The sequence below is a fragment of the Vulpes vulpes genome, chromosome 11 (genome assembly GCF_048418805.1).
Source record: "Vulpes vulpes isolate BD-2025 chromosome 11, VulVul3, whole genome shotgun sequence".
NCBI lineage: Eukaryota > Metazoa > Chordata > Mammalia > Carnivora > Canidae > Vulpes > Vulpes vulpes.
Window position 1 is genome coordinate 100,152,030 of NC_132790.1, and position 143,448 is coordinate 100,295,477.

General features: G+C 40.7%; 2 protein-coding genes, 2 non-coding genes and 1 pseudogene across 5 annotated transcripts; 3 read left to right on the top strand and 2 right to left on the bottom strand.

Annotated features, from left to right (window-relative positions):
• Positions 1-2,827: 2,827 nt before the first annotated feature.
• On the top strand, positions 2,828-97,159 carry GMPS (guanine monophosphate synthase). Of its 2 annotated transcripts, XM_072727224.1 has the most exons (17): positions 3,015-3,214; positions 17,342-17,421; positions 26,624-26,802; positions 30,501-30,615; positions 38,359-38,456; positions 41,740-41,843; positions 52,250-52,443; positions 52,684-52,849; positions 58,207-58,358; positions 58,841-59,014; positions 60,440-60,545; positions 63,490-63,605; positions 66,036-66,161; positions 71,838-71,953; positions 75,376-75,506; positions 77,018-77,190; positions 78,524-97,159. In XM_072727224.1, the coding sequence occupies exons 2-17, from the start codon at positions 17,401-17,403 to the stop codon at positions 78,623-78,625; spliced, it is 2,073 nt and encodes a 690-aa protein (XP_072583325.1). In that variant the 5' UTR covers positions 3,015-3,214; positions 17,342-17,400; the 3' UTR covers positions 78,626-97,159. The 2 variants fall into 2 exon arrangements, with proteins under 2 accessions (XP_072583323.1, XP_072583325.1); XM_072727222.1 differs by lacking the exon at positions 17,342-17,421 and having other exon boundaries at positions 2,828-3,214.
• Positions 5,862-5,968, bottom strand: LOC112925426 (U6 spliceosomal RNA). Its single transcript, XR_003236119.1, has one exon. It is a non-coding gene; the product is annotated as a U6 spliceosomal RNA (small nuclear RNA).
• LOC112925424 (U6 spliceosomal RNA) lies at positions 20,282-20,387 on the top strand. Its single transcript, XR_003236118.1, has one exon. It is a non-coding gene; the product is annotated as a U6 spliceosomal RNA (small nuclear RNA).
• On the bottom strand, positions 60,844-63,323 carry LOC140594470 (large ribosomal subunit protein eL37). Its single transcript, XM_072727229.1, has one exon. The coding sequence runs from the start codon at positions 61,229-61,231 to the stop codon at positions 60,887-60,889; it is 345 nt and encodes a 114-aa protein (XP_072583330.1). The 5' UTR covers positions 61,232-63,323; the 3' UTR covers positions 60,844-60,886.
• Positions 97,160-142,005: 44,846 nt separating the features above from the next.
• Positions 142,006-143,448, top strand: part of LOC112925348 (vomeronasal type-2 receptor 1-like) — a 14,943-nt pseudogene continuing 13,500 nt past the window's right edge.

Genomic DNA, 143,448 nt, shown 5'->3' on the forward strand with positions numbered 1-143,448 from the left:
GATTACTTTAAGCTTATCTGGAGAATGTAGGGCTGGTTTGACATTTGAAAATCAACCAATCGGGGAGTCCCTGGTGACTCAGGGGAGGTCCCTAGGTGGCTCAGCGGTTTAGCGCCTGCCTTAGGCCCAGGGCTGATCCTGGAGTCCCTAGATCGAGTCCCGGGTCTGGCTCCCTGCATGGAGCCTGCTTCTCCCTCTGCCTGTGTCTCTGCCCCTCTCTCTCTCCCTCTCTCTGTGTCTCTCATGAATAAATAAATAAAATCTTAAAAAAAATAAAAATCAATCAATGTAACTTGCAACATTAACAAACTGGAAAAAGCAAAGTCATATAATAATCAAAAGACAGAAAAAGCACTTGGCAACATTCATTCCTCATCAAAACAGGAAGGAATAGAGGGGAACTGTCTCAACTTGATAAAGGGAATCTATGAAAAACCCACATGATATGTATGTATTATGTTTTCCCTCTAATACCATGGTTCTAGTGATATTGGACTCAGAAATTTGGGAAGTTTTGTTTTGGACTTCTTGAGTTTGGGACCCAACATGCCATCTAACATCTAACTGGGGATTTGCAGAGCAGTATGGATCTGGAGCTCAAAAGAGAGAGCTGTCATAGAGTCTATTGAAGGATATTTTAAAACTATTTAAAAAAATAAAACTAGTTTTTATTTTTTAAGCAAGTCCCGCAAGGAAACATAGGTGAAGAGTAAGATGAGAAGAGGATAGGGAATGGAAATATTGAAGAAAAGCAATACTTAAGCCTCCACCTGGAGGATATAGAAAGAGGAACAAGAAAAGGTGACTTAGTGTCAACTATCATAAAAAAAAAGACCAAGAACAATCTTATAGTGAAAGGACACCTCTTTGATATACTGTAAGAGAAATCCAGTTTCAAGGAAGAAGGAAGGGTCAACAGAGTCCAAAGTTGCAGAAGGGCTTTAGATATAAGGACGTTCTGGTTGTTGGGGATATGCTTAGCCATAAATACAGGTGACCACTAGAATATATTTAAAATAGGCATTATCTGGTATAGATGGGCTTTGGCCAATCTTTAACGTGGGCCCATCTCATTCCATTCCATTGCACTCTGGGTGGATAGTGATGCAAGCTGAGGCTCTCCTATTGGTTACTGCATTGTTCTCCCGATTGCTCATAGAGACCTACCAAGAGAGCACAGTATCCATGGCCTTAGAAACCTCAAGTGTCCATTTCTCCGCTCAAAAAAGGGTAAGTGAAATACTTTCGTTGACCGGGAGGCCCGCTAGGATTCGGGGCCTTTGTTCCTGACAGTAAGAACTGTCTATCCTTTCCCCCATCAGGTACCTGCCACCTCCTCTTCCGAGAGGCCAAATGAGCCTCGATTACTTTATTAGCGAAAAGGTGAATAAGAACACAAGTCCTGCCTCACTACCTCCGCGAAATAGCTTAGAATAAAATGAAAAAAAAAAAAAATTTTTTTTTAAAGTCTGAGTCGTCTTACTCCGGCTCCTTGATACCTGGGGCCTGACACACAGCGTGGGCTCCGCAAGGGGCCGCATCATAGTAATTGAATATTTGTTAAAAGGCTTCTTTAATCTGGAAGCCGTGCCAAGTGTCATTCATTCCCCCAACCCTCATTTAGGTTCCCAGGCCGCCAAATTTATTTTATTTATTTTATTTTATTTTATTTTATTTTATTTTATTTTAATTTAATTTAATTTTATTTTTTATTATTAATTTTTTTTCCAGGCGGCCAAATTTAATCTCTCATCTTGGCGGTCGCCAAAGAGTAGCTGGGGGGACTGCAGCCCATCTAAATAACGCTGGGTGCTGTGCAAGCAGAGCCTCGGGCCAGTGCCCCGGCCCAGCGCCCCACCAGACCGCGGCGCCCAGCCCCCTTCTCGTGCACATCCCGCCCCCGCCGTAGAACTTTTGCAGAGACGCGATCACATCTCACTCCGACGTCCCTCGCGGTGTCACGATGACACTGTCCGTAGCAGCCTTGGCCGACCCCACGCCCCTCCACCTGGGAGGAGGCCCCGCTCCCCGGAGGCTTCCCTCTCCGCTCGCCCAGCCTCTCCCCGGGGTCCAGGGCGGCGACCAGCCCCGCCCCCGCATGCTCCCAGAGGCTCGGGTCGTTCTCAGAGGGGGAGCCCTCGCGGCGGAGGAGGGGCAGCCGCCCGGTGCGGGGGCGGGACGGGAGCGGGGCTGTAAGTCGCGGGCTCCTCCCCTCGGGGCGGGCCGGAGGCGGTGGAGGCGGGGCCTGGCCTTCGGGGGCGGGGCCAGGGCCGTGCGGGGGGGCGGGCTCGGCCGGCGAAGGCGGGGCCGTGCCGTACGGGGGCGGAGCCTGCCGCGCGGGGCGTGGCCTATCATGCGGGGGGCGGGGCCGGGCGCCGCAGGCCCTTCCTCCCGCGGGCGGGCAGGCCGGAGCGACCGCAGCTTGTCTTCCAGGAGGCGGATCTCGGCGGCGGGAGGGGACCCGGAGGCGTGGCCTGCCGTGCGGGGGCGTGGCCTATCGTGCGGGGGGCGGGGCCGGGCGCCGCAGGCCCTTCTTCCCGCGGGCGGGCGGCCCGAGCGACCACAGCTTGTCTTCCCGGAGGCGGAGTCGGCGGCGGGAAGGGACCTGGGGGCGTGGCCTGCCGTGCGGGGGCGGGGCCTATCGTGCGGTGGGTGGAGCCGGGCGGGCAGGCCCGAGCGGCCCTGGGCTTCTCTTCCTGGAAGCGGACCTCGGCGGCGGGAAGGGACCCGGGGGCGTGGCCTGCCGTGCGGGGCGGGGCCTATCGTGCGGGGGGCGGGGCCGGGCGCCGCAGGCCCTTCCTCCCGCGGGCGGGCAGGCCCGAGCGACCACAGCTCGTCTTCCCGGAGGCGGAGTCGGCGGCGGGAGGGGACGGGGCGGGGCCGGGCGTGGAGGGCCCCTCCCCGGAGGCGGGCTCGCTTGGCGGCGGCGGCCCCGCGGTGTCCGCGGTCTGGCTGCGGAGCCCGACGCGCTGTGGCTCCGCCCCGTGGCCGGCCGGGGCGGAAGCGGGAGGCGGGGGCGGGGGCGGCGTGCGCGCTGTGGCCTCCTCTCCCGCGGCGCTGGGGCCCGCGCTCCGCGGCGGCTGCTGGATCCGGCTCCTCGCGGCGCCCGCCGCTCCCGCACAGGCCTCGCCCCCGAGCCCCGGCCCGCGGCGCCCGCCCCCGGCCCCCCGCCCCCCGCCCGGCCCCGATGGCTCTGTGCAACGGAGACTCCAAGGTCAGTGTCTGGCGCCGAAGCCCCGCGCCCTCCCCCGGCCCGTCCGCGCGGCCCCGCGAGCCCGGGTCGGGGCCTGGGGCAGGTGCTTTGTTGATCGCCGGCCGCTCGGGGTGGCTGCGGCCGCCGGCCCCGGCGTCGGGAGGGCGTCAGCTCCCCGCGGCCGCCTCGCCGGCCCTCGCCGGCCCTCGCCTCCCCCGCTGGGCGGCGGGCGCGGAGCCCGGGAGCGCGGCCGGAGGGCGGCGGGCGGAGGGCGGCGGGCGGCGGGCGGCGGGCGGCGGGCGGCGTGTGCGCCTGGGGCCCCCTCGGGAGCCTGGCGGCCTTTGTGGACGGCCCGTGCCCGCGGGGAGCGCCCGCCTCGGGTCTGCCCGCCTCCCGCTTTCCCGCCTGCCCTCGGCGAGGCCCTCCGCGTCCCCGGCCGCCGGCCTCGGGGTGCTCGGCGGCGAGGCCGCGTGACTGCACCCCCGCCCCGGGGGCCGCGCGGGTCAGTTCCCGGGGGCCCGGCTCGCCCGCGCCGCCGCCCTCCCCCTCGGCCTCCCAGGCCGTGCATCCCCCCCAGCCCCCGTGCATTCCTCTGCTCCCCCCGTGCATCCCCTCGTGGATCCCCCTCCCGGCCCCCGTGCATCCCCCCCGTGCATCCCCCTCCTCCCCACGTGCATCCCCCCCGCGCCCCCGTGCATCCCCCTCCTCCCCACGTGCATCCCCCTCCCTCCCGTGCATCCCCCCTCCCCCTCGTGCATCCTCCTCCTCCCCACGTGCATCCCCCCCGCCCCCCGTGCATCCCCCTCCTCCCCCCGTGCATCCCCCTCCTCCCCGCGTGCATCCCCCCGCTCCCGCGCCGCCGCCGAGGCCCGGGGAAGTGGGGGGCCCCGGGCTGCTGGGAAAGTCGCTCATTGCCGCGGGCGCTCCGGAGCGCGGTGGGGTCGCCGGAGCGCCCCGCACCCCCCCCCCCCGCCCCGACCCTCTCCTTGCGTCTCTGCTGCACCTTCGCTTTCACTTGCGTTTTTCAAATTTCCTTTGGGTCGGAGTTTCCAGACCGTCCCAGCGGGGGGGTGCGCGGGGTCGCCTGGACCCACGGGCGGGGGCGGGTCTCCGGGGGGGCCGCCCTGAGTCGCCTCCAGGTGTGCGGCGTTGGACGGGCCAGGTGGGAACCGGCGCCCTAAGGTCGTGGTGCCCGGTTGCGGCGCGGCCCTTTCCAGCTGGGCCGTGGGCGCCCCTCCCGCCCCCGCTCGCTGGTGCCCCCAAACCTTCCCGAGCCGTGGGCCGGACAGCTGAGAAGGCGGGAGGAGCGATCCGGCTCCTTTTAAACCGAGAAAACTAGAGTTTGGGCTCCGTGACGCTCTCCTCGGGGCTGTAAGGGGCTGAGGACCCCCGAGCGTGCAGCTTCTGACCCCAGGGGCAGTGTTCGCCTCCTCGTGCGGCTCTTTCCTGTACGCGAGCTCCCTTGCAAAAGCACTTTTCTCCCTTTTGAGACCTACGAACTCCTCTCCGTGCTGGTAGAGGAAATGACTGTGCTCCTGGGAGGTCTCAGACCTAATTTGCAGGCTTTGAAAAATATGAAGTGAGTGATTCGAGAAAGGGTATTTTCACCGAATTAACCGGCAGCAGAAAGTTCAAGGCTCAGTTTCCAAATTTATTTGTCTCAGGAGTATGGAGCATAAAGTTTTTTTTTTTTCCCTAGTTGATATTTTTGTCTGTTTTGTTTAACCTGCGTTGAGCCTTGATCAGTTTGATATATTTGAGCCTCAACAGAATTGCTGATTAATTTTTTTTTTCTGGTATATGAAAATTTATTGTCCTGTTTTTACCACCAAAACTTATGATCTTGGTCTTTCCTTCTTGCCTTTGTACAAGGCCAGGAGAGAGACATTGGCTACTTTGACAACTTTAAAGCGAACTCCAGGAATGTCACCTACAGCATGACCTTTGCGACCAAATCCAGCCACCAGAACCTCATCATTTTCCTCAATAAAGTTCAAACAACCATCATTGGGTACAAAGGCTGTGATCTTTGCTGTTCAAGGTCCTTGATGTTTTATAGCCTACTCAAGCATGTGTACTTTTTTTTTTTTTTGAATAACAATTAGATGTGAACTGAATTGGAAGCACCTTCAGGAGTCATCAGGGAAATAACCTATTTCATCAAATCTATTATTATTTAATGTCCTTAATATTAAACCATGATATGTCATTGATCCTAAGAAACATTTCCGGTAAAGAGGTGGGTAAACCTGGGATAACGTGCATAATAAAGTAGGTGAAATGAGATACTTCTGAGAAGTCCATCTGGAAATCTGAGTAGGCATCTCTTTTCCATAGTTTACCACCGAACCACCCTTCCCTCTGGAGTGAAGTACACGCACTGTTCCCAAGCTCACTATGTGCATCAGTTGTGGCTCTGACAGTTGTGTGTAAATCCTGGTTCATAAATTAAAGCGGAAGGAAAGAGCTGATTTTGATCCCTATTCTGGTACATTCAGTTTGTATCAGGATTTTCTAAAATGACATTTCTGCATGATACAAATTAGGAAGAGACCTAATCTATAAAAGCATTTGGGCTAATTGATTAACCAAAGCAGAGGTTATTGTTTGCTTAGTTAAGTTGATATAATGTTATTAAGAAGTTAAGATCTTATTTATTTTATTTTTTTAAAATATGGAACGCTTCATGAATTTGCGTATCATCCTTGCGCAGGGGCCATGCTAATCTTCTCTTTACCGTTCCAATTTTAGTATATGTGCTGCCGAAGTGAACACAGTTAAGATCTTATTTAATGGTTTATTTAAAAACTTTTTTACAGCTACTCAATGTTATTATAAATACCATATAGGTCAAATATTAGACGTAGTAACTACTTTCTGTTTTATTAGAGCAGGATTATCAGAATAGTGTTCTTTGGGCTACTGGTCAACTCCCACTTTTTGGCCTTATCCAAGCCTCAGACTCTTGGTTGGAGAAGTAGGACTTGCTCCATCACTTTTACTGAGATGTTGACTACAGTAAATCATACTTGGATTAGAGATGTTTTATAAGTTGATTACATGTGATATAGAATCTTTAATGACTTGTGTTAAACTTTTTTTTTTCTTGTGTTAAACTTTTAAAGTTGGCATTTTTTACACTTAAGTTTTTGAATCCAGTTGAAAGATTACGAGATTTTTTTTTTAGCCTGGGATGCATAGAGTATTAAACAACTGTACTTTTATGGTAACCCTATAGAACATATTTTTAAAGATCAAAGATGATTTTTTTTTTGCTTCATATTAATATATTCATCTAGGGGTTCACTCAGTGAAGCACCTGACTCTTGATTTCTGCTCAAGTCATTCAGAATTTCAGGGGTGTGAGCCCTGCATCAGGTTCTACCCTGGGCCTGGAACCTCCTTCAGATTCTCTCTCTCTGCATATTGCTACTGATTAAGTGGCTCTGGTATCTCAGAAAGATAGTGCCTTAAGATGTGATATTAATATAAATCAGAGTTCATGAATACAAGAAAAAAATCTCTTCTTTTTCCCTTCCCTTCTTTAAAAAAAAAATCTTGGGATCCCTGGGTGGTGCAGCGGTTTGGTGCCTGCCTTTGGCCCAGGGCACGATCCTGGAGACCCGGGATCGAATCCCACATTGGGCTCCCGGTGCATGGAGCCTGCTTCTCCCTCTGCCTGCCTGTGTCTCTGCCTCTCTCTCTCTCTCTCTATCATAAATATATAAAATAAAAAAAAAATAAAAAAAAAATCTTCATCTAGAATGTAAAAGCTGTTACAGACAAAAGGAATAGTTTTTATGGTTTCCTGTTCTTAAAAGATTTTGAAATTCCTCCAGGAACCTCAGATAGCCTTGTCTTTAGCTGGGCCAACTTGTTACTTAAGGAAGATAATTGTTTTTTAAGTATTTTTTTTTAAATGTAGGCTTGTTCTGTGCCTATTCAAATGTATTTTTTTTTTTTAAGATTTTATTTATTCATGAGACACACACACAGAGAGAGAGAGAGAGAGAAAGAGGCAGAGACACAGGCAGAGGGAGAAGCAGGCTCCATGCAGGGAGCCTGACCTGGGACTCGATCCCAGGTCTCCAGGATCAGGCCCTGGGCTGAAGGCGGCGCTAAACTGCTGAGCCACCTGGGCTGCCCTCAAATGTATTTGATACTTTTTAAAAGATTAATCATATTCCAAATTATGCTGTTTAAAGTGATGAATAATTATTTGCTAACCAGAATTACCTCTGTTATGGTGCTTACAGTGTCTTCACATTTCCTTCTAACCTAAACTGTTTAGATGCTCAAAATGAATGAAGTTCTTAGGGATAAAACATAATTCTGAAGCACTTTGTGAATCAGCAGAAGAGTAATCCATTCTTAGAATTTCGAATCTTTGTATAGCATATGTAATTCTGGGTTGTGCTGAATATTTTTTCCTGCTCATTGTGAAGTAGAGCTGTTTCTATATTTGCTTAAGAATCACAGTGGTTTGGGACGCCTGGGTGGCTCAGTGGTTGAGTATAGGCCTTGGGCCCAGGGCATGACCCTGGGGTCCTGGGATCAAGTTCCGCATCAGTCCCTCCTTACTCCTGTTTCCCACTGATCCAGCCGATGGTAGCCTAGAGGTTTGGGGCATCTTGCAAGCTGAGCAATGGTTGCGGCACTCAGGACTGGATAGAATTAGCTACCCCTGGATGCCTGTGTCCAAGATCAGGAAAGCATCTGGAAAAAGAAATGGGATATCAGTGGTTGCCTTTCAGATTGAACCTGAAGTTGGAAGTGAGAACTCTGTTCATTGCACCTGTACTATCCACAGAACTAGACACGACCATGGCAGAAGTAGAAGGATAAAGCGGAAGTGTAACAAACCCATCCTATGGTACTTTACTGCACTGACTCATAAGAATATGTTAAAAAATGAAGAATATGACATAAATGGGTAAGTGTGGGAATAATAGGTGTAAATTAGGACAGTTCTGGGCAAACTGGGCCATGTGGTCACTCTAGATACAGAGCACATATTGCCCTGAGTTTGGATCTTGATTTCAGCAGTGACATCTATTTAAAATTTGGCTGAAATTCAATTCTAATATATATATTAGAATAATTATTTCTGAGCTAATAACTTGTGTTTATAAAATTCTTAAAAATTGTCAGATTACTTTTTTTTTTTTTTTAAAGTGAGAGCAGTGTTGAAATCAAAAGGTAAAATAATTTGCTCTAACCTACCAAAACCTTTGCAGGGGATATTTCCCAAACTTCTTTTTTTTTTTTTTTTTTTTTAAAGATTTTATTTATTTATTCATGAGAGACACAGAGAGAGAGAGGCAGAGACGCAGGCAGAGGGAGAAGCAGGCTCCATGCAGGGAGCCCAACATGGGACTCGATCCCAGGTCTCCAGGATCAGGCCCTGGGCTGAAGGCGGCGCTAAACTGCTGAGCCACCCAGGGATCCCTGGACATTGGATTTTGTTTACTCTTTGTATATTATGGATAATGCTGCTGTGAATCATCTTGTGCTAGTTTTTGTGTAGACCTAAGTTTTCATTTTTTTTTGGAGATATACCTAGAGGTGGAATAGTAATTTAACCTCTTGGTGAACTGTCAGACTTTCCAAAGTGGCCGTGGTACTTTACATTTTTGTCAGCAGTGTATTAGGTTCTAATTTCTCCACATTTTTGCCAACACTTGTCCTTTTTTAAAAAGGATTCTATCCATTCATTTGAGGGAGAGACGGAGAGGGGGAGAGAGCCAGTGCACACACGTGTACAAGCAGGGAGAGGGAGAGGAACAGGCAGACTCCCCAGTGAGCGGAGCAGGAAGCTGGTTGTGGGGCTTGATCCCAGGGTCCGGGGTTCATGACCTGGACCTTAGGCAGCTAACTGAGCCACCCAGGCACCCCAACACTTGTCTTTTGGGTTACAGCCATCCTAGTGGGTGTAAAGTGGTATCCCATCGTGATTTTGATTTCTCATTTCCCTAATGACTGATGATGTTGAATATCTCTTCATGTGCTTATTGTCCATTTGTATATTTTCTTGGGGGAAATGTCTATTCAGATCATTTGCTCATCTTTGTTGTTGTTGTTTTTTTTTAAGATTTATTTGTTTATTCATGATAGAGAGAGAGAGAGGCAGAGACACAGGCAGAGGGAGAGGGAGAAGCAGGCTCCATGCAGGGAGCCTGATGCGGGACTTGAGCCCGGGACTCCAGGATCACACCCTGGGCCAAAGGCAGGCGCTAAACCGCTGAGCCACCCAGGGATCCCCATTTGCTCATCTTTGAAAGCGGGTTACTTGTCTTTTTATTGAGTTGTAAGAGTTCTTTATTCTACCGACAAGTTTTTTTTTTTTTTTTACCGACAAGTTTCTTATCAGAAAGTACACTTTGCAGATATTTTCTGCTATTCTGTGGGTTTTTACTTTCTTAATGGTGTCCTCTGATGTATAAAAGCTTATAATTTAAAAAAAAGGCTTATAATTCTGATGAAGTTCAACTATTTTCCTTTGTTACTTATCTTTATCTCATCCAAGGAGCATTTTATTGGGGAGGGGGGAATTTCAGGTTTTTATTTAAATTCTAGTTGTTAGCATGGAGTGTGGTATTAGTTTCAGGAGTAGAATTTAGTGATTTGTCACTTATATGTAATACTCAGAGCTCATCACAGCAAGTGCCCTCTAATACCCATCACCCATTTAGCCCATCCTGCTCACCTCCCCTCTAGCAACCCTCAGTTTGTGCTCTATAGTTAAGAGTCTCTTTTACGGTTTGCCTCCTAAGGAGCATTTCCTAATGATCTTGAATCTTCTGTAATTGCCTTTACTTTCTTCTAAAAGCTTTATGGCTTTAGCTCTTATATTTAGGTCTTTGATCCATTTTGTTGAGAGACCCTAAGTTACACTTTGGTGGAACATTTTCATACTGTTGCATTATTGTCATGAACTGTGAGAGATGCCCCCCCCCCCCCAACTCTGACATATGATGGGGTAAAATGAAGTACCAGACTTCCAGCTTTAGGCTGCAGAGATAACTTTTTAAAAGGTAATTAAAGGTGATTAGGAATAAAAGTGTAAACTTTTAATGGGTGGTTAATTGGATGCTTAACCCACTTAAGCGGATTTAACCTGATGGAGGCTGGTTCTGTAATGGAGCGACTCTTAGGTCGGAGAGGACGTGGGCCTGGTTTTGACACTGGCAGCGCTTGGCCGTCTGAGGCCCTGAAGGCCGAGGGCAAACAGTTGCTTATTGCCGCTTTGTTTCAGCTTGTGGAGACGGTTTGAAAAAGGTCACTAATGGGTATTTTGTTTGCTTGTTTTTACTCAGTTTAGCAGAATGTCCATAGCCGAAGTGTCCCAGGTCTTCAAGTGTACGGTGGGGCTTTTGGCAAACGTGTACACCTGTGTTCCTGCGTGTCCCTTGGCTCCGCCAGCAGCAACCACTCTTCCCTTTTCGGTAGCCAGACATTAGTTTTCCTGCTTTTGAACTTTATATAAATGGAACCGTACAGTGATTTTTTTGGCTTCTTTCACTCAGCATAATGTTTTTGAGATTTATCTAAGTTGTTGTATCAGCAGTTCGTTTGTATGGTTGCATCGTATTCCACTGTAGGATACACCAGAATTTGTTTATCCATTCGCATGTTGATGGCCGTGTGGCCTGTTACCCAGTTTTGTGGACATAGGTATTTAATATTCTTGGATAAGTACCAAAGTGTGGAATTGTTGGGTCAGAGGACAGCTCTTTATAGGTTTTGATATTTTCTGTTTTGTACAGTTGAGAATATTTAGGTCATAATAATCTACTCGATGCCTGGAAGAGATAAACATTGGTCAAGTAAAATAAACTTTTAAAACATTGCATCATGACACTTTATCCTTAGGAGTATTTTTAAAAGTACCTTGTTCAGCTGTATTTTAATGGAAATAGGATGTGGTTTGTGGGCAAACAGGCTACTTTTAGATTGGCTTTATAAACATGTGCCAGTAGAAATGAACAACTTCTTCATTTGATGATAGCAATCTGAATTTTATTTTTTAAATATTTATTTATTTTAGAAGATTTTATTTATTTATTCATGAGAGACAGAGGGAGAAGCAGGCTCCCTGTAGGGAGCCTGATATAAGACTCGATCCCAGGACCGTGGGATCATGCCCTGAACCAAAAGGCAGATGTTCAACCGTTGAGCCACCCAGGTGCCCCAGCAATCTGAATTTTATTTTTATTTTATTTATTTATTTTTAAATATTTTATTCACTTATTCATGAGAGACACAGGCAAAGGGAGAAGCAGGCTCCATGCAGGGAGCCTGATAGAGGACTGGATCCCAGGACCCCGGGATCATGCCCTGAACCAAAGGCGGACACTTGACAACTGAGCCACCCAGGTGCCCCTATATTTTCAGGTATTTAATAACATTCTTGTCAGCTTGTCTGTGAGGCATGTTACCCTGGTATGGTCAATTAGGGGTTTACCAGGCCTAGCTCTCCAGAGGTTAATAGTGCCCCTAAGTGGTTCCTCTTTCCTGATGTTTTTCCTTTATTAATTACACCTTGGGAAAAAGATAAGTATGCATTTGTGTTTGGAATTTCCAAAGCTAGAAAATCAGTGTAATGTGTATCTTAAGGACAGTGTCACAGAGAACTATATAGCCATTTTGTGTAATTTTGCCCTCCGTTCTTCTGTACTTCTCTACATGTGGCCGGGGAATGCAAAATCCCAGTAGGTTACGGATTTAGAACCTGCCCTGGGACGCCTGGGTGGCTCAGTGGTTGAGCTTCTGCCTTTGGCTCAGGTCGTGATCCTGGGGTCCTGGGATCGAGTCCCACATCGGGCTCCCCATAGGGAGCCTGCTTCTCCCTCTGCCTCTGTCTCTGCCTCTCTCTGTGTGTCTCTCATGAATAAATAAATTTAAAAATAATAATAATAAAAAAAAGAACCTGCCCTGGATGCTTGGGTGTTAAACAGTTTTTGTAAAATTTCACTTTAGCTGGTATGAAACATCTTCAGAAGGATGTGCGATACCGATTTGTTGCTGACCAGTGTGTGAGTCCGCTCAGCCTTGCTGAGCTCCTCTACTTTCACCCTTCTGGGGCCTGGGAGGCTCGTGGTTGCGCGACGGCGGAGGCGCAGGATGCAGGTGGCGGAGGCGCAGGATGCAGGTGGGGTCGATCCAGTGGCCTGGCGCTCTTCTCCTTTCTGCCCTCCCTTACGTCGGTCAAACAGAGTCTCCTGGTTGAGCCCAGTGTCAGTGAGGAAATATATTCTGCCTAACGCAGGATGAGCTGCAAAGTCACATAGAAACGGCAGAGAGGTGGGGAACAGTGAAGAGTTAGGGCCACTGGTAGAGTCTGTGACACACGGAGCATTAAGAACAGGCGTCAGGAGAGCGCAGAGCGCAAGGCCCTGACCATCACCAGCGCACCGGGTACAAGCGCGCGGTCAGACTCCCTTCATCTGCTGGCGTGTGCTCGCAGGGACAGTGACTTCCATAGTCTCTATTAAGATCAAGTACATTAAGATCAAGTGTTGTACATTAAGATCAAGTGTTGCCCACTTATCCGTTTATTATCAAGTTTCTCATTAGTCTTTCCCCTAATGATCTTAACAGCCGATGCCTAGTTCAGTGCTTTCCACCGATCTGCTGGAAAGAACCATTTTTAAAAATTTCAGTTCACCAGTGCTGCTAATGCAGTAAATTTTTAGACAAATGATTGGGATCCCTGGGTGGCTCAGCGGTTTGGTGCCTGCCTTTGGCCCAGGGCGCTATCCTGGAGACCCGGGATCGAATCCCACATCGGGCTCCCGGTGCATGGAGCCTGCTTCTCCCTCTGCCTGTGTCTCTGCGCCTCTCTCTCTCTCTCTCTCTCTCTCTCTCTGTGACTATCATAAATAAATAAAAATTAAAAAAAAAATAAAAATTTTTAGACAAATGAGGGATCCCTGGGTGGCTCAGCGGTTTGGCGCCTGCCTTGGGCCCAGGGTGTGATCCTGGAGTCCCAGGATTGAGTCCCATGTTGGGCTCCCTGCATGGAGCCTGCTTCTCCCTCTGCCTGGGTCTCTGCCCCTCTCTCTCTCTCTCTCTCTCTCTGTGTCTCTCATGAATGAATGAATAAATTAATAAATAAATAAATATTGAAAAAAATTTTAGGCAAATGAAATTTAAAAATCTGTATGTGCTGCCGAAGTGAGCACTGAAATTTAAAAATCTAAAACATAGTACATAAAAGCCCCAATTCTTTTTTTCTTTTCTTTTTTAAAAAGATTTATTTATTTATTTAATACAGATACAGAGAGAAAGAGAGAGGGAGGCAGAGACACAGGCAGAGGGAGGAGCAGGCTCCATGCAGGAAGCCCGATGTGGGACTCGATCCTGGTTCTCCAGGATCACGCCCTGAGCCGAAGGTGGCGCTAAACCAGTGAGCCACCCGGGCTGCCCCAAAGCCCCAATTCTTATTGTAGATTGGGCAGAAATAAAGGTATTTTATCAACTTGTTATATAACTATGTGAATGCTTACAGAGAATTTATGTACCTTTTTTTTTTTTTTTTTAAAGATTTTATTTATTCATGAGAGACACACGGAGAGAGGCAGAGACACAGGCAGAGGGAGAAGCAGGCTCCGTGCAGGGAGCCCGATGTGGGACTCGATCCCGGGTCTCAAGGATCACACCCTGGACTGAAGGCAGCACTAAACCACTGAGCCACCCGGGCTGCCCTTATGTACCTTTTATTATGAACTAGTCACAATCTGCATATCAGTATGGGTCCTTTCGTGAGCCATACACAGTAGCTTAGGTGTATTATTTTATTAAGGGTTGCAAAATGGTGATACTCTAATTCTGTTTTTCCTGGAATTATTTTATTTATTTATTTATTTATTTATTTATTTATTTATTTATTTATTAAAATTTTATTTATTTATTCATGAGAGACACAGAGAGAGAAAGAGGCAGAGACACAGGCAGAGGGAGAAACAGGCTCCATGCAGGGGAGCCTGACATGGGACTCGATCCCAGGTCTCCAGGATCATGCCCCAGGCCAAAGGCGGTGCTAAACCGCTGAGCCACGGGGGCTGCCCCTCCTGGAATTATAAAGAACTTTCATCAACTATACAGTTACTTGTGGTAGAGTTCATACTGGAAACACCGGATGCATGCTTGATTCCTTCCCATTACTTTCACCAGTTTTTAAATTTAAAAAAATCTTTGAAAGGATTTTATTTATTCATTTGAAAGAGAGACAGTATGAGCATCTGGGAGAAGCAGAGGCAGGGGGAGAAGCAGACTCTCCACTGAGCCGGGAGCCCTGCTCTGATGGGCTCTGTCCTAGGACCTGGAGATCATGACCTGAGCCAAAGGCAGATCTTAACCATCTGAACCATCCAGGTGCCCCACTTCACCAGTTTTGTGAGTAGTTTTTTCAAGTTTTATTATTTGCAACACAATGTAGTTCAGGCACATATTACAGTAGAAAGGGCCACATATAGAGGGGAGATTGGGTTCATGAAGTAGAATAGTAGCATCTTGAAAAATGAGCCATGTGCTGAATACCTGGGTAATTGTGACATTTGCTTAAACTTAATGTTTTTTCCTTAAAAAATGTATAGATTTTTCCTAAGCTAAAATTCCTTTAAGGTATTTTAGGAGTAATAATTATGTGAGATGCAAAATTGGATCTCTTCACAAACTCAGTATATTTAGCTCTTTGATTATCTTTCATTTGCACATGAAAAGTGTTGTCTTGAGGTCCTCCAAAGAGGGGCGCTGAAATTTGGGAATAAATCTGTGTTATTTCTATTTCTCTGTTTACATTTTTGCAAAGAACCTTTGGGGCTTGTTCATGTGACTAGGTCCACACATGTGCACACATTTAATCACCTTCAAAAGAAGTATTTTTTGTTGTAATGATTGATTGAGTCACAATAGGAATGCAGTCAGAGAAAACAAAGGGTCAGTATAAAGAAAAAACTTGGGAGGAGTGTAAACTGAGATCCACACAATTCAGAACTTTTCCCTCCAGGCTTCCTGGGTGGGTCAGTTGGTTGAGCATCCGACCCTTTGTTTTGGCTCAGGTCCTGATCTCAGGGTTGTGAGATGGAGCCCTGCATGGAGTCGGTTTGGGATTCTCTCCTTCTCCTTGTGGCCCTCCTGCTCATTCTCTTTCTCAAATCTTGAAAGGAAAAGTTCTTTTTTAAAAAATATTTTACTAGTATGACAACAGTTGTCGCTGAACGTTGTCTGTGTGTATGTGTGTACACAGCCAACTTTTAGAAAAACACAGATTGATTTGGGCTAATTAATAGTGGTTTAGATTTAGTTAGAGATAACCTTGTTCATTTCTCAGTTACCTAGTGTTCACCAATGAATGGAGAAACTACTGTAGTAAAACTTTAAAGGATTTAAAAATCATGAGGTAAGGAATAATATACTTTGATTTTCACCAACGGTGCCAATTTTCTTAGTTGTTTAATTTAGAATTGGCTACCTTTGTCAGATAACATTACCATAACTTTCTGAAAAGACTTCTTTTAGGATAAGTGAAATCCAAGGGGAAAATAATTAATGATTTCAAAATGTTTAAACATTGGTATTATAAATTATAATGTTGGACTAAGTTTTTATTTCCCTGCAAGTTAGATAAGAAAGAGAATATAATATAGCCTTGTGGTTCTATTTTCTTTTTTTTCTTTTTTTTTTTTTTGTGGTTCTATTTTCTTATGCGATGTTCATGTGTATAAATTAAATCCATTAGAACTATATTTAGTTTATCTGAGAAAATGGGCTTCCTCAGTCATTCCTGTGGTTAGGGTTTGTGTAAGGGGGTCTGTCTTTAAGTGAATGCTAGAAGTAGTATTGGAGTCCAAGCTAAACTGCTTTTTAATTCATTGATTTAGAGAGTTCATTCAAACTGTGTTTATTCTGTTTAGCCCTGGTGCCCCCTTGACCTTGAGCTGTTGGCACTTTAAATTTGTAGAAGATGATTTGCAATGACTTTAAAGAACCAAGAGACAGTTCTTCAAAAGCAGATGAAGAAAAAAAAACAAAAAAAACCCAAAAGCAGATGAAGTTCTAATCAGAAGTACAAATTGATTCAGTATGAATGAAAATGGTGGTGGCTTGGTTCCATAGAACATGTAGAAACAAAGTAGGAGTGATGAAGTGCGTGGAGTCGCATTAGGGAAAAGAATTTTCTCAATGTATGAAGTCAGTAGCCGATCAAGGGCACTAAGATGCCAAGACAGTAGTTTATGTCACTAGGGACTTGTATTTCCCAGACCTATTGAACACCGAAAACTTGATTGATTGATTGATTGATTGAGAGAGGCAGGAGAGGCAGAGAGGATCCCAAGTAGGCTCCATGCCCAGTGTATGAGCCTGACACAGGGCTCAATTTCACAACCCCGGGATCATGACCTGAGCCCAAATCAAGAGATGGGTATTTGACTGAGCTCCCCCGGGGGCTCTGAGAACACTGAAAATTTAAAAACATTCTTTTTTTTTTTTTAATTTTCTTTTTTCTTTTTTTTATTTATGATAGTCACAGAGAGAGAGAGGCAGAGACACAGGCAGAGGGAGAGGATCGCGCCCTGGGCCAAAGGCAGGCGTCAAACCGCTGCGCCACCCAGGAATTAAAAACATTCTAATTCATCGAGGGAATTCCAACAGAAGCTCATAGGTTACATACTCAGATTGAAGGAGATAGAGAATAATGAACTCATGAATTGAGTGATCATAATTTTTGTTCACAGTGTTTAATGTCTACAAACGTGAAATTCTAGATAAATAGAGCAGAAGTCCGTGATCATAATTTAGGCAAAATGAAACAGTTGAAGATTGGTAAGCATTGCATATACAACTAAATGTGTACGTATAGTATTATATATTATTGTACCAGGGGATACACATATATATTATACAGCATAGGAGACTTTGGCTCTTTTGAGAATCATCTACCACTTACAGACCCCAAAAATATATGAAATGAATTAGTTTTGGTATGTTTAAGCTTTCTTTTGTGTTTAGTCTGGCTCTTCTAAATTATTTTTTTGACTCGAGTTGTCTAAGAACTGTTTTTCCACACATTTTCTATGCCACCAAGCGCTTTGATGATTCAGCATTTCTTGAGAATGCTCAGTTACTTCTGGAATTTTTTTCCAGGCCATTGACAACTCATTCTGCAAGTTTTGATGCTAGTACTTCCTTGATCTTACCAGAAGATGTCAATGGAAGTTTTTCAGGTAATAACCCGAACTCAGTTCTTCTTCAAATGGTTTTTTTTTTTCCCCCCAAATGGTTTTTGAATGTTTTGCTGACTGAAATGTTAAGGGGTTGCACTTGTCCAGTGATACTACCAGGAGTAACAACTCACTGCACCCTCCAGGGGTCTTACTCAAGTGTTTATAGAATGCATAGAGAAACGACAGACTTGGTGAGTTATATAAAGCTCCAGAATGTCTATCCTAGATGAATTTCAGCCAAGCTCAGCTATATTTCTTTTTGCTGAAATCCTTGGGGCATCTTTCTGCTCTAAGGGAAATTTTCTGAGACACTCTAGGGAATCTCTTTCCCTTGGGGGATTTTATGTCAAATTGTACATAACTCTGGCCATGGCATTGACAGCTGTGTCATTGAGCTAATGGAAAATTTAAGATATAGTGTGATTTTAGAGACATCTGGCTTCTTTTATTTGGCATGTCTGAGATTGATTTATCCATGCTTGGATTTTTTTCACCCAGAGAGGACATTAGCTTCTGTGGGATCATGGAGAGTTTAAAGAGCCATTTAGGGTAAAGAGTAGGTCAAGGTCTTAAAAGGCTTGGAAGGTATTTTGGACTTAATTGAACTTTATTCTAAGGGGAAATCATTTTAGGATTTTAAGCAGGGAGAGGACTTGAAATCAGAATGTATTTATTTATTTATTTTTTTACTTTTAAGCACATAGGCTTGTTAACCAACTGATCAAAGTCAGGATCACCAATAATGAAAATGACATCAGGTCCTTGGCCTTTTGTTACATCAGGAATAGGCATAATTAATTATATCAACAGTGCAAGATTGTTCCCAAAAAAATGTTTATCTGGAATCTAATCATAAGACTACAAATAGATCCTGGTTGAGGTATATTCTGCAGAAAGCTGGTCTGAACTTTTTTTTTTTAATTTTTATTTATTCATGAGATACACACAGAGGCAGAGACCCAGGCAGAGGGAGAAGCAGGCCCCTTGCCAGGAGCCCGATGAGGAACTCTATCCTAGGATCCCAGCATCCAGCCCTGAGCCAAAGGCAGATGCTCAACCACTGAGCCACACAGCGCCCTGTCTGAACTTTTAAAAAAAAAAATGCCGTGCCCTAAAAGACTGTAAAAAGGTAAATAGATAGTTCTTGTTGAAGGAGACAATGACAATGTGAGTATAGTATCTGTGGTTTTTGATAGGGTCTGGAATTAAAAAAGAAAAAAGAAAGAAACAGAAAAAATACCTCACAACAACTGAGGGGCACCTGGGTGGCTCAGTTGGTTGAGTGGTGAACTCTTGATTTTGGCTCAGGTCAGGATCTCCCGGTCTAGGATATGCTCCCTGCTCAGGGGTGTGTGTGTTGCTTCCAGAGTTTCTTTCTGCCTCTCCCCACTGCTTGCAAGCCTTCTCATGCTCATGTCTCAGATAAGTCTTAAAAAACCTGTAAAGGACATTATTGGTGACATTTGAGGAAATTTATACTTTTAGTATTAAATTTCTTGGATGTAATTGTGTATTGTAGTTATATAGGGGAATGTCCCTGTTGATAGGAAGTACATGCAGAAAAGTGTTTTGGGGAGAGAAAGATCTATCATTTATTTTCCAAGACTTAAGAGGAAAGGAGTACATATAGATAGAAATAATGCAAATGCGACAAAACATTACTAATGTTGAATTTAGGTGGAGAGTGAGGTTTATTGTGCCATAGTTTATTTCAATTTTTTTTTTTTTTTAAATAATCTGTACAACTACTGTGGGGTTTGGCCTCATGACCCTGAGATCAAGAGTTGCATGCTCCTCTGGCTGAGCCAGCCAGGCACCCTGTACCGTATTTTCAACCTTTCTGTAAGTTTAAAAGTTTTCAAGAAAAGGAGGGTAGAACAAGCATATAATAAGGTTAGGAGCTAGAGAGTCTAACTCTTTGATTTAACCCTTGTAGGCTCAAATTTCGTTCAGTGTTGTGAGATGATTTTTTTTTTAAAGAAAATCTTCAGTGAAGTTTGTACATTTCTAAAGTACGTAAGATGTGAGATAATTTTCTTTGAAGGAAATGTACAGTTTGTCCCAAGTTAAAGGTGTTGGTGAGCTTAAATAAGTAAATATGCTACTTCCACTAGCCTTTTTGGTAATGAAAGGATTATTGTGGGTAGTTGAGTATCCCAGATGGTGTGTGTGTGTGTGTGTGTGTGTGTGTGTTGAGGGTGGTTCTTAAAATCTCTTTTAACCCTAAAACTTTCATTTTGGCAACTGAAATCTCTTAAAGTGTCTTTTTGGAGAGCAACTACCTGAGTAGATTTAGTACTGAGAAAATTCACTTTCCAAAATCATTTGTATGGTATATAATACTACTTTTCTCAGACATCAAAATATTCAGTCACATAAGCAAACTTTCTGAAGTAATAAAACTGCTTTTAAATACAAAAATACCAAAATTTAAATAACTTTGAAAGTAGTCTTCCAAAAAAAAAAAAAAAAAGAAAGAAAGTAGTCTTGCAAAAATATAATGCATATTTATTTACCCACTTTCCTCTTTCTGTCTTTTCCAAGTGCTAATTGTTTTGGGCTTTGAAAAGAGCTACATCTACCTCCTGCTTCTGCCATTGTGTCCCCAGGCAGGTGACATAGTATCTGAGTCTCATCGTCTTCATCTGTAAAATAGAAATACATGTCATTATGAATAAGAAAATGTGTAAAGCACATGAAATAACTAGGTGCAAAGGGAATGTTCCCTTTTTATATGAAAAATCTTTGTATTGTAAAAGAAAACATGGATACAGAAAACTATGCACAGCAAATGTATAGTTGAATGAATTATAAGTCATGCGTGCTTTTTATCCAAAGTATTGAAAGGTTTTTTTTCTCTAAAGTTCAGTAATTTTGTTTAGCATATGTGTTGGTACAGCGAAGGTTAGCATGGCCCCTGTGCAAGGATGACAGGCAGGCAGATTTGTGAAGTGGTCCCTATTTTTCCATGCAGTGACCTGGATGGAGCTACAGAGCATATTGCTAAGCAAGAGAAGTCAGAGAAAGACAAATATGATTTCACTCATATGTGGAATTTAAGAAACAAAACAAATGAGCAAAGAGTGGGAAAGAGAGAGTAAGGCAAACCAAGAAAACAGACTCTTAACTGTAGAGACTGAACAGATGGTCATGGGAGGGGGGGGTGAGGGGTGGGTTAAACAGGTGATGGGGATTAAGGAGTCCAGTTGTGATGAGCACTGGGTGTTGTGTGGAAATGCTGAATCACTAAAGTCTACAAATATTACATTGTTAACTGGAATCTAAATAAAAATGTAAAACAAGAATATTGAAATCGGTCATTCTAGGTTTGTAGTTTAATTTTGATTCCTGTTCTTTTATGCCTTGTATAATTTTCTTAGTATTTTTTTAGTTCATCTAGAAGTCATACTTTCTAGTTTTGATGTTTCTTTTCTTCTTTTTTTTTTGATGTTTCTTTTTGGCTTGCTCTTGTAGGGATGTTTATTCCTTATTCTTTTTTTTTTTTTTTTTTTTACTTTGAGTCACATTGGGATTTGATTTCTGTAATTTTACTTTTATGTGAATATAATTTTTCTGAGTTTTAGAAGGAATCTTGGTTCTTCTTATAGAGCCCCCCTCTTCTGTTGAATTATGGCAGCTTGTTTTCTGATGATTCCTTGCTCTGATTCCTAACCCTTATTTTAGTATGGCCCTTCTATTTTCCTTCTTTGCCCTTGTCCTGCTTAATTGTGTTGGTTTCTAGTGTTGTTCCTCATTTCTGAGTCTTGGCCTAGTAAGGAGGCTGGCCTGTTAGTGGGAAGGTTCATGGTGATTAAACTTCCACCCCTTTAAGCCTTACCTTGGGTCCCCCCCTCCATGCACTATTGGAGTAGACCCCCCCCCCCCCCCCCCCCCCCCCCCCCGCAGCCGCTGTAGTTGAGTTGGACCTTGTGCTTTCTTTTCTTTTCCTTTTTTCCCTCCCCTCCCCTCCCCTCTCTTTCCTGTGAGAGGGATCCCTGGGGGATCCCTGGGCCGTTCAGCAGTTCAGCAGTTTAGCAGTTTAGCGCCTGCCTTCGGCCCAGGGTGTGATCCTGGAGTCCTGGGATCGAGTCCCACGTCGGGCTCTCTGCATGGAGCCTGCTTTTCCCTCTGCCTGTGTCTCTGCCTCTTGCTGTGTGTCTCATGAATAAATAAGTAAAATTAAAAAGGGGGGGATGGGGAGGCAGAGGGAGAGAATCTTCAAGCAGATTCCTCTGCTTACTGGGGAGCTGGACCTGGGACTTGATCTCACCACCCTGAGCTCGTGACCTGAGCTGAAACCAAGAGTCAGGTGGTCAGTGACTGAGCCACCCAGGTGCCCCTGGGCCCTGTGCTTTCTAGATAGTACTTGTTGACTATTTTGGAATTCTAATCTCAAGATACTCAGGGAAGCTAGGCTGTTTCCCGCAAAAATGCTGTAACACTAGAGTTTGTGACTGTGGTGGTTTATTCCCACCAGCTTGTATTTTGGAGGATAATTTGTCAATTAGTTTTTGGTTTTGCTGTGTAGTTGTTCAGTGATGCCTGGAAATTCAGGAAGATCCAGAAATGATACCATCTCCATCTTACGAGAATCTGCCAGGTTCGTCTGCTTATTGTTGCATTAGGGCACTGGTATGGTTTGTGTCCTTATTATTGTCTTATTGATGTCTTAAAAGGTATCTTTATGACCATTTACTTTATTATGATGACCTCAAGTCAGTTGAGAGGCATGCTAACCTTTTAGGCTTTTGTGTTTATTTTTTTTTAAAAAAAGATTTTATTTATTTATTCGTGAGAGACAGAGAGAGAGAGAGAGAGAGGCAGAGACCCAGGCAGAGCCTGGGCTCACACCGCTGAGCCACCAGGGCTGCCCTATTTTTATTTTATTTTTTTTAAGAATTTTGGTTTTTTAGGTAATCTCTACAGCCTGAGACCCAAGTCACACACCCTACAGGCTGAGCAAAGCAGGGACCCCTGTGTGTTTACTTTTTAATAGATCTATAAATAGATTTAATAGATTTTTCTGTCATGTAGTGTTGAATTTTGTCTCTACTATTTGTCTTTACACCTTCTTTTCTCATTAGGGTCCTTTTTCTAATCGGTTAAGGTTTGGAAGTCTCATCAAGCTTTATAACTCTATATGAAGTAGGAGTGTGTAGAGTCTAGGTTTTGAGGGAAAGGAAATTTTGCTTTCATGACTGGTGACCTTTCTGCTTTCCCTGGAGTTGTTGAAGCTTTGTGTGAGGTTGAAAGGAGGAGGCAAGGATTCAGTATTTCCTCAAGGACCTCTGATGTCATATGATTGAACTTTTTCAAAAATTGGTAAGAAACCAGTATACATTATTCACTTTAAAATGCATTTATGTGGGCAGCCCGGGTGGCTCAGTGATTTAGTGCCATCTTCAGCCCGGGGCCTGATCCTGGATACCTGGGATCAAGTCCCGCATCGGGCTCCCTGCGTGGAGCCTGCTTCTCCCTCTGCCTGTGTCTTTCTCCCTCTCTCTGTGTTTCTCGTGAATAAATAAATAAAATCTTTAAAAAAAATGCATTTAAGTAAAAATTAGTTGATTTAAAGAAATAGACAGTCCTCACCATATAGTAGTCAAATGACCATGAAAAGATTGTGCAAGCTGAAATCATGCGAAGCAGTGTTGTTGTTGTTTATTTTTGAAGAGTACGAGAGTGCATGCACGAGTGTTGCAGGAGGGGCAGAGGGAGAGAATCTTTAAGGAGACTTGCTGAGTGTGGAGCCTGGTACAGACTTGATCTCAGGACCTATGAGATCATGACCGGAGATGAGGCAAGGAGTCTGATGCTTAACTGACTGAGCTACCCAGGCATCCAGAGAATCTTAAGCAGGCTTCAGGCCCAATGCAGAGCTCATTGCCGGGCCTGATCCCACCATCCTGAGATCATGACCTGAGCTGAAATCAAGAATTAGATGCTTAACCGATGGAGCCACCTAGGTGCTCCTCATGCAAAGGAATTTTAATTAATCAGTGGGTTATAGGTTTTAGGTCCTTTAAAATGTTTTTTTTTTTTTTTAAAATTTTTTTAAAATTTATTTATGATAGGCACACAGTGAGAGAGAGAGAAGCAGAGACATAGGCAGAGGGAGAAGCGGGCTCCATGCACCGGGAGCCCGACGTGGGATTCGATCCCGGGTCTCCAGGATCGTGCCCCGGGCCAAAGGCAGGCGCCAAACCGCTGCGCCACCCAGGGATCCCGGTTTTAAAATGTTTTGTTGAAACATGGGCAGCCCTGGTGGCCTGGTGGTTTGGTGCTGCCTCCGGTCCAGGGCATGATCCTGGAGACCTGGGATCGAGTCCCGCATCAGGCTCCCTGCATGGGGCCTGCTTCTCCCTCTGCCTGTGTCTCTGCCTCTCTCTCTCTGTCTTTCTCTCTCTCTCTGTGTCTCTCATGAGTAAATAAATAAAATCTTTAAAAAATATATTTTCTTAAAACATTAAATCTTACTGTTAATTATACAAGTGTAGAGAAATAAAATACTGCAACTGTTTAGTAGAAGTTAAAACTTTAGCACAGTGAGAATTCTGTTTTCTTTGTGAAATTCTGATCGAGACTAGTTTAAACGGTGCTTCGCTTTATATCTTTTCTATGCTTTGAAAAGAGCATATGAGAGAAAAGAGAAATGTTGGTTTTCAACATTTTATCCTTTACAATTGAAAGGTCATGAAATATCTCCGAGAATTTCTATAATGTGAATTATTTCCCTAGAGTCACTTTCTCTGGGACATTGGCATCCTTTTCATCACAGTTGCTTTCCTCAGTGATGTTGAGAAGTTCGCCTTCACCAGGCTCCTCCGGCTGTGCATTTAGAGCCATTCAGACTGCAGCAGTGTCCACACTGCCGTGGCCACCTATTTCTCCTATAACCTCATTTACATCGGATTCTTATTTCACTTCCGGTGTGTTACTTTTCATTTCTTTGTTACAGTTCCATCTGGGTTGATCCCTTCCCCCTTTGGATTATCCATGGGTTCAAAATGTCCTGTGGATTTATCACTGGGCAACAAGCAGGTAACACAACTTTAGCTGTTGCTTTTGTGTGTCCAATTGCCAGTAAACTTTGAAAGAAGGGACACACTGGTCACTGGTCATAATATTTATTTGTGATGATTTGTGGATTGAAGAGCTGGCAGTGAAGTTTATACTTAGTGTAGAGAACTGGTAACTGAAATCTGAGCCGTGTTGTTGCAGACTCGTGTTAACGAAACCGTGATAGAAATCATAACTCAAATTTAGGCACGTTGGTATCTTGCAAAGTGAGAACTCTGCCTACGATGTAAAAACTGGTTGTACTTGGATTTGGTAAACAGTATGATAGAGATAAAGGGACTGAAATCTGAGAAATGTGCACAGTAACAAAGTAGTCATTCAAAAACACTTCTTTTTAAAGTCTTTTATTTTTAAGTAATCTCTATACCCAACGTGGGGCTCAGACTCACAACCCTGAGGTCAGGAGCAGACCAAGTCCGCCAGGCGCCCCAGCACGTTCCGACCCTCTCTCCCCTCCTCCCCCTCCATTCCCTCTCTCCTCTCCTCTCTTTCTTTTTTAAGTAGGTTCCACGCTGGATGCGGAGCTTCCTGCCTGAGTTCAGTGCAGGGCTTGAACTCATGACCCTGAGATCAAGAGCCAGGTGCTTAACCGACTGAGCCACCCAGGCGCTCCCACATTTTCTATTCTTTACAAAAAAGTAAGATTAAGGGATTTTAGATAAATTCTTTAAAGAGTAGTGTTTGTGTGTAGACTAAGGGCAAAGGTCTGAAAGGAAACTGTTTTAGCATTTCTTGCACTCTATAAATTTCTTTCTGTGATCTGCTTTTTCAGCACATTCATTGTTCAGTATTTATATGATTAAAATCTTCATTTTTGTGATCTCACTAATTCTTTCTGGCCTGTGGTTCGGTCCATCTCACAAATCCTTTGTGGATGGCTGTTATTGTTGCTTGTTTCACTACTGTAGCAGAAGTGTTAGGGATTTTGTGAGGTCTGCATTTATTTTTTTTCGTATAAATAGAAAGGAAGGAAGGGAATGGAAAGGATTACATAGGTGTGTGAAGGGCTGGCTTACGCTTTTTTATGTGCAGATTTTACAGCTGGAGGGGGAAAATCCCCAGGAATGTTTGTTGTAAACATTTAAAACCTACTGAAGGGTATGAAGAAAAAAAAATTTTAAATCACCTGTAGCTTATCAGTCTCATACAACCTCCGTTAATATTTTTCTGTTTATTTGTCCGTTGGTATCTTCTTTATACGTCCATATACATTCTTTTACTTGATGAAATATTTTAAAATGGGATTATTATATTCTTCCTACAAGTGTTTTTCCGGAGTACATACATGTTTTTAAAGTTTTTTCTTATGTAAAATATACAAAAACAGAATGGAGACTAGACTGAAATGAACACTGTGTACCTTTCATCCGACTTCAGTCATTTCGGTACATAAGTAATCTGGTTTCATCCATACCCACCTACTCTTGCATCAGTTTGAAGTCGGTTCCAGGTAGCTGTTTTAGCATACATAGTTAACAATTTTACATTTTGCCAAATTGCTTTCCAGAAAAGCATTATCAATGTATAGTTGACAGAGATGAGATTTAAAAAGCCTTTTAAAATTCTGATGTTATGGGTTAGATGCATGTATATATAGCATTTTCTTCCAGTAATACAAAAAAAACCCAATCAGGTGAATTTGAGCATGCTTATACTCTGGCAGCAAACTTTCAGTTCCTCATCAGTGTATCCCTCATAGGAATGCTGTGACTGTTAGATAGGATGACCTTATAATTTATTAGTAAAGCTAGGATGCTTTTGAGATTCAAAGGAGGCACTATTAGTAATAATACCAGTACACCAGGCATAAACTAGGACTATATTTTGGCACAGCTGGGTTGTATACCCACTTTATCAGATAAGCATTTATGTATAAAGGTGACTGTATTATTCAGTAGATGCTGGCTTTTATTAAAGTGTTTATGTATGCCCATCTATGAATATGTATAAAAATCTTCCCTTTAAAAGGTATGCTTTGAATTGGCAACTCAAAGTCCTAGGTTAACAGTTTTTGTTTGTTTGTTTGTTTTTTCTGTGTGGTTTTGGAACTGATAGTGACCACTGTTTTTTAAAGGAGCTCTAAATTTTGTAATTAAGAGGACATTTGCCTTAATATTTGCAGCTGGAGAATGCTGGAGGAGACCTCAAGGATGGCCACCACTATGAAGGAGCTGTTGTCATTCTGGATGCTGGTGCCCAGTACGGGAAAGTCATAGATCGAAGAGTGAGAGAACTGTTTGTGAAGTCGGAAATCTTTCCCTTGGAAACACCAGCATTTGCCATAAAAGAGCAAGGATTCCGGTAGACTTTTCACTTATATTTTCTATGAGATTGAGCTTAGATTGTGGAATTTTTTTTATTAATTTGCTTGGGCACTGAATTTTTTCTTTTTTAAAGGTTTATTTGAGAGAGCAAGAGCGTGTAGGGACAGAGAAAGGGGGAGAGAGAATCTTAAGTAGTCTCCATGCTGAATATGGAGCCTGAGTGGGCCTCTATGAAACCAAGAGTCAGACACTTAGCTGACTGTGCCACCCAGGCGCCCTAGGCACTGAATTTTTTAAATGAATACAAAACCTGCAGTGGATTTTTTTTTAAAATTTTTTATTTATTTATAATAGTCACAGAGAGAGAGAGAGAGAGGCAGAGACATAGGCAGAGGGAGAAGCAGGCTCCATGCACCGGGAGCCCGACGTGGGATTCGATCCCGGGTCTCCAGGATCGTGCCCTGGGCCAAAGGCAGGCGCTAAACCGCTGTACCACCCAGGGACCCCCCCCCCCCCCTTTTTTAAGTTTTTTTATTTATTCTGCAGTGGATTTACAAGAAATTTTCTTCCATCGTTCAGATTTTTTTTTTTTTTTAAGATTTTATTTATTTATTCATGAGAGAGACAGAGAGAGAGGCAGAGACACAGGCAGAGGGAGAAGCAGGCTCCATGCAGGGAACCCTATGTGGGACTTGATCCCAGGACCCCGGGGTCATGCCCTGGGCCGAAGGCAGGCAGGTGCTAATCTGCTGAGCCACCCAGGGATCCTCCCTTTTTTTAGTTAAAAAGATTACCCTAATTTTAATTGCACAGTTACAAGAAATTTTCATTTGAATATTAAGTCATTCATTCATCCCAGAGCATTTGATCAAAGGAATATATACAGTGGCTAAAAGAATTTTGTGTCCAATGAGTCTTTTTTTGCCTCCTATCCCCAAGATACTGAGTTTCTAAAATACGAAGATTTCTCAAGTCTAATATAGGGTCTAATTCAACAGCTTATATGCTCAGAACTAGTCAAAATAGTAGCCAACATATATATATATATTCTTCCTTTAACAATTTCTGGTTAATGCTATACCTTTTCTCATGGAATTGATACTCTTTTTTTAAGAGTGTTACCAGAAGCAAGCAACTGCAGTTTATTACTTTAATTGGGTCTTAGACAATAATGCTGTATTTCTTCCAGGATAACAATGTTAATTTATCTTAAAAATGTAATTTTTTTCCATTAGAGAAATGATTAACTTTTAAAGGCTTCATGGACATGTTTATCCTGTGATTCTTGTTTCTGAAATAGAATGGATTGGAAATCAGAAAAGACAGATTGAAATTTAACTGTGTCCTAGTCTTAGGGTACAGTTAAAAACAGTCATCTCTTTTAAACTGTAAAATCTTTAGAGTAAGAAGGGACCCTTGAGTTACTCTAATTCGACTGTCTCAGTTTGCCAGTGAGGAACAGCTTTAGGGAATCAAAACACATGAGAATTCTGAATGGCTCTATGTCACATCTAAACTCCTTTATTTCCTTCACCCGAAATAGAATATCTCCAGCAAACTAACGTTGGCTAAAATGTTAGAGAATAAGAAGCCAGATACTTGGCAATAGAACGCTAATTATTTTTCCTTGCCACCTGGTCATAAACAAATCTTAGGTCCTGCTTGTGTCTAGAGGTTCTTTCTGTGTAGGAGTATAGAACTGTTTTGCTTACTATAATCCTTTCTGCTGAGATACCTATTTGACCATCTTTTTCCTAGAGTATTAGATATTATGAGAAGAGAGACATCTTAACCTACATGTGTCTGGAAGCTTGACCTGCTTCAGATTGGTATTTGGAATGCCTTGTGGCTTATTGGCTTTATAATTGCAAGTTAGTTTCAAAATAATTGCAGGGTAGGACTAGGAGATTCAGAATGAATGATTAGCTCTTCTTAAGAGTTATTGAGATAAGAATTTTCCATAATTGGCTTAAGTACTGCTTGAGTTACAGCCTTGACTAAGTCCATTGCCTTTTCTTTTTAATAGTATTAAGAATCTTATAGTCCTGAGTTGTTTAGCAGATTAATGAGGGATGTTGGGCAGCCCTGGGGTGGTTATCTTTTATAAAACTAAGTATAACGTACTGAAATTCTACAGGTCTTGATAATTAAGTATGTTTTAAAGAATTTTAGCCTATGCATTTTTAAAGATTTTATTTATTTATTAGTGAGAGACACACACACAGAGAGGCAGAGACACAGGCAGAGGGAGAAGCAGGCTCCATGCAGGGAACCCGATGTGGGACTCGATCCCATGACTCAGGATCATGCTCTGGGCCAAAGGCAGATGCCCAACCACTGAGCCACCCAGGCGTCCCTAGCCTATGCATTTTTAAAGAGCTAAGTTGCGTATCTATAGGGCCAACACTACACCCCTTTTGGATTGTTACATTAACGATGTAAGATTCATCATGTGGAGGTTGTCTTTAGTTTCTTTTGTAGGAGGTGGGCTAACGAACATGATAAATAGCATAATTCATGTTAACAATACAAAGTTCAAAAAGTGGGGTCTTTGAGGTCAGTTGAATTGTTATGCTTTTTAAAAACATCCTATCTTGTAATTTTTATGAATTTTTTATTATATCATTCTTAATGAATTATAAACCTGCATTTTAGTTTGTGTGTTTTTATATGACAGGCAGCTGCTAATATAAAGTGATTTGCTTAAATTTGGAAGAAGATTTTGGTTAGATCTTATAATGCATTTTCCTTTAGAAATGTAAGATAAATCAGGATTCCTGCAAAACTCAGACCTAAAATGAGCTAGAGGATACCTTAAATTAAGTGACAAGCATAGATACTCCTGTATTGTAGAAGAGGGCATGTATGGCAAACCGGGGAACATGAGTAGTCTGAAGGTTCAGGTCTCTGTGATTCCAGTTATTCTTAGCCATGTGAGAGTGAAGGTCAAGTGCTGTCAGACTTTTTCTCCCTTCTTTCTAAAGAAAATCCAGAAATCTGGATTTTTATGTAAAATTCGTAATATGTTAGAATGTTCTCAATCTTTGGAGTGTATGCTGAGGGCCAAATTAGATGTATCAGTGGCCGGGTGAGGAGCATAGGCCTCAGTTTCAGCCTTTCCTATAATAACGGTTCGGTTCCCAAGTTAACCCACAGAATGCTCTGTAAATTATAGTGAAGTTACCGTATTGCTTGGGTTCTGAGAGAATGCCATATGGGCAAATTCATATGTTAGCTGCCTTTCCAGAGCCCTAGGGAAAACTGTTGAGAATGTTGGACAGATTTTCAACAGGCAGAGTTAGGTTATTGTTCATATCCTGTCTTCCTTTGTTGTATTTTGCTTTGAGTCATCCAGGGTCTTTTGTGACCTGCTGTACTCCTTGCTTTTCAGAATCTCCGTCTTCCTTTAGAATTTTCATCTATGTCCTTCATTAATGAGGAAGACAAAACAAATTCATGCTAAACCTTCGCAGTTAGAAACATTAGAATTTATGTATTGGAAGCTTGTACTTATTAACAAGTGAATGTTGGTTGAATTGATGGACTTTCACATGTTGTAATAGAATAGAGATGATTAAGCTGTGTGAAGGCTGCTACAATATACTGAAAACTTAACAAAATCTCTGAATCTGTGCTGAGTCTCCCTCCATGCTTGAAGGGGGAGAGGGCATAAACTTTGTGATAAAAACTAGCCATTAGAGGATTTTTCACTGACTCTCTTCCTTAAATCCACAGTGCTATTATCATCTCTGGAGGACCTAATTCTGTGTATGCAGAGGATGCTCCCTGGTTTGATCCAGCAATATTCACTATTGGCAAGCCCGTTCTTGGAATTTGCTATGGCATGCAGGTACATCTGTGAATTTGCCTGAAGAGTGGACTTAATTTATTCTGTTTGTGACTCTCACTGTATTAATATTTTCTGTCTTTAGAGTATCTAGCATGTTTAGTTTTATGAGGTAATTTGTGCGTGTTACAGCTGTTTACAGATTGTTTCAGTGTGGCAAAACTGACCTGAGTGGAAATCTGTTTTAGAGCTGTAACTATATCACTGCATACAACATAACACTGTCAAAAAAAAAAAAAAAAAAAAAAAAAAAGACATTCAAATTTACATGTTACAGAAATAGTATATGGAACTCCTCTATATTTTTTCTCAATTCTTTTATTGTTGATATATTCTTAAAAGATTTATTTGAGAGAGAGCACGAGAGCGCATACATGTGCATGAGCCAGGGGCAGGGCAGAGGGAGAGAATGATGGGGGGGAGGGCGCAATCCCATGACCTCAGTATGGTGACCTGAGGCAAAATCAAGAGTGATGCGTAACCCACTGAGCCACCCAGGCGCCCACCCCTTACTCTTTAACCATTTGAGAGTAAGTTGCACACATGATATCCTGTTACTTGTATTTCCAAAGGACTAGGGCTCTGTCCTGTGTAACTACAGTATAGATAGCAAAATGGGGAAGTTAACATTGATTCAGTTTTGTATTTAATGCACAAATTGCATTCACATTTCATTGTTTTTCTCATTGATGTCCCTTGTAAGTACTGCATTCAATCCAGGACCATGTGTTCTACTTAGTCGTCACTTCTGCTCCTTTGTTTTGGAACCATTCCTCAGTCTTCTCTTTCATAACCATGACAGTTAAAAAAAAAAAAAAAGGTCATTTCAGTGACTTTGTAGATTATCCCTCCATTTTGGTTTATTTGATGTTTCCTCATGGTTAGGTTCAGGTTATGTTTTTTTTTTGGTTGGAATACCACAGAAGTGATGCTGTGCCCTTAGAGCCATCTCGTTTGGAGGCATGTGATGTCAGTGTGTGCCATGGCAGGTGATGTTAATTTTGATTATATCAAAATTATTGATACAGTATGTGACACAATATTGTATCAAAAACAATAAATAGGGACTGAGATCTAGAGATAAAACTATTCTTGTATGAGTTAAGTGTTAAGAACTCTATTTTGGCTACTTTGACACTTTTTTAAGTTACTTTAAATAGTACAGGTTTATTAGACAAGTAGAATATGATTACTGAATAAGATGATAGATAATACTGAGCCAGAAACGCGCTGGATTCTCACTTAGAATGATTTATTCAATAAGATCTATATACTAAGGAGGTGGGAATAGAAATAAATACATTTAAGAAAAGTTATCTCTAGTGCTTGTAAGCAAAATGATTTTTTAGTTGAGATAGTTTAACAGTGCGTCTTACTTAACCATATCATTTGAAAATTGAGTTAGCTGGGAAGGTACTCCCTGAGTAATTATTAATTGACATGTTATAGTAATTTGCCTTTTTCTACTGTCAGAAGCGAGATACTTTTTTTTTTAATATCAAAGAAGTTTAATACACTGCAATAAAATAAGCGCCTAGAAAAAGCTTGTGGAATAGATGTCAGTGTTAGAGAAATCCCTCTCCACACATCCTCTATTTTTTTTTTTTTTTTTAATTTTTATTTATTTTTGATAGTCACAGAGAGAGAGAGAGAGAGAGGCAGAGACACAGGCAGAGGGAGAAGCAGGCTCCATGCACCGGGAGCCCCACGTGGGATTCGATCCTGGGTCTCCAGGATCGCGCCCTGGGCCAAAGGCAGGCGCCAAACCGCTGCGCCACCCAGGGATCCCTCCACACATCCTCTAGCTCCATACCCCAATCCCTCAAAACCAAATAAGAAAATCAGAAACAACAAAGGAAATCCTTCCAAGCTTGAATTTCAGTGAGGGCCCCTTTACCAATAAGAACACAGTTTCCTACATGATCTAATAGGAAAGCAAAACACAGAAGCACATAAAGTCCACAGGTTTCAGTATTTAAGGAACTCGGTATATATTCAAAGGTAAAATAACCCCAACTTTTATAGCTGTACATATTGTTTTAAAGTAAATTAACATATTTTAAAATTTCATATATACACTCTCAAAGGTTCTTCGGGTGAGGTATGTAAACATTGTCTAATGAAAATTTTTCAGTGTCTCAAACCAATAAATTCACGGCATACATTTAATTTTTCATCCATTAAAGCCACAGTATTTATCTACCCTCATTAACATAATGGAAAGCCAGGCCCAAGAGAAACACACCAATCATCCGGATTACCATTTGCAGAATTTCTCAATTCACTGCTTTTGGAAAGCCCACCCTTGCACAGGTTGGGAGCACACACTTGGTACCGGGAAGGGGCGAGGCCCTCTGGAGACCCACTCCTTGGGAATCTGGATCACTGGCTTAAGACTCACAAGACAGCAAAAAGGAGCTCACCTGAACAACTACAAAATTGACCTCGGCAATGACGACACTGAGAGGAACCAGAAAGACCTTAAAGGGATGGTAGAGATTCATTTTAGAGCTCCCTGGATCCACACTGGATCAGCAGCCCTTGCTCTAATCTCATTCTGAAGGGTCGTGACCTGAAAAAAGAATAAAAACCCCACACAGTACCTGAGCTTCAGTTAAATTGCATGGGCTTCCTGTGCTCCCCTGACTTTTTTTTTTTTTTTTAAGATTTTATTTATTTATTCATGAGAGAGAGGCAGAGACACAGGCAGAGGGAGAAGCAGGCTCCCTGTGGGGAACCCAGTGTGGGATTCCATCCCATGATCCCAGGGTCACGAACTGAGCGAAAGGCAGACGCTCAGCCTCTGAGCCACCTGGGTGTCCCCGTTTCTTAATTTTTTTTTTAAACTCAGAATTTTCTACTATAAGAATTAGGTGATGTTAATTTTGACTGGATTCACTTGTTTGTGAATCATTTTGATCTCTTTTCTCTTGTGCCTACCGTTAGGCTTTAGCATGTACTAAAGTGGAAGGGAGGACAGGGTCAGAATACAAGTGGAATTAATCTAATTACGAGATTCTACTGACTAAATGGAATCAGTGTTAATTGAAATATCAGCTTTTTAATTTCCTCATGATACTCTGGTCCTCCCTAATTGATTATTGAGAATTATCTATTAATTTTTGATTTCTTGTATATATGGCTTAATAATTAAGATAATGTGTTCTTTCTCCCAATGACTGAATTGTTTTAAGTCTTTGGGTTGAAGATAATTTGAAATTTTAGTATGTGGAGCCTTTTTTTTTTTTTTTTTTAATTGGTTGAAACTGTTGTGCTTTACTATGAATATTGCACAGAAGGAGGCTGTTTAAAAGGTAGAGAATGAGCAGACCAGTATATTTTCTTTTAGCTGGCTCTGGAGCATCCAGTGAAGGAAAAAAATATAAATCAATGTTCACATAAGAATGAATATTTTTATTATACTTGAAATAAGAATAGAATATTAGGAATCACTGGTCTGTAAAAGAGCTTTACCAGATTTCATTTCTTGCTAATTGTTATAGTTTTCCACTTTGATTTAGAGGAAATACTGGTCCCTAAAAATATGTGATGTTCAAAGTACAAAGGCTACAACAATGGATATTTTTCTTCTCCAGCAACAAGCATTTTCTAGTCAAAGGCTCTGTTCTCTGAAGACCCAAGCGGTGATAATGAATTTGACTTTGTTAATAACTTATTTTTGGATTTTCTTGTATAATGATCTAATGAATGTATTTTCTTAGAGCCTACATCTTGATGAAGTTGAACATGGGAAAGAGGTTGACTTTTTTATTCATGTGCCTTTGCCCTAGGATATATTTACATAACTTATTGATCTCCCATGCTAGAGTAGTCATACAACACAACTTAAATATTTTTAGTATATTGAGAGGTATTATTCTGTAAGGAAGAGTCTCGCAGATATATTTTTTCAGGACCCACTTAAAGTGAAATGTCTCTGGAAAATGCTGCCTTAATTTAAGTGCTAGTGATTGACTTTTTCCCTTATGCCAGTCCTCCATATAATTGTAACACTTAATTTTTCTATCATACAGTGGGGATCTTACGGTAGCCAGAGCTAGATGTGCTCACGTTAAATGTGTAGAACAATTTGCTTTTATGTGTTTCTGAACTTACGTAGTAGGACAATGGATTAGGCTGAATTTGGTCCTTTAGATAAAAATTGTCTTTCTATAAAATATTGGTATAGATGATACCATCTAGCTAATATGCTGTTTGTAAAGGACCAATATTTTCTCGTCACTGTTAGTTGGATAAGTTTACACTAAAGGTCTCACCTAGTTTGTACTTTTTGCCCCCAATAGCATCCTGAAATTTTAGTACATTTCAGTGTCTTAAGTACCATTTTTTTCTCATTCACTGAATTCCTATCATCAGAGCCTTTCTAGTTGCTTCCTGGTAATTCTTTGCTTTAGAAGAAAAAAGTCTCCTCATTGCTTCTTTTATCTCTATATACCCTTGCTAAGCACAAGAAATGAAATAGAACTTTTGAAACTCTTTCAACTGAGAGGCAGCACTTTTGAGTTGTTATTCATTCCTTTTTTTTTTTTTAAGATTTTATTTATTTATTCATGAGAGAAACAGAGGCAGAGACATAGGCAGAGAGAGAAGCAGGCTCTATGCAGGGAACTCATTGTGGGACTCCATCCCAGGACCCTGGGGGTCACGCCCTGGGCCGAAGGCAGATGCTCAACCGCTGAGCCACTCAGGCGTCCCCATTCCCTTTGTTTTCTTTCTTTTCTTTTCTATTTTGTTTATTTATTCATGAGAACACTGAGAGAGACACAGGCAGAGAGGGAGAAGCAGGCTCCATGCAGGGAGCCTGATGTGGGACTCGATCCCGGGTCTCCAGGATCACACCCTGGGCCGAAGGCGGTGCTAAACCGCTGAGCCACTTGGGCTGCCCTCCTTTGTTTTCTTTGTAGCTTTATACCTAAGTTCATATCCCTAAGTAATACGTTATTTAGTTTTTGCCCGTTGACCCTTATGTAAATGAAATCCTGTGTGTATTATTGTCAGCTTTGGTTTTAAGATTCATTGATGTTAATACATTTAATTGTTAGTTACTCATTTTCACTATTGAATTTATTGTTTAGCACAGATTAATCATATATTCACTGTTAGTATTGATGGCTTTTTTCCAATTTTTTTGCTATTTTTTAAAAAAGATTTTATTTATATATCTATCTATTTATTTATTTATTTATTCATGAGAGACAGAGAGAGATAGAGAGGCAGAGACACAGGCAGAGGGAGAAGCAGGCTCCATGCAGGGAGCTGGACGTGGGGCTCGATCCCTGGTCTCCAGGATTAGGCCCTGGGTGGAAGTCAGGCGCTAAATTACTGGGCCTCCCGGGATGCCCTCAAAATAGAATATTAAAACAAACTGTAACAAGAAAGCAAATTGTTTCATTATACATAAAAGTTCTCTCTTCCTCCACAAACACAAGCTTAGCTAGGTGTTCAACTCTTTGCATTTCAACCTTAAGTAGCATAATTAAGAACCAGAAATATACCTGGAAGCCTCCTGAACAGGTGAGATAGCTTTAAATTTTACTGCAGCCCTTGGCTTTGTAAAAACATTTAATTTGGATTTTGTGGACTTTTATTTTTTATTAATTTATTTTTTAATGATTTTATTCATGAGAGATGGGGGGGTGGGGGTGGGTGCAGAGACACAGGCAGAGGGAGAAGCAGGCTCCGTGCAGGGAGCCCGATGCGGGACTGGATCCCGGAACTCCAGGATCACGCCCTGGGCTGAAGGTGGTGCTAAACCACTGAGCCACCCAGGGATCCTCTAAGGACAGCAAGTTAGGGGAGGTAGAGGTGCATAAAGTTCAATAAGTGCTTTTAGAAGAAAGCACTTATTTTCCAGCAACTTTTAATGAGTGCTTTGCGCTACATACTTTGTTACCCCCTGGGACTGGGAAGAGACCTGAAGACCTGGGGGAGAGAACACGGTGTATTTTGGTCTATTTGGGCAATTACGTAGCTTGCACGGCTGGAGTAGAGAATGGAGTAGAGAATGATGGGGAAGAAGAGCGGCAGGGGGGACTGTCGCAGTGTTCCTAAACTGGGTGGTAGTTCATGTCCTGCAGAACGTGTTGGATACCGGGTTTTCTGTTTGGGAAATACTGGGCCAAATGAATGAACAAGTTTATTTCCTACTGAACTTAACCCAAGCTTTTATCTCAGGAAGCTTTATTGTGAATGACTTGAGCAGAATGTAGAGGGCAGCATTTATTTGCTGATGGTTTTGAAGAATATTCTGTTGGGCATTATAAGGATGAGCATTTGTTTAGCCCTCTGCCTGCTTTTTTTGTCAGGAGCAGGGTCAGCCTGTATCCCGTATGGTTAAGGCAGGTATCTTAGGACACCTCTGTGGAACAGACGTACTCTGAGATGTGTCACGGTGAATACATCAAGGCAGAAATAACTGTAGAATTTTTGTGTGTGTTTATTTGGTGTTGGGGAGGGGGTCAGGCAAATGTGAGTAATAAATAAGAAGATTAGGATTCGATAAGAACGCGCATCCTACTAATTAGACAGGAAGTTCACATAAATTCACAGCACAGTTTTATCAGCAATTTCTGGAGCAGTGCGTGGCTGTGACAGCCTGCCACGGGACAACACGAGGACTCAGGGAGTGTGAACTGATCGTTGCCATGGTCCACACCTTCTATACATGCTTTCGCTGCCACGTCTCAACTTCTCTTCCAAAGAAGAGAGGCTCTGCCTTGGGGTCGGGCTGTGGAGACAAGTCATGGCAACGCGTGGCAGCTGAGTGATGACAATGAAGAAGGGTGGGAGGGTGCCCAGGAGGAGGCCGGGTCTCTCCCCAGAGCAAGGCAATTGAAGATCAATCGGTTCACACACACACACACACACACACACACACACACACACACACAAAATAAATAAATAAATAAATAAGAAGATTGATCCAGGGAGGGGCAGAATGAAGAGACCATTTGGAATAAGAGTCTGTAGGCATATGGGATTTGTGAATGAATTTAATTGAAAGACCAGATCTTCTTGGGGCACCTGGCTGGCTTAGTCCTCTAACTGCCTGCTGTTGGCTTGGGTCATGATCCCAGGGCTCCCTGCTCAGCAGGGAGTCTTTCTTCCCGCCTCCTGCCCTCCACCCCCACCTGTGCTCATCTCTCTTTCAAATAAATGCATAAAATCTTTTTTAAAAAAAAAAAAAAGATCAGATTTTCCTGTTTATGCTCTTCCACAACATGGCCTTCTACAGGCTTTCACACTGTTCCTTTGGGGCCAAAGGTTACATCACTTGGAGAAGTTTATGCTTGTCTAGTTTTAATACCACAGCTTTTCATATCGCCTGCTTTAGTGTTTTCTAAGCTCAGAGTACCTTTTAAAATGCTCTTAAATTAAAAAAAAAATAAAAAATAAAATGCTCTTAAACTCAGGTGTAAGTATTAAATCTCTATTTTTAAAAGATGAAAATTAAAGTACACTCAATGGAAAATCTGCCAGTGTTTAATAGAAATTAACCTCAGGTCAGATTTCTAATCTAGTTTTGCTTTATAACTATTCCTCATGGTAATTGTATAATTATATTTAATAATACCAAGTTGTCTGTGTTTGTTTAACTCATTATTTTTGGAGCAGAAACATAGCAGATATCTTGAAAACGAAGGAATATAAGTTATTAGCATAAGAAAATGATTGGGTAATTTTTTTTTATTTATATTAATGTCAATTTATTTTCTCTTCGAACAGATGATGAATAAGGTATTTGGAGGTACTGTACACAAAAAAAGTGTTAGAGAAGATGGAGTCTTCAGTATTAGTGTGGACAACACTTGCTCATTGTTCAGGTATAGATATTTCTAGATGCATATGCATGGTTTAGTAGAAAGACAGATTTAAAGTTGTGATTGTTATTCTTCAAAATTAGAGATTCTATAATTCTTAGATGAATTAAGGCCATATTCATGGTCAGAGGTATAATTGTCATATTTGTTTTCCATTTGAATGTCAGAATCGCAGAGGATGATGGTGATGCTAAGTGGGGGGTAAGGAAAGCGCTTGTGACATAACTTGAAAGCACCCGTGCAGTCTTGGATCTATCTCTATTTGGGATTGCATACTGTGATGCCAACATTTGTAGTTTTTCCTTTTTCACTCTTTGAAGTATGATTCTAATCATTAGTGTGCCAGATGTGGCAAATGGATAATTTTTTTTTTTTGATAATGTTTTAAATTATCTTGCATCTACTGAATGTGTTTGTGTATCTCTTCCCTTGTATTTTTGCTGGGTGCTTAGCAAACGACCAATTTGTTGGACTCATTACTAAATATGTGTTAGGTTTCCCTCCTTCTCACTTTCTCTGTATTAAGCATAACAGTACCTGGTGTACTATCTTTCAATATAGTGAATGTATTAATTGGTTTTTGGTCTAGGTAACAATAAGGTGCTGTAGCTTTAATCTATTTAAAAATTGGCAAATGAGCTGTTCACTACCTTCCTGGAGTCATTTATCTTCTACTTTAAAAAAATGGCTGCATTTTTAATCAGTTTATGAAAAGACCGGAAGCTTTCTGTTTTGGGGTTTTCCATGTTTTGAATAAAGCTCATTTTGTTGGACTATTGATAGGGTTCCTCACTGGCCTGTTTTTTTTTTTTAACTTTTAAAATAATCTCTGTGCCCAATGTGGGACTTGAACTTACAACTCCAGAATTAAGAATCACATGCTTTATTGACTGAGCCAACCAGGTGCCCCTGATTCCCTTCATTTTGACTTAAATCTCATTTTTATTTTTTTGTTTTTTAAAAGATTTTAAGTAATCTCTGTACTCAATGTAGAGCTCAAACTTAAAATCCTGAGATCAAGAGTTCCACGCTCTACCAACTGAGCCACGAAGTGCCCCTTAAATTTCATTTTTACTTTAAAACTACATTCCCCCCTTACTGCATTAAATCTATAGAATGCAAGCTGATGTCAGTGAGCCACAGTTACTTTCTTTTTTGGATGAATCTGAGAAGTTTACTTTTATCTATTTATAATTGAAGTATAGTTCACACAGTGTTACATTAGTTTCAGGTGTACAACATGGTGATTCCATAAGTCTATTATGCAGTTATTTTGTTATATCTTTTAATTGTGCTAATTATTTCTAGCTACAGGTATGTTTTGTTGATTACCATACTTGTGCGCCTAAATTAATTTCTAATGAATAGTTTTCTTCATGTTGGACAGATCAGAAATTTTAAAACCCAAGTTATAAACTTATTTTTATCTAAATGGAGATATCCCTGTTTCGACACAAAATGGCTCCTCTTTAATTTTGAGGAAGAGCAAAAATAAGTGTATCTGTTCAAAGATTCTTGTTTTTCAAAGGAAGATTAATAAAGCCAAGGCGGCTCAAAATAATCTTAGGAACTTGAAGTTACTCATTTCCAAAATATATTTCAAATCCAATGCGTGTTCCACTTCATAACGGAGAGGTGTTGCTTACATTCATCTCTAAAGTGGCTAGACTTGAGAACCATTTTAAATTCATGGTGGTATGTGATATTGCAAGAGGCTTTAAATCTAAAGATCTGGTTAAAATGTAAAGTTTTTCTGTCTTCCTAGCTCTAAAATTCTGGGACTCATTCACAACCTACATTAATCCTAAGCAACAATAATGACAGTAGTAGTAAGTCTGAAACATCCTTTTGGCTTTAATGTACTTTATCTTCTTGCTTTATTTTTAAGTTACCTTTAAATTTCTTAATATTTAATAATCAGCCCTCTCAGATTTTCTCACAGTGTAAAAAATATCTTTTTATAGTTGATTTGTTTGAATCAGGGTCAAGAAAAAGTCCACGTATTGCATTTGATAAATGTTACTTGTATCTTCTTTAATCCATGCCTTTAACTTGTTTGGCAGGAGATGAGAAGTAGAGGTCCACATTACTACTGGGTTGTCTTTGTTTCTAGGCCTCTTCAGTGAATGAAGTTAGTCAGTATGTATTCTTTTAGAGGGAACAAAATCAGTGTACACCTTATTTCCATTTAAAATCAAAGTTTATGGGGTTTTTATCTCTTTTGATTTTGTGTATCCTTACTCTGAGGCTGAAAACCTCAATTCTTAAATATTTAGTATTTGTTTTAACCTATAATATGCAGGATTTTATATTATATAAAGCTGCTAAATAACAATATCAATATTAGTACTATTTCTTTTTTTTTTTATTATTATTTATTTATGATAGTCATACAGAGAGAGAGAGAGAGAGGCAGAGACATAGGCAGAGGGAGAAGCAGGCTCCATACACCGGGAGCCCGACGTGGGATTCGATCCCGGGTCTCCAGGATCGCGCCCTGGGCCAAAGGCAGGCGCCAAACTACTGCGCCACCCAGGGATCCCTATTAGTACTATTTCTGATATAAAACTACTGAATGTTTAGATTTCTGCAATGCCTTCTGTTCTTAAGACAAATCCAAGTAGAGATAAAATTTTAAATTATTATTTAAATTATTAAATTGTAATTATTATTATTATTGTTATTATTTTGTAACTTTCTGAGATTAAGTTTTATGCATGCATGCCACCACTTTTAAATACATGCTTGTCAATTTTCAGTTTTTCCTGATTGCCTTCTTTGAGATTTAATATTCTTAGTGGGTTTATAATGCATAGAATAAGTTTAAATTCTAGCAGTGTTGTACTATTACATATATACTTTTTTCTGTTTTTTTTTTTTTTTTTTTATTTACTCATATAGTGAGTTAGTATTTCTAAAGGAAAAGAACAAACTTAAGATCCCCAGAACGTCTTTATCATCTTATAACTAAAATGTTCAGGCATGATGATTACAGTTAACAACACTGTATTGTATACTTAAAAGTTGTTAAGAGAGTAGATATTAAATGTTCCCCATACACATAAAAAAATGGTAACTATGTGCTGTATGTGTTAACTAACCTTATTGTGGTAATTATTTCATTATATATATCAAATCATCATGTTATACATCTAGCTTAATGTTATATGTCAGTTATATCTCAATAAAGCTGGGTAAAAATAAAGCATAAGATCCCATTGATCATGTCTTTAATTAAGATATTTGTATGTTGTGTGTGTTTTTGTTTGTTTTTTTGTATGTTTAGGGGCCTTCAGAAGGAAGAAATTGTTTTGCTTACCCATGGAGATAGTGTAGACAAAGTAGCTGATGGATTCAAGGTTGTGGCACGTTCTGGGAACATTGTGGCAGGTGAAAACTCTAAAACTTTTGCCAATTCTGTTTTAAACTTATCTGAAGAGTTTAAGAATATGTTTCTGCATGAGGTACTGTTTCTTTTTTTTTTAATTTTTTAAAAAGATACTGTAAATGTCATGGGATCACCATTAATTTATGAAGGGAATTTAATATTAGATTATTTAGAAGTCACTTACTGGTTTTCTCTGAAATATTTTTAAAAGCGTTCACTCTAATAAAAGTTCTCCAGATGTAACACACTACTTTTACATCTCAGGAAAAATTTGAGAATGGTCTATTTTTCTAGTGTGCTTATTAATTCATAATTAGATTTTTAAATGCTTTTCTTAGATATACATAGGCTTGTATCTTGGACATCGGCAAAACACCAGACTGAGCACTCAGGACATTTCTCTGAGCCAGGGTTGGCAAAATGTGACCTGTGGGTCAGATCTAGCCTATAACCTATTATGTTATTAAAGGGTTATGATAAAAGGGATTGTATGCTTGTGTTCCACAGAGCCTAAATTTTTACTATTTAGCCCTTTGTAGAAACATTGTCTAATCTGTACTTTATTTTTTTTCAAGTTTTATTTATTTTTTTAAAGATTTAAAAAATTTATTTATTCATGAGAGACAGAGAGAGAGGCAGAGACACAGGTAGAGGGAGAAGCAGGCTCCATGCAGGGAGCCCAACGCAGGACTTGAACCCTGGACTCCAGGATCACAGCCTGGGCCAAAGGCAGGCCCTACACTGCTGAGCTACCCAGGTGTCCCTAATCTGTACTTTATTTTTTATTTATTTAAAGATTTTATTTTTTTATTCATGAGAGACACACAGAGAGAGAGGCAGAGACACAGGCAGAGGGAGAAGCAGGCTCCATGCAGGGAGCCAGACGTGGGACTCTATCCCGGGTCTCCAGGATCACACCTTGGGCTGAAGGCAGGTGTTAAACCGCTTGGCCACTGGGGCTGCCCCCTAATCTGTACTTTAAAGCCATTTTTATTCTCTTCTTTTTGAGGAAGAGGAATTGATTTTCTGGCAGTTGTGATTTTTTTAACCTGCTTATTTGAATAGTTATTATGTAAATAATTACCAAGAATCCTGGAAGTCAGTTAAAGAAAAAAAGTGGATTTACCAATAAAGTTCTTTTTGTTTGAAATGCACACCTAAACAATACATGGTAAAAAAAAGATTTGTCATGTGGATAAACTGAATTGAGTAATCTGCCTGCAATTAATATTAGAATAGGAATGATCCAGAATGGTTTTCATATCGAAATGTTTTTATTTAATATAAAAGATAAACAGTGGTAGATGGATTATGTATTTTTATTCACTTAACAAATGTTTGAGTGCCTACTTTGTGCCAGTGACAGTTCAGGTGCCAAGGGTAAAGTAATGAAAAGTGGACAAAACTCTTTTTCATTCTAGGTGGGAGTAGGGATGGGACAGCTAATACACAAACAAATACAGAATATGTCAAGTGTCAGACAGTGTTTAAATACATTGAAAACAATACAGGAACTGTAGAGTGTTGCAGAATATGTGTGATTAAGGTGGTTACTCTTTATTTAGGATATTTTGGGCAGGGTATTCCTATAAAATGGACATGAAGTAAGTGCTATTAACCCTTCTGGACATTGGGAGGAAGAGGAGATAGCAGTACAAGTCTAGGATGGGACCATGTTTGAGGAACAGCAAGAAAGACTGCATGGTTGGAGCTGGTAAACATAGAGGAAGATTGGTAGAAGATGAGGTTGGAGAGTGTGTCAGGGTGGCCAGAACACAGACCACTATGAAACTGTTGGCTTTACTCATGATCTAATTTCAGGATTACCTTGGTTACAGTGAAGTGAAAAGAGAAAGGGTCAAATGTAGAAGTAGGGAGGTCAGCTAGGAATCTATTGCAGCAATCAGGAGCAGAGGCAATAGTCTAAGGAATCAGGTTCTAGAGGTGGAAGTAGTCAAGAGTGCTTGGTTTCCCATATGGAGCTTGTATGTATTTTCTTAGATTTATACCTTAATATTTCATTTATTTGGCTGATAATCGGTTTTAATTTCATATTCCACTTGTTCATTGCTATTATGTAGGAAAGCAATGAACTTCTGTAAATTAACCTTACATCCTACAACTCTGCTATAATCACTCACTAGTTTCTAGAATTTTTCTGTTGATTTTTGTTTTCAGATTTCTGTATAGATGGTGATGTCATCTGAGAACAAAGAGAGTTTTATTTCTTCTTTCTCAACCTGTATGCCTTTTATTTCCTTTTCTTATTGCAGTAATTAGGACTTTTTTTTTTTTTTTAAGATTTTATTTATTCATGAGAGACACAGAGAGAGGCAGAGATACAGGCAGAGGGAGAAGCAGGCTCCATGCAGGGAGCCCGATATGGGTCTCTATCCTGGGACTCCAGGATCACACACTGAGCCACAGGCAGGCGCCAAACCGCTGAGCCACCCAGGGATCCCTAGGACTTTTTATATAGTGTTGAAAAACAGTGGGGAGAGGGAGCATCCTTGCCTTGTTCCTGATCTGAGTGGGAAAGTTTTGAATTTCTGTTATATGATTTTAGCTGTAGGTTTTTAGAAGATATTCTTTATCAAGTTGAGGGAGTTTACCCCTATATTCCTAGCTTACAGAGAGTTTTTATCATGAATGAGTGTTGGATTTTTTCAGATGCTTTTTCTGCATCTATCGAATCAGATCATATAATTTTTAAAATCGGTGGAGGCCTATTGAAATTACCTGTTTCTTGTGTGAGTTTTGGTAAGTTGTGTCTTTCAAAGAATTGGTCCATTTCATCTGTGTTATAAAATTTGTGGACATAGTTATTCATAATATTCCTTTATTATGTTAAAGTCCCTGGGACCTGTAGTGATGTTTCCTTTCTCATTTCTGATATTAGTAATTTGTGTCCTCTCTCTTTTTCTTAGTTAGCCTGGCTAGAAGCTTACCAATTTCGCTGATCTTATCAAAGAAATACCTTTTGATTTTTTAAATTTTTGTTGTTGAATTCCTGTTTTCAGTTTCATTGATTTCTCTTTAATTTTTATTTGTTTTGATTATTTTGGATGTAATTTGTCCCTCTTTATTCATTTCATAAGGTGGAAGTTTAGGTGATTGAGTAAATCTTTTCTTCTAATACATGCATTCAGTGCTGGAAATTTTCCTCTAGGCACTATTTTTGTTGTCTGTTGGTGTTCTGAGACCAATTTCCGGTGTGTGGGAGAGTTGAGGAGGGTTTCCTACACCAACAAGCAGTTCTTACACACCAGTATGGTATTTGAGAGGGCATCGCTCTCTTTTTTTTTTTTTTTTTTTTTTTTAAGATTTTATTTATTTATTCGAGAGAGAGAGAGAGAGAGAGAGATAGAGAGGCAGAGACACAGGCAGAGGGAGAAGCAGGCTCCATGCTGGGAGCCCGACATGGGACTCGATCCCCGGTCTCCAGGATCACACCCTGGGCTGAAGGCGGTGCTAAACCACTGAGCCACCTGGGCTGCGCTTGAGAGGGCATCTCAATTCAGCTCAATTCTGATATTATGTACCCAGAGTGTACATAGCACCAGATTTCTGGGGTTGAGGGCTGCATCCCACAAGACCAGCACCCCCTTCCCTACCCACACATACTTCAGACACCAGTTGCAAGCCCAGGTTATCACTGTGCCTCTTACTGACCAACTATAGATCGGAGGTTCCAGTGATCCCCCTCCTTGGATTTCAGACATAAGTCGGAGGTCCAGGTTATGTGTATTCTGACTGGCTGTAAATCAAAGATTCCCATGAGCTCTTCCTCAGTTCAGTTAATTCTCTAGAGTGGCTCACAGAACTCAGAAACATTTTACCACTAGGTCATTGGTTTCTTATAGAAGAGTGTAATTTCAGTGGAATATTCCTCAGCCATTAGAAACGACGAATACCCAGCATTTGCTGCTTCAACGTGGATAGAACTGGAGGGTATTATGCTGAGTGAAGTAAGTCAATCGGAGAAGGACAAACATTATATAGTTTCATTAGTTCGGGGAATATAAAAAATAGTGAAGGGGATTAAAGGGAAAAGGAGAGAAAATGAGTGGGAAATATCAGAGAGGGAGACAGAACATGAGAGACTCCTAACTCTGGGAAAAGAACAAGGGGTGGTAGAAGGGAAGGTGGATGGGGTGTGGGGGTGACTGGGTAACGGGCACTGAGTGGGGCACTTGACAGGATGAGCACTGGCTGTTATACTATATGTTGGCAAATTGAACTCCAATAAAAAAATACACACACACAAAAAAGAAGGGTATAATTTGGGAACAACCAGATGGAAGAGATGTATAGAAGGGCAGAGAACGGGGAAATGGCGTGGAGCTTCTGTGAAAGTTCCAAGCCTCTAATCACATGATTGTCTTGGCAGCCAGCCCCCACCCTTAGGTGCATTTCAAAAGCTCTCATCTCTTAGAAAATTCCAAAGGTTTTGGGATCTGTGAGCCAGGAACTGTAATGAAGACCAAATAGAGGTCTCTTATAAATTATAATATTGCACCCTGCATCCTCCAAATTTTAGAACGTTGGTTCATTTCACTTTTGTTTAGTTCAAAATAATGCTTCATTTCTCTTAAGATTTCTTTCATCATTGTTACTTAGAAGTCTTTAGTCTCCAAGTGTTTTGAGATTTTCCATCTGTCTTTTGGTTAATGTGATATCTGGTTTAATTCCATTGTAGTCTGAGAACAGACATTGTATGAGTTCTGTTCTTTTAAATTTATTAAGCTGTGTTTTATGTCTCAAAATGTGGTCTGCCTTGGTGAGTGTTCCGTGAGCCTGAGAACAATGTATGTTCTGTTGGATGAAGCAATCTATAGATGTCCATCACATCCCAGTTGAGTGATGGTATCGTTGTGTCCTTACTGATGTTCTGCTTGTTGGGTCTGTCCCTTTCTGATAGAGGGATGTTGAAATCTCCAATTATAACAGCGGATTCACCTATTCTATCACTTTTTGCCTCGTGTATGTTGATGATCTGTTGTTATGTGCATATACATTACAGATTACTGTCGTCCTTGAGAGTTGACCTCTGTATCATCATATGTGCCCCCTCTTTATTCCTGATAACTTTCCTTGGCCCAGGCCTACTCTGGCTGACATTAGTATAGCTCTTCTGCTATCTTTTACTAGCCTTAGCATGATGTACCTTTCTCCATCCCGTCCCCACCCCTTTTTTAAATTGAAGTATAGTTGTCACAGAATGTTATATTAGTTTCAGGTGTACAACATAGTGATCTAACAACTCTGATCAGCAACTCTCTTCATTACCATGTGCCAGCTACAAGTGTAGCTACCGTCTCTCATCATACAAAGCTATTACAGTAACACTGGTGTATTCTATAACTTTCATCCCTGCGATTCCACAACTGGAAGCTTGTACCTGTCACTTCCTTTCACCCATTTTGTCCACCCTCCACCCTCTTCCCTTTGTATTTTTGAGTCTGTTTGTATTTTTTTTTTTTTTTTTAGATTCTACATATAAGTGGAACCATTCATCTATTTACTTTTAATCTGTATGTATCTTCATTATTTTTTAAAAACGATTTTATTTATCTGATAGAGCAGGGGAGAAACCATGAGCAAGAGGAGGGGCAAAAGGAGAGGAAGAAGCAGGGAGCCCAATGAGGGGCTCTGTCCCAGGACCCTGGGATCATGACCTGAACTGAAGACAGATGCTTAACTACCTGGGTCACCCAGGTGCCCCCTGTATGTGTCTTCAAAGTAGATTTCTTGTAGGTAGTATATAATTAGGTTTTGTTTCTTGATCTACTGTGACAATCTTTCTTTGAATTGGTGCATTTAGACCACTGACATTCAAAATGATTATTGATAACTGGATAATCCATCTTGATAAAGTTGGATTAATATTTATCATATCAGTTACTTCTGTATTTGTTGCTCTTGTTCTTTGTTTCTATTGTCTTCCATTCTTCTACCTTTTGTGGTTTCAATTGAACATTTTATGAGATTCAGTTTTCTCTCTTAGCACGTCAGTTATACTTCTCTTAGAGAAAGTTGTCCTACATTTTGCGATATACATTTACAACGAACTCACATTCATTTTCAAATAAATTACCCAAGAAGTTGTATAGTGTTAACTTGATAAATCTAGATAAACCTAATTTTTCCCTCCCATTTCTGTCATCCATTTCACTTACACGCCAGCATGCGTATGTACACGTGTATGTAACCATATGTAATTGAATACATTATTGCTGTTATTATTTTGAAGAAAGGGTTATCAGCTCAATTATGAAGAAAAAAGTTTTTATTTTACCTTAATTTATTCCTTCTCTGATATTCTTTTTTTATGTACACTAAAGTTTCTGACCTTTATCATTTTCCCTCTCTCTAATGAAATTTTTATCATTTCTTACAAGGCAAGTTGGCTGGCAACAAACAGCCTCAGCATTTACTTGTCTGAGAGAGTCTTTATTTTTCTTTCCTGTTGGATGATAATTTCTCAGGGTACAGAATTCTAGGTCGCTGGGGTTTTTTTTTTTCCCTCAACATATTTTTAAATTTAATTTTTTTAGCTCTTTTAGGATGGACAACATTGTAAGATATTTAAAGTATGCAGTGTGCTGATTTGATATAGGTATACATAATAAAAGGAGTTAACTGACACATCCATCACCTCATATTTGCCTTTTTTTGTGTGTGAGAATATTTAAGTTCTCTTAACACAGTATTGGGTAATTAAATTTGCTATCAATTATAGTCATGATACTATTAATTGGATCTTCAGACTTTGTCTTACAATTGAAAGTTTCTACCCTTTTACCAGCCTCTCCCTATTTCCCCCCACCAGGCCCTGGCGATCACTTTTCCATTCTCTATTTCTGATTTCAACTGTTTATTGATTGATTGATTCTACATATAAGCAATACTATGCAGTATTTGTCTTTGGCTTATTTCACTTAGCTTTATGTCCTCCAGATTCACCTCTGTTGCTGCAAATGACAGGAGTTCCTTCTTTTTAAAAGCTGAATAGTATTCCACTTTGTGTGTGTATATTATGTTTGTGTTTCTACCTATGTATTTTTCCTTGATCCCTTGATAGACACTTGTTTCCCATGTCCCGTCTGTTGTGAGTAATGCTGCAGTGAACATACAGACATCTCTTTGAGATATTGGTTTCCTGTCCTTTGAATGTGTATCTAGACGTGGGATTTCTGGATCATACAGTAATTCTAATTTTAATTTTTTGTGGAGCCTCCATACTGTTTTCCATTGTGACTTTTATATTCCCACCAGCAGTTTACAAGGAGTTCCTTTTCTCTGCCTCTTTGCCAGCAATTATCTTGGCTTTTTCATAGTGGACATCCTAATAGGTGTGAGAGGACATCATCATTGTGAATTAGATTTGCATTTCCCTGATGATTAGCGATATTGAGCATTTTTATGTACCTTTTGGCCATTTGTAGGTCTTTTGAAAAATATCTCTTCAAGTCTTTTGCCCATTTTTAAATTGGGCAGTCAGTGGTATTTGTTGTTGTTGATGGTTTCCTTTACTGTACAGAAGCTTTTTAGTTTGATATAATCTCACTTATTTTTTGCTTTTGTTGCCTTTGCTGTTGATGTCAAATACAAAAAATCATTGCCAAGACAGGTGTCAGGGGGCTTTTTTCCCTGGGATTTCTTCTAGGAGTTTTGTGATTTCAGGTTTTACATTCAAGTCTTTAATCTGTTTTGAGTTGATTTTTGTATATGGTATAAGGTAGGGATTCCGTTTCATTCTTTTGTTTGTGGCTGGCTGGTTTTCTGAGCACCATTTTTAAATTTTATTTTATTTTATTTATTTATGATAGTCACACACAGAGAGAGAGAGGCAGAGACATAGGCAGAGGGAGAAGCAGGCTCCATGCACCGGGGAGCCCGACGTGGATCCCGGGTCTCCAGGATCGTGCCCTGGGCCAAAGGCAGGCGCTAAACCGCTGCGCCGCCCAGGGATCCCCTCTGAGCACCATTTTTGAAGAGACTACCCTTTCCTCACTGTATGTTCTAGGCTCCTTTGTTGTAAATTGGTCATATATGCATGAGTTTATTCTGGGCTCTTGATTCTGCTCTTTGGTTTGTGTGTATTAGTCCAATACTGTACTGTTTTGATTACTATCGCTTTGTAATGTAGTTTGAAATCAGGACCTCTGATACCTTGTGCTTTGTTTTGTTTTTTTGTCCTCAAGATTGCTTTGGCTCTTTTGTGGTTTGATACAAACTTTAGAATTCCTTTTTTTCTGTCTATGAACAAGCCATTGGAATTTTGATAGAGATTGAATTGAATCTGTAGATTGCTTTGGATAGAATAGATATTTCAAGTTTTCTTCTAATCTATATAGGTTATTCATTTATTTGTGCCTTCTTCAGTTTCTTCATTTTCAGTATATAGATCTTTCACCTCTTTGGTTAAGTTTGTTCCTAAATATTTTATTCTTTTTGATGCTCTTGTGAATGGGAACATTTTCTTAATTTCTCTGACAGTTTTTTAATTTACAGAAACATAACTGACTTTGATACATGGATTTTTCTATGTCACAGTGTTGCTGAAATTTGTTTTTTGTTGTAACAGTTTTTGGTGGAGTCTGTTTGAGAGCTTTGTTTTTTTCTTGATGTAATTATTAATTGCCATAAACTTCCCTCTTAGAATTGCTTTTGCTACATCACATTATCTTTGGTTGTTTCCATTTTTATTTGTCTCAGATTTTTTCTTTTCATTTATCCTTCGACCCATTCATTTGTCAACAGCGTGTTTTTTAATCTCCACGTATTTATGGATTTTCCAGTTTTGTTCTTGTAATTGATTTCTAGTTTCTTAACCATTGTGGGTGGAAAAGACATTTGATAGGATTTTAATCTTCTTAGATGAGATTGGATTCTGATATATTTTTGAAAGGAGAGACAAAGGAGTTGCTGTTGGATTGCATGTGGAGTTGGAAAAAGGAGTATAGTTGAGTTTTAACTCCCGTATTTTATGGTCCACGCATCCAGAAAGTTGAAGTTTCTGTTCACCTGATGGGAAAGAATGCAGTTATGCAAGTCTGTATACAATTCAAGATGCTGGGTGCCTGGGTGGCTGAGATGGTTAAGTGTCTGCCTTCGGCTCAGGTCATGATCCCAGGGTCCTAGAATTGAGCCCAGTATTGGGATTCCTGCTCAGTGGAGAGCCTGCTTCTCCCTCTCCCCCTATCCCTCCGTCCTGTTCATTCTTTTTCTCTCCCTCTTTCTCCATCTCAAATAAATTAAAATCTTAAAAAAAATTCAAGATGCCTTATTAAACATAGAAATAAAGGTATGAGTAGGCAGTTGTCTAAGTCTAGACTGTAGAGTAGAAAACTGGGCTAGAGGTATAAAGTTGGGGGTATATTATCATATGGATACAATGTAAAGTCATGAGAGTTTTTTTTTTTTTAATTTTTATTTATTTATGATAGTCCCACAGAGAGAGAGAGAGAGAGAGAGGCAGAGACATAGGCAGAGGGAGAAGCAGGCTCCATGCACTGGGAGCCCGACGTGGGATTCGATCCCGGGTCTCCAGGATCGCGCCCTGGGCCAAAGGCAGGCGCTAAACCGCTGCGCCACCCAGGGATCCCCAAGTCATGAGAGTTTAGATCTCAGTGTATGGAGAAGAGATTTAAGGGCTGAGTATTGGGCAACTTTCATGTGTAGAGATGGATAAGATGAGGAGGAACCAACAAAGATTAAGAAGGATCAGACAGTGAACCCAGAGAGTGGTGTCCTAGAATCCAAGGAAAGAAAATGTGAGGTTCCTTAGTCTAGCAGAATGACTATGAGTTTGGGAGCCTGCTAGGCCTGATTTAATTACTTAACTAGCTGTAACTTTTCTTGGTATCTCAGAGCCATAAACAGGGGTAACGCATGCTCAAGTAAACATCTGGCCTAACATCTGTTGCTTAGATAATAATTTGTCAGAAACACATTAGTCAAATCCACAAAGTTACATTTGTGGTTGATAGTATCTAAGAAAGGGATACTTAGCATATTCTGACAGGTCTAATATATGAGGTTCTTCTAATACATAAAATTGATAGCTGCATATTGCATGAGAAAGCCATGTGGGATTGAGAGACAAAATTGAGTTATCATTGTGTTAAATAGAGAATCTGGGTGAAGAAGTGAAAGTACTAGGAAATAATCTCTGTAGGACTTAATTCACTGTCCTGTGTAGTTCATTAATTGCTATATAAGGACTTTTAAAGAAAAAGTGTGGCAATGCAGTTTGTTTTGTGTGTCTTTTTTCCTGTAAAAATGCACTAATTTGTATCCATTTTCACATTTATAGAGGAAATTGTTAGGAATTACTGTGGGTACTTAGTTGAGTCTTCAAACATGAAAAAAATTTTAATTTGTGATTATTTTCTCTATAAAGGTATAGCAAATGAATCTAAAAAATTATATGGAGCACAGTTCCACCCTGAAGTTGGCCTTACAGAAAATGGGAAAGTAATACTGAAGAATTTCCTCTACGATATAGCTGGATGCAGTGGGACCTTCACCGTGCAGAACAGAGAACTGGAGTGCATTCAAGAGATCAAAGAGAGAGTAGGCACATCAAAGGTCTTGGTAAGGAATTTACATCTGAAAGTCTACAAATTTATGTCATTGTTAGAGCTGACTTTGTCACCATAGCTCTTCACTGTTGACTGGCTGATAGTTGTGTGAGTTGCACTGTTTCGAGGTGCTTTTTCAGTTACTGTGTATCCTTTTGGTAAAAACTTTTTAATGGTAAAGGTTTAAGAAGATAGTTTTTATTTTCTTGCTTATTTTACTCAGCTTGATTTTTCTTTTGATTTCATCTTGTAGGTTTTACTCAGTGGTGGAGTAGACTCAACAGTCTGTACAGCTTTGCTGAATCGTGCTTTGAACCAAGATCAAGTCATTGCTGTGCACATTGATAATGGCTTTATGAGAAAACGAGAAAGCCAGTCGGTAGAAGAGGCCCTCAAAAAGCTTGGAATTCAGGTCAAAGGTATTGATGAAACCCTTGAGTGAGCTCATCGCCTTAACCATGTACAGGTTTCTAGGGCGCCTGGATGCTCTAGTCATTTGAGTGTCCAATTTATGATTTTTGGCTCAGGTCAGGATCTCAGGGACATAGGATCAAGCCCTGCCTCCTGTTCCACCCAGTGGGGAGTCTGCTTGAAGTTCTCTCTCCCTCTGCATGTTTTTTACTTTTACATTATAATTATCTGGTTCATGAGGGGTCCCAGGATAAATTTTAAAACTGTTGATAACTCTTTTTTTTTTTTTTTTTTTAAGATTTTATTTATTCATTCCTGAGAGACAGAGAGAGAGAGAGAGGCAGAGACACACAGGCAGAGGGAGAAGCAGGCTCCATGCAGGGAGCCTGACGTGGGACTGGATCCCTGGTCTCCAGGATCAGGCCCTGGGCCGAAGGCAGGCTCTAAACCGCTGAGCCACCCGGGGATCCCCTGTTGATAACTCCCAATGTTATATGCATATCAGTAGAATTCCATCTACCATCCTGTTCTCTTCTACTCATTCTCTTTTTGAATTTTCTTTTCCGATCCATAATATTATTTATGCATGAGAATTTCTAAGTCTTCCTACAATAAGTATGGGTGTACAGATTATTTTATAAACTGAAAGACTTATACAGAGGAGTGAAGAGTTTATGGTCACTTTTTTTTTCTAGTTTTATTGAGGAATAATTGATATACATTACTGTATAAGTTTAAGGCTACAGTATGATGATTTGATTTTTACATATATTTTGAAAGAATTATCACAAATGTCTGAGTTAACTTCCATATTCTCATACAGGGACAATAAAAAGGAAAAAAAATTATTATGTGAACTCTTAGGGTTTACTTTCAACTCTTCTATATATCAACCAGCAGTATTACCTGTAATCGTCATGTTTAATATAGCGTTTTTACTTATTTATCTTGTAACTGGAAGTTTATACTTTTTAACCACCTTCTTCCAATTCCCCTTCTCCACATCCCCCACTTCTGATAACAAGTCTGATTTCTTTTTCTATGAGTTTCATTTTTTAGGTTCTTTTTTTTAAAATTAATTTATTTATTTTTAAATTTTTTAGGTTCTAAATATAAGTGAGATCATACCATATTTGTCTTTGTCTTATTTTACTTAGCATAATGCCTTTAAGGTCCATTTTAAGGTCCATGCATGTTGTCACAAATGGTAGGATTTCCTTGTTTTTTTTTATGGATGAATAATTTTCCATAGTATGTGCGCGCGCGCGCACACACACACATATGTACACCACATCTTTATTCATGCATTGATGTACTTAAGTGGTTTCCATATCTTAGCTATTGCAAATAATGCTGCTTATGAGTATGGGAGTGCAGATATCTTTGAGTGTTTTCATTTCCTTTGGGTATATCTCCAGAAGTGGAATTACTGGATCACATGTTATTTTTATTTATAATTTTTTGAGGATCCTTTGTCTTAAAAAGGATTTCATTTTATTTATTTTTAGAGAGAGATTGTGAGTGGCTGGGGGCAGGCAGAGCGAGAGGGGGAGAGAGAATTCTAAGCAGACTCCACGTTGAGCATGGAGCCCAACATGGGACTCTATCTCACAACACTGAGACATGACCTGAGCCGAAATCAAGAGTCTGACACTTAACTGCCTGAGCCACCCAGGTGCTCCCTGACACTTTTTCCTGTAGTGGCTTTACCAATTTACAATCCTGCCAACATTGCACACGGATTCCGTTTACTCCACAGCCTCGCCAGCTCTTATTATCTCTTATCTTGATCATGGCCATTCTAACAGGTATGAGGTGATATCTCACTGTGGTTTTAATTTGCATTTCCCTAATAAGTAATGATATTGAGCATCTTTCTAGGTACCTATTGTCCTTTTGTATATCTTCTTTGGAGAAATGTCTGTTCAGGTCCTCTGTCCATTTTTTGATTGAGTAATTTGTGTTTTTCCTGTTGAATTTTATAAATTCTGTATATACTTTGGATATTAAACCTTTATCAGAAATATGGCTTACAGATATTTTTCCCCATTCTGTAGATTGTCTTTTTTTTAATGTTTTCTTTTGCTGTCCAGAAATTATTTTACTATTAAAGATTTTGAGAGAGAGAAAGCATGAGCAAAGGAGGAGGGGCAGAGGGAGAAGCAGACTCCCCACTGAGCAGGGAGCCTGATCCAGGGCTCAGTTCCAGGACTCTGAGATCATGACCTGAGTTGAAGGCAGATGCTTAGGCTACTGAGCAATGTAGGCACCCCTGCAGAAGTTCTTTAGATTGATCATAGCCTCACTTGTCCATTTTTGTTCATACTTTAGGTGTCCTCTAAAAACTCATTACCAAGACCCATGTCAAGGAACATTATTCCTATATTTTCTTCTAGGAGTTTCATGGTTTCAAGTCTTATGTTTAGGTTTTTAATCTATTTTGAGTTAACTTTTCTGAGTAGTAGAAGTTATGGGTCCAGTTTATTCTTTTACATTGCATATCCAGTTATTCCACCATGATTTATTGAAGAGACTGTCTTTTCTCTATTGAGTATTCTTGGCTCCCTGTCAAGTATTAGTTGACTATATATGCTTGGGTTTATTCTGGGCTCTTGATTCTCTTCCATTTGTTTGTATGTTTTCATGCCAGTACCATACCGTTTGGTGATAGTTTTACAGTATAGTTAGAAATCCAGAACTGTGATGCTTCCTGCTTTGTTGTCCTTTCCCAGGTCTTTTGTGGTTATATATACATTTTGGGAGTGTTTTTTTTCTATTCCTTGGTATAGTGATTATGTTGACTCTATAAATGGCTTTTGGTAGCATTGACATTTAAACAGTATTTTTCCTGTCCATGAACATGGATATCCATCCATTTATTTATGTTGTCTTTGATTTCTTGCATGAATCACTTGTAGCTTTCATAGTAGACATCTTACACTTTCTTGATTTTATTTCTAAGTATTATTACTTTTGGTACTGTTGTAAATGGGATTGATTTCTTTTTTTTTTTTTTTTAAGATTTTATTTATTTATTCATGATAGTCACACACACACAGAGAGAGAGAGGCAGAGACAGGCAGAGGGAGAAGCAGGCTCCATGCACCAGGAGCCCGATGTGGGATTCGATCCCGGGTCTCCAGGATCGTGCCCCGGGCCAAAGGCAGGCGCCAAACCGCTGCGCCACCCAGGGATCCCAGGATTGATTTCTATATTTCTAGTTTTAGAAAATTTGTTATTGGTGTATAGAAACACTACTGATTTTTATATGTTAATTTTGTATCCTATAACTTTACTGAATTCATGGATCAGACCTAACAGTTTTTGGTTGAGTTTTATGGTTTTACGGTTTTCTCTCTATTAAATTATGTTATCTGCAAATACAATTTAATTTTTTCCTTTCCAATTCTGATAGCTTTTATTTCTTTTTCTTGCCTGATTGTTCTAGCTGGGACTTCAGTATTTATGTTGAATAGGAGGAATAGTGAGAGTGGGCACTCTTGTCTTGTTCCTTGTCTTAGAGGGAAAGCTTTTACCTTTTCACCATTGAGTATGATATAACCTGCGGGCTTGTTGTATTCTTTCTTTCTTTCTTTCTTTCTTTCTTTCTTTCTTTCTTTCTTTCTTTCTTTCTTTCTTTTTTTTAATATTACTTATTTATTCATGAGAGATACAGAGAGAGAGGTAGGAACACAGGGAGAGGGAGAGGCAGGTTCCCTGTGGGGAGCCCCATGTGGGACTTGTTCATAGGATCCAGTATCACGCCCTGAGCCAAAGGCAGTCACTCAACCACTGATCCACCTGGGCATCCCATATATGGCCTACCTTACGTTGAGATGTGCTCCTTCTCTGCCTAATTTGTTGAGTATAATCACTTTTTTTTTTTAAGTCCACTGGTAAACTACTTAGGTTTTAACTATATTTACATTTGTAGCTTTTATACTTTTTTTTTTTAAGTTCATTTATATATTTTAGAGCATACATGAGCCGGTAAGCCAGGGGAGGGTCAGAGGAAGAGGGAGAGAAGCAGACTCCCTACTGAGTATGGAGCCCAGTGTGGGGGCTTGATTTTAGGACCCTGAGGTTCTGACCTGAGCCAAAATCAAGAGTCAGATGCTTAACCCACTAAGCCACCCAGGTGCCCCTGTCTTTCATACTTTTTAAAAACAAAGTGTAATCAATAATATATTGAAATCAAGTCCATAACCTAATGATACAAACCATACATATTATTGAATTAGAATTGATGCCAGAAGGTTAAATATAAAATGAACGCTTGGAGTTAATCATAAAGTGAAGATGAGTCTCTTTTGAAACATCACTAAAATAACATTACAGGTGTAAAACAAGTGTAATGTAAGAACAAGGAATAGAGGAGGTGATAGTAGTCTGATGGTCTAACAAAGTGTTGGAAGGTGGAAAGAAGATAATACGGATTTTCTCTGATAAGTAAATGACCCTTGATCCTTAAGTTTCAGGATCCCTCACTAGCCTTCACTAGGGTTTTGGAAAAAATCCTGTAATGGGTCCTTATAGTGTCTTTACATAGTCATACATTGTTAAAGATGCAGATAAGATATTTTAATAATCCCCAATTTACTGTATTTCTCAGTGAAGTAGCCAGCTGTATTTCAGTGAAGTTCACTAGTTGTTCAGCCTTACTACCAAATAGAGATCTTACATTTAAAGTACTTTGCTCTTTAAAAATAAAAGGATAGCCAGCAATTGCTAAATATATGTTGATAAACATCAGTTTTTAAGAGACTGGTTAATTCAGTGGACGGTTCTGAGGACTTTGATTCTTGTATACGAACCACTGCTTTCAGTTCCCTTGGGGCTGTGCTTGTTTGTTCCTTTGGCTTTTGCTTGGTGCTCTGGTATGGCGCTGAATCCAGGGAAAGCAACCAGCATAGTGTATGATGTCATGGCCTTAGATTACTAAATGCCACAGGATTCCAAAGACAAACAAACAAATAAACCACCAAAACGTAATGAGTACCTGTGTCTGGACTCTATTAATCATGATTTATTAGTAGTTCTGTAATATGTAGGGAGGGTAAGGGGTGATCGAAAGATCCACCCAGGTTTTCTTTCTGTAGTTTGACCCATTATTTATGTTTTTTTAAAAATCTTCTAGTTTTAAAACATTTTTCTTGGGGCAGCCCTGATGGTTAAGTTGTTTGGCGTTGCCTTCAGCCCGGGGTGTGATCCTGGAGACCCGGGGTCGAGTCCCAAGTCAGGCTCCCTGAATGGTGCCTGCTTCTCCCTCTGCTTGTGTCTGTGCCTCTCTCTCTGTCTCTCATGAATAAATAAATAAAATCTTTAAAAATAATAAAATAAAACATGCTTCTCTTTTCTTCCTCAGTGATAAATGCGGCTCATTCTTTCTACAATGGAACAACGACTCTACCAATATCAGATGAAGATAGAACTCCACGAAAAAGAATTAGCAAAACACTAAATATGACAACAAGTCCTGAAGAGAAAAGAAAAATTATTGGGGATACTTTTGTTAAGGTATCTTCCTAATATCTACAGTGTGTACTGTTTTTGATGCGAATTTTAATATTTATTTTTCCTTGTCTTTATATCAAATAAACAAATTTGCTGACTAATTTTTATTGTTTTTTGGTTAAGAATTTTGGTGTATGTTACTATGACACTAACTGGTAGAAACGGTTTTATGTTTTAAAAAACATGTATACTTGGTAGGCTCTTATTGTAACTACTTAAGAATAGCAATTTCAGTTGATATAAGACTTTAGTTCTTTGGGTATTTCAATGGCTAGTTATCAGGCTTTTGAATATTTGCCTATCTTTATGAATCTTTTTAAAGCATATGTTCTTAAAAGAATTTATTTTGGGAGTTGGTGTAGATTTTATCTCTTGGTCAGTATTGCAAAAGGATTCTGAGAAATCTTGCAAAAAGCATAAAAAAGACTTTGCTATCTTTTTTAAAGATTCATCTCTTAAAAGACTTTTACTCCTCTTGATTATAGATTGCCAATGAAGTAATTGGAGAAATGAACCTGAAACCAGAGGAAGTTTTCCTTGCCCAAGGTACTTTACGGCCTGATTTAATTGAAAGCGCATCCCTTGTTGCAAGTGGCAAAGCTGAACTCATCAAAACCCATCACAATGACACAGAGCTTATCAGAAAGTTGAGAGAAGAGGTAAAAGCTTATAAGACTTTGCCATAAAATCTTTTTCTCTCCCATCCTCCCTGAATCATTTTTAAATGTACAGTTCAGTTATGATAAGTGTATTTGCATTGTTGTGAGACAGATCTCCTCAAGTTTTTCATCTTGTAAAACTGAACCTTTATACCCCTTGAACAGCAGCTGCTTTGTTCTTCTTTCCAGCTCTTAGTAATCACCATTCTACTGTCTGTCTCCGTGGATTTGACTACTTTAGATACCCTGTATAAGTGAAGTCATACAGCATTTGTCTTTTTGTGACTGGCTTATCTCATTTAGCATAAATCCTCAAGGTTCATCCGTGTTGTAACACGTGACAGGATTTTCTTCCTTTTTAAGGCTAATATTTAGTTGTATGTATATACACATTGTTTATCCACTTACCTGTCAGTGGACATTTGGGTTGCTTCTACTTTTTGGCTATTGTGAATTGCGGTGCTACAAACGTGAGTTGATAGATATGTTTTGGAGACCCTGTTTTCAGTTTTTTTGGCTATATACAAGAAGTGGTATTGCCAGATCAAATGGTAGGTTTTTTTTTTTAAGATTTTATTTTTGAGTAATCTCTACAGTCAACATGAGGCTTGAACTTACAACCCCAAGATCAAGAGTTGCGTGCTCTACTAAGTCAGCCCAGCACTCCTTGGTAGTTCTATTTTTAATTTTTAAAAGGAACTTAATGTTTCCATAATAGTTACGTCATATTATAATCTACCAGCAATGTTCCAGTTTGTCCACACTTCACCAACAATTGTTATTTTCTCACTCTCTTTTTCTTTCTTTTATTATTATTATTTTTTTTGTGATTCACACCCATTAAAATGGCTACTATCTGTATAGTGGCATCTCATTGTGGTTTTGATTTGCATTTTCTTAATAACTAATGATGTTGAGCATCTTTTTATATGCTTATTGGCCATTTGTATATCTTCTTAGGAAAAATGCTAGATCTTTTGCATATTCTTAATTGGTTTATCTTTTTATTACTGAATTGTAAGTGTTCTTTATACACTCTATAGGTTCTTTATCAGATAGGAGTAGGTAGTCTTTTCGCTTAATGGTATTATTTGGAGAGCTTTAATTTTGAGTCACTAGTATATTTTCTGATGCCTTGTATTCTAATGAGAGTTAGATCAGAGATGGTGGGTAGGGCGGCTCCTCTGATTTATATTTGAAAGGTTTATATGTAAAATGTGTTTTAAAGAGAAGTATGGAGATCAGTAAAATATTCATCTAATTTCTTATGAACACATGGAAGAAAATACTTTAAAATATGAAATTTTAAAAGTTTTTTTTAAATTTAAGGTGAGAGACAGTAGGAAAGGCCTATAATTTGTTACTCTTTATTTTCCATGTCCTTTCCATTACTAATTTGTATTAATTGGCTTTTTCCCTCTGTAGGGAAAAGTAATAGAACCTCTGAAAGATTTTCATAAGGATGAAGTAAGACTTTTAGGCAGAGAACTTGGACTTCCAGAAGAGTTAGTTTCCAGGCATCCATTTCCAGGTAAAAATAAATAAATAAGTAAATAAATAGAATTGATTGCTTGATTTGTTATTAAACCTTCATGTTGAAGAAAAATCAATTCAGACAATTTTGAAATAACTTTTTATCTCAGGGAATATATAACTTTAGAAAAAGGTGTAGGTAGGGTACAAAAGTCTTCTTAGTATCTATTGTGTATACTTCATTTTCTTACATAATCATTTTCCATTGTATTTACACCACCCCAGTGAGTCTGGGCTATGATGTTGCCATCAGATAAGAAAACCAAGGCATGGGTTTTTTTTTTTTTTTTTTTTACTTTTTAAAACCAGAACGTTTATTTTGACTAATCGTTGAAATCCTTAAGATGAACTGGATGCTGCAACAGCTGCCCTCTTGGGCTTAGGTGTCGTTCCTTCACGGAATCCATGCCTGAATCTGCGGTATACAATTTTTAGGTGCCTCATTCGACCGGTCCCGGTGGTATTCCGTCTTTTAGCCTTGGCACTCCAGTTATACTTTCTCTTCCGCTTGGCAGGGTAGCCACACTTGCCGCAGGTGGACTTCTGAAGGTGGTAGGCCTTAGAGCCACAGCGGCGGCACAACGTGTGCGTCTTATTGCGACGCTTTCCGAACGATGACGTCCCCTTCGTCATCTTGTTTCCGCGGCAGACCCCAAAGAGAAGGCATGGGTATTTTAGTAACATTTGCCACACAGTTTTTTACAAGTCTTAATTTACTTCTTATTTTAGAGAGCAAGCATGTATGTGCTTGCCAGCAGGGAGAGAAGCAGAGGGAGAGAATCTTAAGCAGGCTGCATGCCCAGTTTGGCAGCCCAGAGTGGGGTTAGGATATGACCTGAGCCGAAATCAAGAGGCAGACACTTAACAAGCTGAGTCACCTAGGTGCCCCACATTGTCACACAATTCTTAGTGTTAGAACTGTGATTTATATGTTCTTTTACTATACCATGATGGCTTCCATGGAAGTCCAGGTTAAAATGTGTTTCTCTGAAATCCTGATCCAATGGTAGACTTGTCTGAATGGATGAATTAACTTTTTTTTCATAGTACTATATGTAAGTAATTCATGAACAAATAAAACATATTCAGTTTAAGTAGTCATTTGCTGCAATCATGTAGAAAGATAACTAGCTAGAGATAGTATTTCTTTAAAGTTAAGACTGAGAGTCGTAACATTGTTTTCATTATAATTTCTTGAGTTTGGTTAAGTCTTAGACCTCATTTTCTGACTTTTTATAATAGTCATTATGTGACGAGTTGAGAGAATGGTCTAATTAAATTAAACAACATAGTAAAAGTTAACATTTCTTAAGTACTAGGATGTGCTAGGCTTTCTGCTAAGTATTTTACACATACTGTCTTATTTGATCCTCGATAAAACTACCATCTATTTATAGATGAGGAAATTTTGGGGATGGAGCCCAATTTGCCAAAAGTTAATGCAGATAGGTTTGGAGCTGGAATTCTAGCCTTGATAATCTCTCCTCAGAGCTTGTACTCGTGAATACCATGTTGGTCCTGTAAGCAGCGTGACAGAGGTATATAGCTCATGTAGTAGTTAGCACTGTTTGTATCAATAAACTTCAAATCTGGGAATTTAAGATGTTCTGTCTAACCATTGTGTTGGCAAAGAATTGTGTGTGAATGTAACGGAGAGAGCCCAAGTGGTCCTGTGTCCTTGGTCATCATTTCACTAGATTCACTTGTCTTTTAAAAGCCTATTTTATATATAGGATTTTTTTATTAAAGATTTCTTTGGTAAAAATATTTAGCTGCTTTTAAAAAGATTAGGCATACTATTTACCTTTTAAGCTATTTATTCTACAGATGAAGAATAGAACTGGGGAGGTAATGGAACATGGCTAAGGTTTTGTCTATAATCAGCTGTCTCATGGGATGCCCTTTCTGTTATAGTAAAGAAGCAGAATAATTTTTTTTAATAGATCCATGTTATTTTGTATTCATCCTTCTAAGAAGTTGGTGAAATAGAAATACCAGTTCACATTTTTGGAATTAAACAGTCTGTTGTCCTTTTTTTTTTTTTTGAACAGCAGATTCTTCTTCCTAAAATTAGATTGGTATTTGAACCCGGGTGGTGAATAATAAGGTGGTTCATTACGTTGTTCTCTTTATTTTTCTATATATTTAAAAATTGCTTTGATAAGTCTAAAAAAATGAGCACCTATATTGTGAATTAATATTTATTGGAGAATTTTGTGACATTTCATACATGGACTATAAAAAATGGAAATCATTGATGTAGAGAGAAAGCATTTTAAAAAATGATCTGTTAGGGGATCCCTGGGTGGCTCAGCGGTTTAGCGCCTGCCTTTGGTCCAGGGTGTGATCTGGAGTCCTGGGATCGAGATCCGCATCGGGCTCCCTGCACGGAGCCTGCTTCTCCCTCTCCCTGTGTCTCTGCCTGTCTCTCTCTCTCTCTCTCTCTCTCTATGTCTATCATGAGTAAATAAATAAAATTAAAAAAAAAAGATCTGTTGGATGGGAAAACTAATGGTTACATTTGAAATTAAACACTTAAAAACTTTAAAGTAGTGGGGCTCGGTTGGGTCTCTGACTCTTGGTTTCAGCTTGGGTTGTAGTCTTGGGATCCTGGGATCAGCCCCCTAATTGTTCACCGTGCTCAGCAGGGAGTTCTCTCTCTTTCTATCTCTCTCACTCTCTCTCTTTCTCTCTCTCTCTCTCTCTCTCCCTCCCTCCACCCCTCCCCCCTGCCCATGTGCTCCCTCCCATAGATAAATAAATCCAGAAAAAAAAAAAAAAACGTAAAATGGTTGTATGTCAATTGTATGTCAGTAAAACTGGAAAAAACTTACAGTGGCAAATGGAGTTTAATTTTTGGAAGGATTTTATATTGGAAACAGTGATATTTTTGTATTAAATATAAAACTTATATTAAGTACCATTGTTACTATTCTCTTTAGGTCCTGGCCTGGCAATCAGAGTAATATGTGCTGAAGAACCTTATATTTGTAAGGACTTTCCTGAAACCAACAATATTTTGAAAATAGTAGCTGATTTTTCTGCAAGTGTTAAGAAGGTAATAATTTGCATTGAATTTGTATATTAGAGGAGCTTTAAATAAACACAGCCCATCAGTATAAGGAATTGAATAGATAATTGTAGTATTCTAGTATTTACAATGAATTTATTAGTTTCATTTTTTGAAAATTCAGAGTAATATAACATGTTAAATGACTATAAAGAAAATATTCTACAGAGACTTGTAAATCCAGACTTCTCTTTTCAGCCTTACAACAGATAAGATACCTGGAATCCCTAAAAAATGCTAGATATGAAAGGGTGTTTATTTTATTTTTATTTTTTTTTAAAGATTTATTTATTCATGATAGACACATAGGGAGAGAGGTGGAGACACAAGCAGAGGGAGAAGCAGGCTCCATGCAGGGAGCCCGACGTGGGACTCGATCCCGCGACTCCAGGATCGCGCCCTGGGCCGGAGGCAGGCACCAAACCGCTGAGCCACCCAGGGATCCCCCTGAAAGGGTATTTAAAAATATTTTAGAGGTGCCTGGCTGGCTCAGTTGGTAGAGCATGTGACTCTTGGTCTTGGGTTATGAGTTTGAACCTCATGTTGGATTTAAAAAAACTTAAAAATATTTTATATGTAAAAAAAAATTATATGTAGCACAAGAAAATAAGGGAAAACTCTTTTTTTTTTTTTGGAAAACGTTTTAACTCCAAACTGAGGATGATGAGTGTTAGTCTCCCAGTCCTTCTATAGATTTGGTGCCTAAATTCATAATCTTTGTGGTCTGAAAAACTTAAAGCTAAGAATTTAAAATGGACCTTGGTTGGTAGTGCCTCCAGGTGTCAGGATTAGCAATGTAAATTCTTTCCAGAGTATCTTTAGGCCTTAAAATATCTCTACACATAGGGTTCCAATGAATATATATGAACTTAAGTTGCAAAATACATGTAGAAATAAGGTAACATGAATGAGAACTAGTGGAAAAAACCGACAGGACAAGACCCTACCCAGACGACTTGGGCAGCTTTGAAAAAAATTAAGTTCCGGGAATGAAAATAACTGAAATTAAAAACAACTAAAGAAACAAGTAATGAACTAAAAGACTGATGATAAATTATCCAGAGATCAGAACAAAGCTTTAAAGAGAAGATAATTACAAGAGAGGTTAAAATAGAATGAAAAGGTCCACTTTAACATATGCCCAGGAGGAGATAATAGACAAACCTGTTTGAATTCTTCCGCAGGATGAAAGACACCATGCCTCAGATTCAGGAAATGTAACCCATCTCATTTAGGCTAATGGGAAAAAAATTGATACCTAGTAGGCATACCTAGCAAAATTGCAGACTGCCGAAGACAAAGCAGCTGCAGAGGAAAGATTGATTACCCTTTGAAGGAAAGACTGTCAGACTGAAAGCACAGTAAAAGCAAGAATATTTCAAAGTGCCATGAAAAAATAATTGTGAATAGTGAACAAATGAACTGTCTCCTAAGAACTAGGGCTAATGAAGACATTTTTAGATAAACCATTTACTACCAGTAGTCCAGTACCTGAGGACCTAAAGACAGTAGTTCTCAACCTGAAACCAACATGGGCTATATAATAAAAATAATCTCTATAGTTTATAAAGATATTATAACAATATACAGCTAAAAAAGCATAAGAGCCACAAGTAATTGGAGGTAAAGCATTCAAAAATGCTTGTACTGTTTGCTAGTAGAGAGAGATTGATTCTCTTTTGTTAAGTATCCATGTTAACACTTAAGGGGAACTGCTAAAAGAAGAAAAATACGGGGTTTAACCTCAAAACCAGTAGAAGGGAGATAAATGAGCTGGGAAAAATAATTTAGAAGAATGTAAGAGAAGTAAGAGAAGAGAAAGAAACCTAAAAACTGGGACAAATAGAAATTGCTGAGTAAAATGGTAGGATGAAATCCAACCATATTATTAACACACAATTATTTAAAAGGACTCACGTCGCTAGTTATGACATAGATTGCCAAACTAGATTGAAAAGTAAAATCTAAAAAAAAAAAAAAAAAGTAAAGTAAAATCTAATTCTAGTCTGTTTACCTAAGGATAGAAGGAGTGAAAGGAAGAGTGGAAGGAAGAGCATACCAGGCAAATAGACAAAAAAAAAAAAAAGAAGTGGGTAGAGATCTATTAATTTTAGATGAAAGTGACTTTTATGGTAAAAAGTTTTATTATAAGGAAAAGATTTAACTCACGTGAGGTGTGTCCCTGCTGGTAACAATTTAATCCCTGAAGTAGGGATTGAACTTCCCTTCTCATTGCCCTGGCCCTCCGGAGTGAAATTCTGATGTGTACTTCGTAGCACACACAAGTCAAAGAGGAATGTCTAATAGGATCCGTTGCTGGAAGCCTGGAAGTGTAGCTATGTAAGACAGTCATGGGTACCAAAAGAATACCTTATTTCTTGAAACCTTAAGAAATTAATGTCTGTCTGGTTTTCTCAGCCGCATACACTGTTACAAAGAGTCAAAGCTTGTACCACGGAAGAGGATCAGGAGAAGCTGATGCAAATCACAAGTTTGCATTCATTGAATGCCTTCCTGCTGCCAATTAAAACTGTAGGGGTGCAGGTGAGTTGTGGGAGTTCATTGATCTGTGACATAGCTTTTTGCACTTTACTCTTTCCACTAATATTGAAATATGAAAGTATATATACCAAACTTAGAAATGTAAAAAGGCAGTGTTTTGTAGAGTGTCTTTTTATTTATTTTATTTTATTTTATTTTATTTTATTTTATTTTATTATGTAGAATGTTTTATGGAGTGAATTAGGTTATAGGAACTAAACATTCAGGCTGAGATTTTGTAAGTTTGGGAACATCTGTCATCTCTAACCAAAAGTAAAAATTCAAACAGTGGTTTGCTCTAGGGTTGGCTTGCTTGCTTCTGCCTTGAAGGGCAGGCTTCTTGGTCTAAAAATGTCCTGTGACTTTAGAAGTGGTTGTTAAGTACAAGAAGGTGGCCCCCGGATGAACATGTTACACTATTTAGGTCTTGCTCTCAGCTTGTGTGTTCCTTTCTGCGTCTTCAACATGTTCTGTGTGTCTGAGCTGTGATCATGTACAACTAGCATTTTTATATTTATTGTTCATTCTTTCTAATTGTAAGAGCGTGTGAAGATAATACAGTTTTCACTTTTAAAATGCTATTTATAAATGAAGTTCTTTATATGCTTCTCAGGTGATTTTCTGGGGAAAAGCTTGGAGGGTAGGGAAGTTTCTTTTCTGTTAGGATTTTTAGTTAAATGTAAACTAGAAAAGGTGTCAATAATTCAATGTAAAATGGTATGAATGCCAGTTATTGGACCTGCCTTATTTGTGGCAAGAAATTAACTCTGTTTTAGAGATTACTCATCTGAAACTTGGTAAATAAACTCTTTTTTTTAAACACATGAAGTTGAGTCTCCAGTTTAAATTCTTCCTTCTCCTGCATCCATATAGCTCTGTCTGTAAATGAGACAATAGAAATTCTTTTTTTTTAAATTTTTTTTTTTTTAAATTTTTTTATTTATTTATGATAGTCACAGAGAGAGAGAGAGAGGCAGAGACACAGGCAGAGGGAGAAGCAGGCTCCATGCACCGGGAGCCCGATGTGGGATTCGATCCCGGGTCTCCAGGATCGCGCCCTGGGCCAAAGGCAGGCGCCAAACCGCTGCGCCACCCAGGGATCCCGAGACAATAGAAATTCATTGTTACCTGTAAAGTATTCTAGTTCATAGAAATGATAATTGCAGTAATTTTGAACATTTTCCCTCTTCCTCTTTATTTGTAAAGGCCATATATGAAAGCTATGTATATTCTTTTAAAATCACTATTTTTTTTAAAAATCACAATTTAAAGTAGTAATAACCTTCTCTGGAATTGTAGAAATCACTTTCTTTCCGTGGTGTTTGGTTATCTCATCATACGCAGATTCATTTTCAGATAGATGCTATGTTACTTACAGGCGGGTATTGCCCTACTATAAAAATAGAAGAGCAGATAAGTTACTTAATTTGTGAAAGTTTTTCCAGTTCTCTTACAGAGAACTTCCAACTCTGTGTACTAACTCCTGCTAGGCAAGAAGTTGAATCGAATTAGTTCCCCACTCCCCTTCTTAAATAGGCATTCTAGATAACGTTAGATGAATAGATGTTGGAGGTGGTTTGTTAGATGAATGACTTTTTAAAAAATGAGGCTTATTCAGGTTCTACTACTTTTTGCATCAAAGTAAGTTTCTTCTGTTGTTAGATGTCTTACTTTATTCTAGTCTCTTATGCTATTGAGGGTGAGACTCTTGCAAGCCCAGAAAAAAAATGATAATTCGTGGTTAGCATAACAATGCAGTTTATTTCCTAAATACCAAAATAAGCCATATGTGTCAAAAATAAGTAAATAAATAAAAATTCAGTACATTTAGAGTAATTTTACCTTTGCGTATTCTCCAGTTGTGTTGTAGGTCTTTCCAGAAACATTAATAGATGCCCATTGTCATCTTTGTCCTTTTAACTTGACATCGCGAACTTCTTATCTTTGCGTGCCATTACAAGTAGATTATTATTCTTACTAACCTACTGTGTGTATTCTGTGTATGGCTATACCGTAATTTAATCATACCCCTCCCTACCAATGGATATTTTAACTGTTTCAGTTTTTCATTATTATAAGCATTTCAGCAAGTAATACCTTAATTCTTTAAGCAGTTATTCATGCTTCTCTAAGATCCTGTCCTGAATTAAAGAGCATCATTTTAAACTTTGATAGATACTATCAAATTAGCGTTCATGTAGCCTGAATTCTCATATGCTCGGTATAGTGGCTGGTAGGTAATTAGCTAATGAATTTTAAAAATTGCTTATTTTAGTTTAACTATTTTTTTTTCGTTAAGCGAGTAGCGAGTTCCTTGGATTAAAGACGGTAAAGGAGGGGCCCCTGGGTGGCACAGTTGGTTAATAAGCATCTGACTGTTGGTTTCAGCTCAGGTCCTGATCTCAGGGTTATGAGACATAGCCTTGTGTTGGGCATGCATTCAGCACAGAATCTACTTGAGACTGTCTCCCTTTGTCCCTCCAGCTATGTGTTCTCTCTCTCAAACAAATCTTAAAAAAAATGAAAAAAGGACAGAGGAAAAGAGGGTCAATATTATTTATTGATTTATTTATTTTAAAGATTTTATTTATTCATGAGAGACACAATCAGAGGCACAGGCAGAGGGGAGAAGCAGGCTCCCTGTGGGGAGCTTGATGCGGGACTTGATCCCAGGACCCCGGGGTCACGCCCTGGGCCAAAGGCAGATGCTCAACCACTGAGCCACCCAGGTGCCCCTCATTTATTTTTAAATTAATTTTCTTAGTTCATTTTAAAAGAAATTGATAGTAAATGCTTATGAAAGTATTTTTATCTCTGACTTAAGAATACTTTATCGACCTAATAAACCTGGGCAGAACTTTTCTCATTTTAATAGTTTGTGTGTCTGTATGTGTGTGTAGTTGACACACAGTGTTATGTTATTTTCAAGGGTTACAACATAGTGATTCAGGTTCTCTATATTGTTATGCTGTGCTTATTACCACAAGTGCAGGCACCATCTGTCACTATAAATCCCTATTATAGTATCATTGACTATTTTCCCTATGTTGTGGCTTTTATTCCTGTGACTTTGAACATTTTCTAACTGGAAGCTTGTAGTTTGTGTTCCCATTTGCCCACTTTGCCCATCCTCCCATCCCCCTTTCCTCTGGCAATCATCGGCTTATTCCTGTATTCATAAGTCTGATAAAGCTGTCAATATTTGGCTTTTAGATTTCATATGTGAGTGAAATCATATGGTATTTGTCTTTCTCAGACTTATTTCACTTAGTATAATATCTTCTAGGTCTATCCACAAAAAGAAAATCTTCTAGGTCTATCCATGTTTTGCAAATGGCAAAAATCTCATCCTTTTTTATGACTATATTCTGTGTCTGTGTGTACGCACAATTCGTGTGTACATGTGTACATACCACATCTTCCTTCTCCATCTGTTGATGGAAGTTAAGTTTCTTCCATATCTTGGTTATTGTAAATAATGCTGCAGTAAACCTAGAGGTACATATATCTTTTTGAATTAATGTTTTCATTTTCTTTGGGTAAATAACTTAGTAGAATTATTGGATCATATGGCATTTCTATTTTTAATTTTTTGAGAAAATTTTCCACAGTGGCTGCAACAATTTACATTCCCACCAGCAGTACACAAAGGTTCCTTTTTCTTTACATCCTTAACAACACTTATTTCTTGTTTTTTTTTTTTTTTTTTTTTTTTTTTATATTAGCTTTTCTGACAGGTGTAAGAGGATATCTCATTGTGGTTTTGATTTTTATTTCTCTGATGATGAGTGATGTCAGACATCTTTTCATGAGTTTTTTGGCCATCTGTAGGTTGTCTTTGAAAAATCCATTTTTTAATAATTGAATGTGTGTGTGCGTTGTGTGAATCCTTTACATATTTTGAATGTTAACCCCTTTTTGGATATATCATTTGCAAATATCTGCTGTCATTCAGTAGTTTGCCTTTTGGTTTTGTTGAGGTTGCCTTCACTGTGCAGAAACTTATTTCAATAGTTTATTTTCGTTTTTGTTTTCCCTTGCCTCAGACATACCTAGAAGAAAGTTTACTATGACCAATACCAGAGAAATTACTGCCTGTGCTCTCTTCTAGGATTTCTGTGGCTTCAGATCTCACATTTAGATCTTTAATCAATTTGAGTTTATTTTTGTGAATGGTGTTAGAAAGTGGTCCAGTTTTATTCTTTTACATGTAGCTGTCTGGCTTTTCTAGTACCATTTCTTGAAGACTGTCTTTTCCCCAATGTATATTTTTGCCTTCTTGTCATAGATTAATTAATCATATAAGTGTGGGTTTACTTCTGGCCTCTCTCTTCTTTTCTGCTGATTTATGTGTCTGTTTTTGTGCCAGTATCGTACTGTTTTGATTACTATAGCCTTGTGTAGTATATACTGATACCTGGAATTGTAATACCTTAGCTTTGTTCTTTCTCAAGATTGCTGTGGCTATCTGGGGTCTTTTGTGCTCCCATCCAGATTTGAGTATTGTGTCTTCTAGTTCTGTGAAAAATGCTGTTGATATTTTGAAAAGGATTGCATTGAATGTGTAGTTTCCTTTGGTTAGTGTGGACATTTTAATAGTAATTCCTCCAATCCATGAGCATCGAGTATCCATTTGTTTGTGTCACCTTCAATTTCTTGCATCAGCGTTTTAGAGTTCTCAGAGTTACAGATCTTTCACTTCTTTGGTTAAGTTTATCCCTAGGTATTAAATTCTTTTTGGTACAATTGTAAGTGATAATTCTTTTTTTTTTTGTAAGTGATATTCTTAATTTCTCTTTCTCCTATTTCATTGTAAGTGTATAGAAATGCTGATTTCTGGGTACTAATTTTGTGTCCTGAAACTTTACTGAATTCATTTATTACTTTTAGTAGTTTTTTTGGTGGAGTCCTTAGGATTTCCTATGTATGGCATTGTGTTGTCTTCAAATAGTGACAGCTTAACCTCTTCTTTACCAGTATTGATACCTCTTACTTTTTTTCTTCTCCGATTGCTGTGGTCAGGGCTTCTAGTACTATGTTGAATAAAAGTGGCAGGAGTGGACATCCTTGTCTTGTTCCTGCTCTTAGAGGAAAAGCTCTCAGTTTTTCACCATGATGAGCATGATGTTAGCTGTGGGTTTTTCTACTGGCCTTTATTATTGTTGAGGTAAAACATGGGCATATGTTTGGAATGAGATCCCAGTGGGCCCCTGGCATGTGTTGAATAAATTTTTAAAATTACCATGACACTTTTCTAAATCTTTTAACTGAGTTTTATATGGGATTTTAATTTAGGGTTTATATCATGAGAGAAATATTTGTTATATGCTTTTATTTTTTAATAATTTTTTTTTAATAATTTTTTTTTTTTTTTTTGATAGTCATACAGAGAAAGAGAGAGAGGCAAAGACATAGGCAGAGGGAGAAGCAGGCTCCATGCACCGGGAACCCGGTGTGGGATTCGATCCCGGGTCTCCAGGATCGCGCCCTGGGCCAAAGGCAGGCGCCAAACCGCTGCGCCACCCAGGGATCCTGTTATATGCTTTTATTCAAACATGTTTTTGTTTTAAAAAAAAACAAAAAAATTATTGTTAATGGTGTAATCATGCATGAAATATTTTCCAATCCATCTTTGGCTTATTTAAAACCATTAAAAATTGATTGTATTTTTATTTTCAGGGTGACTGTCGTTCCTACAGTTACGTGTGTGGAATCTCCAGTAAAGATGAGCCTGACTGGGAATCTCTTATTTTCCTGGCTAGACTTATACCTCGCATGTGTCACAACATTAACAGGTATGTTCTGCAGAGGACAAGGTGTAAAGTGAAATAGAAGGATGCATTTTTTTAAGATCTTTTTTCTTTTGAGAGACCAAAGGACTCAAAAGTATAGATACACGTTATGCACATAGGTAACAATTGAGCAGATACTTAATAATACCTTGTGTTTTGTACCTTCATCACTGTGTAATCATCTGCTTATTAAAAAACTTTTTGTTGTTTAAATGAAAAATAGGAAGGATTTTTTTTTATTAAGTATAGAATATTAAAGGCACTTTTAAAATCTGTCTTCCAGGTTAGGGCTTATGCTACCTGTTGGTTTTATGGCAGTATGGTTTTCTTCCAGGATTTCTGCCAGGAGTTCTTCTGCTGGAAGGAATATGTATGGTTATAGAATTTCCCATAGAGACTTGGTTTAATTTAATAATAATCTCGGGTGAAATTAAAAGAAATAGGCATATGCCAGATATCATTAAAATAACTACATGTAGAATTTATTTTGAATTTAGTTTTTTCAGATCCAGTTTTTCTTTGCATGTTAATTTCTTTTTTTTTTTTTGCATGTTAATTTCTTTATTTTTTATTTTTTATTTTTTTTTGCATGTTAATTTCTAATGTTGGTTATAGCAACAGCTGATGTATGATCTTGGTGTAATACTCCATTGCTTTGTCCCATAGAGAGTTAAAAAAATCTCCTATCAGATTTCAGATTAGATGTAGTAGTTTCACCATTGTGTACTCTTTTTTGTTTTGTTTTGTTTTCTTTATGAGTAATAAGCAATTAACCAAAAAGAATGACTTGAGGTTTCAGTTTACTCAAGTTTGCTGCAGAAATTAGGAACCTACCTATTGGTGTTCACCCAGCAGGGTGTGCATAGTTGTAGAACTGCCTGCTGGTGTCTCCTTTGAAACAAGGAAGCAAAGGGAAGCCAGTTTTTTTACTGGTGAGAACATGCCCGCTAAAAGGTTTATTATTGCGATGAATCTAAGGCCTGCAAATACAGAAGCACCTTCAGTACACTGAAAAGAGCGGATTATTAATAACTAATGATAAATTTGTAATTGCCTATTTTGAATGGAGATAATTGCCTTGGTTAAATATGAATGGTTCATAATCTATCTTTTAGAGAATGCTTAATGTCTAAATAAACTTTTTAGGTCATACAGAAAATAACCTTTCCCTAAGTTTGACTCAACTGCTTCTGTTTTTCATTTCATAATATTGTTACAGTTTCATCTCTTTCTTTCTTTTGCCACATGCTCTCACCCTAATTTAAACTTTTTCTCTGCCCTTTTATATGCTGGCTTCTCTGCCTGTTTTCTTTTTTGCTTGTTTGTTCCTCCCTTCTTTCACAAACATCCCTCCCCCAGTATAAAAGTTTAACAGCCATAAAAAATAAATAAATAAAAATAAAGATTAAAAAAAAAAAAGAATCTAGCAAGCCTTTAAGATTGTTGGTGAATTTTAGATTTCTTTGCCAGGGTCTGTTTTAGGAATTGGAATTTAAACAATTAAAAACACTTTTTCTGTTTTTGCCAAATTTTTTCCTAATTTGCATTGTGAAATCTTTGTATAAAGAAGGAGTGCGCCAGTTTTACTGTTCTGTATAATGTGAAAGCCTACACTCGCTCCTGTACATTCTATGAACATTCTTATTTGTAAGAAATAAGACAAAAGGCAAGTTCATGGCATTCTTTTTTCCTAGTTTCCTAGTTGCCTTTTCCTCAAAGAATCATTTATGAACTCCAGGGACTGTATTGCGTAGTAGAAGTGTGGCTCTTTACACGAGACAAAAACTTGCTATAGTATGTTTGGGAGGAGGCAGTGAATTAGTTGGCAGTGGTGTGATTTTGATCTGATGCTGTTTTCTTCTGCATGTTTCTATTCCAAGTACAGTTAAGAAAAAAGAAAAACATTAAACTTCACCAGGGATGTTGCCAAGAGAGATAGGGGGACAGATAGGGCTAGGGAGAGGGGACAGAAGTATGCTGGCTTGGGTTCCAGTAGAGAGATCTAGGATGCATTCCTGTCTATATCCTGACTGCCCCTTGTTTTCGGGGTGAATGTTATGGAACAGAGGCTCCTAACCAGTGGTAAGAGTCCTCTTGAGTTGTAATTACCTGATACTCTTAAAGTTTGGGAAATGCACTATAGCCTTATCTTGGAGGTTTCTGGTGCATATTAGCATATATAGTTTCTGAAGTTCTAGCATAAAGCAACCTATTTATTCAACTCCATGTTTCCCCAGGTTTATGTATTGATTTCTTAGGGGCAATATAAAAAATTCTTACAAACCAGGAGGCTGAAGACAAATTTACTTTTTCACAGTTCTAGAGGCTAGAAGTTTGAAGTCAGGGTCTTAGCAGGGCCATGCTCTCTGTGGCATAAGGCTCTGGGTCCTTCTTTGACTCTTCCTAGTTTCTGGCATTGACTGGTAATCTTTCGCTTGCGGCAGTCTAGTTCCAATCAGTCTCTATTGCCATCTTCACATGGCCCTCTCTCTGTCTGTTTCCAAATTTTCCTCTTTTTAGAAGGTTACCTTCAAAGATTAACGCCTACCCTGATCCATTATGACCTTATTTTTTTTTTAAAGGTTATTTATTTATTTATGAGAGACCTAGAGAGGCAGAGACACAGGCAGAGGGAGAAGCAGGCTCCCCACAGGGAGCCTGATCGTGGGACTTGATCCTGGGACCCCAGGATCACAACCTGAGCCAAAGGCAGATGCTCAACCGCTGAGCCACCCAGGCGTCCCCATTATGACTTTAATTCGATTACATCTGCAAAGACCCTGTTTCTCACCCATAGATTTTAGATGGACAGGAAGTTTGGGGGATTGTTATCACAACCCATCCATTGTGATAATCCCATGTATCTTTGTACATTCTGAAATAGAATTATCCTATATTATACTTTGAGGAAGGTACATAGACCCTTATGTAATCTTCTATCCTGGGGCACCTGGGTGGGTCAGTCGGTTAAGTGTCTTGATTCTTGATTTCAGTTCAGGTCGTGGTCTCAGGGTTGTGAGATTGAGCCCTACATCGGGCTTTTTGCTCACCGTGAAACCTGTTTAAGGTTCTCTATCTCTGCCCCTCCCCCTTCACATGTGCATGCTCTTTCTCTTAAGAAAAAAGTATATACTTTTTTTTTTACTTATTTGAGAAAGTATGAGCAGGGGTAGGGGCAGAGGGAGAGGGACAAAGACAAGCCAACTCCCCAATGAGCATAACCTGAGCTGAAGTAAGATGCTTACCTGACTGAGACACTCAGGCACCCCTATATATATAATCTTATATCCTATCCTACCCATGTGGTGATTTTAAGTGGGTAAAAGAGGGGCCTCAGAATAAATGTAAAGAATGATACTCTTATGTTCCTTAATTCTCCTACTAAAATGTAATTTGTCTATAATTTTCACCTTCTCCTTTTCTAGAGTTGTCTATATATTTGGCCCACCAGTTAAAGAACCTCCTACAGATGTTACTCCCACTTTCTTGACAACAGGGGTGCTCAGTACTTTACGCCAAGCTGACTTTGAGGCCCATAACATTCTCAGGGAGTCTGGTAAGTTGCTCATTTTGTTTATTAGTACATGCTCTGCCTAGAATTAATTAATTAATTAATTAGTATTTTTTTAAAATTTCATTTTATTGGAGTTCAATTTGCCAACATATAGCATAACACCCAGTGCTCATCCCGCCAAGTGCCCCCCTCAGTGCCCGTCACCCAGTCACCCCAACCCCCCGCCCACCTCCCCTTCCACCACCCCTAGTTCGTTTCCCAGAGTTAGGAGTCTCTCATATTCAGTCTCCCTCTCTGATATTTCCCACTCATTTTCTCTCCTTTCCCCTTTATTCCCTTTCACTATTTTTTTATATTCCCCAAATGAATGAGACCATATAATGTTTGTCCTTCTCCAATTGACTTATTTCACTCAGCATAATACCCTCTAGTTCCATCCACATCGAAGCAAATGGTGGGTATTTGTCGTTTCTAATGGCTGAGGAATATTCCATTGTATACATAGACCACAGCTTCTTTATCCATTCATCTTTCGATGGACACCGAGGCTCCTTCCACAGTTTGGCTGTTGTGGACATTGCTGCTAGAAACATCGGGGTGCAGGTGTTCCGGCGTTTCATTACATCTGTATCTTTGGGGTAAATCCCCAGCAGTTCTGCCTAGAATTTAGAAGTGTGGTATTATGATTTCTAGTTAGGAGGATGCAAGTTTGAATTTTTAGATGCTTTTATTTTTATTATTTATTTCTATGGATTGTTTTTCCTGCCATACAAAATTTTTCACCTTTTTGGTCATTTGTGGATATGTCCATACGGGCAAAAAAATTTGAGTTGCCTGACTCGCATTTGTTCCCAGCTGAGGTTATACAAGGTGATACTCTTTGTTCACTCTTACTATAAACAGGTGTCCTTTCTGTAGACTATTCGGACCATATTTTCTGTGCTTTTTTTTTTTTTTCTTCTGATTTTACTGTTTGAAATGTCCCCCAGGTATAGTCCTGGGAGTACTGCCTGGGTTTCTAAGCACAGGAAGGCTGTCATCTGCCTTATGGAGAAAACATGTGGGTTAGATAAGGTTCATTCGTGTATGAATTTTAGTGCTGATGGCTATGAGTTCAATGTTAACGAATCCAGAATAAATAATAAGGTATCTTTAAACAGAAATATACATAAAACAAAGTTATGTATTGACTGGTTGAAAAAAATGTTGTGACCAGGGGCTTGCAGGAATCTATTTCCTGTAGGGACACTGGTTTAGTATTTGCTAATTCAGTGTTTTCAGTATAGACATACCTTGAGTAACAAGAATGAACTTTATATTTATTGCATCACTGTGACATCACTGCAATCATCAAATTCTATTACTTGTATTTGTGATTGAGTTTACTTCCAGATATGGACGTAGTTGAAACAATGCATGGATGGTAACAACCTTAACTGATACGTTTATGTATGTGATTAGATATTGTCTGGGAGGATTTAATGGAACTGGGCTAGAGTGCTTTTTCCTTGGTGTGGTGATTGGTTCTTCCAGTTGTTTACTTCTTTTTCTAGGCTATGCTGGAAAAATTAGCCAGATGCCAGTGATTTTGACCCCATTGCATTTTGATCGGGACCCACTTCAGAAGCAGCCTTCATGCCAGAGATCTGTGGTTATTCGAACCTTTATTACTAGTGATTTCATGACTGGTATACCTGCAACACCTGGCAATGAAATCCCTGTAGAGGTAATTTATATATTTTTCTCATGTACATTTTTAATATCTCATACATTTTTATAATGCGGTGAATGGAACAGGCTAGGACAAAATTGATATTTCTGGGGTTGGTTTTCTGTTTATAAGAGAGGCTTTTATTTATTTTTTTAAAGATTTATTTGAGAGAGCCATGCATATGTGCAGGGGGAGGACCAAAAGGAAGGGGGGGGGGGAGAGGAGCAGACTTCTTGCTGAGCATGGAGCTTGAAAAGTAGGATGGGGCAGCTTGAGGCTGGGCTCTATCTCACGACCCTGAGATCTTGACCTGAGCTGAAATCAAGAGTCAGATGCTCAACCAACTGAGCCACCTGGGTGCCCTTAGGCTTTTATTACTTTTTAAAATATCCACATAATTGATTAAATAATGTACTGTAGTAGAAAAGACCTTACATTTATTATACCCCTCCAGATGTCTGATTACTATGTGGAGAGTAACCACCTCTGATTTATAATTCTGTGTGATCTTGTCAACCTCTACCTTTATAAATAGTATTTTCCAAGTAAAGGAGAAGACCCTGGTAGTGAAGAACAGTTAATTAGAAATACAGATGAGATTGATACCATGATGGCTAGACACCCATGAATTGCTTAATGCTGTGCCTACTACCAACTATTTTTGATCACCATCTCCCTCTCCTGTTTTCTCTCCCCTGGAGTGTTCCAGAGCAACCATTTGCATGATAGTAAATGGAAATCAAAGTGAGACTTTATTAGGCGGACCACTGCTCTGTACTCTACTGCAGCGTTCTGGTTATAGTTGGGGGGTGTGGCTTAGAATCTGTTTTCCCTTAAGCTCAAATATGCCAAATCTCTGTCATTCAAGTGACCAGGCCTTCTCCTGGTGTACACTTGGTAGTGGTTGTTACTGCAGTGCATCATGTGCCACTGTCCTGGCCTCCGACTCGTAGGTTTCAGCCACAGATAATATGTGAAGCATTGGCTTTGTTATATAAAACCACATGCTTGGGTGTCAGAGCAGTGTCAAGTTGGTGTAAATATTTCTAAACACTTGTTACTTGACAAGTAACAAACATAATTTGCAGACTGGCAGCTGTTTGCAGACTACACTTTGAGTAGTACTGAGTTAACTCAAAGCTATAGAGGGAAATTAGGTTTGCTACGTAAAATTTAGAGACCATACCATAGAAGACAATAATAAAAAGAGATCACAAAAAAAAAAAAAAATAAAAAAAAAAAATAAAAAGAGATCACATTTTAATTGTCAATGTAAGCCTTCTAGGTCTGTTGGACATGTGCTGGGTGGGTCCTGGCCCTTCTATTTATGATCTTTGTTTTATAACAGGTGGTGTTAAAGATGGTCACTGAGATTAAGAAGATTCCTGGTATTTCTCGAATTATGTATGACTTAACATCAAAGCCCCCAGGAACTACCGAGTGGGAGTAATAAACTTCTTGTTCTACTAAAGTATTGTGTTCAGTTTAAATTGATTAGAAACCATTTCCAGTATTGACATGCAGTACTGTGAAAGAGTTACTGGAGCGGCTACATCACACCTGAGTTCTCTACAGCAAAAACCTACGGCTTACGAGCTGAGTTTGGGGGATAACTACAAGGGACTGAAGAGTTTGTACGGGTATAATCAAAGCACCATTGCCTACACTCAGACAGATTGACACTGCTTTTGCCTTTGCCTCACTTGTTCTTTATGTATTAACACGCTGTTGCTATTCACGTCTCTGTCAATGAAGGTGTATGAAGGTGGGTGAGTTTGGGCGTAGCACTAAGCTTCTGTCCCTTTGCCAGTTTCTAAGGGTTGTTAGTAAACAGCCATTATTCACCAGCGTGACCTAATATGTATGTCTTTCAGAGAATCTGAATTTCCTATAAGTAACCTTACTCCTCCAAAGGTGGGGTGAGGGAAGAACATATCAGATAAAGGTGTAGGCGGGCTGTTCCAGCCACTTCTGTGGGACTCCGGGGCTACCGAATGTAAGCCCCCTTACGATGGAAAACACTGGGGATTTGTTCAGAATTGTCTGATATCACAGCCAGGGGGGGGAAAAGAAGCTGTGAATGGTCTCGGTTTAAGATGTGTTCAAATCCTGTTCCACATTGATGTCATGGTGTTCACTGTCAACCTGTCCATTAGTAAGGAGCTTTATCAACCCCCTCCCCCCAGATGTTGCCGCCTCCTGCAGCCTGGCGAAGAAGTTTCTGTTCTCTTCTCCAGAAGAGGCTGTCTCTGGTGTAGCATAAAGTCAGTGTTTTGATCTCGTTTGGTCAGAGGGCCAGCTCTGAGACCACAGTAACCATCCTGCAGTTTACATCATCCGGTGAAGAGTTGTAAAGTGAACGCTTAGGTGGAACCTGTAGGCGGGCTTATCACCCACTTCTCAGAAGACTGACCAGTCTTGATCCATGCGAGATATTGCCAACCTTGTAATCCTTCTACCATTTGTAGGATTCAAGAACTTGTATAAGACTCCTTCCATTGCCACTGGTGTCTACCAAGATCGTTTATACCATTCATATAAGCGCTATGAAAATAGCACTAGACTTCAAATTCTACAACCATTTCTCAATATTTTAGCTAATGTTACTTTTTAAGGACCTTCATGATTTTTTTTTTTTTTAATTGAGGTGTAATTGAGCTTTAACAGATTAGTTTCCGGTGTCATGTTTTTCTCCCACCAAACCCATTTCAGGTTGCTGCTGCTTATTTTCAAGATCCTTTGTGTTAATCAGGTACAGAATTTTGTTTGGGATTCGGTGTTAGGAAAACAGTAAAATTATACATGGCAGAAATCTACTTTTTATTCTGGCTGGCCCAGAGGAGGAGAAAACTGTATTACCAGACCAGCAACGGAGGAGCTTCTGTCTATTGAACAGGTATCTGCAACTGAAACGAGTATCTGATCTCCGTGGAATTTGACGGGTCCATTTTCTGTCCTGATGATGAGGTATTTGCACTGGACTTTGGAAAGAGGATATGTAAGTGATCCAGCTTCCAACAGATTTGGAGTCCTGTTGTCTTATCGCTGGAATAGATGACCTCTTCTAAAAGGCTTACAAATATTTACATTTATGTGGAAAAAAAAAAAGCCTCTTCTAGAAGGTAGAAGTTTCTTAGGATTTTGTTTCGGATCCAATAGGAAAGTAGGAAGAATATATATAGTGAGAGTGTTTTCTTTCCAATGTATGTTCCATGGAACACTGCTGCCCTGAGCTGATCCTCGGCAAAGGGGCTGGATGATCTGGAGGTGGGGAAAGTGCTGTCTGTCCTAGAAAGTCATGGTGTATGTTAGATTCAAAGCTCTGAGAAATTTCGATGTGAAACACTGATTGTTAGACTTGCTTGATCTAATGTTTTCCCGATCTTTGCTAACCTCTTCTTATAATCCTTAATACTGGAAAAAGTGGTCTCTCCAGAACACATCCTGACATGATATAGTTTTTAAAAAAAAAAAGTTAATCTTTTTGGAATTTAGAAATTCCCTAATATATTGGGAATCTCTTCTTCCTTCACAAAGCGCTTTTTGCTTCGCGTCCTACAGTATTACCGTGTATCTTCACAGTATGTCATCCAAGCATCTGAGAAAAGTTAAGTTTATCGTCTATTTTTCCTTAAGGAAACAAGCTCATCTTAGTAATGGTTACGTAGTGAAATTCAGAATCAGATATGATCCTTGGTAGGTTATGACTGCATTCCCATCAAATTAAATATATTTTATTTCTTCCTACCGGTTTAGAAGTAGGTAGACAGGTCAGTGAAAGCATCATTTATTCCCCAAATTGGCAGGCACAAAAGAATTTTCAAATACCCAGTTTCACCTTAATGGTACATCTATAATCATCAGCCATTCTAGAAATAACACAGCCTGGCATAATTTCTGAAGGTAGATGTATCTGGGAGATAGGGTCACACTGTTTTCCATCTTGTGTTGCCCCTTGATCCTGAGGGGCATCCTCATGCTCATCCTGAGCCTGCGTGTAGCCAAACAAGCATCATAAAAGTCTGTTTCCTCACTGTTGGAGCTTACCTTCTGATAGCCTATTTTACTGTATAATTGAATCAGATCCCTCAAGAATGAGGGCATTCAGGTTAGGGAGATGGGGCTGGCCATCCTCAGTGTTTCATCCTGCCATTAAACAGCTGTACAGACCTGCTTAAATAATTTCTTTATCTGTACGATGAGGCCGTTGGATTAAATTTACATCAAATCTAGCCATACATTTTTCTTAAATAACAATAAAAAGCGCAGTAGGAGACAGAATGGAGGAATTGAGGTGTTTTTTTTGTTGTTGTTATTGTTTAAAAAAATTTTTTTTTAACATCGCCTATGACCTTACAGTAAGCCCATGATGTCTTTTGACCATAATACATTATAATACATTATAAAATCAAATATTAATTATCATGTTTTTTGAAGCAGTAGTAGAGATCAGCAAAATTTGACCGCTTGAGAATCTTCTCTTGTGACCAGGACACTTGGAAAATACTCATCAATATGTTCCTGGTAGGAGCCTCTTTACTGTGGGTTTTATAAAAGTTGGCAGAGAATATGCTTTGGCGTGGAGATGAATGACAATTGTTGGCAGAGCTGGAGCTAGGATCCAGGCTTTCTGTTCTCGTGGAAGAGGTACCACGCTCAGGCTCTTCCCGGCAAGACTTAACAGGAAGTTCTCTGTGTAAAATTGACCATCAAGGGTCAGTGTACTTCCAAAATGTATCAATCATCTCCTTACTTACAATAAGAGAGTAGTTTCTGTCATGCCCAGTGTTAACACCCCCCTGTTTCTTTTTATTATTCCCTATTACTTCCTCTCCACTACTCTCCATACCCTCCTCCTCTCTCCTGTTTCCTCAATTTCCATTGGACGTGGTAAGGATACACTTTAGCTCCTACCTCCATGGGCACTCCTTTCATCGGCCCCAATTCAGAAAGTAATAGGGAGCTGAATATAAGCTGGGCATCTCTACCTTTGAAAAGGACTCACTTTGTTCTCACTGAGGTAGTTTAGCCACACAGATGATATAGGGAACATTGTTTGTTTGTTTAAGCCACTGTAAGGCTTTGGCAGTAGTAATGTTGGCATCCTTGGCTTCTGACCATTTCATCTGATGACAAGTGAAGACATTGGGAATCCCCCCTCCCCTCAAAAGCATGCCAAAATGCCAGCTCCCAGCCTTAGTCTTACATGTCGAAGAGGCCCAACTCTGACCTTTTGTCAGTGGTTCTCAACCCTGGATTCCTGTTCTTACTACCTGCAGAATTAAGTGTATAATGTGTATACCCCACAATCAAGTCAATTTAATTAGACTGTTGACAGGGCCCGATAATTGATAATCTTCAATCTCTCTGCTCCAGAAACAAATATTACAGAGGAATATACCTGGCCTGTCTAGTTATGGCTTAAAATCTTAGTCATATCTACAAGAGAAGGCCACAGCCAATGTCTTGCTAAGATACCTTAGCTACATTACTTCAGAACTAGAGGCCAGACTGGAATTGCTGTGTATACCGTATTGTAGGTATTGTAGGTCAGGGCCTGTTTGGTAATAAATGAGGGCAGCTGACATAAATGTTACTCCGGTTGAGGTCTCTACAACTACTCCATGGGTATCTCTCCGCCTCTTACTCCTCTTGCTTTTTGTCACAGAGAAGAAATCCACCTGTGGATTTCATGCTGGAGCCACCCCTCCAAATTTGACCCTAGCTACCTGTAATCTAAGTTCCCTGAAGGAGAATTTTTTGAGCAGCTGTGTTTAAAGTTACTTCCCCATTAGTGTCTTTGTTCACTGGTGATCCCATGATGTCTTTTGACCATGGTAAGGGCTCCTTGATTAGCAAAATTGTGAGGCTTTGAGGAAGGGTTTGGCTATGTCTTGGGCATACTAAGTTCAGGAGCTCCAAAATATTGAGTTGTCCAGGAAGCCTGAACCTTAAGTAATCCCAGTGGGGTGATGCCTTTGGAGAATACAGATATTTAAGGTAAGTAATTTTCTGTCTACGAACGTACTGTGCCATTGTTAACAACCTTATGGTATTAAGTGAAGAATGTAACCTCCTTTTTGAACAGATCTTTTTATAAAGAAGTATTTTGTTAATTGGAGTAAGTAGCGTAGTTGTGAAATCACTGTGTTAATTGTTCACGGTATACTGAAATATCTTGTATGTTGTGATGATGTTGGCATAAAATAGCATTGCTAAACTAATATGAAGTGACTTTAATGCCTTTTGTTTTCGATGTGCTTCATAAAGGAGGAAATGATGACTTTCATAATTTGTCATGAAGTGTTAGTGTTTATGAGAAAGTGAAGGAAGAGCAAAGAGGACAGACCTTATTAGGTCTAAATTGGAAGTAAATTGTCTATATGGTCAGGGGTTTCTGGATAATACATTTAATCTATTTTTCATATATAACAAGGAAAGCTGTCTGGGTTTTGCCCAGAGTTTAACAGTGGATATGGTAGACATAAAATATTGGGTAGCTTCTTAAATGAATAGCTAAAAGGGTGTGTGTATCTGTTTCCAAAATTAAAGTCCTGTGCACACACATGTATTTAACTTCTTGCATATTTATTTATATTTGATCAACTCTGTTCTCAGTTTCTTAAAATATATATTACCTTTATTGGTTTGATACAAAAGGTGGATCCTATTTGTTAGGAACTATGTTATGAGAGTTGATCAGACCCATCAAAGTAAATGTATTAAGTCACTAGTAGGGTGATGAGAGGAAATAACCGTGTTCAGAAATTGAATTCAGTGATTACTTTCAGGTAGCTACACGGCTGTGGTATGATTTCTTACGGATCAGTGAGCTGGCCTTGGCCTGGCTTTCTGCTATCTGAGACGACTGTGTTTTTAGTAGATTGTTAGTGAATTATTCTGAATTATAGACATTAGATATTAAGAAACACAGCTAAATGTCTAACTTTAACCTTACTGTTATCCAAATAATGTGTTGAATTTTAATTAAATCCTTTTTATTTTTATTTATTTTTTAAAAGAGATTTTATTTGTTTATTCATGAGAGACCAGAGAGAGAGAGAGAGAGAGAGAGGCAGAGACACAGGCAGAGGGAGAAGCAGGCTTCATGCAGGGAGCCCGACGTGGGACTTGATTCCCGGGTCTCCAGGGTCACGCCCTGGGCTGAAGGCGGCGCTAAACCACTGAGCCACCTGGGCTGCCCTTAAATCCTTTTTGTCCTTAGAATGCTATTCCGTTTATAATTGTACATTACTGTTTTTTTAGACAAAGCTAACCTGCCCACATGTTCCTTTTTTTTTTTTTAATACCATAGAGAAAATGCTGTTTTAAGATTTTCCATTTAATGTGGTTACGTTAAATAGTGGAGAACATGAAGGCCTTTTGTCAAGGTGCCTTTACCTAATTGCATTAGAATGATTGATACTTGTTCTTAAGAAAGTTTCAGTCGACTAAAAAATATTTAAGTGCAAGAAAATTCCATCTTCTCATTCTTTTCAAAAGCAACTTTTGTTACAATGTGGGTATAATGAATTGAACTTGTTTATAGTGCTTATTATAGTTTTGGGGAGTAAGGGGAAGAATTATATGTATCATGACCATTTTTTTTGTGTTAAAGAAGCTCTTTAAAAATTTCAAGCAACACAAAAGTGAAGTAGTACAGCTAGCACCCTCTACATATCCTTAATATTCAGATTCAGGAATTAAAATAGTGCCTTTCCTTAATTATTGAATAAACTGTTTAGCCCATAGTTGAAATTACCCTGAAGTCGATAATATGTATCCAGAGATATTTAAGTAAATGTGATATCTTGGGTTTTTTTTTTAAGATTTTATTCATGAGAGAGAGAGAGAGAGGCAGAGACACAGGCAGAGGGAGAAGCAGGCTCCCTGTGGGGATCCCAATGTGGGACTCGATCCCAGGACCCTGGGATCATGCCCTGGGCTGAAGGCAGACACGCAACCGCTGAGCCACCCAGGGTCCCTCTTGGAATATTTTTTAAGAACAATGTTTATATTTCTGCCCTAGCCTGTTTTCAGATTTTTGCTTAAAGAGAAATTTAAGGATTTATCATTGATTAGGAAACACTTTGGAATATCTCTTTTTTCTTTTATCTTTTTTTTTTTTTTCCTTTTCTTGTCAGGTTCTTAAAACACCAATGTGAACTTAGCCTGGAGCTTTTCAAACTTTCTCCTTTCACAGTTCCAATAGTGTTGTCTGTTTGTTTGTTTTTAATAGCAACCCTAGGCCAAAGTAAATAATAGTTATTTTATTTTATTTATTTTTTTAATAGTTTTTTAAAATGATAGTAATGTTCAAACAACTTAAAATATATTTATGCCCTAGCGACAGAGTAGCCACTTGAAAAAAAATAGTATCCATTGAAAGAAACAGTATATTTCAATCTTGAATAACTGGAATAAGTTACCTAATGGGATGTATGCATCTTTTGGGGGCTTGGGACTTACTCTACTTTGGTATGCATCGAACACTGCCAACTTCATTTTCTATTCCATGCTGCTCTTTGCATAGGACTTTTTATCACAGCAGTCACTGAAAACTCAGTTTTGCAAAGATATATGACAACTTCGTTGAAAGGAATGTAGCACGATGCTATGTTGATATGTGAGTTTGCTGTGCTGACTGGCTCAGAGTCGCTGAACAGTTTGAGAACCATTGTGTCTTGAGTATTTTGATTTTTTCCCCCTTCTCAACTTCAAAGGATGCATCTAAAATATACTTGTGTCCTTAGTATTGAAAGAATTGTCTTTCTTGGTTTTGATGTTAAGTGTTGGAATATTTTGCAAAAACATCTAAAAAATCTCAACACATCTTAGGAGTGGAGAAAATAAGAATTACCATATGTTACGTAAAGTGTACCTGCATGGAATATGTCTAGATGCAAGTGTGATCTGTGCTTTTACTCACTTTGGAGTTTGCTTTGTCTGGTAGCAGTTTGTTACTACAAAGGCATAAAACTCTACTATGCTTTTTAGGATGTAGAATATATACCCTTTATACCGTAGAAGTGAATAATTTACTGGATTTACACCATGCCAAATATGCTGTCTACACATTTGTTACTATATTGATGTCTCTTTGTAAAACAAGGGGCAATAGTTGCATACCACACACACTTTAAAAACAAAAATCTTTTTGGTAAGTAGACAGTGATGGCCATGCCTTGAATGTTTTTAGAGTTTCAAGATGCGGTTCATGAAGACAGAGGGAATTAGCATTAATCACATCAGTTTGGGAATAAATCGAATTTGAAGCTACTGAAAGAACACGACTGTCTCGTATATAGTTTCACCTTTGTGTGACCTCTCTACTCTAGATCTCAGAAAAGAGCCATTGTAGACATTGTAAAAATTATCTGAGAATTTGGGAATAGAAATCTTTCATGAAATCTTAAGAGTATTAATGACACAGAGTAAGATCCCTCATTCTGTTGTTAGGTGTAATTTTGGGAATCAATTTTAGAAATATTTCTTCCTAATTCTGATAAAACATCAGGCTGATATTCAATAAACTTGATATATTTCTGACTCCATGTAGCCGTGTTACCTTGGGCAAGGCAACAATCTCCAGGACCATGGTTAACTCAAATGTATTGTAGGAATAATACTACCTGGGTGGATCAAGTGGGAAAAATGTAGGAAAAGGTGAATACATTATGAAAACATGCTTTATCTGTAAAATGCTCTTGTACGCATAGTCTGTTATTTAAAACAGACGGCAGCCGGATGAAACGAACGATGTGGGCTTAGTCCCATTGTGCTCGGTTCCCTGGGACAGTTCAGATAAGTTTACACCCTGTCAGGTAATGCAGATTGTGAGGGAGGGGTAGAATGGGGTCACCTGCTTTCCACTATGCAAGGGCCACGTATGCCACTTGATAGGAACTAAGAGAGATGACGCAGCTGTGCCTAATCTCCAACCTGGCACTTGGAAAGTACACGAGTTGGGTGTCTCGTCTTTGTTCTGATTCTAGTGGTGTGGGCAGGAACGCAGCAACTGTCCCCTGTCAGTCGCATGGTTGGGGGAAGAAGCTTGGAACAAAATAGAAGTGACACGTCAGCATGTGATAACTACGGGAATACTCGGTGGTGCTCTGTAAAGTTGGAGAGGCGAGGGGGAGCGCCTCAAGCTCAGGTGACACCTGGGGGTTTCACGGCTCCCCCTGGATTGGAGCGGAGTCTGGGTGGGAGGCCCCAGAGAGGTGTCCGTATGGACCACTTCAGGTACTAGAGGCCCCAAAGTGAATGTAAACTAGGACTGGGGTGAGTTGTCTGGGGGGTTAGTGCAGAGCTGGGGAGGACTGACTCAGCCGAGGGATCGGCTGTGTCCAGGGAGGAGCGTGTGCTGGACAAGCCCGCGGGCCCGCTCCCTCGCGAGGCCGTCCCGCCAGCCGTGTTCCTGGGCCCGGGACGACCTTAGCACCCGCAGGGCTCCGCTCTAGCCAGCCGGTCGGTCACGTACACTTCACGGCTGCCGTTTATAGGGCTCAAGTGGCTTGCTGCCCGCCTGAGCCCAGCCACGGCCCAGCTCTTACCCCCCATCTGGCCTGCCCTCTGCAGCCAGGCTCCCCCACTGGTGGGCCCTCAGGTCCCTTGCTGGTCCACCTCACCTCTGCCCCTACTACGCTCCCTGCCTGGAGGGCCAGCCGCCCCCCTCCGTCCTCATGCCCCGCTCTGAACGGTAAAGCAGCGTTGAGCACTTTGAGGGGTGCTTTTATGAAAACTTAGTTCAGCCTCGTGGTTGAATGGAATACTCCTTTTCTAAGCTCCCACTACCTGTTGAGTTCCATAATGATTTATTTATTTATTTTTTTAAAGATTTTATTTATTCATGAGAGACAGAGAAGCAGAGACACAGGCAGAGGGAGAAGTAGGCTCCCTACGGGGAGCCCGATGGAGGACTCGATCCCAGGACCCCAGGGTCACGCCCTGAGCCAAAGGCAGACGCTCAACCACTAAGCCACCCAGGCGCCCTATTTCTTTATTTCTGTTTGACTTGTTTATATTGTCTACAACCAGACTGTAAACTCCTTGAAGGCAGGATCAGTGATCTACGCATCTTTGAAATCTTAGAACCTGGTTCATAAAACGTAAAAATGGGATGCTTTTTAAAGACCTGCAGGAGGACCACGCTTGCTTCACAGGAATAAATAATATTATTCCAAGCATCAGACACCTAGTGAAGTACTAAGCTCAGCCAGGTAACCTAGCCTGTACCCCTACTTTCATACTTGACATCCCCATATAGGAGACCACTTATATTTTAACCTATGTGTGGCTTCAGCTATCTGTGCTATAGGCCTAAGTGCTGTTAACGTGCTTTTAAAAATTATTTTAACTTTAGGCAGTCTTTTTTTGTTTCTGGCAAATTCTATTTGAATTGTAAACTAAAATGTGAATGCTTGGAGAAGAGCATGCAATTGCTAGGGATTTGTTCAATCCTTTCTTTTAATGAGGTTGGGTGGTTAAGGGCCTGCTTGTGGTAAGCAGAAAAACACAGAATTCAAAGAAGCGGGTGGTAGTTTTGACGTCAGGTGGTCTGAACAGTTTCCATGGTGCTTCTGGCTAGACTGGCCAACTGGCAGTTGGGGTTTCTCTCAGACACTGATCCCCGCCTTTAGCTCTTCTTGGACATCTTGTAAGTCCTCTTTGACAAAGCTAAATGCAGATTTTGAGAAAAGACGGTTATAAGTCTCAGGATCTCAGCGTTGTTTTTCAGCTTTTGTTGCAGGAAACACTAGGTCATTTCAAAAAAGAATTAGTGGTATTTATCTTGCAAGGTTTATTTTTGAGGACCAAGGCTGCCGAGGGCCTGGCAAATGGGAGGCGCCCATGGGCTGCATTTAGTTTGTCGTTTAATGGTAGAGAAGCGAGAGAGATGAATTATCTATCATCATAATCACTCTAAACATTTTGCATTTATTCAGCAAGAGGAAGGTGTGATAATCTGACGTTTACCAAACTCCCAAGCAAACAGGAGGTCATTCATGGCAGGAGCCGTGGGCTGAGCACCTTTTCTGTGCCCAGCACTGTGCCAGACTCCGGAGAAGGAGGCCCCAGACCTGGAGGAGGTCACGTCGTGTCCGGTTCCTCTGGCCCCTCGCCATACCCAACCCTCCACATGCAGATCCAGTTTGCTTTTATTTATTTTTTAAAGATTTTATTTACTCATGAGAGACACAGAGACACAGGCAGAGGGGGAAGCAGGCCCCTCCCTGCGGGGGGGCCTGATGCAGGACTCGATCCTGGGACCCCGGGGTCACGACCTGAGCCAAAGGCAGGGGCTCAAGCGCTGAGCCCCCAGGCGTCCCTCCAGTTTCCTTATAAGTGACGTCCTCCTTCCAGGATGGCTCTTGAGTCCGCTCCTTTCCACTCCCGGCTTCCACCGCAGTCCAGGCCCTCTGTTGTCCCTGCGCCGTGTTCTCGCCGTGGCAGCCGAGGCCTTTTCTCTAGCCTTTGATGCTTCCCTCTCCAAACTACCACCTCCATTTCAAAACACAGATTGGGCTCAGAAAGTTCTGATCACCTTATTTGTTCAAAACCCATCAATAACCTCCTATGTCCAGGGAGTAACACCCTGGCTGCTTTACCTACCACATAATTATTTTTCCAGCTTTATCTTCTAAAACTATCTTCTGGGCACTCCTCAAACTTCAGGCCCCTTTCTGCTTCTGTGTGGGTGTCCTGGCTGTACTCTGTGTACCCAGGCTGCTGTGACTTCCAAATGACGTGAAGCCAGCTCACGCTTTAGGGCCTCGCTCAGGTCACTGCTAAAGACTCCTTTGGTTCATTTAAGTCGGAATTTGCTTTCCCTGTATTCCTGTAGCACTTTATGTACATCTTTATTATGGCATTTATTCCATCCACTTGCTTTGCAGTTTGCTTATTTCCTATACTCAGTTGTAAACTCTGTGAGCGGAGAGGATGGGTCTTGATTTTGGTGGCCCATCAACACCCATAAGGGTACTTGTCCTATAGCAGGTGCTCAGCAAATGCGTGGTCAGTGTTCTATGCTTTGTATGTGTTTTTAGTTGCTTACAGTTTGTTTAGCAAACTCTTAGTTTTTATAAATTACCACCGTCTTTGCTTAAAAAAGAAACTGGACTATCATCATCCAAACTTACAGGGGTTGAGTAAGGAAGGTCAAAGGTAGCTTGTAGGTGACAAGCAGGTCAGCAGCAGAGTAGAAGCAACATGGCAGAGGGAGATTTTTTTTTTAAGAAAAGAAAAAATTTTTTTTAACCCATTTATTCATGAGAGACAGAGAGAGAGGCGGAGACGCAGGCAGAGGGAGGAGCAGGCTCCATGTAGGGAGCCTGACGTTGGATTCGATCCTGGGTCTCTAGGATCAGGCCCTGGGCCAAAGGCAGGCGCTAAACCGTTGAGCCACCCGGGCTGCCCAGAGGGAGAGTTCTTGAAATTGCTTCTCCAGCATCATCAGTTACCAGCTATATAATCTTGGGCAAGTTACTTAATCTTTCTGAACCTTTTTCCTCACTTGTAGTGAGATGAAAATACTACTTACCTATTAGGATTGGCGTAAAGATGAAATACGATGTTTGAAATGTTGCACCTAATGCAGCACTGACACATAACAGTTTATCAGCGAATGGTCGTACGTACAGCTTCTGCTGCTTCGGGAGACTGGTTTTGTTCTTCATGACCTTACACATTCCAAGCTACGGCTGATGGGAACGGAGCCGGCAGCCAGTGACCTGAGACGTGGCCTGGCACGACGGGCTCCTCCTCAATAGTTGATCAGTATTTCCTGCCTTGGGAAATTCAACTAGGGGATTGTGAAGGAATGAGTTACGTAGGGGTGCGGGACCTCAAGGTAAATTAAAGTGGGGTTTTGAGAGGCCGTGTTGGCCCAGTGTAGTTATGAGCAAGCGGGGCAAGTGGTCAGGTGAGAACAGAAGAGATGTGCAGGTGCAGGGGTATGTACTGGGGCAGAAGCTGGGGGAGGAAGGCCGGGAAGGCATGAGTGGCCCTCTGTCTTGCCACAGAAGGCAGAAGAGGTGGCATCATGTGGCATGTGGGCTTTGTTGCTCACTTCCTATCCTCCTAGGGTTGTGGCACCTACCTGGTCAGGCAGGCTCATGCAGGAGCTGCACAGCTGACACCTGCTGTGCTTCCCAGGTAGGGAGTCCCTGAGGAATGGTCTGCATTGTGGCCTCTAGGTCCGCTTGCTCCCAGGACTCTGGGCCCTCCAGCACTGGCGAGGCATGGGAGGAGCAGTCTTTGTTCTCCCCAGGAGGCTCAAGTGTGAGCACAAGGGTGCAGGGCACTGGTAGCCACCCCCCCCCCCCCCCCCCCCCCGCCCGTGACTCCTGTGATGGATCGGAGTTGGCACTGGAGTCCCCAGACTGTGCCATTTACAACCAGCGTTCAATACCACAGGTGTTGGAAACTTGAACAACGAAGGGAAAAGTATCTTGGTTCAGTTTTGGAGTTCAGGCAATGAAATTATGGGCCGATACGATCCATCCACTCTAGTCCAGTAATTCAGAGATAGTAAGACTGACCCAACGGTCCTCTTTGTGCAGTGAAGGTTACTCACGCCCCAAATCTCCAGCTCCCCTCTCCCTCCTTCCAACATCCAAGTTGAGGCACAACACTCTTTACTGGCTTAGTTTGGGATTCAGCCGGGAGAGGAGTTCCTATTTTAATTAATTCCTTTCCCTTTTCATCCTTTAGCATTGGCCTGTCTCAGATATATTTGCAATCAGATGTCCGGGGGAAAAAATGATGTGAAGTCCATTTTTCTTTGTTTTTAGCAACCGATTGCCACTCTTCTGGAGCTCTTTGGCCTCTAGGAAAAACACAAATAGGGTGTATGAACTGGTGGGTGCAAGCTGTTGGAGCTCACATAGTGACTTGACACAACCATAATGTTTCAGTGCTTATCGACGGGCTCCCTCAGCTGCACAAGCCTGATTTGCTCTGCTTCCTGTCCTCTTGCCGCCTGATTTTATAGCTACTGACTGGTTAATTTTATTTCTTCATAACTTGAGCCTATAAAGGGGTTCGTGGGAGAGGAAATACTATTGGCCTCAAGGTTGTATGAGATTTAGCTCTAGTTCATTCCGATTTATAGAAGAGAATTGTATTTGGGAAATACAGGGATTTCTCAAATATAAATGGGATTTGGGAAAACGGTTGTATTTTATCCCAAAGTGCTGCACAGGCTCCAGCAGCAGGAAGGTAGTACTACACCTGGTTAAAGGTGGGACTGCACAGGGGAACCCCTGGGTGGCTCAGCGGCTTAGCATCTGCCTTCGGCCCAGGGCCTGATCCTGGAGACCCAGGATTGAGTCCCATGTTGGGATCCCTGCGTGGAGCCTGCTTCTCCCTCTGCCTCTCTCTTTCTCTCTCTATTTCTCATGAATAAATAAAATCTTGAAAACAAAACAAAACTAGAGACCCACCCTGCTTCCTCCTCGGAGGCGGGACCAGAGCTCTAGCAGAGAGAGGGAACCACCACCCTGGAGAACTTTTCCTCTCTCAAGCTAACTTGTATCAGATCATAGACACTGATTTTTCAGTCTTTAGAGGTCTTTTGGGAAAGCAGAATTTAACTTTTTAAATGTTTGAAGAAAAGACATTTAATGCCTTCAAAAGTGAATGCATTTAATTATTTATTCAAGCAATGTTTGAATGCCTGCTCCGTGGTCACCTCATGACACTTGAACAGAAGCGGATCATAACATGGTTCTCAGATACTTGGATTCTGCTTCCTGTTTTAATTTTTTCTAGATAGAGCTACGAAGAAAGTGATATTTCTGTTTTAAACTTACACAGCTCTTTTTGATGATGATTCCTGGGATCTCTGGTAGGCCTGGATGAGACAGAGATAAGCTTCCACCAGCAGGGCCCGGGTGAGTACACCTAACAGGGTTTAGGATTATCCCCCGTCTCCCCATGTCCACGAGCGTCAACCTCAGAATCAGAGGGGATCCCAGACTGAGGCAGTGCCCAAGAAGGAGCAAGGCTCAGCTCCCGTGAGTAGGACTGTGAGAGAGGCGGCAGCGTTCAGCGTTAAGGACACCAGGCTGCAGTCAGGGCTGAGTGCACTGCCACGCGCTACACTTACCACAACTAAGGAACAAACACTAGTACGTTACTATGAACGTTTTTTATTCCTGTCTCACTGGCTTGTCCTTAATGTCCGTTTTCTGTGCCACGATCCTTTCCAGGATACCACCGTACATTTAGTTTCATGTTGGTCAGCTGCCTCTTGTCTGTGATAATATAGAAGACTTTGTTTTTCATTACCTTGATGATTTTGAGGTGTGCTGGTCAGGTATTTTGATAAATACCATTTATTTTTTTGATTTTTGTTATTTTTTGATACTGGCTTCATTGTTATAGAATTCATATACCATAAGATCCGCCCATTTAAAGCATGTAGTTTAATGATTTTAAGTATAGCCACTAAGTTGTACAACTGTTTCACGGTCAGTTTTAGAACATTTTCATTAACCCCAAAATCAGCTTTAGAATCAGCCATTTCTTTAAGGAGTCTGGTTTCTTTTGTTGGAGGATGGTTTTAGACACCAAGATCTGGGTGCTGGGGGTGCTTGTTGCTCTTGGGGTGTGTGTCACTATTTCTAGGCCTTCTCAGTGGACAAAACTAGGAAGTATTTATATGTCGTTTAGCCCAGGTGTACACATGTGTCTATAATTATTTTGCTATCTATCCCAGTGTTGGACATGACTTTGAAGTGAAGGTCACTTTTAAAGAAACATACTATGAGATGGGCAAACCCCTCAAGAGGTTTAATGTTGAAATGTTATGACTTCTTAGCATAGGATAGAACCATTTTTTAAAAAAGATTTTATTTATTTATTCATGAGAGACACAGAGAGAGAGCGGGGAGTGGGGTGGGGGAGCAGAGACGCAGGCAGAGGGAGAAGCAGCCTCCACGCAGGGAGCCAACATGGGACTCAATCCCGGGTCTCCAGGATCGCGCCCTGGGCTGAAGGCGGCACTAAACCGCTGAGCCACCCAGGCTGCCCGGATAGAACTGTTGGTTCCATAAATGGAAACAGTGATAAAGAAGTAAAGAATCCTCTACCAGACATAATTACTGCCTCACATTTAACCACAAATGCAGTCTTGTCCTACCCATCAGAAGGCCACTCCTGTCATACCGTGTAGCTTCTGTTGCAAGGGTCTCCGGTCATTCATTCTCTCCAAAGTGCAATTCTTCAGGGTCTGGTTAAATTTGAGGACAATAACATACTGGCTGAATGAATTAAAGCACATCCGTGCAATCTTTAAGAATATTTTTCAATGCAAAACATTTCTAAAGGAAATTTTTTCTGTAAAAATGTGCCTATGGAAAAATTATAAGGCTATTCACTAAGGTGTTATTGTTGTGTTAACTCAGCATCGTGAGATTAGAGGCGATTGGTTCCCCACTGTTTTTTTGAATTTTCTAAATTTCCCACAATTAACACACGCTACTTTCATAGTAAGAAAAAAGCTCCCCCAAAGTAGAGGCTCCTCTTAGAGGAAGGCCTACTGATACTTTAATGAGACCATAAGTTTGCTTAACTCTGAACTAAAACCAGGAATAGGACTTTTAAATGAGATTAATGGGATTAATGGTGATTTTTTTCAGAGCCTGGGGGAGTATGAGAAAGGACAAGTCATGATAAAAGCAACTTTCTGATACTTGGCAAGGGAGGATAAGGTCTCTGAAAGTCCAAGAAAAAGTGGGGTGGGGTGGGGGGAACTACAGAAAAGCAGTTGCCTAGCAGGAAACCTCCAGCCAGTGGCTTGGCCTGATGCCCTTGTGGAACTGGGTCTTTGAAACCAAGTGCGCCTGGGGAAGCGGGGCACTGTGTGAGGTGAAATGAGCTCCGTGGTATTTAACTTGCATAACTGTAAATCCACGGCTACAAGCCACACATCTGGGGGCCTGGATTAGAGAAGGGAAGGCTCTGAATCACCCACCTGTGGGAGCTGCTGCTCCATCCGTTTCATGGGAGGTAAACACAGTGGGATGGAAAGGTGTACATGAAGAGTGATGGGGGGGAGGGCACTTATGTGCAAGGCATACTGGGACGTGCATTGTTCTTGGTCTTTGGTTAGTTTGATTCTTTAATTTTAATGTTGGATCACTGTCACTAATTAACATGTGCTTAGTAATTGCCCAAACCAGGGAATTTTATTTAGGAAAGCACAGACTGGTTTATAACTCATCCAAACCGACCTAAGGCTGGACAATTTGCTTTTCTATTTTAAATACCAAATTTGATTGTCAGACAACCAGTTAAAAGGAAGAAGATTTCACGATTTCTCAGAATTATTTTAAAAAGTCTTATTCTTCACTTAGATTTTATATTTGAGATTTTAAACCAAGATTCCAATGAATAAATTTCTGTATCTTAAATTTCAGTGCAGCACCCCTTAAGAACAAGCACTGAAAACTTGCAGCTGAGTAAAAAGGGTAGTTAAGTAGAAATTTTAAGTACATTCCACCTCAATCATTCTTTGCTGTAAATTGGGAGAATGAATGAACCAGTAGTGAAAAGAAGCAGATATTGAACCAGTTGTAAAGGAGATGAAGCACGGCGTGAGATATATGGCCTCAGACAAGTTATTTAGCCTCATATAACCTGACAATTCCATGAAGTAGGTATTATTATCCCTATTTACAGATGAGGGGTAGGCAGACTGCAAGGAACCTAGAGTCTGGGCTGTGGCAAGTTCTGTGAGTTGGCTAAATAAATAACATACATTAAAAGGAGGATTGAAAGACCATGCTATGTCTGTGTGACCTTGTCTGTTTTTGATTCTTTCAGCTTCTGAGATATCATAGATGATTAACATCAAGTTATTGTCCAGACTAATAATTAAATTCACATCCTCAGTTGCTTCTTGATCACTCGATACTGCACATTCTTTGATAAATACAGTCTTGGAAGAATTCCCAGTTTGGTGATGAGGACTATAGGAGAGGAAAGGATAAACTAACCCCCGTCGGATCTCTACCTTGGGTTAAATATGAGCTGCATGTAGACAAAAATGCACTTTCCAACACATTTTGTGACAACATTCTAGAAGTTTAGAGGATTGCAGGACAAGGATGTTATTCTATGAAATTCAACTTCTGATTCCTAAACTCTGTAAAGCTATTTTCTGTGGTGCACAGAGGCATTTCTTTCATTGCAAATTAGGAAAATAGGGGATCTGAGGAACGTTTCGGCTTTCATATTTTAAGTAGGAATTCTTAAACTTCGCAAATTTATCCATATCTTTGAACTTTCAAAAGTTGGGAAGCTTTGTTTTAGAACACGTGTTGACGACTGTATTAGCAATACGTTGCCCACTGAGCTTCAGAAAGAGTAAAGATTTTATATCTCTGCCTTTCTCCCTCACAACTCTTCCCTATTTCTCCCCTCCTGTAGTGTCTTCCTTACGCATGCTAGAGAAATTACATTTATTTAAAAAATTCCATATATTTGATAAAAATTGTGCTTTTTGGTTTTCATTCTTTTTTGGGGGGGGGGTCTTAATTCTATTGAAGCATTTCACATTCTCCTTATAAAGGAAAATTATTAAGGTGACTTTATGCTTCAGTTTATGTAATAATTCATGGCACATGATCCTTACATAAAGAATATCATGGTAGACATGTATTTAATAATACAAGATAGGAAAAAATTCATTGTCTATCCAGAAAATGTCAAAATAGAGTTCATGCATCATCTAGAATTCCTATAGCTGTTAAAATAAAACGCTCTGTGTGCTGATATGAAAAACTTCTATATAGCTTAATGCTTATATTTTAAAAGATGTAATTATGTAAATGTATAAAAAACTGTAAACTGTCTAAAGTAGTTTCCTTTGAGGTAGGTCAGTGGGGGGGGGTCATGCTGGGGTTTCAACATTTTACTCTGTATTCTGTATGCTTGAATTCTTCAAAGAGAATAAATTAATGTATTGTTTCTATTTCTGTATTATTATTCAAGTCCACACTAGGGGTACAATGTTTTTTACCTTTTGTGGAGGTGGGTAGCATACTGCAGATCTCTGAAGAGAAGTTTTTCTTCCTCTGGAAATCCTCTTCCCATTTTCCTTTCTGAGCACGGATGCTCCTCTTCTCCAGTAGCTTCTGAAGAGTCTCCATTGTGATGTTAATACTTAGAGTTGCTGCATTGGTCCCATTAACATTTATCTCTTTCTCCTGGACTTTCCTTCCTATAGGTGAAAATGAGACTCTAGTACCAAAAAAAAAACAACCTGAAAATCCTTTTGGAAGCAAAGTATCATTCAATAATATGTTGAAGAAGAACCGTATGTTAGCTGATAGTGCTTAAAAATACGAACTTTTCTCAGTCTACTTAAAAATTCCGTGTAATGTGAACGTTTGGTTCAGATTGGGGCTTGGTGATACTCTAGTTGGCCCTGTCCAAACTCCAAACCCAAATACGGTTATGAAATCTCCTCTTTGCCCCCACACCCTGCAGTGTTGAGTGATCTTCTTGACCTTTTCCATGCCTAAAGTCATTTGGATGGCAGCATCTTCCTGAGGTGGCCAAACTACTAGATGTGGCACGATATGAGTCACTTGCTCCTGTGATGATGGAAGGTTGGTAGCCAGGTGTCTGAGCATAGGCCATCCAACTTTTTTTTTTTTTTTTTTACTTCAGAAATGGCAGCCACTGACAAATTATTCTTGGAGTGGGAGATTGGGGTTGGGGAGTCTGTGGCCCATCAGAGACCTGGGAAGTGGCTCTCACAGCTGCCCGCGTATCCTTTTCACCGTTGCTATTCAGAGTAGGTTCACTTTTCTACCTTCATCAAGGATAGGGATCCCTGGTAGCCAAATTCTTGGATATATGATCTATCCTCACTCTATTGATAGTGCTTAATTCATTTTAAAAGCTTGATGTCGACTTTACTAGCAACTTACAGTTGTGGTCTCCCAAGTATTGCCCCCAAGCAATGGCCTGAAGTGCAGAGGTGGAGTCTTACTTATATTTTATTTCCAGAGCTTAGCTTAACATGTAGTAGGCATTCCATAATAGTGAAAAGAGGGAAACAAAGGAGTAAATGAGAAGGAAGGAAAAAAACCCTTAATTTCTTTGGCTCTCTCACATGTATGACACTGTGCTTTTCTCTTGTCTCCTTGTGCTTCCCCCTCCCTTTTTTTTTAAATTTTTAAAAAAATTTTTAATTTATTTATGATAGTCACACACACAGAGAGAGAGAGAGAGAGAGAGAGAGAGAGAGAGGCAGAGACATAGGCAGAGGGAGAAGCAGGCTCCATGCACCGGGAGCCCGACGTGGGATTCGATCCCGGGTCTCCAGGATCGCGCCCTGGGCCAAAGGCAGGCGCTAAACCGCTGCGCCACCCAGGGATCCCCCCCTCCCTTTTTAAAATTTATTTGTGAGAGACACACAGAGAGAGGCAGAGACCCAGGCAGAGGGAGAAGCAGGCTCCATGCAGGGAGCCCGATGTGGGACTTGATCCCTCGACCCCAGTATCATGCCCTAAGCCAAGGGCAGACCCTTAACTGCTGAGCCACCCCAGCATCCAGCTCATTTTGTTTCCAATACCACTTACCCTTCTTCTAGTATGCATTTTTTCCCTTCTCCCTCCCTGTATCTACATTTCTTTTTATTCTCAATGTCAACTTCAACTCTATTTGTTTGAAGCTTCTTATTTTTTTGTGTGACAAACTTTTTTTTTATATGAATCAGACCTCATGGGAAGCTTCTTACTGACCACCCATGGAGCAGAGCCACTGACCCAATTAGTTCTTTCCCAATCCTGTCCTTTTGGATCCAACTTCGCTATCTAGGTGTTATCCTGACCCACTTTATCTCTGGGCTCCTCTTGATTCACCCTAAAGCCCTTCCAGTTACCATCAACAAAGGAGCTAACATTTTGAGGGGCCCAGATCCTCACTAGTTATGGGCATGGATTAGCTAGCTGGTCCCTATGAATAATTGGCCATCCAAGTTTTGCTCTACCATTTGACTCCAATCTCATTAGTTGCCCTAAAGCTCTTCCAATCACTACCATCAACATTTTCCAGTACTCTGTTCCTTGTTCAATGTAGACACAATCAGAATTGTTTCTATGAATAAGCAAATTGGCTTAAGTTTTTTTTTTTTTTTAATCTATTTCACTGTAGCCTCCTCTACAGCCACTGTAAAGCACTTCCAATTATCATCCACAAAGGAGTTACACCCCCCCCCCCCCCGCCCCGGCCTCTACCCCGCACCAGCTCCTCATTTAATGTGAGCACTGCCTGGGGTGTCTCTCCACGAAGATGTTTTGTCCTACCGCAGTTTCACTCTACATCCTTCTGTACTCTCTGCTTCACTCCTGAACTTACCATTAGCAGGAAGGGCCAACATCCTCAGTGCTCACTGATGTGGGCCTCACCGGGCTTCCTGGACTCGGGCATGCTGTAATAAAAAAGCAACTCCTGGGACCCAATTCTTTTCCTAATTAAGATGCTAGTTCTCTACATCCTGGAGAAGACACCTTGTCCAACACCTCAGTTTCTGTCCTCCCGTTCCTACCTGTTCCATGCTCAAAAATCCACTCACCAGTATTATTGTCAGCCTAGTGTTCCCAGATCTAGTTTGGATTCCAAACCTCTGGACATCCTCCCAACAGCCCCATAGGTGACACTCAGTAAGGGGTAAAGCTAAGACCCTTGTTAAATATCCATTGTCTGGCAGCTTCTCCCTTTCCTGGTACCTTCATGTCTCATCTCATTGCTTCTTGATATTCTCATCTTTTTCCCTCCTTTTGTCTACATGGTCTTAGAAATGACACCAAAGACTCCTGTTAGAGTGAAACAAGTGCCACTCTCCTCAAATTCAACAGAACAGTTCCTCAGGTTCTGGTCTCAGCCTTAGAATAGAGTGGTCACCTTTCCAATGGTCTTGGACTGCTGCCTGCCTCAACTGTTTCTTTTAATCTTGATGGCCATGGGTGTCCCCTGTCCCCTTTACCTTCTCTTTCTTATGAGCAAAAAAAAAAAAAAAAAAAACAACACTCCATCTTCCCTCCGAGCCCAGCCTACTTCACCGAATCTGCAGTTATCTTGTGGCCTTTGCATTCCACACATCTACCCTAGACACTTGAAAAGGTCTGTCTGATGAAGAAACCCTGAGATTCTGGAGCATCATCCCCTTTATCCTGTCCTAAGACTGGCAGTACTTTCCCTTCGGGGAGGGAAACTCCTTAACTTCACCCTGTGTGCTGTCTCATTTTTCTATATGTCTCGATACTCAGCTCAGCCCTCAGGATTTTTCTTCCCTGCCTAGAGAACAGGCCCCTAGAAATCTCAGATCTCAAACAAAGGTAAGTATCTTTCATGGTAGCCAGAGCCAGAGCAGCCAGTTAAGGAACTGGCCATCCAAACATCCCAAACATACCCAGATTATGAATTATGAAGCAAACAGAGATGAAAATGTATCTCAACGAGTTCAGTCCTTTCCAGGAGTCTCCTTCCCCGCTGCAACAGTCTTCATGGCATTCTGTGGGTTGGGTTGGGCCCAAGCTACATCTAGTTCCAACTGCATTTATCAGCTCAAACCCCACAAAGTTTCTTAGTTGCATGTGCTGCCTACCTCCTCCCTACTGTTATCTACTGATGAAAAATCAGTCTCTACTTTTTCTGTTACCCCAATAGAAAATGTGACTGGGCAGTTCACCAGTGATGTCAAGACCTGCCCTGCTTCAGTCCTGAAGCCTGTAGTGTTCCTCCTGGCTTCTGAGCAGACAGTTGAAGAGCTTCCAGGCAGGGGACCAAGGGCTTTCTGTTGGAGTTCCCAGGGGTTTCAGCAGGTGGTGCTGGGGGGCAGCCGCTCGATCTTCCAGGAAGCTAATTTTACTCCTGCCCCTAGTAGTGCTTTCCTCAGCCAGCTAGGTCAGTTCAGTCATTCAGCAAAACTTTAAGGGGATCCTAAGAAGCTTAGTTCTGGAAAAATGGTTATAAGACATGGTATCAGCCTCCAAATACCCCACAGTCCCTTTGGGGAGGACTTTCTCTTACCTTGACTTCTAAAACCACAGGCCTGGGATCCCTGGGTGGCACAGCGGTTTGGCACCTGCCTTTGGCCCAGGGCGCGATCCTGGAGACCCGGGATCGAATCCCACGTCGGGCTCCTTGCGTGGAGCCTGCTTCTCCCTCTGCCTGTGTCTCTGCCTCTCTCTCTCTCTCTGTGTGACTATCATAAATAAATAAAAATTAAAAAAAAAAAAACACAGGCCTATCTTCAGTTCTCAGGGGGCGTTTCTCTGGCTCCCGGGTTCCAGCATGTTCCACAACTTTGGATTCCACTTTGAGCTTCACGTGGCCGAGGCAGCTCCTAAATGAGTTCCTTGCCAGGGGTCCTAGTGTGAGGTCTGTCAGAGTTGATTCAGTCTCTTCTTGGTTGCTGTGGAGGAAGCAATCATCTTTCAGGTTTCCCTTTGAGTTTTTTTCGTTGTTTTTCTGTTTTTGTTTGGGGTGTGTGTGTGTGTGTGTGTGTGTGTCCCTGCGCACACTGTCCTCTGAGACAGGAGAAAAGATCCTGGGATTATCTTTGCCTCTAGGGAGTGCTTAGATTTCCCTCGAGGTGCTCCAGGGCCCCTACGGTAGAGTTCAAGGAAACAATGATGGAATTTTAGGATCTACAGTGATCTCTCAAGTGTGAAAATGTGGAGGAGGTCATTCAGCCGATCACCAGCCCCATTTAGCCCCACCCCACAAGACCAATTTACTTTCCCCCTATTTTTTTTCATGCCAGATGTGGAATCCCATTGACAGCCGCCCAGTGAGCGGATGCTTTGAAAGGACACCTTCTGTTATCCGGAGCTCTTCTTCCTTATGCTGTGTAATGGGGAAAATTACAAAATTTAGCATTGAATGCAAACAGAGGGGCATCTGGATGGCTCAGCTGGTTAAGCATCTGCCTTCGGTCATGATCTCAGGGTCCTGGGATTGAGCCCCGAGTGGAGTGGAGGCAGGTTTCCTGCTCTGCGGGGAGCCTGCCTCTCCCTCTGCCCCTCTCCTTGCTTGTGCTCTTTCTCTCTCAAATAAATGAAATCTTTTTTTTTTTTAAGTCATTGAATGAAAACAGCAAAATATAAAATTATATTTACCCAATGTCATGCCTGGAAATAACATGGATACTTAGACACCAAATCTGGGAGGCAATACCGGCCTGAACCCTGTGATGGGCTAGGAAGGTGGGTTGGTAAGTGGTTGTATCGCACGGATGGATTCGCCTTTGGTGATTCCAATTTTCCATTAATCTGTGCAAGGCCTACACGATGTAAGTGGAAAGTAAAGGGACGAAGTGGGAGAAGGAGCTGAGATGGGAGGGAGGTCAGGAGAACTGCGGGGCCGGCAGGTGTGACTCGGGCCCAGCGGCGCGAGAGAGCCAGGGCCCCCCTGAGCTGCGGAGCCCCGAGTTGGCCGTGGGGGTGTCCCGGGGGGCGCAATCCGTTCCACCCAGCAGTGCAACAGGGCCGTCCGTGTCCGCGGTGCAGGAGACGAAAACGAGGCCATCCTGTGATCACGTCTGAGCGCAGAGAGGACAGGCCACGATGGGGAGCACCCCTGTCCCCGCGGCCTGCGCCCTGGTGGGTCACGGCAGGTGTCCTGCTCCATTTGCTGACTGCTGGGGACCAAAGTCAAAATGGCCAAGTGCAGAACAAAGCCAGGGGGCTCCAAGTCTCCTCCAGCATCCTCAGAAACTGGCTCATAGAATCAGCCCTTCCTAAGAAAGGTACTGAGTGGGGCCCGTGGCTTCCGTCTGGCAAGGAGTCCCACTGGCCCCAGGCTTTTTTTTTTTTAAAGATTTTATTTATTCATGAGACAGAGAGAGAGAGAGAGAGAGACCCAGGCAGCGGGAGAAGCAGGCCCCCTGCAGGGAGCCCAAGGCAGGACTCGATCCCAGGACCCTGGGGTCACGCCCTGGGCCGAAGTCGGCCCTAAACCGCTGAGCCAGCCGGGCTGCCCTAAACCCAGACTTCTTTGATTTAGATCCGTTCCTGGTTGTCTTTGGTGGCATCTAACACCCTCTGGGCTCTGGAGCCAGGCATTCCCGCTTGCCACCGTGCGCTTTTATCCATTCAACGGAGAAGGAGAGAGTCTCTGCCAGTAAACATGAGAAACTGCATGTGAAAGGGCGTAATAAACCAGGCAGTGCTGCGTAGACCCTTCCTGGGAGACGGCGCCACTGTCCCTGCTGTAGGCCGCGGCCCCTCTGCCTGGAGGGAGCTTCCCCAGCTGCCCTCGGAGCTCTCAGCCCTGGTTTGGCTCTAGGTGCGGAGGGTATTTGTGCATTTTCATTTTTCGTCGCTGCTGCGGCAAATTATAAATATGATGGCTTAAAACAACACAGATTGGTTATCTCCCAGTTGGGGAGGTACGAAGTCGAAAATGGGATTCGCTGGGCAGACAAGCAGGTTGGGGCGGAGCTGCGTTGTTGCTGGAGGCCCTGGGGGAGAATCCCTTCTCCTGCCAGGTCCAGTTTCTGGAGGCCTCCTGCATCCCTGGGGGGGTGGGGGGGCTTTGTCTTCATAGCCCCGTGGGCCTGTTAAATCTGTCGTCCCATCTCTCCAACCTCTGCATCTGTTACCAGCGCACCCCTCTGATTCACCTGCCCTCTCTCCCCCTTATAAGGCACTTTGGGATTCCCTCCAATCCTATTTCCTATTAATCCAGCATCATCTCCCCATCCCCTGGTGCTTGACCAATCGCGTGTGCAAAGTCTCTTTTGCCACGTGAAGCAACATATCCGCCGGTTCCAGGGACCAGGGCGTGGGCATCCTGGGGGCAGGGGTGTTAGTCTCCCAGTGAGGAGAAGGAAATGAGCGTCCTACGGTCTCCTAGTGAGAGCCGGGCAATAAGCAAACACGAAAATTTGTAGGGACAGATGGTGCTGCTAGGAAGAAAAATGGAGCAGGGTGAGGGGCTAGAAGGTGGCTGAGGGTGCGTTTTTAAGCGGGTGGCCAGACAAGGCCTCTGATTTTGTGCATCTCATCCCAATTTCACATTCAGTGATACCCACTGACAGCTTGAAATTCGCCTGGGAGTCTTCACGCCATGGGGATGGGGATGGGGATGGGGAAATGCTCTATACGTGAGCGCCTGCCCCCCCGGGAGAGCTGGTGGGGACAGTCACCCGTGGTGGCCATGTACTGGTAGCAGAAAATGTAGAGACAGCAACGTGGGGTCTGGACCCCAGAGCCGGGCTGCCTCGTTTTGAATCCCGGTTTTGCCACTCCAGCTTTGCTATGGCAGGCAAGTTACTTAAACCCTCTGTGCCTCAGTTTCTCCATCAGTTTAGTGGGGAATAATAATAATTACTGCAGAGGGGGCAGTTTTGCTGAGAAAATGAGCTCATCCGTGCAAAGCGCTGGGCGTATCTCATGGAAAGCATAGGTGCCATTCCAGGCGCTCTGACAACTAGTGACTGGTTTGTGGTCGTTTCGTATTTTCTCCTTGGGGTGAATTCCTGTCGGGATCTCGGCTGCTGAAGTCTGTTCCCAACAATGGCAAGGGGGTAAGTGTTCAGCTTGAGTGTGTGTACCCCCTCTCTGGCCCCTCCTTGACCGACTGCTCTGCTCAACCCTGAGGACCGTGCATCCTGTGAAGGCGCCGGCACCCCGAGGCACACTGGCTGGGCCTCCAGAGCTCTTGGAACAGAAGGGAACAGATAGCTGCCAACATCTGTATGAACATCTGTCAAGCATTTGCTTCCTACTTTCCATACAGTAGGCGAAGGTATGCCTAGAGCTATCTGTTCTTGTAGAAGGAGGGAGTCTCTACTCTAGAAGCACCCATCTAGCATCCAGGTGGGCCCTACTTAATCGTGAAACCCTATTCTTTTTACTATAAAGTTGTCGGGACTGAATGATACACAGGAGAAAGCACCGTACCAAAAGCCAAGAATTCCTCTCTCTGTGACTCTCATGAATAAATAAATAAAATCTTTTTTTTTTTTTTTTTTTAAAGCCAAGAATTTTAATACTTGAGTTCTGGTTCACCTACTCCTTGAGTTCTTGACTAGAGTTTGAATATTTGGTGGTTGAATTAACCCAGATTATCTTAAAAGTCTCTTTCTCCTGGGACATTTTTAAAGAAAATCATAAGTAGCTATTCTGGTTCCCTCAATCAGACCATTCATTTGAATTCAAGGTGCCAGGGAAGTTATAACAAAAATAAACAAGAAATATTTCTTTTGGGATGCCTGGGGGGCTCAGCGGTTGAGCATCTGCCTTGGGGCCCAGGGCGCGACCCCAGGGTCCTGGGATCAAGTCCCACATCGGGCTCCCTGCATGGAGCCTGCTTCTCCCTCTGCCTGTGTCTCTGCCTCTCTGTGTGTCTCTCATGAATAAATAAATAAAATCTTAAAAATTTTTCTTTTCTTTTTTTTTTTTTTTTTAAAGATTTTATTTATTTATTCATGAGAGAGAGAGAGAGAGGCAGAGACACAGGCAGAGGGAGAAGCAGGCTCCATGCAGGGAGCCCGATGGCCGGACTCGATCCCGGGTCTCCAGGATCACGCCCTGGGCTGAAGGTGGTGCTAAACCGCTGAGCCAGCCGGGCTGCCCTAAAAAATTTCTTTTAAGAAAACCTTAAATGACAGTCATTATCCTGCAGCCTATGAGTTGTGAAGATATGAAATTACTATGCGGTGATAAATGGTGTGTGGGCCTCTGAGTGCGAAGGCGAGGGACATGCTTGCAGGATTCTGTGCTTTTTTTCCCCCCTTTTCAAAATTTTGTTTGTTTTTACTGAGCTCTATGACCAATGTGGGGCTTGAACTCCGGACCCCCAGGATTAAGAGTGGAAAGCTCTACAGGCTGAGCCAGCCAGGCACCCCTGTGCTCTTTTTCTCTTGTTAATGCAAACTCCTCCTTCTCGCCCTGTCCTCTTCCACTTTGGAGCCCCAATCATTGTTTCTGTGTTCTTTCCCCCTTTCCCTCTCCTTTCCTCTTCCTCCTCTCTGTGCCTCTCCTGTACCTTCTAAGCCTACGGTGACTCATTTTTGTTTATAGTATATAGGTTCTTTCAGTTATTTGGTGACCTGAGTTAATGAAGGTTGGCCTTTATACAGTTAGCATCCTTACTGCTTCGCTAGGACTCCTGTAACCCGAACCGGGTGACCTAAGTGAGAGAAATTTGTGGTCTCGAAGCGCTGGAGGCCGGAAGTCCAAGATCAAGGAGTTGACAGGGTCTGATCCTTCTAAGGATGTCAAGAAGAAGCTCTTCGAGTCTCTGGAAGCTTCTGGAAGCCTCTCTCCCAGCTTCTGATGTCTTGCTGGCTATTGTTGTGTTCCTTAGCTTGTAGAAACATCATGAAACACATGGTGTTCTCCCTGTGTGTGTGTGTGTGTGTGTGTGTGTGCCTGTATCTGCGTCCAAATTTAATCTTCTTATAAAGATGTCCGTCATAATGCCTACCCCTAAAATGACCTCATTTTAACTTGATTTCCTCTGTTAAGACTCTCTTTCCAAAGCAGGTCACATTCTGAGCATTAGGACTTTAACATATATATATTATATATTTTTTGGCGGGTGGTGGTGGGGGCACAGTTCAACCCATAACAGTATCTAAGGGAATATGTATGTGGCAATCAGGTGTCTAAATGGTTCAAACAAAGGAATTACTACTGTTACTGAGCATTCGTGATACGCTGGGCCCTTTTTTGCATGTTATCTTTTTAAAAAAAATAAGGTTGGTGCTATGTTGCTCCTCATTTCACAGAGGAAGAAGATGGGGCTTAGAATAAAGCCCATCTGGGGCTCTGTTTGACCTCCTCGAGGTCAAACAGAGTATGTGGCTACGCCAGGTTTCAAGCTTAGGACTACAGTGTCCCAACGTGTACTAACTTCAGGGGGTACCGCTGGGCCCAGGAAAGAAAAACGCTCCATGCTCCTCATTTCATTTATATTAAGTAAAGTCTGTTCATCTCTTTTTCCATTTCTGCCAGTAAAATTGAACTCTACAGGCCAGCTTCCCTCCTCTGACTGCTTAAGGTATTATTTTGATAAATTTTAGTAATTTTATTACATGATGTACAAAAATCATGTAACCATCAGCACAATCTATAGAACAGGTCCTTAACCTCAGAAGTTTCCTCCTGGTCCTTCATGAGCAGCCCCTGTCTCGTGGCCACCCTCCACCAGGGCCAGGCAGCCACTGGTCTGTTTTTTGTTATTATAATTTTGTACAGGCCTGGTTTTAGTTTATAAGTGTTCAGATCCTAAAAAAACAACAACTCTCCCCCCGCCCCCCAGTCTTCATTATTAACCAAAAGAGTTTGAAAAAGAGAAGTGGCAATTTTTTTTTGTCTCCTGTAGTTAAAAAGGGAGAAATAACTTTATTTTTTGTACGAGAAATAACTTTTTGTTAAAGTTGTTAAAATAATCTGGACTTGGTAAGAGTTAACTTGATAATATTTACCAGATTATTAGTTTTCCTACTCTGTTTAAATAGTTCTTTCATCTGGTTTGCAATTTGAGTTCACCTCTTATCCATGCATAATTTTATAACATCATGCATTGGTCATTTGGAGAATACTGGCTTATTCTTAGGTCTTCCAAATGTGGCACATTTCATTATACAATAAAAGAAAATCACCACTGATCTCATCAGAAAAGTCTTTGGGATTGAGAAATTGTCAAGTTCGTGGTGACCATCACAAGTTTTCAAAAGTCCAAATTTCAGCTTCGAAACCTGAATTTTATTATTAGCAACAAATACTGTCAGATGTTTGTCTTGAAGTGAGAGGCTCACTGTTCATTTATGAGAAAATGTCTACCAAACCCAAATGTCAAAAACCTAGTTTATCTATCAGCTATTCTTTTTTTAGATTTATTTATTTGAGAGAGAGAGAAAGGGGGGCAGAGGGTGGAGGGAGAGGGACAAACAGACTCTGCTCTGAGCACAGAGCCCAAGGCGGGGCTTGATCCTCTGACCTTGGGATCATGACCTGAGTCAGACGCTTAATCTACTGAGCCATCCAGGCGCCCCTATCAGCTATTCTTTCAAATAAAAATGGAATTCCATGTGAAAAGCAGTTCAGCTTGCACAGCAAACTGATGCACACGTGTTTCTCCTCGAGACAGCCATCAACCTTGGCTAGGAGGCAGAAGGCCTCTCTGTGTACCTTCGTTCCACGCCAGAGAATACGCAAGAGACGTAAACTCAAGGAGCGAGATATCATAAAATGTAATTGTATTTTACTCCTTCTTCCAAGACTTTTGTAAGTGGAACTGGCTCCTCCCCATACACCTTCACCCCCCAGGGGTAAGAAATGCAGGGACTACTAGTCTAGTTTGCTGCCACTATCCTGATTCACGCTAAAGAGCCAACGGTTTTACTCACTATTGCCTCTGCACCAGCATTGCCAATGTTAATACGCTTTACAAAATGCAACTAGTGTTTTAATGTTGCTATGAAACTCGTTTTGACCTCATGAAATTATTTTCTTTTTTTAAATATTTTATTTATGTATTCATGAGAGACACACAGAGAGAGGCAGAGACACAGGCAGAGGGAGAAGCAGGCTCCATGCAGGAGCCTGATGTGGGACTCGATCCTGGGTCCTCGGGATCACGCCCTGGGCTGAAGGCAAGCGCTAAACCGCTGAGCCACCCAGGGATCCCTCATAAAATTCTTGAAAGGGGCTTGGTCCTCCCAGTGATTTTTTTTTTTTAAAGATTTTATTTATTTATTTAACAGAGAGAGAGAGAATGCACACAAACAGGGAGAGCTAGAGGGAGAGGGAGAAGGAGAAGCAAGCTCCCTGCTGATGCGGGGCTGATCCCAGGATCCTGGGATCATGAGCTGAGCCGAAGGCAGATGCTTAACCAACTGAGCCATCCAGGCACCACCCAGTGATATTTAAACCACATTTTAAGAACTATTCTTTTAGTGGGAAAAGCAAAAACCAGAGCGACCCAATAATCAAACAATATATCCTCAATACATACGATAGGCTACAGATAGGCTATTTTATGTATTTTATTTACATAAAATAGATGTATCAAAATCCTCTGAACACAGAAACGAGAGAAAACATTAAGTCACCTTATATCCATGAAAATGTGATTAATTGAAGTAGAATTTTCAAAGAAGAGAAACCAGAACCTCTTACCTTAGCGGTAGAACTTAACCTCAGCAATCAAAATTCAGATCGTACGTAGTACGTGACTTGTCTTATATAAGACATATTTAAGAGTTAAGACCCTTTGGACATGTTAAGACTTTTAAAGAATCTTATCTAGTGAGAGACTAAGGAGCCGCCATGCTTCATGAGGATCTTCCAGAAAGATCCTCTGATCTGATCAGAAATCAGTTGACTAAAAAAAAAAACAAAAAATAGAAATCAGTTGACTATCCTAAAATTTTTAAGAGTCATTTAATATCCTATTTATATACAAATATATGCAACATAGATGCAGGTTCTAAGGCATAATAATAAAAGGAACGCTGATGGATCCACAAGCCAGTTTATGAAATAGAGTTTTGTCAATGCCATTTAACCCATCAGTGTCCTTCTCTAGTCTATTGCTCTGCTTTTCCCTTTAGAAGTAGACATTATCCTATATTTTAGATTTATGAGTCTCTTGCTTTTTAAAAAAAAGTGGTTTTGTTACACTTATGTGTAGCACTACATCATATTTTTGTGCTTTATAAAATTGTTTTTGTATTCCATGTATTTTTTTAAAACATGTTGTTTTGTTTTTTTTTCCAGTCAGCTTTGTTTCTAAGATTCATCCACATTGCCTCAATCATGGTTCATTTTAACTGCTGTCTAGTATCCCATTATATGAATACAGAAGTTATTTATCCAATCTTTTGTCATTGGTTCTTTGGGTGTTCCCAGTTTTTTGCTGTCATTAACACTACTTATATGAAAATAGTTGTGCGAGTCTCCTGGTGCATGTGTGTAAGAATTTCTCTTGGGTAAATGCTAAGGGGTGGAATTGTTGGTTTGTAAGATATACACACGCTCGCCTTTACAAGATAATGTCCAATTACCTTCTATAGTTTCAGTACAAGTTTTTAATTTTACGTAGTGTATAGGAGTATATGTAGTATACTTGCCCGTGTGCATACAGGGCTATAGGATTTCCCATTGATCTACTTCCTTCTCAATACTTGCTATTGCCAGTCAATGCAGCGAGTATACAATGACATTTTGATGTGATTTTAATTTCTATTTTTTTGAGAAGATCGAATATTTTTCTTTATTTATATTCACCATCCTTGCTTCCACTTCCTTGAAATATCTGCTCATGTCTTTTGCACATTTTTCTACTCTATCCTTTTTTTTTTAATTGATTTGTAGGAGTTCTTTATTCTTGGTGTTGATTCTTTGTTAGATACACATGTTGCTAATTATCTATGTTTTGATGGGTCACGTAGCTATAAATTCTTAGGTACTATGAGAATAACTTGATAATGCACCCAGTGGGCCTATGTTACCCAAACTCTAGTTTCTTTTCAGAAATCTTCAAATGATAAGGTCTATTAAGTTAAAAGCTAGAAAGAAATGTGCTTGTAAGTTTTTAAATAACCAGGTGCTACTGACTATTGAATGATATTACAGGCTGTGATCCCAAAGTCCTATATTTTCTCAGTGTTTCACTTTCATCACAAATGCAGAAAATTGTAAGACTTAGAAATGTCAGTGTCAAAATGTGGACACGATCCAGTATCCTTATAAAATAGCTCTGGAAGGTTAAAAGACTTACTGTTAACAACTGGATGCCCATAGGATTCCCTTTCTCCCCTAGAAGCCCGATGGGAAGTAAAGAAGAATTTTCAGAAATAAAAATAAAAAAAAGAAACTTGTAGATATTTACATGGACTGCCCTTGTGCATGCTCTGTGTTTCTCTAGCTGTCTAGGAGAACCCGACCCTTCCTTTATTGGCAGGATTGTCTTCAGAGCGTCAGGACCAAACCACCGTTGTGGACAGAACCGTCTGGTGCTTTACTGATTGCTGTTTCTGTGCTTCACGTTCACTCTGCTGCTGGCTCCTCGACTTTACCTTAGAAGGTGACAAGTAGCAAGGGGAAACACGCTGAGTGAGTGAGGGTCAGTTACTCCACCTGTTCAGAGATGGGGATAAATTTACTAAATGGGCAGGATTAGGAGCACAGTAAGGATGGACAAACTAAAATAAATGGGTACAAAAAAGATGCAAGAATTGCTTGTTCTGGCAATGACTAGAGTACAAGGCTTCAAAAGTCAGCTCAAAATATTAAAGAGGATACTTTGTGATTCAAAGAGCTTGGGCAGCCTGGTGGCTCAGCAGTTTAGCGCCGCCTTGGGCCCAGGGCCTGATCCTGGAGACCTGGGATCGAGTCCCAAGTCGGACTCCCTGCATGGAGCCTGCTTCTCCCTCTGCCTGGGTCTCTGCCTCCCTCTCTCTGCCTCTCATGGATAAATAAATAAAATATATATATTTTTAAAAAGCACAAGCTGGCAGAGAGAAAGTAAGAATATGCTTACACTATGCCTAGAAATTCCACGCCTGGAGAAACTGCAACATCCAGAGAACCACCTGCCTAGGGTTTTGCGAAAAAAATGACCGCAGAAAGCCGTAGGAGAATGTTCATGGCCACATTACGTGTTCATGGCCACATTACGTGTTCTGACGGACAAAAGGTCAGAAATAGTGCAGGTGTCCGTCTTTAGGGAAATGCAGAAGTAGGATGTGGTGATGCATTTTCATAGGATACTACGCCGCAGCCAGAAGCTTGATATAAATAAGATTTGCATGTCACAGTACAGATCTACATATTTGCAAACGAATATGTAAGAAAGATGGTGTGAAAGATCAGACTCGGAATACACTGGAGAGGCTATATACCTGGCGAGAGGTTGGGATTGGGAATAAAGAGAATTAAAATAAAACAGCTTGAAATAGAATGCGGCCTTGCGGCGCCCCGATGGCAGGTAGCCGACTGTGAGCGGAGGAAGGCGCTCGTTCAGCTCTGTAAACCCAGAGGTGTACAAAACAGCAGCAAAGGAGTTACCATTTCTTTGTAGTGTGTTCAAAGAGAACGCTTTTAATCTTTTTTTCTTTTTCAGCCTGTGGCCATGGGGTGGACCCCATGATCTGGTGTGACTCGAGCGGCTCCGCTGCGGGACACTAGCCGGTTTGCTGCCGGTCCCTGTGGCCTAGGTGGGCATCGCTGGTCTTCCAGTTTTGCTGCTTTCTCTGTGTTCATTTATCTCCACTCGGTAAAGTCCTCCTGCACATAACTGCCGGGTGACCTACACCACTGTTGCCTAAGCAGTGCTTTTGTGGAAACCAGAGGGAAAATTCTTGCAAATTAAACTACCTTAGTGCTGCTGGATTTGAAGTGGCAGATGGTGGTTGGATTTTACAAGGCCCCTTTGCCCTCTTCTTTCATTTTCTGCCTGTTTTTACATCAATCTTCTCTGTGCAGATCTGGCGAGGTATGTGAAGCACCCTCCAAGGAACTGCGTTAATGATAAGCCTGAATCCGGGTCTCTAAAGAGTCCTACTGCCTTTCATTTGCAGAGTCTGGGGAGCCCCTTCTGGCCTTTCCCATATTAAGGTTTTGCAGCCACTGTGATATTTAGAGAGAACACACATGCAGGATGGGGAGGCAGGGCTTGCCAGGCTTCTCAGCAGAGGGCCTCCTGGCAGGCTGGATTTATTAGATTTTTTTGCCCTCTTCCTCCATTTGGATTTCCAAATACTTTTTACTAGTTCAGCTTTAAAGCTGAGAAATTCAGCCAAATTGTAATAAAACACTGCAGGCTTAGTCCCCTGGAGTCCAAGAACAATTGCTGAACTTTTCCAACTTGGCTGCAAAGCAACATCCACCTCCCCAGCCGAAGGGACATCACACCCAGCACTGAGATTTTTGTGGTAAACAATTTGTTAGATACACATGTTGCTAATATCTATGCTAATACCACATCTCAGTTTTTAAAAATATGCTTCGTGTTCCTGCTTCTAGTTTAGGAGTAAAAGATTTCATAATGCTTATCAAAGCAAGATTTTGTTCCTTAGTTTTGAGTCATTCATTCATTCACTCGTTCATTCATTCATTGTTTTTTGAGCATACGTGTCAGATGTGTTCAACATGCCTCTAACCCTAGCCGGGTGATTGTTAGGTGGTCCTCTTTCTTTGCTGGTACGATTTGTATTGTGGTGATTGGACTGATCTGATCATAGTTCTGTGAGATAAGTAAGTTGCCAGCTTGCCAATTTGCTACATGCCTTTCAAACCGTTAAATAGAGAGTTGATGTTCTTGGAAACCGAAGGAAGAGATGTGGGTGTCTTGTAACTCTGACTTAAATTTTCACTCAGCAGTAAGCTTCACTGCTAGGTTTTAGGGAATATCACCTGCTTTCGTGTCGTGCTGGAGTGAGGCGTGGTGTGGCGTGGTACGGCGTGGGGGGGTGTCGCAGGGTGTAGCATGGCTTGGTATGGTGGATAGTACAGTACAGACTAGTGGGTGGACCCCAGACTCAATTAATAGCTCCAGCTTTAACTTTTCCATTAGCTTCCCTTGTTATCTTGGGTGAGTGCCTAACATTTCTGGGCCTCAGTTTGCTTAAAATTATATGAACGTTTGTAATTGGAGCTACTGGAAGAAAATGGAGGTCTATTTGTTCTCAGCACTTAGTAGATGCTCATTAAATGTCAGCCTCTCCTGTGGCATTCTAAGAAGAATGTACAGTGGGTGCAAAGCCCAGTCCTAGTCCTCAGGAACTAATTGTCTAGTTAGGGAGATGAGACGTTAGACCTTACGTAAAATCACCAGAGAAAGTGCCTCTGAGGAAAAAAAAAAAACAAAAAAAAAAACATGAATAGCACGAGGTAACTTACTCTTCCGCCAGTACCGGAAGCGAATAACTGACTTCTCTTTAAAAACATATTTATACTTGATGTGCAGAAGGCTCATCAAGACACACTCACACATATGAATATTAGTGACTTAGGGTTGACATTCAGCTGAAAGTTGTGTAAATGTTTGATCCATCTGGTGACAGCTCAAAGAACATGTTATTTCTAGTGTTTGCAAATAACTATCTAAATAGAAATCTACTTGAAGAGAGTTTATTTAATGTGTATACCCTGAAAAGCAATTTCCTTTGCCATATTGTATATTGAAAGAATTGAAAATCTTCCTTACATTCGCATATCTCCATGCTATTTGAGGTACAGTCATGGCAGTGGACCTTGAATGTGTCCTTTGACAGTGCTGGGTTAATGTGGGCACGATCTCCAGCAGGAACCTCTTTTTGAGGTAGTTATTTTAAATTCTCATTGGTCTTATACCAGCAGGTTCAGTGGAAAAAAGCAAGAGCTTTGAAGCTAATGAGATTTAGGTTCTAATCTATATCCTTCAGAATGAGGTGTTCAAAATTCGCTGGGATGGTCATAGTCACACTTGCATAGGGGACGTGGAACCATCTAGGATCAAGGATTGGTACTTTCCCCTTTTCATGTTAAGTGTTAGCAAAGCATCTCTGATGATTGAAATCATCCCAAATGATGAGCAGTGTAAGAAAGGCGACTAGAGATCTCCCTCAGGGGCATTTACTAGGAAGGTGACCCTCACCCCATGCCAGTACCTCATTATCTTGGGGAATGAGATGGTTCTGGACACAGCTTGTGTCTGAAGTCGGCATATCAAGACTTTCTTCGGTGGTGAGCTTAGCAATGCTTTGGAGAAAGTCTTAAGGACCAGCTATGCATCTTCTGACTTTACATCTCACAAAGTTACTGGTGTCACATGGGGGCAGCGTAGCTGGAGATTCTTTGGTGAACACCTTCTGGGGACAGCTGTGCTAGTCCGAAGCTTTGAGGTGGTGCTTACGAGCTTCAACTTCATTAGTGAAGTTGGGGGTGAGGGGTGTGGGATTGAGAGGGTAGAGGGTTGGAAATACGGGGATTCCAGGTGTGGTGGCCGTCAGAGAAGGGGACTGATGGACTATGTAAAGGAGTTAGGGATTGGGAAGCACTAATCATTCCTCCCCTTGGAGAATAAATTAATTAACAGCAGAGTTGGGACTTGAATGCAGGTCTTGTTCTTCCTCCGGTTCTGACCATCTCTCCGGTCTGACCATCCCTAATGAGGTGATATGCTTAGGGTTCTCGGGGGTAGCTTCTCTGGCTAGCCCTTCCCTCTATGCTGGATCGTCCATTGTGACGGTGTCAGTAGCCACCATTCCTGAACCCCCCTGCACAGCTTGATTGGGGCACCCCTCTAGGAGCTCCTGCATCCCCAGGTGTATTTCTTGAGGAGCTAAATTTAAACATTTCGCCCTTTTCTTGACTAATCTCCCTGTGTTAGAGTATTCTCAGGGTGGCTTCAGAGAATCCAGAGAATTTTCTGGATTCAGAGCTCAGAGCTCGACATGGCATTTTTCATAGTTCCCTGAATGAACTTGCCCAAGTCTCAACCTCAGTGGATGTTGGGGGACAAAAATACTTATTTTACTTGCTTTCCCTGTTGGATGCTAGATTATAGTGAGAAAATGCATATGGAAGTACATTTCAGTAAAACCCTTTATTAGAAATGGAAGCACACAAAGCATGCAGAGGGAAGCATTTTTAAGGATTCCTATAAGATCAGAATGAAATTTAATATTCCCTTCAAGTAAATAATTTATTCCTCATTAAAGTCCACCAACAAAAGATCATCAGGAACACACTTACTACAGTAATAAAGAAATTAGGTTCATTTTTCTGGCGGTAACCAAACTCCAAAGCACTCCAAAAGAACGATGAGTTGGGTGCGCGCTGGATGATTCAGGGTGAGTTTAAGGGAGTGGAGGCCAATTCTGAATTGGACATTTCAGGAAGCAGGAGCAATTTTGTGATTGTGTATCTTAACCACGTTTACTGATCAGATAGGAGGACCGCAGTGTGATGGGTGTTCTCCTTGGTAAAGTAAAGGAGCAGCAGTCACTCTTCTTAGACAGAAGAGGGGGATGTTTCATCATTTTTGTGGTTTCATCATTTTTGTGAGTGGCCTTATCTCCATCTCCTTCCAAATATGGTCAAGGAGTGGCCTAGTTTAGACTTCGTTTCTCTTCCCTGAGTGTGCTTATATTCAATTGGGAACAACATGGCCTAGCTGCCAGCAGGGCTGCTCTCTCACCTGGTTTGGGGTATATTTATTCACTCCCTTTCCCAGGACACGAGGAAGTCATATTCTAGAGAGTGCCAAGGCTGAGCACCAAGGCAGACCGTCCCTTACAGGGTTTGGGAGGCTATGTGAAGAACCAAAATTAAGTTTCACAAGCAAAAGTGGGAACAACCACTACCCCCCAAAGCCCAGAAGTGGAGCCTATCGGGGGAGGGGGGTGTGAGTGAATGGAGTGTGGGCCTGAAGCAATTTCAGAGCCAGAGTGCAGCTTCTCCTTGGGCACGTGTCTGTTCACAGGTACTTGTGAGGAGTCTGCAAAAGCAGTGCAGGATTCCTATTTCCTGACTTTATAATTTTTTTAGATGTTATTTATTTACTTATTTGAGACAGAGGGAGAGAGAGAAAGAGAGATAGCACATGTGCTTGGGAATAGGGGGAGGAGCAGAGAGGGAAGGAAAGGAATGAGAAAGAATCTCAAACCCACTCCACGCTGAGCGTGGAGCCCGGCTTGGGCCTGGATGTAGGGCTCGACCCCACGACCCTGAGACCAGGACCCTGAGACCAGGACCTGGGCCAAAACCAAGAGTCAGACCCTTCACCCACTGAACCACTCAGGCTCCCCAACCTATTCCTGACTTTAAATCCAGTGACCAGACTTCCTCCTCAATACCAAGACAAAGTTTATCCCTTTTTCCTCCCCCTTACCTTCCTATGGTCCTTCTCTAGTCTAAATCTATGTACATAATCTTCATTTTAATTTTTATTTTATGTAGATAAAAATGAGAGTGGTAAACTATTAACTTCCGAGTTACTTCTGGGACGTGGTACTTAAGGATTTATTTTTATTTTTAATTTATTTTATTTTTTAAAGATTTTATTTATTCATGAGATACAGAGAGAGAGAGAGAGAGAGAGGCAGAGACTTAGGCAGAGGGAGAAGCAGGCTCCCTATGGGGAGCCTGATGCGGGACTCGATCCCAGGACCCCAGGATCACGCCCTGGGCCAAAGGCAGCCACTCAACCGCTGAGCCACCCAGGTGTCCCAATACCTAAGGGTTTAGGAAGAAGTTGTCACTCTTTGCTTTATACACTTAGATATTATTTAAATTGCATGGGTTAATTTACTTTTTAATTAAGCTGTTAAAAACAAAAAACAAACAATGTAAAAATGGCAGTGATGGTGGAATGTGTGATTTGCCACTGGTCATTCTTTCTGAGGGGGTAATTTTAGATTTTTTTTTTTTAAGAAGAGAAATGTGAAATTCTCTTTCTCAAGGGGATGGTGTGGATGTCTCAGATTTATTTAAAAGATGATTTTAATAAGAAGCTAAAAATCATGACTTGTGAATATCAGTGAAAAATGGCAATGATTTTATTTGATTTGCTAATTAATGTAGAATCAGTGAGATGTGTAACTGAATGATTTCTAGAGAATTCACAGAGTAAACATGTATAGAGACAGCCAGGAATGGTGAAATGAATTTGCTTAATAAATGTAAAGCTGGCTTCTTGGAGAGAGAAGGGTACCAGTTTGTACCTCTCCCTGACAACATTCGTTTGCGGCGTACAGACAAGAGGCATTTTTTCTGGAAACTTAAAGTAAGAAGGACATACTGGAGGTGGCATCAGTTCGAGTCTTCCCTGTTTGCTTCCTCGGGGGCAGTGCCCATCCACATGTCCCTGTCGAGGGGGCATTTCACCCCACGAGGTGAAATGGGTAAGTTTTTTTTACGCCCTCTTCTTTGCTGTGAAAGACCTCCCTTCCTCCGCCTCCCCCCAAATTTTAGAAAACTTTTGTTTATTAGATACTGTTTACACTTCCTTAGATGTGGACTCTGCTAAGCAAAAGAAGTAGACAGTATTATTTCTAAAGACGGATACCCTCCAGGGGAACAGCTCTGGCTCTGGTTCTAAATGCTATAAAGTCTCCTAGTTCAAGCTCTGCATAGTTTAAATTCCACAGGGACTAGTCTAAAGTTTGCTCTGCAAACCCTTTCTTCATAGATGGTGAAAATTAATACTATAAATAAGATACTGGTAGTGTCCGGGGTGGGTATGAGTAATATTTATAAGAGCAACTATATCCCAGGCATCTAAGAAATATCATGAAAATATTTAGTTACATTTAACACATATTTGTTATTTAGGCTGGTGAGTTCTAAGAGAAAAATGGAAAAATTGTACATTCTGGTGTGGGTTATTGGAATTGCAAATCTAGCTCGTTTTGAGGATCTCTCTCAACGTAGTTGGAATGAATCAACTAATGAACAAATGGATATCATCACCTGGTTTGAGTTTTTATATGTATCTCACTAAATTAAATAAGATTTATTTTATGCCCCAAATATCTCCATAATGGTGATTTCTAAAGACTTGCATTTGGTTCAAGGCAGCTGTACCATAATCTTTTGCTATTCAAGAAACTTTGATTGAGAGTGCATGACCGTGAGCCAAGGAAATTTATTAGGTTGTTTTGTTGACCTGCATTTGCACAATGAGATAAATTATTTTAGCCAGGTTTCAAAGTGCTTCCTATCCATTCAGAAGTGACTTGGTCAATAAAGCCAGAGTAATCAGATATTACTGAATACCTGACGATTGTACACAGAAAACTATATATGGCTAATTTCACTTATTAAATGGTATAAAAAAGACATTTGTCAATGCTAATAAAACATAGTATTAAATAGATTATTTAAAATGTGCATATACTTTTTTAGATATAGCTTCTCGTTGGTTTTAATGTGCGTGTGTGTGATACACCCTACATTTTCACCTAAGCGTTTTGTCAAGATTTTTTATTTTTAATTTTTTTAGAAAGGGAGAGAGGAGGGGCAGAGAGAGAGGGGGAGAGAGAGAGAGAATCTTAAGCTCCATACTCAGCACAGAAGCTGACGTGGGACTTGATTTCACCACCCTGAGATCACCATCTAAGCCCAAATCAAGAGTGGGACACTTAACCAACTGAGCCACCCAGGCACCTCTCAAGATTTTTGTCGATTTGAACTATGCCCTTTCTCAGACAGCCAGAAATGCAAGCTTCCAAGGTCTTAATAAATAAATTCTACCCATTGCAACATAGCCTCCCAGGGTTAGTCAGGCATCTCAGCAATGACCTTCTGCAGGGAGATCTAAAACACTGGAGGTAGACTTTTATTATTATTGCAGGAACAGAAAATAATGGATATCCTTTGTTTAGCAATTCTTTCCCACGTTTGAAATTCAATAATGTGAGTGAACGACTACCTGGGTAACTAAGGGACAAAGAAACACTTAGTCTCTAATGTTAGCTGGGTACTTCATAGTGTGCCAGTGACTGTGATGCGTGCTGTTTAATAGTCATGCTTAATCCTCACAACAAGCTCAGTATATTGTCTCTATTTTATACATATCAGGAAATTGAAGTGTACAATAATTAAGTGACTCGCCCAAGGTCATGCTGTTGGGAAATTGTACAGCTGGGGTTCCAAACCCTGGACACAGAGCCTGATATTTAACCACTGCCATTGTAAAGAAATGAATTTTTTTAAATTTTTATTTATTTATGATAGTCAAAGAGAGAGAGAGAGAGAGAGAGAGAGGCAGGGACACAGGCAGAGGGAGAAGCAGGCTCCATGCACCGGGAGCCCGACGTGGGATTCGATCCTGGGTCTCCAGGATCGCGCCCTGGGCCAAAGGCAGGCGCCAAACCGCTGCGCCACCCAGGGATCCCAGAAATGAATATTTTGAAATAATTCTTCATGTACTTTCCTTTTAGTCATTAAATATTTTTTTAAATTTTTTTTTTCTTTAATCCTTCCACCATTAGGGCCAGATCATGAGGCTTTTTGTGCTAAGGAAGGGAAAAGATATCTACCTGTAGAAAGGAAGCTCATAGGTTGGGTAACGTATTAGAGAATTGTCAAATCAGTATGTTGTACACCTGAAAATAATGTAACGTTGTCAATTATACTGTGATAAAATCTTTCGATTAATAAGAAAAAAGGGAAAAGCTCATTGGATAAGTAAGAAGGAGGCTATGACATAGAATTCCTCCCAGAAGAGAAAGTAGAAAGTCCTTCTGGTGCTGTGGGAAGAGAGGAGTTGAGAAAGAGAGGAGAGCCAGATGAGAGCTTCTTGGTTCTCTGTGTCCTTAGGGTTGAACAGGAGGTGGGTGTGGTGAAACACCCACACAGGTTTGGGGCTGTCAGAGTGTCCGGGCTGGGAAGGCTCTAAACTCTTGAAGGAAGCCTGAGTTTGTTATGGCCCCTGTTCAACACGGTGCCACTGCATGGGCCTAGTTTAGAAGTAACGTCAGGGAGAGGTGTTTCTATGGACAGCCCTAAAACAGTACCGTAGCCACTGGAGGGTCCCAAGTCCTTCCCAATACGCTTCCAACTCTGCTTGAATGGCCATCAGCGGAGATGGAGCCAGAGCAAGCTGGAGCAAGGTAACGGTGGTGAAAAAGAAAGTGACACTTAAAACAAAACAAAACAAAACAAAATAAAACAAAACAAAACAAAAAAGAAAGTGACACTTAGTACACGTTTGAATCGCTACACATTCTGATTCTGCTATATCACATTGAATTGTATGACAGTATTGGAAGTTGAGCGGTAACTTCTTTAAAAACAAACTGACCAGCCTGGCCCCTTAGGGACTAGAAATTCCTTGAGCCTTGAGCAGATGTCAGTTGGCAATTTCCAGCTGCATTTTCCTCTTCACTGGAAATTCCCAATGGAGAGGGGGACCAATTGGTGATGTTTCCTACTTTTTGTCTTTACAGACAGTTGGGCAGCTGGGATATGTGTGCTCCCATGGGCAGGTCATTGGGTGGAAAATGAATCCAAGCCATTAAGGACCTTTGTGACCTTAAGAATATTGGTTCACCTTTCTGAGCTTTAGGTCCTTCGTGTATAGAGTGGAACTAATAGTAAAATAGCATTTGCTGCATATAGTTTTTGTAAGGGTTCATGAACAGTGAGACAATTTTTTGGGGGAGGGTTAGACAAATATACTATGGAATATAATACTATTATTATTGTTAATACTATTATCATTGCCATTAGTGTTATTCTGAACTAACAATTGGGGGACCTGATATGTGTAAATAATCTAAGCACATGCAAAGCTATGTGTATGGTTTTAAGAAACACCGTATTATCATTCTTTTAAAATCCAAGCAGTATACCTTAACATGTAATTGTACATTGCCTCATTTTCTATTTTACTTAGTTTTATTGATTCTCTCCACCTAAATGATCGTTTCTAGGCAGGCACTGTGTCTTGTGGTGCATAAATAGTAGAGGTTCTAAGATGATATGTATAGTACTTCCAAAGGTTTGAAAAATGTGAACTGGAGATCAGAGATACTAATTTTCAACCAATTTACAAGATAGAAAAATTCTTGAAAGCAATGCTGAACAAATAACACAGGAAAAGATGGATGCATATAGATTAGAAATTAAGAAATGAAATCCAATCAAGTTTTTAAAAATTCCAAGTCCTTGTCCTTTATTTCTCATTTATTTTGTTGCTAAAGTTTATTTTATTGCCTTTTCTCCCTTATTATTACAAAAACAATGAGCCTTAGGCTTATTGCAGAGAAAACAAATAAAACAAATGAAAAAATTAGCATAATGAATACTGATTATTCTATGTACTTTAATAACTTGATAGTCTGTTGGATAATTTTTAATACATTTTACAAAGTATTCTCGGAATACTTTTGTTTCAAAATACACCTATTCTCTTGAAAATTATCAGAAGCTGTACAACCAATTCCATCCTGTGGACATTTAGGTTGTTTCCAACTAACCATTTTATTGAATATCCAGGTTGTTTCCAACTGGTCCCTTTTTTTTAAAAGAAAGGTTTTACTTATTTATTTGAGGGAAAGAGAGCATGAGTGGGTTGAGGGGCAGAGGGAGAGGGAGAAGCAGACTCCCTGCTGAGCATGAAGCCTGACTGGGGCTCCACATGGGGCTGGATCCCAGGACCCCGAGATCATGCCCTAAGCTCAAGTCAGAGGCTTAACTGACTGAGCCACCTGGGACCCCTCCAAATGTTGGATATTAGATTATTTCCAATTTATTACTATTGTATTACTTACTGATGTGACATATTACTACAAATATAGTAGCTTAAAAATAACTACAACCGTATTCTCTTATGGTTCTAGACATCAGAAATCTGAATCAGTTCATTGGGCTAAAGTCAGGATGTCAGCAGGGCTGGTTCCTTCTGGAGAATGTGAGTAGACAATTCATTTCCCTGGCTTTTCCAGCTTCTGGAGGCCACCAGCATTCTCATCTCTGCTTTTGTCACATTGCCTTCTCTTTTGTATAGCATCCCCCCTAGTTTCCTGTTATGAGGACACTTGTGATTATATTATTGGGTCCACCTGGATAATGCAGGATACTCTCCCCATCTCAAGACCCTTAATTACATCTGCAAAGGCCCTTTTGCCATGTAATGTAGCATATTCCTAGGTCCTAGGGATTAACCCAGGCACATCTTGAGGGGCCACTATTCATCCAGCTAATAACAACCAGCATAAACAAGGTGGACAGGTAAAATAGTTTAGGTAAAAAAGAATCCTGAAAAATTTATGAAAAGTGATAACAATGTTTAAAGACCTATAAACTGTTGGAAAACTGCCACAGTTTCTAATACTGCCTAAAATAGGGGCCAATGGTGTCCATTTTAACCAAAACATTTCAGCCGATTTGAGGTCTTGACTAGCCTGTTTTCCACAAGTTCCCTGAAGTCTACTATGTAAGGACAAAGAAAAATAAATAAGGTAGGCTGTGGGGAGTTGTGTATCTCAGGATATGATTCTCCGAGGAAGTGAAAAGTAAGCAAATATATGAAGGGAAAGAAATGGATCAGGTTATGGGGCCTAAGAGAGAAAAATCCTGACACAGGGAATGTGCTGCATATGTGAGTTAGGAGAGACCAGCTGATAAAAGAGAGTGTCCTGTGTTTCAGGAACTGACGTCAGATTTATGTGGCTGGTAGTGTATTTTGAGTAGGCAGTGGGAGAGGGATGCTGCAAAGGAAGCTGGCTAGTTATCTAGGGGCTGGATCAAGGTGGACCTCAGGCCTGTCGTATAAAGATTTTATCTTAAGGCAATTGCAGAGCCCTTGAAAATGACCTGGATCTTCTGAGACATGAACTTAATATTGCTATTATGGCAACACTCCCCACATTGATCTATATTAGTCTCTCTCTCTCTCTCTCTTTTTTAAATAAACTCTGTGCCCAATGTGGGGCCTGAACTCATGACCCTGAGATCAAGAGTCACCTGCTCCACCAACTGAGCCATCCAGGCACCCCTCTATGTTGACTTAAAGCTTTCACACAATCCACCTTCTTTTTTTTCCCCTCTAAAAATTAATGAGGTGATGATCCTAAAATGAAATGGAAAAGGCTCAGAATTGTTCAAACAATCTTGAAAAGGAATAAAACGTTTGGAGGACTTCAATTTCTTGATTTTAGAACTTCCTCCAAAACTAGAGTAATGAAATAGCCCAACAGTGGCTTTAGATTAGACGTAGAGACCAAAGGAATAAAAATCCTTGGATTTACAGCCAATTGATTTTTGGCAAAGGAGCCAAGATAATACAATGGGGAAATAATAATCTTTCCAACTAATGGTATTGGGTAGTTAGTTATTTACAATTTAAATAACAACAGCATGAACTTAGACCTTACCTGATAGCATCCATAAAACTCAACGCAAAATGTATCTAGAAGAGAAGAGATAGCTTTCTTTGAGTCATTAGCTATTAGGGACAGGCAAATCAAACCCCCTTCATATCCATGTTATAACACCCACTAGTGGTTGTGATAAAAGACAACTAATAATAAAAAGTAGTGGAAAAGATATGGAGATACTAGGACTGTCATACATTGCTGTGGGGATGGTACAGCCATTTTAGAAAACTTTGGCACTTTCTCAAAATGTTAAACATAGGGACGCCCGGGTGGCTCAGCAGTTGAGTGTCTGCCTTCGGCCTGGGGCATGATCCTGGAGTCCGGGGATTGAGTCCCACATCAGGCTCCTTGCATGGAGCCTGCTTCTCCCATTACCTGTGTCTCTGCTTCTCTATCTCTCTGTGTCTCTCATGAATAAGTAAATAAAATCTTAAAAAAAAATGTATTAAACATACAACTATATGTGACTCAGCAATTCCTCACAGGGATCTACCCAAGAGAACTGAAAATGTATACCCCAACCAAGCCTTTTACAAGAATATTTCCAGCAGCATTGCACACAACAGCCAAATATCTGACGATCTGTGTCTGACCAAGTGACAATAATCCAGCCATGAGTGGAAAGAACCCAAATGCCCATCAACTGATCAATGGATAAATAAGATGTGGTAAATCTATACAATGGAATGGGCAATAAAAAGGATATAATAAAAGGGAGTCAAGTACTGATAGAAGCTAAAACATGGATAACCCTGAAAACATCATACTAAGTGAAAGAAGCCAGTAACAATAATGACGTATAGTCTGATTCCACTTATATAAATATCCAGGATAGGGAAAATTTTAGCAGCAGAAAAGTAGATTAGTCATTGTCTAGGTTTGAGGGTAGATGTGGAGGAGAGTGGGGAATGATTGCTAATGCGTACGGCTTCTTTTAGGTGTGATGAAAAATGTTCTACAATTAAATTGTGGTGATGGTCGCATAAGTCTGTAAATAGGCTAAAAACTTGAAATGCACACTCTAGGTGAATTTTATGGTATGTAAATTGTATCTCAATAGAGATGCATAAATTTTTAAAGAATGTACTGGGGATTGACATAGTCAATTTCCATCGGTGTGGGAATGGAAGTAGGAGGGGAACAAGACTGGAGGCAGGCGGGCATGTTAAATTTTTCAGGCGTGAGTTTAAGCAGGCCAGGTTGTTTTAATTTCAGATTTTATTAAAAATAGATGCTTATTCTCTAGAAGTCTGTAATTATAACAGTTTCCCCAGCTCTAGTCAATTGACCATCTTTACAACCTTTGCTATAGCCGCAGCACATTGGAGCTGTGTCCCGTGTGGTGCAGTCAAGGAGAAAGGATGCTTTAGGTTTTATATGGTAAGAGTCTGCTGCTTAGCGACTCTGCTGATTTAGAGACAGGGGATTAATCAGGCTGTCAGATTGTTCCCCTGAAAATAGATGCAGCAGGAGAGATAGTAACCTGTGGCTTTCTCAATTCAGGAAGGCAGCTGGTTAACATTTTTTATGGCTGCAGTGTCTCAGTGTCTCTCTCCTTGACTGTAATTTAGGGCTTTCTCTATTTAGATGTACAGGAGACTTTGTGTAACGAGTTGTTAGTATTGATGTGTTTAAAAAAAAAAATCCCAAAGCCTGCTTTTTATGTATCCCAAGGCCGCTCATCAATAATTTGCACTTCACGAAGTAATAGACTTATGAAAACGGATTTCTTTTTAGTCTTCCTTTCTTCACACAATAAAGATACAGGCAAGCCATAGTGTCATAATGTCACAAAATTCAATACAAGTAGTAATTCTTTAACTGTTGGAGACATACATAAAAAAAGCCTAGTATTTATTTTATAAAGCAAAAACAGCAATTTAAAGATATTTAACTAGGTGTTGCATTCATTTCTTGATTGTTTGGAAGGACAACTCTGCATGAGAAATGAGAAAATAAGGTAGATTAGTGTGTGCATTCATCCGATGGCATGGCATGGGTGTTACTTAAGATTCTAAATGATTATAAAGCTAAAGGGATGACATAGAGGAATAAAAAAGTCAAATATCTGACAATCTGTGTCTGACTAAGTGACAGTAATCCAGCCAAGATTTCACCGATGGCTATAATGCGTGGGCTTTTCAGAAGTGCACAGAAGTGTCATCTGCAGTTGATTTGAGTTTGAACTTTTCCTGTAAATCATATAAGATCCTTTAAATACTCTTTTTAGCCTTTGTTAATAAGTTGGTTCTCATAACCTTTAGAGGCTCAGGTGTTTTCCTTCGCCTGAAGCCAGAGACAAATCTGGACAGACTATGTCATTGTTCCTCAAAGGGAGCCTGACCTTTACCGGGACCCTTGGAGAGCCACTAGGATCAAACACTTTTTTTGGGCGGGGGGCGGGTGGTGAAAATGAACAGATTCAGATATAGGAGTCTGGGTGTGGACGCGTGAGACTAAATATTCATGGCCATCTGCACTAACATTCATCTGGTGTCTTTTGCCTTGATGGAGAGTACCTGAAATTAGTCCTATGGAAATGATAATTAGGTTCAAAGTATTATTGAAAGAACAGTTTCATCATGATAGTTAACAGAACGACTTGTTACTGCACATGCTCAAGTTATCATTGAATATGGGCCGTGGAAAGGCTCACCCAGAGCTAGGACAGCACCGACTCTTGAGGACCCGTGGACTCTGTAAAAGGCCTTTTGGTCCAAAGCCCCCTGTCTGGGGAGGAGGGGCTCGCAGTCCAGGGAGATGAAGAGAGGGCTGAGTAGTGAAGAAGCCCAATCTAGGAACTCACCCTTAGGGACTCGGCCTGTGTCCTGTCTCCTACCGCATGGGTCTTGTCATCTGCATGTTAGCATGTGCTAGCCGTGAGCACTCTTCATTTGTACGATGAACAAAAGAAAACCAGTCATGTAGGATGTTATGAGTGTTGAGCTTCCATCACTGCCTTTAATAAAAACCCTCTCTGTGCAAGAGCCCCGATGTTGTGTTCCTATTCTTTGCCTCCTCTCTGACGAATTCTACTACATTCGGAGACTGTAGTCATTGTGGCGCTGCTGAAATATACTGTCATCCTGGGAATTACAAAAACATTGGGTACCAGATGCTGCTCCACAAATCAGAAGCCTCATCGACATGGAGTCTTGTTCCTGACCTAGAGGAAGAATAACAACCTGCAAAATGTAAAATGCTATAAAAATGCTAGTTTTTGTTATTCATGTAACTTAATCTATTTTAGTGATTTTTTTTTTTTTTTTTTTTTTAGTGGTCCCTAGCACAGCTTTTGCCTGGAGGATTAAGACAGATCAGCTTGGTAATAAACATATCTTTGTGCAAGGGTAGCTCTTGGCAACAAGAGGGTAATTGCTTAGAAACAGCTGCTTTCTGGTAAGAAACAGAGCAAACCTGAGTGAAGAATAGTCCCAAAATGTTCCGAGAAAAACCAGGCACTAGGCCTTTACAGCTCAAGAGGAGTATTCTCAAGCTGTCGGTGAGGAGTGGTCTGTAACCCCAAAGACCCGTTGGTTTGGATGAAGCCAGACTCTGAAGCATATCAGGGAAAAGAGTCTCTGGAAATCTTTTTCCTTAAGTCTTTTTGGTCTCATTTTGAAAGTCTGAGGGTAGAACCCATGGACCATCCACATTTCAGAAAACTAATAGGACTAGTCAGACGTTCAGCAGATGGAAGTGTCACTCACCCAAAGGCCAGTGGTGTGGTAACCCGTGGTGGCCTTGTTGGCTGTGGGGAGACTAAGCCAGGGGTGATAATAGTAATGGGAGAGACTGTCTTTTGGGATTCCCCAGGGTCAGGTAGATATTGCACTTAACCAACAAACGTGCTGGAAATCCTTCAGTGGGTCGAGGTGAAGGAAATGACTTCTGTGTGGAAGTTGGTGGAACCCAGGTGACTGACAGTGCTAATGATATGGGGGTGGGGGTGTGTGGCAGGGCTGGTATGGGAGGTGAAGGTCTATGTGTGGAGGAGTTGTAAAAAAAAAAAAGGTAGGATTTCTTTTTTTTTGCAGTCTCATGTTTTCTGTTTATAAAAGAAATACAAGAATATTGTTGAACATTTGGAAAACTATAGAAAAATATAAAGAAATTTAAAATCACCCACAATCAACCACCAAGTAATTAAAAATACTGTTATGCATGTCAATCTGGACTGGAAATGAATACAGAATTATGACTATTGGCTTGTTAAAATGGTGGGGAAAAGGATTTTTTGTCTTTTTTCTATTTTTTGAAATTTCCATTTGCAGTGTTTTTTTTCGAGTGCTTTTAGATAAAAATATATGGATGAAAGAGAACTATGACATACTGGTAAACTTTATAAATTTAGAACGTGAGTTTATACAGTGCCATCAAACTCAGTTTGATGAGGGATCTGATGACTACATGGGCCAGAAGATCAATGATCTTAAAAAAAAAAAAGTCTTAGGACAAATATGCTCAAAGGGAAGAGACTTAATATTTTTGACCTTAAGGCAGTTTGTGAAGAAGCACCTGAAACAGAGACTGCACCTTCACTCTGGGATATAGAATGTGCTAGGCAGTTAGCCAAGGTAAGTGAACAGTTGCCTCAGAATGGTTTTGGAGAGATGATCCAGTGGACGAGAGAGGGGAAGCTGTGGGAGTTTCCAATGAACAATGAAGCAGGTTTTGATGATGATGATGGCTCAGAATTTCATGAATATATATATTTATTTCTGGATAAACACCTGAAAGATTTTCCAAAACAAGGACCAGTTCGCCACTTCATGGACTGGTGACCTGCGGCCTTTCCAAAAACCCATACCTGAGTGTTAAACAGAAGATTGAACACATAGAGTGATTGGGAAAGTATTTTAATGAAAAAGAAAGAAAGTGGCATACAGTTTAATTGAATATCATGGAAATTTTTATTTCAAGCTGTTGGAGATGGATATTATAACCAAATGTGAAATTATCTTCCTAGAAAAAAATTTGTTTTGTTCTCTGTTATCTTCACTTTAAGCATATTGTGAGTTTTTCCCTTGTGAGTATTTTTCTAAAATATGATTTCAATAGCTCCTTTGTGAATCTATTCATGTGAATAGATTATAATGAATCTTAGGAATTCTCCATTGTGTACATTTAGTTCTATTTTCACTATGATAAATAAAACCGTACTTAATATCCTTGTACACAGTGTTGGTGTGGATCTCCGTGGCTTCCTTGAGATCACTATTTCAAAGTAAAATCACATGATCAAAGGGTATACACATTTTTCATGCTGCTGATACATATTATTGGATTGTTCTCTGAAAATACTCTAAAATTTTATACTCCGAGAGGAGATGTTTGAGAAGCATCGAAAAGGGACCCAGAGAAAGAAATTGGGGGATATCTCTGAGAGGGGCCTAGCGAGAAGGCAGGAGAGGGGCTTCTCAGCAAGGAATCTAGAAATTCTCAGACATTTGTGCCTGAACCGGTGACAAGGTCAGCGAAGAGAGCGGAGGGCAGCACGTCATCTTGAAGAGGAGGTTAAAGAAAATGACGCATGTGAAAAATGTTCCTTGGACTCTTATGAGCTTTACAAAATTATTCTAGAGTAGCTTATGATCCTAGTCCTGGAGGAGGCCCTGAGGCACAGGGGTTGGGTGGCTTTCCTACCATCACACTAATGCAAGTGATAGAACACAGATTCCAGATGACGTCTTCCAAATCCTCTACGGTTTTCTACTTGATTTTTTCTGTACCCTGAAGTAAAGAGGCTGGCCTGGTGTCATCTTTTTAAAATGCTTTGTGATGCAGTGGAATGCCCTTCCTCACCTTTGGGGCAGGAGCTGCTCCCCCAAGGGTGACTGACGTGAAAATGAATGAGGCTGACATGTAACCAAAAAGAAAGGAGCAAGTTCTACAAAATGAAATGACTCTTTTAAACTCAAAACTCACTATTTTGTCACTTATATATTATTGCTAAGCATAAAAGAGATTTTTATGAGGCTCTTTTCAAAAGGATTACTCAGCTTCTAGGCCAGATTCATACGTTGCAGGTGAGTGGGAGGCTCTGTGACGGATTGAGGCCTGACCATTACGTAGCAGGTAGTGGCAGGTTGAGGCCGCTGGGACGTTGCATGAACACAGTAACTGTAACGTGCTGGCAAGGTGCCTTGATAAAGCTTTTAACCTTGGTCGTTTCTCCCAAACCCACCTTATTAAAATGGCCTGCAGAAAGACATGCTTGGTTCTAGGATTTCTTGCTTTTTTTTTTTTTTTTTCTGGGCTGAATATGGCATCAAAGGCAAAGAAGAGAAAGAACACCCTCATCATTTGCTGAGCAAGTTTGAGCTGAGTGGGTATGTAGATGCCCCAAATCATTTGCTTGTTATCGGAGGACAGTTTCCTATTCACTGCAGGACCATCCTGGCAGATGAGTGTATTTTGAAGCCAGTATCAGCAAGATGCAAAGGGTAGGCTGCTCTTCTTGTCTTCTTTTTACACGAAGCATAAGTGGTGGGGATGGAGGAGTGGGGGGTGGGGGGTCAGAGTCTGGAACTGGAGCCATGACCCTGACACTATTTAGGGTAGGAAAGGTACTTCCTGTTGCTGGGTCTCAGGTTCTTCAAAGGTGGACACCCTAGGATTGCTTAGAAACAAGAAACTGGGTCTCAACTGGGTCCTTTCCTACTTCTGTACCTCAGAAAGGAAAAAAAATGGGTTTTGTACAATATAGCGCAGCGCTCTTCGGATGGTGATCTGTGGACCAGCAGCAGCAGCAGCAGCCCCTAAAAGCTTGTTAAGAATGTGGCATCTCACGCTGCATCCCACCTTGCTGAATCCGAATCAGCACTTTGACAAGACCTGCTGGGGATTCGTGGGCACAGTCAAGTTTGAGAAGCTCCAACGCAGAATGATGCAAATGATGCAGCGGTGCAGCTTCATTGTGAATAGTTACTGTGCTAAGCTCTCCTCCAGGGAAAATACACAAGTGTGGGGCTGCCCATTTATTTCTGAGCTGAGATTCATAGTGAGAGTCTTTTCCTTGGAAGGTTTTTGCCCTCCTGTCCTTCTGCCGAAATTGTCACCTGAGGACACGGGATCCACGACCGATAATCTGAATTTACTAACAACGCATTCTAAGAAAGGTAAACAAGGTTTAGATGTGAGTGTGTGTGTGTGTGTGTGTGTGTGCATGCACACCCCCCACTTCAGCTGTGAAAAGAATGCCAGAAGTTAAAACAAAGGAAAACAACTATCCACTACTTTGCTACCATAACAAAGCAGCTTTTTCCTATGTTCTTTCTCAGCCCTCTATATAAATGCAGCCATAATTTTTGCGTAGTTCTGACCACGGTATGGACACAATTTTTTAAATAAATTTTTTATTGGTGTTCAATTTGTCAACATACAGAATAGCACTCAGCGCTCATCCCGTCAAGTGCCCACCTCAGTGCCCGCCACCCAGTCACCCCCCCCACGTCTCCTTCCACCACCCCTAGTTTGTTTCCCAGAGTTAGGAGTCTTTCATGTTCTGTCTCCCTTTCTGATATTTCCCACTTATTTTTTCTCCTTTCCCCTTTATTCCCTTTCACTATTTTTTATATTCCCCGAATGAATGAGACCATATAATGTTTGTATGGACACAATTTTATTTTGGGCATCGCACATTATACAGTAAGCATTTCTATGATGCTGCCTGCTAATCATGATTATAAATGCATGCTGTAAAACTTTTAGCAACTTCTTCTTTTTTAAGACGATTTGTTATTTGAGAGAGAGTGAGACAGACAGAGAGAGGGAGAATCTGACTCCTTGCTGAGCAGAGGGCCCAACGTCAGGCTCGATCCCAGGACCCCAGCATCATGATCTGACCCAAAGACAGACCCTTAGCAACTCCTTGTACAATTAAATCTTTACTGATCACAGCTCTTTTCCTTTGATCTTATTTCATGCTACATATCTGAAATATCATTGGAGGGTTGGATAAACAGTAATGTTGGCAAAAGGAAAGTCTTGCAATAAATCTCTACTTATCTCTTTCCTGGACCTCCTCATTCTTACAGGGAAGCAAAGGAAAGAGGGATAAGAAGGGCTCTTGCTCACGGCCACGTTGCTGTAGAGTCAGTCCATTATTTATTACCGAAGTTTACACATTCAGTCTCTAAAATATAGAATGAAAACTAGAGTTTGTCATAGTACACTTATGTTTTGTAAATACACTTAATTTCTTCCTCACCATTCAACAGAATTTCTGAAGGTTATCTTCCTAGCAAGGCTTATTGGGGAAAAAAAGCCAATCGGTAAGTTTTTAAATAAAAATCCCCCCCCCCCTTCACGTCCATTGTGGTTGAAATCCTGATGTTCTTTCCATAACTAAAGTGTGTGTGTGTGTGTGTGTGTGTGTGTGTGTGTGTGAATGAGAGAGAGAGAGAGAGAGAGAGAAGTAAGTATGTCCCATTTAAAAAATAATTTGCCATGAGCAGCCTGGGTGGCTCAGGGGTTTAGTACCACCTTCAGCCCAGGGAGTGACCCCGGGGTCCCGGGATCGAGTCCCATGTCGGGCTCCCTGCATGGAGCCTGCTTCTCCCTCTGCCTGTGTCTCTGCCTCTCTCTCTGTGTCTTCCATTTACAAGTAAATAAAATCTTAAAAAAAACATTCTCCATGTAAGGGATATTTTGATTTTTCCTACGTAGTCCATCTGTTCTTATTTAATTTTCAGAGTAATTGGTAGTCGCTTCACTTGTTCTGTCCAGCGAGTTTAATTATAATCAGTGGCAGAGAGAAGGTGTGTGCTGATTCCGTTTTTAACCTTAATATGAACTCTGAGGCGTCTTTGAAGGATTTCTTCAGCATCTTCTGACTTTCAGTGTTGCTGCTGAGAAGTCTGATGACACTGTGACTCATGATGTTGTGTGTGGAGCTTGTTTCATGTGGTCCAGGGCATCCCCAAAGTCAGTTCCTTGTCTCCAGTGTGGCTCAGTAATGCGAGGCCTCATCGTGGGGGTTCTGCTTGTCTCCTAGCCTTTTTGACTGAAACCCAAATTGCTCATGTTTATGCCGTACGAGGCTCAAACTTTCCCCAGCACTTTAGTCCGTCTTGAATATGTCTATACATTTTGGATATTAACATTCTGTTTTAAAAACTGATATATGGCCTTCAAAATTACAATTCACTGTCATCCATACTGTCAGCAGTCCCCTCTCATCTCCGTCTCCAGTGTTCTCCAAGACCCTTAATGCTCCTCCCTGTGATGCAACTTGCCCTCCCTGTGAGAGAGTCTCACTGGGACTGGCCCGGCCTAGGATGTGCTCAGGGTCCAAACTGGTTCTAATCTGGTAGTAATTTCATTTTGGCATCGTTAACCTAACTAGACCAGGTGTGGAAATTCAAGCTGGGTTTGGAGAAGTTCTCCAAAGTTAACAAGATACTAGTTTTGCTTGGTCATCAGCTACATCGAAGAGGAAGGTTTTTCTTTCTTTCTTTTTTTTTTTATGAATTTATTTTTTATTGGTGTTCAATTTGCCAACATATAGAATAACACCCAGTGCTCATCCCATCAAGTGGAGGAAGGCTTTTCTATTCTGAACATGTTGCTCAGACAAGAGAAAGGCAGTGAACTGGAAGGAGAAAGAGAGTGTTTTAATTCTTATTTTGGTTGATCTAAATGAAGTTATGATTTAGAGAAATTTTCTGGGGTGGGGAGAGGAGATATATGGTGTACGATGGACTGTGAATATCATAATGGAAATCAGAGAATGAAAGAAAAATTGCCCCAATTCCCACCCTTCCAATAATTCTCCTGTGCTTATTTTTTTTTAAAGATTTTATTTATTTATTCATGTGAGACACACACACACACACACACACACACACAGAGAGAGAGAGAGAGAGAGAGAGAGAGAAGCAGAGACACAGGCAGAGGGAGAAGCAGGCTCTATGCAGGGAGCCCAATGTGGGACTCGATCCCGGGTCTCCAGGATCATGCTTTGGGCCGAAGCAGGCGCTCAACTGCTGAGCCACCCAGGGATCCCCTCCTGTGCTTATTTAAAAAATTTTCCCATTGGGGGCACCTGGGTTGTGCAGTCCATTGAGCATTGGGCTCTTGGTTTTGGCTCAGGTCGTGATGTCAAGGTCATGAGATCAAGCCCTACCTGAGGGCCCTGCACTCAGTAAGGAGTCTGCTTAAGATTCTCACTGCCTCTCTCTTTGCCCCTGCCCCCTGCTCTCTTCCTCTCTCTCTAAAATAAATAAATCTTTAATAAAATAAAAATAAAAATAAAAATAAAAATTTCCCTGTGATACTTGTCCAAATGTTCATATAATTTATATGTAGTTTTAATTATAGGACAGAAATAACATTGCATATGGCCTGTTTCACTTCATAGTATATGCGTGCTGCTGTGTGATCTCTATAATTATAGGTTTTTAATGATAGAAATGTTCCCATCAAGTCATTATACCATAATTTATTATCACTGAGCATGTAAGTTCTTGCATGTAATTTTTTCAATATTATAGATAATTTTGCGATGAACAGTTTGGGGGTATATAGAGCTTTTTCCTTGGGGGAAGAACAGTTTGCTCAGATAAATTCTCAGGGGTAAAATTATTGACTCAAAGCAGGTGAACATTTTTCTAGCTCTTAAAATATATTGCTATATTACCTTAAACAAGATATTGCTATATTTATTTCAAAAACATATATGCTGATGCATATCGCCCCCTGAGTCAATTTGGAAACCAACTACCTTAGGATGATGAAGCCCTTCGTGTTCTGGCACCTTCTGGTTCTCCAGTCTCCATTTCCTGTGCCATGCCCACTCCCACTTTATCCTCTCAAAGTACCGATCTTTCCATTCCTAGAATGTTTCATGTTGTCTTTCTGAGAACGTGCCTTCACACCTACTGTCCCCTTTGTCTGCAGCTCTCATCCCTGTTATGTCATCCTTCAAGCCTCAGCTTGGCTGTTCTGTCCTCCAGGGTATGATCCATCCTTTCTATCTTATGGCCCCTACATTCATTCTATCACTGTTTTTATGATTTGGTCACTGCTTGGGTATTTTTCTGTTTCTTCACGTGTACACGGCAGTGTCTATCTTGTTCTGTGTTGGACTTACCATGTCTAGCACTCATAGAACTCAGTAACTACTTAATAAATAAAAAAACTAAACTAACCTCCCCCCCCCCCCCCACAAAGAAACATGGAGGAAAAATCTAATTTGCCAGCAAGGCAATTTGCTATTAGACATTTAATGAAAGACATTTATGTAGAAGATATGGAGTTAGATACTATAGCTACAGAAACTAGTAAGACAAAAATTCTTGGGGTCCTTGCCTTTATTTTATTTTATTTTTAAAAAAAATTTTAAGACATTTTTAAAGTAGACACCACACCCAGTGTGGAGCCTCATGTGGGGATTGATCACCACCATGAGATCAAGACCTGAGCTGAAAGGCACTAGGGTGGGTCAGTGGTTGAGCGTCTGCCTTTGGCTCAGGTCATGATCTTGGGGTCCTGGGATCAAGTCCCACATCGGGCTCCCTGCATGGAGCCTACTTCTCCCTCTGCCTGTGTCTCTGCGTTTCTCTCTCTCTCTCTCTCTCTCTCTTTGTCTCTCATGAATAAATAAATAAAATCTTAAAAAAAAAAAGACCCGAGCCAAGCTCAAGAGTCAAATGCTTAACCACCTGAACCATTCAGGTGCCCCCTTGCTTTTAGATTAAAGTTTAAAGAACAAGAGTTGGGAATAGAATAGTTATTTTTCAATGGAGAAGAAATTGAAAAAAATGTGGTAGTGGGTTATAAGAGAAATATTTTTCCCTTTAATGCCTGGTGATGGAAAGGGGGAGACATCTTAATTATGGTTATATGTGAGAATGGTGAGAAGAAGACATTCTTCAGTTAAAAAATCTCTCAACATGGGTTGCTGGAGGGGAGATGGGTGGCGGGATGGGGTAACTGGGTGATGGGCATTAATACGGAGCACACTTGATAGAAGGGGCACTGAGTGTTATATGCAGCTGATGAATCACTAAACTCTACCCCTGAAAGTAATAATACACTATATGTTAACTAAATTAAATTTAAATTTAAAACAAACAAACAAAAACCCCTCTCCACTTTAACAATCAAATCATGGCAGGAAAAATGATTGAATTGGAGTCATGGTGTATATAGTATATAGAAATTTTGTGTTGTATTATTGTATTTTCATAATTTATTTTATTTTTTTGTATTTTCATAATTTTTATTATAATTAATGTCCAGAAGAAAACAAGAGAAACCTATAGGAAAGTAAGGAGAGAAAGGAGAGTCATATAGCATCAAGGACTTCCAATGAACAGAGAAAATGTATTGAGGATTATTTAGGACCGAGCCACCCAGGCCCGCATTGCAGACTCTCCTACGGCCCTTTGGATCCTGCTTTACTTTTTGTCTTGAGGTTGTGAGTTGTTGATCTGTATGTTAGCACCTCACCAGGCACGACACCCCGTATCTGGTGGGGAGGCACAGAGTAGTGATGGGAAAGTACTGCTTGGTTGGTTGGTTGGTTGGTTGCTAGGTGATATAAGGAACTCATTGTGTTTCTTGCCTATATTAAAACTTATTACTCATTTTCTTTGTATTCCATACAATAACGTACTGAAATGAGCCTGCACAGTTCACGAGATAGCTAGAATTTTGAGATGTTAACTTTACGGACTTTTTTTTTTTTACTTAAACTATTTTTTGTTTTTATTTTTTTACTTTAAGTTTTTATTTCAATTTCAGTTAACATACAGTGTTATATTAGGTTCAGGCATATAATATAGTAGTTTAATGGTTCCATACATCACCCTGTGCTCTTTGCAACAAGTGCACTCCTTAATCCCCATCATCTATTTTACATGCGTCCTCCCACCCACCTCTGGTGACCATCAGATTATTTTAAATTCAGAGACTTGTGACATGTTTTAACTTAAGAACAGCTGATATTAGGAAGAATGGACTATTAAGAAAATATAAAAAATAAGTAAATAAAATAAAATATTCTAATTAAAAAAAGAAAATATAAACAAAAGTGTTAAACTATTTCTAAGGATGGGTCATTAAAATGTAGCCAAGATTTATTTTTTATTTTATTATTATTATTTTTTAAGATTTTATTTATTCATGAGAGACACACACAGAAAGAGGGGCAGAGGGAGAAACAGGTTCCATGCAAGGAACCTGACATGGGACTCGATCCCGGGACTCTGGGATAAGCGCCCTGAGCCAAACGCAGATGCTCAACCACTGAGCCACCCAGGCATCCCCATAGCCAAGATTTATTAATGTGAATGATGGCTAAGCTTATTTGTGTTACTAAAGTAATGGGAGAATTTGAAGTAATCATAAAAAAATAGCATTTACAGCATATTTATGTTATCAAGCTGCAGATACAAATGTAGGAGGAACAGGAAAATACTGAGAAACTGAACTGAGAGGAGGGGTTGGGTGACACAGCTGACACCTTAGCTGTGCGCTTCCTGCAGTTCGGTGGAATGGTTGCCATGAGCTCTGTCTTCCTTTTTTTTTTTTTTTTTTTTTTTTTTTAGCTCTGTCTTCCATCAAAAACCAAAGGTGGTCCAGACACTGGCTAGAAAACTCTAGACTGATTTTTCTCGATTAAATCCTTGCAGTAGATCTGCAAAGCAGGAAAAGAAGCCCTTCCCCCCACCCATGTTATATTATTATTTTTTTAAGATTTTATTTATTTGATAGAGTGAGAAAGCACAAGCAGGGGGAACAGCAGGGAGAGGGAGAAGCAGGCTCCCGGCTAAGCAGAGAGCCCGGCCAGGACCCTGGGATCATGACCCAAGCTGAGGGCAGACGCTTAACTCACTGAGCCACCCAGGCGCCCCTGGAAAAGAAATCTTCTATGTGACACTTTCACACTGGTTGTTCCACCTAATATACTGATTATATTAAATTGTTATGCTTTTATTAATATATGTTATCACATATATTAATTTAATGCATATATTATTCATTATAATATACTGGATATATAATATAATATAATATAATATAATATAATATAATATAATATAATATATGTTATCACATATATTAATTTAATGCATATATTATTCATTATAATATACTGGATATACATATATTTTAAAGATTTTATTTTAATGTACTGGATATATGTTAGGTGTACTTAATGTACTGACGATGTAGATAGCATCACCCTGATTCTACTCATGAGGAAACAGGTTCAGGGAGTTTAAGGGAACTTGTCCACGATCTTACACTAATGATGGAGCCAGGATTAAAAATCAGGCATCTGTGCTTCCTAAATGAGATTCTTTTCCACATATGACTTCCATGCCGCTGCCGCTGGTGAGATTCCAAAGAAGAATGTAAACTTTCGCTATCAGAGTAGGAATAGGACAAGTAGTAGAGAAAAGAGAAAGTAGGAGCAGTTTGTCACTTGTAAAGGGATGGGCGATCGCCGGGCTATGGAGTCATACCTAGGAGGTCCTATTGATGGGATGACCTTGAGGAAGGACACGGCCTCAATGCGGGAAGCACCTGTGCACGGGCACCTGGTTTGAACCTTGGCAGCTCAGCCATCAGTTGGTTTGACTTCATGATGTAGTTTGACCCTAAAAGAACTCACACTAGTAAGACCTTTGACTTGCTTTTGTGTGGAATAGCCGTGACTTTATCACACGCCCGTCTGCAGGAAGAGCTTGCCTGTGGGACCTGAAGGAACATTTTTAAGTGTCCGTTTGTTCACAGAGCTCTTCTCAGGTTCGTCGTGAACGATGGAAAATCCCTCCCAAACAGCACCTGATGCAAAGTCGTTTTTTTGTTTGTTTTTTCCTTCACGGGAGTGGAGTCGAGAGAGCAGCATTCCAGGGCCGGGGGATGGCCTAGGGCCCTGACTCCCTCCACTTTGCTTCTCTGTTCCCGATGTTACTTGGACGTCGACCACCAGTCGGGCCTGTAACCAGCAGGAAGGACAAAGGGCAAAGATGTTGGACCCCTCCGTATTAGGATGCTTCCTGGAAGTGACAGTCGTCCTGACACCCCGTTAGCCGGAGCCTGGTGACATGGCCCTCCCTACTGTGAGGGAGACTTCAGCCTCCACGCGAAGGCACGAGGCCGGCCGAGAAGGCTACCCGAGGTCACCTGGGAGACGGGGCCCTCCGATCTCCTGCCTCAGTTCTGATGTCCCCGCAACTCGTGGTCAGACGCAGCAGCCCGGATGATCTCAGCAAGATGCACACCTTATCAGAGCGCTCCTCTGCTTACACCTTCAGTCCGGCCAGAAGGGACAACGCACGCCGTGGGCGGTCTGGCACTGCCAGCGTCCTCGATGGCATCATTCCCTTCCTGACTCTATTCTCGAGCAGCACCACGGTGCTTGTCCTTCCCAGCAGGGCCCACAGTCGTAAGAACCACCACAGCTTTATTTTTATTTTCCAGTGGACCCCACAGGCCTTTAGTTTTGTGTCCATCTCATCTCCTCCAGTCTGTGGCACTTCTCCATTCTTCCCTTGCTTTTCATGACTTGGACATGTGTTTTTTAAATAAGTGTTGGCCAGTTATTTTGAAATGTTTTGGGTTTTTCTAATTTTTTTTCTCATGATTACATTGAGGTTACGCGTTTCTGGCAAGAATACCATAGAAGCGATGTATTCTTATGTCTCATATCAAGAGGTACGTGATGCCATTATGAATTATTATTCTGGACGTTAACTTTCATCACCCAGTGATGTCACCATGCTTTTCCACTCTAAAGTATCTCTGTTTCCCTTTGTGATTAACAATTACAAATACTGTTTTTTGTAGGGGCAATATTTTGAGGATCTGAAAATAATGTTTCTCATCATGGCTTGGCCACAAATTTTAACATCCATTGATGATTGATTCTTGCCTGAAACAGCTCTTATCGTGTTGTTTAAAAAAATGGTGATTTCCCATTTCCCCTCATCCCTTCTACATTTATTAACTAGAATTCTACTCCCCCCCTCCCCGATTTACTTGTATCAATAGGGACTCAAGGATGTTTATCTCTCTTTGAGTAGAATAATCCAAAACTCTCATTATTTATTCTGTTGCTCAAAATTTCCCAGATTTGACTGCTAGGAGCCACTTTGAGTGGCTTTTGTTTCCTTTTGACACGTCTTTATCATTTTGGGCACTTCCTTATTTTCTGGAACCTCAAGATGTTCCGCGCTCATCTTGTACTTTCTCTGCCTCAGGTCAGTAGTTGGCCGTTTCTCCAAAGACTCCTGTTTCCAATTACCCGAGAATGGAATTTGTAAACCAAGTCTGAGTGCCAGGTGTGTTCCTTGGTACGGGGGACGTTGTGGCAAATTCAGAATGAGAAATTAACTTATATTTTAAAGGTCATAGGGCAGTTCTTTCATTTTAAAAGAAATTCTTTGGGTGCTTTTTTTTTTTTAATAGAATAAAAACAATCCTATGTGGTAAATAAGAATCCTCTAATTCATTATTTGAATATTTCAATATTATAATTTAAATTTGCTCAAAGAGCAACAAATATGTATTAGAATGACACAGAAGAGGGGATCCCTAGGTGGCTCAGCGGTTTAGTGTCGCCTTCGGCCCAGGGCGTGATCCTGGAGACCCGGAATCGAGTCCCATGTCGGGCTCCCTGCATGGAGCCTGCTTCTCCCTCTGCCTGTGTCTCTGCCTCTCTCTCTCTCTCTCTGTCTCTCATGAATAAATAAAATCTTTAAAATCTTTTAAAAAAATAGAATGACACAGAAGAGACTGGGGCCACACAGTGTCAGGGTGAATGTTGGTGGGATAGTCCATGCACGATTCACGCTACTTGACACAAACCCCGTGCAGTATCAGTAAGTTAAAACTGAAAGGGAAGACCTCAACAAGAGAGGATTAACAGGCTCATTAAGAATGCTTCATTAAAAAAAAAAAAAAAAGAATGCTTCGTAAACAAACTGAAGTATAATTTTTTAACTTATTCACAACTAAAATGACAATGTACTCCATGCTCATTCTTCTCAGCTTCTCCCGTTAGCAGGTTTGATCAGAGTATGTATATTTGTAAAGCCCTTTTACTCTTATTTGGACACATCTCTAAATTCTCTTTCATACCTGGATGGTAGGGATCTGTGTCCTACCATCCAATGGTGACGAACAGATGGAATTATGTCAGTGCTGTTCTAGAGAACGGTCAGGGACTGATAGCCTTTGAACATTTCCTTTCTTAACTCTTCTGAAGATTGGAAAGGGGAAAAAAAAGGCCTCTTCCGAGTGGACTTGCCGGTAACAGCCATCCGGTTGTGAACTCTGATGTAGGCCTTATGTTGCTTGAGAACAACATATGGTAAAAGGAAGGAGAGGTACAAGGGCAGGTGACCCGAGTGGCCAGGACGGATGGTGATTTTCACAAAGTTGGGATATTGACTTACTAAAGGCTTAAATTTATATTAAGCTCTAATGACAGAGATAGGGCAGGAATAATTTCCCTCCCTTTACAGACCAGAAAACTAGTGATTATTCAGATGTATGACTTGCCCAAGGTCATGATGTTTGAAAGAGCCAAAATATGATGTCAGATCATCAGACATCACAATTCAGACTCTTTCCACCAAGTTGTTTGGCCTTTCTGGTTTGGGGAGGGGTCCTTGTCCCACATGTTATGCCCTTGGCTCAGATTATCCATGTCCCCCTATTTGTCAGGCAAATTTCTACTAATTTTAAAAAACCCAGCTCAGATGGCTACTTCCTGGGGAAAACCAAATTTTCCTAAGGCAATTAGTATTCCCTCTACTTTGCCTTTTCAACACTCTTTTCACAACAGGAACATAGAGGCACATTTTATCATTAGTACCTATTTCTTCATTTTATCATTAGTACCTATTTCTTCATTTTATCATTAGTACCTATTTCTTCATAAACCCCATTCTCTAGACAATCAGATATTGACAAACTGCTTTTTTATTCTTATTTTTTTTCTCTTTGTTTTCTAGTGAATGTACAATTTGGAGACACTTAAGTTCGCTGCCCATAATGGAGAGGGAATAGAAATTGATGAAAATGGAGATGTGACTGGGCACTATGATATTCTGAACCGGCAAGTAGGTGATAATGCAGAGATTGCCTTTGTGAAGGTCGGAGAATGTATACTCACAAACTCTAAGTTTGAACTCATGATGAAAAAGAATGCAACGATATTTTGGAAGACTGAATCAGCAAAGGTGAGTTACTTTGACATCTTCTTCTGTTTATAGACACAGAGAATTGCATTTCTGTATTGTTTCAGGCACTATGGAATATCAGCCATCTGGAGTTGGCTATTCCAAGTCATTTTTTTTCAAATACAGTACATATCTTTTCTTTTTTTTTTTAATTTTTTAAAAAAATTTATTTATGATAGTCAGAGAGAGAGAGAGAGAGAGGCAGAGACACAGGCAGAGGGAGAAGCAGGCTCCATGCACCGGGAGCCTGATGTGGGACTTGATCCCGGGTCTCCAGGATCGCGCCCTGGGCCAAAGGCAGGCGCCAAACCGCTGCACCACCCAGGGATCCCCAGTACATATCTTTTCTATATACAGATTCAGGTATTTTGTTTTTGGAGTGTTTTTTTTTTGGACTATAGTTTATTCATTCTGTCCTTTTGTTTTTCTTCTCCACGTACTCCAATCAAAGGCTTTGACTTCCTTTGTCTTGTTTTATCCACTTCCTCTCTGACCATTTTTGCCTTTTTCTTTATTTGTCCAATTCTTTTCATTGTTTCCCTGCCTTTATTCGAGGCCTCTTAATAACTTTGCACTCAAATATCTTTGTTTTGGAATGCCTTATCAATTTTAGTTTCTGAATTGGGTTTCTCTTCAGTTTCTTTCCTGAGTAAAATGTTTTTTTTTTTTTCTATTTCTTCCAGTTGTATATTTATTTATGTTTTTAATTTTTAAATACCTGACTCAGCATATTTTTGCACTTCTCCAAGTATGTTTTGGAGACTGTTTAATTGTAGTGCCAGAAAATTTATTTAAAATGCTATGTTACATTATTCTTCTGGGCAATGGTTGTGTGTCTGTGTGTTGATGGGAGGGACCTGCTGCAATGTCTTAATTTTCATTTTCTGTTTTCTTCTTATAGTAAACTTACGTCAGGGCACTTACACCTATCTTTGTTCATAGACAAAGGATGAGAGTTTCTGGTATTTTACAAATGCATAATTCTAGACTGCCTTCTTCTATTAGTAGAGTGAAGAGTAGTTCATGTAAGATATGACTTTTTGCCGTAAGGGAAAGCTTAATGTGTCTTTCAGTTTTATGGTTCACTCTTGTTTGTGCAGGATTCTTAATTTTCCCCTCTTCTTTCTCTCTCTACCACATCTCAAAAAGGCACTTCTCCCTCTCCATATACCTTCTAACCCCGGTTGAAGTCGTGCCATCCTGAGACTGGCACCTCAA

Bases quoted from the DNA above. Each gene is read 5' to 3' on its own strand.
- GMPS (XM_072727222.1), top strand. From the start codon at position 3,188: ATGGCTCTGTGCAACGGAGACTCCAAG. The intron at 58,359-58,840 runs GTATCTTCCTAA...TCTTGATTATAG, and splicing joins TTGGGGATACTTTTGTTAAG to ATTGCCAATGAAGTAATTGG. The intron at 75,507-77,017 runs GTAAGTTGCTCA...TTCTTTTTCTAG, and splicing joins TAACATTCTCAGGGAGTCTG to GCTATGCTGGAAAAATTAGC.
- LOC140594470 (XM_072727229.1), bottom strand. From the start codon at position 61,231: ATGTTACTAAAATACCCATGCCTTCTCTTTGGGGTCTGCCGCGGAAAC.